General features: G+C 38.9%; 1 protein-coding gene across 2 annotated transcripts; it reads left to right on the top strand.

Annotated features, from left to right (window-relative positions):
* The first annotated feature begins 38,866 nt into the window (after positions 1–38,866).
* PAWR (pro-apoptotic WT1 regulator) lies at positions 38,867–140,789 on the top strand. 2 transcript variants are annotated; one of them, XM_038558528.1, is made up of 6 exons: positions 38,867–39,433; positions 103,326–103,457; positions 113,933–113,967; positions 132,203–132,294; positions 134,757–134,861; positions 138,192–140,789. In XM_038558528.1, the coding sequence occupies exons 1-5, from the start codon at positions 38,903–38,905 to the stop codon at positions 134,810–134,812; spliced, it is 846 nt and encodes a 281-aa protein (XP_038414456.1). In that variant the 5' UTR covers positions 38,867–38,902; the 3' UTR covers positions 134,813–134,861; positions 138,192–140,789. The 2 variants fall into 2 exon arrangements, with proteins under 2 accessions (XP_038414456.1, XP_038414455.1); XM_038558527.1 differs by having other exon boundaries at positions 132,203–132,347.
* The last annotated feature ends 3,390 nt before the right edge of the window (positions 140,790–144,179 follow it).

Below are 144,179 nucleotides of genomic sequence, written 5' to 3'. Positions count from 1 at the left end.
CCCTGAAGACTGCAGTTACCTGCAGCTCACGCGCTTGCCTCATTTCTCTCTTCCATCAGACTGAAGATCTACTTCACTCAGTAAGTACAACTACTGGCCTTATTCCTATAGATTCATGCATTCTTCCTTTTTTTTTTTTTTTTTTTTTTAAGAATTTATTTAGAGAGAGCATGTGCAAGAAGTGGTAAGTGGTGGGGGGTAAGAAGGGCACAGGGAGTGAGAGAATCTCAAGCAAACTCCCTGCTGAACAAGGAGCCCAATACGGGACTTTGTCTCACGACCCTGAGTTCATGACCTGAGCTGAAACCAAGAGTTGGACACTTAGCAGACTGAGCCCCCCAGGGGCCCCTGGTTCATGCATTCGTATTTAACTGTCTCAAATGTCATCATCTCTCCACTTGGAATGTAAGTAGCTGGAAGACTGAAAACTTAAGGCCTCAGCATCAATTTCTGTGATTTTTTTCACACCACCTTCTGCATATTCTGAGATAGTCTTCATTTTTCTCCTTTTACTTGGCTAACTCACCTGTCAAGTCTCAGCTTGAACATTTTTTCTTCCATTAAGCTTTTATCAACTAGACAAGACTATCTATGCTTTTCCTTTTTATAAAACACTCATCATACTTCACTCTCTCTCTCCCTACTTGCCTCTAGTCTCAGTGAGAATACACTTGACTTGTTCATTGCTTTTTCCCAGTACCTAGCCCAGCACCTGGCAATAAAAAAATGCCCTAACAAATATTTGTTGACTTAAAGAATTGTCCATTGATTTCTTTCCTTCTCATATATAATAATATATTAAGTACATTCTTGGTATTTAATGTATTCCTGATTAATGAAAGAAAGGACAATGAGAATTTATTCATCAGAGATAAATAAACATGACTGGTGACAATGTGTCTACAGAATAACTGGACATGGCATTTAAACCTTCTACCAATTGGCCCCTTGTTCTCTCCTTTCCTTCCCCAAATAACTTACTGAGACCTCCAGGAAGAGGCACTGGAGATTTGATGGTCAACAAAATGAAGTCCCTATCCTCAGTGACTTAGTTTATAGCCTAGGACGGAAGATAGAACATTAACAAGTAAACAAAAGATGTGATACCAGGCAGTAGTAAGCGCTATATAGAAAAAACAAAATAGAGGAATTGGAGAGCAATTGGGTATGGGGTGACTTTTCCAGATGAGGTGGACGAGGAGGGCATCCCTGAGGAAGGACCTGAGAAAAGTGACAGAGGAGCTGCATGCATATGTGTTCACAGAAGGACCTGAAACTGCAAATCCTGAGACAGAAACTAATTCAGTGTGCATGAGGAAGAGAAAGGAGATAGTAAGCTAAAGCAAAACTAGCCAGGGTGAAGAGTGTGACAGAGTAGGAGAGTTAAGGAGGCAGGAAATGTAGGTCCTGAGACTCCGAGCAAGATCTGGGGATTGTATTCGAAATATGATGGGAAGATTTGGAGCATGAGAGTGACATGATCCATCTTCGTTTCCTTCAATGTTGACTGAGCACCTTCTGTCTATGCCAAGCACCATGCCAGGCCTACTTCTCTGACCACATATTGATGTGCCCCTCCCCATGCTCCAGCCACACCAGCCGCACTCTTGGAACAGGCCTCAGACTTCCCGCACCTTGACCCATGACCTGCACTGTTTCCTATGCTGCTGTCAAGACTCAGCTATAACAGCATCCCTCTGATGAAGCTGATTTTCTTTGGGCTCCCACGGTTCTCCTTCTGCCTCTGCCACTGTAGGTGTAATTGGCTGTGAGTACATCAATTCCTCCCACCAGACCATAAGTCAGCAGCACGTCTTATTTTTGTCTGAGGCCTTGTAATGAGTCATTTCTTCCCTTTACACCTGTATAAATTGAATCCATTTTAAAGACTATTTTAAGCTGAAAAGAACAATATGTATGATATGCTAGGAGGTAAAACGAGCCCAGTGACATGGGGAAAAAAAACGATATTCGCTCAATCTAATTAAAAAATCCAACAATAAGTTTAATGAAACATTTTATAATTCATAATAAATGAAAATTTAATAGAAAGATTCAGTGAACATCACAGAATTGCAGACTTAGACCTGATCTTGTAGCCTTTTAAAAGGTCTGTTTCTCCTTATCTTGGCAGACGATCCTTGGGTGAATAGAATAGGGTGTCACAGAGCATAAAGGAGGAATGATAAGCAAGAGTGGAGGGGAGTGGGTGCTAGTTACAATCATGATGTGGAAAGACTGTTCACACACCACAGGAGGCTCCTTGCAAGTGCTGGTGGTTGTACACATCCCCTACACGTGCTCTCCTTCCTTTCCCTCTGGATCTGGGGGGATTGAAACATTTGGCAGCTCCTATACTCACTTCCAGTGACTGTTCAGAATACATTTAAAGAAACGCACTTCTAAGCATTTCTCCTGCTGCCTTGGCTACAACATATGCATTAGGGACACAGGCAAACCCACACCTATTGTGAGACACACTGGAACCAAGTGAACGAAAGAATGGTTAAATCGCTAGGTAGTATAGTATATTTTATACTATAGAATAATGGTAGATGTAAGTAAAGAGATAGTAATGTAAATTCGAAAAAAGCAAAGAAAAACACTGAAGTGCTTTACATTTTAAATTATCTAGTTGGAAAAGATGAGACAAAACGTATTGATTGGCTTATTTTTTTAAAAGGTTTATTTATTTTAGAGAGCACTAGAGGGGTAGGGGCGGAAGGGGGTGAGAGAGAACCTCAAACAGACTCTGCGCTGAGTGTAGAGCCTGACTCGGGGCTCAGTCTCAGGACGCTGAGATCATGACCTGAGCTGACATCAAGAATCGGACACTTAACTGAGCAAGCCACCCAGGTGCCCCCATTGAGAGTGGCTTAATCGGGGAAACGTTAAGCAATATTTCAGATGGCAAAATTGTATAAGTAGGCATACTTAAGAATTATTTCTTACATATAATCAAAGTTTTAAAAGTTTATTTTAAATTTTCATTATGATTTCACTTTAAATGTCGCCAGATTTTCTTAAAAGGGCTGAATTTGCCCTTTTCCAACATGCCAACATTTTTTTATTTTTATTTTTTATTTTTTTGCTAAGTCCATCAGTGCACCGCTGAGTTAAAAATGTATTTATCTAGGACGCCTGGGTGGCTCAGCGGTTGAGCATCTGCCTTTGGCCCAGGGTGTGATCCTGGAGTCATGGGATCGAGTCCCACATCGGGCTCCCTGCATGGAGCCTGCTTCTCCCTCTGCCTGTGTCTCTGCCTCTCTCTCTCTCTCTCTCTCTGTGTCTCTCATGAATAAATAAATAAAATCTCTTTTAAAAATGTACTTACCTATAAGCACAACTTATTAATGTGAGACTGTGTTAGTACTAAACAATTGTTAAGAGTCCTTAATATAGATACTACAACCCAATAGTAACATTATATCAGTTATTATAACATGTTTATGTTCTGGACATTGGACAGTAAAAATGTCAGAAGGGATAGTGAGTCTTGAATAGCATCCTTGAAATTATAATCTGTGTTCATTTATACATCTTTGCAAATGTTAATAGAAACTAAGGAATGGGGGAGCCTGAGTGGCTCAGTCGGTCGAGCATACGACTCTTGATTTTGGCTCAGGTCATGATCTCAGGGTTGTGGGATCGAGCCCCAAGTTGAGCTCTGCGTTTAGCACAGGGTCTGCCTGAGATTCTCTCTTCCTCTGCCCTCTCTCCCTGCTCTCTGAATAAATAAATAAAATCTCTAAAAAAGAAAGAAACAAGAATGTTTTCTCAAATCTTGGTACAACAATCTCTTTTGACACCACCACCATTTCACATTTGGTTGATCCTGATCCTAAAAATAGAACTGCCCTTTATGGAGCTGACATACTTATTATTCCCTTATTCTCTAAAAAGCTACATGTTGACTCCAAACTAAGAAATCTGTGACCTCAAGTTAAAATGGAACAAGTGAGTTTCACTATCTGGTAATTATTAGAAGATTTAAAAATATGTATCCCCAGGCACAAAATCTACTTGTTATAATTATGTATAATAATAGATTCTCAGGGCATTAAGAATTTTATATGAATCTTATTAAAAACAGCTCATGACTTCTTTGCTGACACAAGTCTGTGCTGCCAGTAAAACCAGAGACCATGGGAAAAAAACTTTGAATTCTTTGCTGATTGTTTTACTCAATATTGTCTAGTACGTTAGTCTCAAAGAAACAAGAAAAAACATTTCTTAATCACCTACCGTGTGCCAAGTGTTCACAAGCACCTTATGCACAAGATACATACAATTTAGTCCACATAACGACAACAACAGTGTGATTCCCAGTTTACAAGGAGAAACTGAAGTCACGGACCCAGGGCATGAGCCATGAAGCCAAGATCTGAGCCGTATCTGACTCAGGGCCCCTTCCACTTCAAGTAGTTTCAAGAAGTCAACATAAAAGGCACCTGTCTGGCCCAGTTAGAGGAGCACACCTTGATCTCGGGGTTGCGAGTTCGAGCCCCATGTTGGGTATAGAGATTACTTTAAAATAAAATCTTTAAAAAATAAAATATTTTATAAAAGGCCTTGTGGACTTTTCATCAAAACCTATTTTCTTCCCACCTGTCTTCAACAATTGATCTTCAGATCAATTGTTTTAACTGCCAAGATCCGAAGGTATTCCAATAGTGTTCCCATCTTATTTTTAGCAGGAAATAGCTTTAGTTTGTCATAACGTACATGAACTCCATATTGCCTAGAATAACTAATGAGAGCTACCTGTAAAGCTCATCTCTGATCCTAGCCCTTGGAACTGGGCCACAGTTGCATCACGTTTTCTTAAATAAATCTTTTTCTGTATTGGTGATGCCTGAAAATATACCTCTTGGCCATGCTTTAAAAATATTCAGTTATTAAAATAAAATCTGGAACAGCCGAAAGCCTAATTGACACAGGTTGAGACTTTTAAATGGGACTTAAACTTGTGTTTCAAATGTATTGTTAGTTAACTTTTTCAGCCTCCTCAAAAATTATGTGAGACCTTCATCGCTTTTGCCACTTTTGCCGCAGTGGTGCCTCAACCTCTGCTCCCAAAACTTTCCCCTCTTCCCTTTCTGCCTCTGCTTCCATTCCTCGGATGGCTGCTTTGTGTCCTGCTAGTCTTGGTTCCAGATTCCTCCCTCCAGCGACTTGTCAACAGACTTCCTTTATCCTTCTCCACCAAATGTCCTTCCTGTACTTGAGTTTAGTCATTATTGTTCTAAAAATAGCTTTGATAAGTGGCCCAGCCCAGCAGACCAGCAACTGCTAAATTTTATAACACCTTGAGCAAACACATCACTTCATGATTCACTCCTTTCACGACCCCTTGTAAAAGAAAGGAAATCGTTATCAGGTGAGAGTATAGAAGCAAGGAAACCCTTTAAACCTTCAGTAGTTGTTGATACACGGTTTGGTCCACCGAAATAATTAGCGTTAGGAGAAGGATTATATCTAAGTTTTCACGGAAAGGAATGTATGTTCATTAGAAGACTTCAAAAGAGTCGAATCCCTTCTAATGGTTAAATTGTGCACTTAGAAATTCTAAGTGTAGCCCTTATGTATTAGTCTTTGACATGGTCACAGATTTATTTATTTATTTATTTGTTTATTTATTTATTTATTATTTATTTTACACAGAATAACACCTGATTCAGTGAAAAGTCTGAATTGCAGATTTTTTTTTTTTTTAAAAAAGATGTTAGCACTTTTCAGCCCCTACTGTGTAACTTGACTATTGATTTTACAGGAATTCTAAGGATCTGTACTAAGTAAGAATTCACTCTTTTGATTTGAAAATGAGTTGCAATGAATAATCATTTGGGCTTGAAATAATTCATCTTGAGGTCCCCGGCTGGCTCAAGTTGGTGGAGCACGCAACTCTTGATTGTGGGGTTATGAGAGTTTGAGCCTCACGTTGGGTGTAGAGATTACATAAAAATAAAATCTTTAAAAAAATGTTTTTTCTCTGTCAACTAGTTTTTTCTATCAAGAAGGAAGTTTTTATTTGGCAGAGATAAACCGGATAGCTAAACCAAAAATGAGCCTCTTCCTTTATATTCTGAAAAGCATTTTCACCTACAACATCAAAGCAATAAAGTGGCTGAGGAAGTTGGCGATGAGTTTTAGCATATTAATTGAAACAGCATTAACAAAAGGGGGATCTAAAATGTCTTCTGAATTACTGCCAGTGTAACATCTATCCCTTGAACCACAAGGTGGCACCAACAGGCTTTTTCCAAATATGTACATTAAAGGATGTGTGTGCAAGACACTCCTTGAATTCCATCCACTTATTGAACAATACCTGATACAATCACTATCACCAGGCCTACAAATTTAATCCATCTGGCAAATTGAACTCCAATAGAAAAAAAGAAAATTCTAAAAAAAAATATTGAAAGAATATAAAAAATGCTAAAATATTATTGTAATTGCATTATAAAAAAGAAATGAGAAACTTTAAAAAATTTAATTCCATCTGTTTAAAGAATACTGTGTAGGGACACCTGGGTGGCTCAGCAGTTGGGCATCTGCTTTCGGCTCATGAGACAGAGAGAAAGGCAGAGACACAGGCAGAGGGAGAAGCAGGCTCCATGCAAGGAGCCCGATGTGGGACTCCATCCCAGGACTCCAGGATCACGCCCTGGGCCGAAGGCAGGCGCTCAACCACTGAGCCACCAGGGCATCCCAGGAAGGTAAGATTTTCAATAGGTAATTGTGTTGCCAGGATTAAAGCCCCCAAATATTCCTGTGTGTCTCTCATGAATAAATTAATAAAACCTTTAAAAAAAAATAAGGAATACTGTGTAAAGTTATGGCTCTAGGCAACCTTCAGTGTTCTCACCTTAGCAAATTACTAGCTGCTTAAGAAACTGCACTTTTGACAAAAATGTCAAGCAGTCGATCAAAATACAAAGCACCACAACCTAGTAAAACAATGCTGGACCGAGGGCCAATAGCTCTGGCTCTGTTTTCATCTTCACCACCATCTGGGTGTCTTCTGTAAGTCACTAAACCTCCCCAGTCACCAGTCTCCTAGTCAGTAAAAAATGAAAGATTAGGACTAGAAGAGTTGATATCAAAACGCATTAAGTAAAAAACACTTCCCCAAAATCTCTCAGGAATGTAATCCAGGGAACAAAGGAAAGCCAGGCTGGGAGGGGCGGGGAACTGGGGGAGTGTTAGAAGGGGTAGGATGGATGGGAAGCCCTTCTGCTCTACCCCTCTTCACTCTGCACAATGTCCAACCTGTGGTCCCTATGCCCAGAAAACGTTTATTTGGAGACCAGTGAGGTAGGAAATTATGACGGTCCCTTATGTTCCAGAATTCTGACCCAAATATGTAGCTATGTGCAATTTCTTAAACATTTTTTTTAACTTTACCCAATTTCAGGATACAGTACAGATTATTTTCTCCATTTTACAAACGAGTAAACGAGACTGAGGATTGTGTTTCTAAAAATCACCTGGACATAGGATCAGAATCCAGAACTTCTGTTTTTCTGTGTGTGTGTGTGTGTGTGTTTTTATCCAACCATTTATTTTCCTAAAAGTATAGATTCATATGCAGTTATAAAAAAAAAAAATTAGCACAGAGTGGGGCCCCTGGCTGGCTCAGTCCTTAAAGTATGCCATTCTTGGTCTCAGGGTCATGAGTGCAAGCCCTATGTTGGGTGTAGAGATTAGTTAAAAATAAAATCTTTTTAAAAATTAATAATAGAAATCACATGTACTATTTACCCAGTTTTTCCTAATGGTAACATTTTGCAAAATTAAAGTACTATAGCACAACCAGGGTATGGACACTAACACAGTCAAGGTACAGAAGAATTAGGGGCACCTGGGTGGTCAGTACAGTGCCAACTCTTGATCTCTGCTTGGATCTTGATAGCAGGGTCATGGGTTCAGGCCCTACAGTGGGCTCTGCTCTGGGCATGGAGCCTATTTTAAAAAGAAGAAGGAGAATAAGAAGGAGAAGGAGAAGGAGGAAGAGAAGAAGGAGAAGGAGGAAGAGAAGGAGAAGGAGGAGGAGGAGGAGGAGGAGGAGGAGGAGGAGAAGAAGAAGAAGAAGAAGAAGAAGAAGAAGAAGAAGAAGAAGAAGAAGAAGAAGAATTACACCACCAAGAAATTCCTGTGTTGTGCATTTATAGCTACACACAGTTCCCTCCATAGTCCCCTGGGAACCACTAATTTGTTCTTCATTTCTTTAATTTTTTTCATCTCAAGAATGTTACACAAATGAAATCATACATTGGGGTGCACGGGTGGCTCAGTTAAGCAAATGACTCTTGATTTGGGCTCTGATCATGAGCTCAAGGTTGAGAGACAAAGCCCTGAGTTGGGCTCCACGGTGCGGAGTTTGGAGTCTGCTTAAGATTCTCTCTCTTCCTCTCCCCCTGCCCCTCCCAATCACACTTTCTCTAAGAAAGAAAGAAAGAAAGAAAGGAGGAGAGAAAGAAAGAAAGAAGAAAGAAAGAAAAAAAGGAAAGAAAGAAAGAAAAGAAGAAAAGAAAGAAAGAAAGAAAGAAAGAAAGAAAGAAAGAAAGAAAGAAAGAAAGAAAGAAAGAAAGAAAGAAAGGAAAGAGAAAGAAAGAAAGAAAGAAAGAAAGAAAGAAAGAAAGAAAGAAAGAAAGAAAGAAAAAGAAAGAAAGAAAGAAAGAAAAAAGAAATCATAGAGAATCATAGAGTACATAACCCTTTAGGATTTAGTTTTTCACTCATCATAATTCTCTATAAATTTATCCAGATTGTTGCATGTATCAAGTATTTATTCCTTTTTTACTGCTGAAGAATATCCCATGATATTATGGGTGGATCACAGATTTTTAACCATCCATCCACTGAAAGATATCTGGGTTGTTTTCAGTTTGGGCCCTGAGGTGTAAGGCACCTATAAGCACCTGTGTACAGATTTCTGCATGAACCTAGGTTTTCATTTCTGTGGGATGAACACCCAGGAGTGCAACTTTTGAGTCACTGTGTCGTTGCATATTAAATTTTTTTAAGAAACTGCTAAGCTGTTTTCCAGAACAGGTGTGCCACTGTCCATTCCCACCAGCACTGGAGGCGTGATCCACTTTCTCTCCATCCTCACCAGAATTTGGTGTTTGCATGACTTTCAAAAAAATGTTAGCCGTTCTGATAGGTCTGTAGTGAAAAGTCATTGTGGTTTTAATTTGCATTTCCCTAGTGGCTGATAATGTTGAACACCTTTCTTTGTGCTTATTTGCTCTCTGTATATTCATTTCGACGAAGTGTCTCTTCATGTCTTTTGTTCATTTTCTAGTGGAATTTTTTTTAAGTTGAGTTTTAAGAGATCTTTATGTATTCCCAACATTAGTCTTTGTCTTTTCATCCTGTTAACAGAATCGTTCACAGAGAAAAAGGTTTTAATTTTGATGAAATCCAGTCTATGCATTTTTCCTCTTATGAATCATGTTTTTGGTGTCAGATCTAAGAACTCTTTGTTTATCTCTAGATTTCAAAGATTTTTCAACTACTTTTTTTTTAGGTTTTATAATTTTTGTTTTACATTTATGTCCATGATCCATTTTTTAAAGATTTTACTTATTTATTCATGAGAGACACAGACAGAGAAGCAGAGACACAGGCAGAGGGAGAAGCAGGCTCCATGCAGGGAGCCCAACACAGGACTCGATCCCGGGACCCCAGGATCACGCCCTGGGCCGAAGGCAGGCACTCAACTGCTGAGCCAACCAGGCTGCGCCCCCATGATCCATTTTGAGTTAATTTCTGGATAAGGTCTGAAGGTTGAAATTTTTCATTTTTAATGAATGTCCAATTGCTTCAAGCTACTTTTTTTTTTTTAAGCCATCTTTCTTCCACTGAATTGTCTTTGTAACTTTGTCAAAATCAAAATCAGTTGGGCATATTTTATTCCTGGGCTTTATTTTATTTTATTTTATTCCTGGTCTGTCCCATAGATTTATGCGTCTCTCTCTTCCTCTATACCACACCATCTTGATTAATGAAGTATATGAAAAAAATATTGAAGTGGGAACTGATTCCTCCCACTTCATTCTTCTTTTTCAGTAACTTTTCAAATCATTCTTTATTTGCCTTTCCATCTACATTTTAAAATGGTCTTGCTTATATCTACAAAAATCTTGCTGGGATTTTGCAGGAATAGCATTAAATTTTCATATTAAATAAGGGGAAATTGCCATCTTTACTATGTTGAGTCTTCTGATCTGTGAACAGAATTGAACTCTCCCATTTATTTAGATCTTTTATTTCTTTTACCAATGTTTTGTAGTGTTTAGCATATACATCCTGTACCTGGTTAAGTGACATTTACACCTAAGTATTTCAACTTTTTGAGTGATTATAAATGGTATTACATTTTTAATGTTGGTACCTGCATGTTAATTGCTAGTATATAGAAACATAATTGATTTTAATATTCTTACTGGGTATCCTGAGACCTTAAGGAACTCAATTACTAGTTGTAGGAGTCTTTTCTGTACATTCCTTAGGATTTTCTATGTAGACGATTACATCATCTGCAAACAGGGAAAGTTGTATTTCTTCCATCTTGATCTATATGCCTTTTATTTTATTTTCTTGCTTTATTGCACTCGGTAGACCTTCTAGCACTATGTTGAGGGAGAGTGATGAGAGTAGATGTTTTTCCCTTGTTCTTTCTCATAGAGAGAAAGCATTATTATTCACTCTTAAGTGTGATGTTATCTGTAGCTTTTTTTATAGATGTTCTTGATCAAAGTAAGGACGTTTCCTCTGTTCCTGTTTTTTTAAGCCTTTTTATCATAAATGCATACTGAATTTTGTCAAATGCTTTTTCTGCATCAGTTGCTATTATGCTTTTTTTTTCATTTTTACCCCATTAATATGACAAATTACATTGGTTGATTTTCAAATATTAATCTAACCATGCATCCCTGGGGTAAACCACACTGGTATGGTGTGTAGTTCTTTATGTATATCTGTATGTACATATGCATTTATGTAGGTAGGTGTACGTGTGTGTGTGTGTGTGTGTGTGTGTGTGTGTGTATGGATGTGTGAATTTCCTTGATATTTTGTTAAGGATCTTTGCATCTATATTGGTGAAGGATGTTGTTTTGTAAATTTCTTTTTTGTACTGCCTTTGTCTGGTTTGTTATCAGGGTAACAGTCGCTTCATAAAATGACAGCATTCCTTCTTATATTTTCCAGAAGAAACAAGAGTTTATGTGTAATTGGCATTAGTTCTTCTGGCAGTTCCTACCTATTCTTTTCATTCAGTTAGAGACCTTCCTGGCTCCTGGTATGTTGACTGAATTTCACTTGAAATGGGGATATTAAAAAAAATAAAAATAAAAATAAAAATAAAGAGATGGGGATATTTGGGCAGCCTGGGTTGGGTGGCTCAGCGGTTTAGCGCCGCCTTCAGTCCAGGGTGGGATCCTGAAAACCCAGGATTGAGTCCTACTTCAAGCTCCCTGCATGGAGTCTGCTTCTCCCTCTGCCTATGTCTCTACCTTTCTCTCTATCTCTCTGTGTCTCTCATGAATAAATAAATAAAATCTTTTTTAAAAAAAGAAATGGGAAATGGGGATATTTTAGTTATTATATTTCAAGACTGAATCTTTTTTAAACTTTAACTGACTCCTCCTTCTTCAGTGTTCCAGCAGGGAATAGGTGGTGATTATTTTCAGGTAGGGTAGAAGGTCAGGACTCAGTCTCTATCGACAGCTCATGGGGGGCTCCTATTGCTAGGCAGGGGTATGCATTCTGGCTTCCAGCTAGACCCCCCCTGGCATCCCCCTGGCTGGCATAGGAGAAGCGCCTCATTGCTGCTCTCTATATGACATCTGTTGACCCCAGGGTGGTGCAGAGACTGGCCTGATAGCCGTTATCTCTGGGCAGTGACGGAGGCCCTGTATTTCCGCTAGGTCTCCTATGACATCGCCATGATGGGAGACGGAAGGACATTGCACTACTGCCAGGTGGGGGTGGAAGTCCAGATGGTTTATACCATCCCTGTGGAGTGGGAGTAGGGAGTTTATCACTTCCAAATGTGGGTAAAGCTCCAGCTTCTTCCTTAACCTCCTTTCTCACCACACTCTTGGAGTAAGTGGGGTGCTTCATTTTAGCCTGAAGAGGATAGAAATCTAGGCGACCCTCCCTTTTTGCTTTCCCTGGTGTGGGTAGGGGTGAAGAGAGATTTTTCCATGGTGGTTGACTGGCATAGAATGGTTGTCTCAAAGTTTGCTATCTTGCCAGGCTACTGCTTTCTTGGCTCTTTGGTTAGAGAGAGCTGCTGTATTTGTTTTCTATTTGTGCTTAGTGATGGGTCTAGTTTAGGAGCTTCTCTAGCACCTGTTCTTGGATATATGAGACAAAAAGGAAACCAAGGGGATTCACCATCATGTCATTTCTTGGGTTTCAAGACCCCCAGCTGGTCTGTCTCCTCTCCATCTTTCAGAGTCATTAATGTTTGTGCAGAGTTTTAAGTTGTATTTAATGGCAGAAATACGGAAATGTACACTTGCTGCCTCTTCCCAGAAGTAGGAGTCTTATTTCTAGTCTTTTTATCTCATGTGTAGAGGCAATAATCTCTACTGTAGAAAAATAATAATAAAGGTATCTCAGAGTGTGCATTTATTGTCAAATGCAGAAGAGATTGTTACTGGTTAAGGACACTTCACGAAGCAAAAACGACTCAAGTTCCCATCCTAATAAGTAAATGCCATCACGTAAGTCCTGTAACTCTCCAAACATTATCTAATAAAGAGCTCAAAAATAATTATCATGCCTTTAGCTTTTACCATGTGCCAGACACTATGTTGGTTGTCTTACACGCAATTAATCCTCTCAACAGCCTAATGCCATAATACGCATTAGTGCAGCCATCGGTTTTACCACTGGGGAAAAGTGAGGCTTAGAGACTTGAAGTAAATATGCCAGGTCTTGTGTCTGAGTTGAGTCTAGCTGGAATCAGACACGTCAAAGTAAGGTGCAGGGATTGCCAAACAAGAAGTGAACAAAAATATTGCATATGGAGGTGAAGACTGTACTCCTGACAAAGTCACTTGCTTTGGTCTTCCTCAGTTTTCCTATTAGAAGATGATGTGGAGAAGGACACACTGTTCTTTAATGAGTGTGATGTAAGATGTGCCAGCATTATGAATCACAAGACAAATGAAATATTTTATGTGGCTTTAAAGCACTTGAGCCTCAGGGGAAAATACATTCCTAGTCAATGAAGTATGATGAGGTTGAGTATCAGTGCTACCTTTTCAAGTTATATAAAAGTATTTTCCTTTAACAATTAATATCGTCCTTTTCATTAGTCAAAATGCATCCCAATGGTATCATCTTTGAATTCACTCTTTTTCTCTTGAAACATATGGATCCCTAGGAGTGTCTTTCTAAACAAACACCTCTTATAATTATTTGAAGACTCGATTTGAGCTGACCTTTTCTTGTTCATATTCTATCTGCTTATCTCCTAAATTTTTTGGAGTCAACTTCAGCAAATGACCTTGGTCTTTCTTCTTAGCCTCTTAAATGATATCGCTTATAAGAGCATCTGGTTGGAAGAATATCCTAGATACTTTCTGGAAGCCAATGACAACACCACAATGTCGGAGCTGTACGGGGATTCAACAAAGGAAGGTGGAACATGAGCTAGCTCTTATGGTATATGGCACTCCTGCCTCCCCCCCCCACCCCCGGTCTATCAACCCTCTTGGGTTCAACCCTTTGGAAGACCAAAGAGCATTTTCTTTCATTCTATTTATTTTCACATTTTTGTTTCATAGGACTTTTGAACTATGATTTTATGCTACATTAAGTAATACTTCTAATGTTTTTTTATGGTGCCCATTTTGAAAATACAACATGGTTCATACATTTGAATTATATAACAGACTGAGTATGTCTATGGAATTTATACATTTTTAAAAATTCTAATTCATGGGATGCCTGGGTGGCTCAGCGGTTGAGCGTCTGCCTTCGGCCCAGGGCTTGATCCTGGAGACCCAGGATCAAGTACCCTATCAGGCTCCCTGCATGGAGCCTGCTTCTCCTGTCTCTGCCTCTCTCTGTGCGTCTCTCTCTCTGTGTCTCTCATGAATAAGTAAATAAAATCTTTAAGAAAAAATTCTATTTCATTTCTTACAGAATTAACTAGGGGAGGATCCCTGGGTGGCTCAGCGGTTGAGCATCTGCCTTCAGCCCAGGGCGTGATCCTGGAGTCCCAGGATTGAGTCCTGCATTGGACTTCCTGCATGGAGCCTGCTTCTCCCTGGGCCTGTGTCTCTGCCTCTCTCTCTCTCTCTCTCTCCTCTCTCTCTCTGTCTCTATCTCTCATGAATAAATAAATAAAATCTTAAAAAAAAAAAAAGAAAGAAAGAAAGAAAGAAAGAACTAGGGGCCCCTGGGTGGTTCAGTCAGTTAAGAACCCAGCTCTTGGTTTTGGCTCAGTCATGATCAAGGTCGTGGGATCAAGCCCTGGGTGGGCTTTGTGCTCAGCAGTGAGTCTGCTTAAGAGTTTTCTCTCTGTGTTTCTCTCTCTCTCAATTAAATAAATAAATAAATACATACATACATGCATACATACATACATACTTTAAAACAATTAACTAGGTAATGACTATTATAGAATATTCAAGGAAATTTCTGAAATAAACATTTTAACCTCTTTTTTGAATCGGTTAGTACAATGAAAGAAGGTGTATTTGTAATATTCAAGCCAATGTTGCTAATTATTTTTAATAGTAATAGCTGCAAATTATTAGGTACTTAGTGATTTCCCTATTGAGGATTTTACATAAATTCCATTTACTTTTCACAACAACTATATGAATTAAGTATAATCTTTTGCCCATTTTATAGATGAAAAGTTGATGCTTAGAAAAGGTAAGTAGGGGATCCCTGGGTGGCTTAGCAGTTTAGTGCCTGCCTTCAGCCCAGGGCGTTATCCTGGAGACCCAGGATCAATTCCCACGTCGGGCTCCCTGCACAGAGCCTGCTTCTCCCTCTGCCTGTGTCTCTGCGTCTCTCTCTCTCTATCTCTCTCTCTGTGTGTGTGTGTGTGTCTCATGAATAAATAAGTAAAATCTTTAAAAAAAAAAAAAAAAGAAAAAGAAAAGGTAAGTAAATTTCCCCAAAGACAAGCTCAGATCTCTTTGACTCCAAAGCCTGATATTCTGTAATATATCTTTAATAAAAATAATCAGTAAGGGTGCTGGGTGGCTCAGTTGGTTAAGCATCAGACTCTTGATTTTGGCTCAGATCATGATCTCAGGGTTGTGAGATCAAGCCCGACATTCAGTTCCATGTTCAGTGGGGAGTCTACTTGAGATTCTCTCTCTCCCTAGCCCTTTCTCCTCCCCCTGCTCACACACAGTCTCTCTCTCTCTCTCTATCTAAAATAAATAAATAAATATTAAATAAAAATCAAGAACTTCAAATTCTAATTTGCCCTCACATAGATGACTGCTAACTTCAAGGTTTCCCTTCTGATTGAAGAAGAATGATAGAAATAACATCATTCACTTGGTTGAAACTTGGCTTGTATTAAGGTAGAGTTTCAACTTCAGGTTTATTTATTCAGTCTACTCTAAGACCCAATGAAGTAAGTGTTAACTATTTTTCCCTTTTACAGGTGAAGAAACTGAAGAAGAAGAAATTAAGTAACTTGACGAGGATCACACAGTAAGTGGTATAAGCAAGGATTTAGTGAAAGGAAGTCCAACTTTGAAATTCGTATCTTAACCAATATACTATCCAGCCTCTGGCTAATTCTGATACTGAAAGGCTGTCTTCATTTATGTTGAGTTCTTCAAAATAATAACATGGTATCAAACATATCTTTTACTTTTAGAAATACTTTCCCTCCATTTTCCCTTCCTTTTTGTATTCTATAGAACCATATGAAATTGATGATATCCAACCATTCATGAAAATGGCAATTTCATATATATCATATATATCTACATATCTATCTATATATATATATTTAAAGATCTTACTTATTTATTCATGAGAGAGAGAGAGAGAGAGAGATAGGCAGAGACACAGGCAGGAGAAGCAGCCTCCATGCAGGAAGCCTGATCTGGGACTCGATCCTGGAACTCCAGGGTCACATCCTGAGCCAAGGGCAGATGCTCAACCGCTGAGGCACCCAGGCACCCCAATATATTTTTTTAATATGCTTTCTCAATATAACTCTGTTCTTTCATCTTCCTTCATTTCTTGAACACCCTTATGCTCTCTCCTAATGTTCAATCCTTTTACAAGTCTGTAGAAAAATAGAATAAGAAATTTGAGTCTCACCTTTCTTGTAATACAGGCCTATTGCCTTCTGACCTGCTACCTTTGAACATCATTTTGTACATTTATTGTAATACTTATATTGAATAACATAGGACAAAGGGATACCAGTCCTGATTTTAGTGGTTTATAGTGAGTATATTTTTCCTGTTATTTATCCAGGTTTGAAAGAAACAAACCAAACCAAAATAAAGTTGGAAAAAATTTGAAAGTTTCTTTTTCAACATTTTCCAATCAACATGTATTAAGTACCCACAAGGTACTGACACTCTTTAATGACAGTAAGGTCTAGAGAGATAGAAAATGAAAAAAGCAACAACATCATATTGGTCCTGGAAGAATTTAAAGGAGAGCCTATATACTTAACTATTAAGCTTTCCTTTGAATTTTCTGGTTTCTGACCATATGTCCTTGAGGGAGGGTTGTAAAGAAAAACCTGCCAGGGGCTATTGCTTTCTCATCTTATTGTTGACTGACTTTGCAAATTACCAATTATGATTTTTTTTAAATGGTAGTTGATAGTTCTGCAAAATAATTTCTTTTTAAAAAAATATGTATGTATTTATTTACTTATTTTAGAGAGAATGCAAACATGTGAGCGGGGGTGGGGGCAGAAGGAGAGAAAGAGAATCTCCAGCAGACTCCCCACTGAGAGCAGAGTCAGACATAGGGCTCGATCTCACCACCCTGAGATCATGACCTGAGCCAAAATCAAGAGTTGGATGCTCAGCCAACTGAGCCACCCAGGTGCCCCTCTACAAAATAATTTCTAATGATTAGCCATATGGATGAACTGATCATCAGTCTAGATTTCTTAAGTATGGAGGTGGCCAACAAAAAGGCACTCCAAGTTCTGTGGCCACCTGGGTTTGTGGCTTCACAAACATCGGTTTAGGGAGCCTGAGGACACAAAGGGTCCCAGGATCAGGGTTCCATCATGCTCGGGGACTCCATGCAACACCAGTAGACTTTACATTAGGGGCTGAGGAGGGCAAGAGGGCCAAGTCTTTTCTTCAGCCTGACTTTCTCTTCAAAGCTGGAGTGGAAGATATTTCATAACTTGAACTTATTATTTAGTAAGGGTGGTTCTTTTTCAGTTTTACATCATTAGCTTATTCACTTGGCAAACATTTGCTAAGTGTCTGCTTGTGTGCCAGGATTAATGGTAAAAGATATGAAAATGGGTTAAATGTGGTGGTTGACCTTGAGGGGCTCATAATCCAAAACTACAGACAATTATAAAATTGTCTGGTGATGGCTAAAGTAGGGGCCTAGAAGTCAAGCACTACAGAGGAATAAGCACTTAGCTCCCACACAGGGTATCCAAGGGAGTTCACTTAGGAGGTGACATTTCAGCTGATTCCTGAACCTACTTGCAAAGGAGTCAGAGACCTAATTCCAAAGTTCACTTAGGTTATGCTAAGATTAGTTTCACCCTGAAGCACACTAGGCAAAAATGAAGGATTTTAATCCAATAACGTAATCATCAGATTTATATTTTAAAATGTCATTCTGCTTTTATTGTGGAGAATGACTTAGTGGTTAAATAAGTCATCCAGGTTAGAACAGATAAGAGTTTCCAAAATGGGAGCTAGGGCAGAAATTTAAGAGATTTGGGAAGCTGAAACTCCAGGGAGGAGTTACTGATGGCGTATGGGACTTGGCAGAGGTGAGCCTACGATTACCTCCAGGTTTTGACTGGAAGGATTATAATAATATATATTTCATTAATCCTTAAAAGCATACTTTTCTTTTCACGTATAAACATCCCTGAAATTGAGCCCCATCTTCTATTCCGTGGTATGTCTACCAAATGTTTTCAGTATTTTTGTTCTTACTCCACAAGACAATAAATAATGGTGCATCGGCTACATGATGACATCTTAGACTTAGTAAACTATGGGAAATAAGATCAGGAACACAGCAGAAAGATCAGATATGGGCCCAAGGGCAAGGAGGGAAAAGGTTATCACCTATAAGAGAGGAGGGAAATGGTACTTTTAAGCATTATGCCTTACTTTATTATTATTATTATTATTATTTGCCTTACTTTATTATTTAGAACAGAAGCCACGTTCCTGTTCTGCTGTACACGGGATGCTTGACTATTCGAGGCAGGTGAAATATCCAACTCTAGAAGCTGGACATGGAGGGATGGAGTTCAGGTGATGGTGTGCAGGTTTGGAGCTCACCTAGAAGGGTAGGTTTGTGGGAAGACGGGGCAAAAAACATAGTCTTTTTTTAAGTGACATCTTTTGTTGAATGTGGCATCCTGCATTACTAGGTATCAGTTATCAACAAAAGTTCATGATATAAATGCATGTCTCTGTAGTTTTAGTTGCGTATCATTTCATAGTCAAAATACCTGAATTTATTCCCTGTTCTACAAAATAAATGGGCATGATCCCACCTGTGGAAACAACGGCCACTGCTCTGATGTCCTGCCTGTCTGCGTACTTTCCCCTCCCGTCCTTCCTTAGTGGATCACCGCATATCTGCCAGGGGCATCCCTTAGGACTGAAATTTCAGGGCGCCTGGGGGGCTCAGGGCGTGATCCTGGGGTCCTGGCTCTGTCTCTGCCTCTCTCTCGTTGCATCGCTCATGAACAAATAAATAAGATCTTTAAAAATAAATAAATAAATAAAATAAGACTGAAATTCCATGTCATTTCCTGGCTCAAAACCCTCCAATGTTTCCTGTCACCCTTGGGGAGAAATCCAAGTCTACCTCAGCCTATCACCTCCCGTATAATCAGGGCCACTTACCTCACTGACTTATCTTGGACTCTCCTTTCGTTCTCCTGAGCCTTACCATCTTCACCCCTGAGACACTACCAGTTTCTCCCCGCTCCCCAGGACCTGTGTCCTTGTTCTGCCTCAATTGTCCTTCCTCTAGATCTTCCCTTGGCTTTCTCCTTTCCTTCGTGTCTCTGTCAAGTGTCGCTGGCCCAGGGAGGCCTTGACTGAACACCCACCCTGAAACCTCCAGAGCAGAGCCCCACACTCCCAGGATCTTTCCTTCAGCCAGCTTCATTTCTCTTCCTTGTGCTTAGCACAACTTGGAATTAGCCATTTAACCGTCCACCTGGAAAAATGTGAAATATGAAAAGAAGGACTTAGCTTGTCTTAGAATTGGGCCTGGTGCACAGTTAGCTTAAAATGAATAAGTTTTCATTAAACAGATGCAATGGACCTCAATGTCTGTCCTGCGCGTGGCTGACCTAGAGGAGTCCCTGCTGCTCTCAGGGCCTACTATGGGCCCAGCCCCCTCTCAATGAGGTAGCCATGCCTGTGGTAAATCTCTGTGCCTTATACTAAAATTCTAAGACCCTTGCCTCAGCCAATTAAACCAGAGATTGGGCTGGGGGCAGGAGCGGGGGGGAGACAAATACATGTAGGCTGACTCCTCCCATGTGTAGTCCACAGACCAGCAGCAGCAGCACCTGTGAGTTTCTTAAAAGTGCCGGTTCTCAGCCCTATTGAATCAGAATCCGCATTTTTAACATGATCCCTAGGTGATTTGGATGAGCATTAAGATTTGAGAAGCACTGATTTATAGCACTGTTTTTCAATCTGCAGAGTTATGAAATCAGTTTAGCAAGTCACAACGAGCAAGTTCTTAAATGAATAGAACAGAATGGGATAGGAGAGGCAGGATAGGCTGCATTAAGAACAGAAAAGCACGCAGATGGCTTAAGTGTTATCTCAAGAAACTGAATGGGTATATGCACGTATGCCGAAGATCACAGTGTAATACATTTATCAGTGTGAATCCTGGTCCCAAAGCTTGAAAGCTGCTGACCCCACAGGGCAGCCAGGAACTTGAGGTAGGAATTAACCCATGGAGGTAAGTGATCCTGTATTGTGACAACCAAACCATTTAGATCTTCCAAATAAAGTCTAGAGACTTAAAGGGGTTGTTTTGACAAACCTTTTGCAGATTGTTAACATTTTCCAAATTTCAGCTTCTCCATGTAGAGTAGTACATACGTTATTCAACTCTTATTCCTACATTGCAACTTGAAAAAAAGCAGTACCTAAAAGCTCTGAAAAGACAGCAGTTTGGGGTTTTAGATATCGCCTTACCTTAACACGCATGCTGTTAATGAATATCTGATTTACAGAGTTACAGTCGCTTTGGGGTGTTTAAAAAAAAAACACACAAAATAAAACAGCAAAAGAGCAAATTTTAACTGTAATGATTGATAAGGTCTCAGCACTAATCCAATTGTCAGCAACCCATAAATGTAGTTTCATAGCAATATATTTTCAAACATCTACCTTCATTATCTTCTAAAACGCAGATGCCTATGTCAGACTCACTAAAGCCCTTCCTTTGTTCGACAGACATTGCGACATATCACTAGTAGAAAACCACACAAGGTGCACTAATTGCCTAACATTCACTCATTCAATGGATCTTTTTAAACATTGGTTATATTTAAGACATTGTGGAAGATAAATGAAAGCCTTTGAACAATCTTAAGGCAACTTTTCTAAACAGGAAAACTTGAGTATTGATAGATTAGACAAGCAGGAGCCAATTTTTTTTTTTTTTTTTTTTTTTTTTTTTTTTTTGCATTTGAGAGAAAAGAAATAGTGTCTAAATTAAGGCCAAGTTTTGGCTAATTAGAGGCTGATGACTTCGCATACTGTTGGGTTATTTGGATTTCATACTCCCTTTCTATTCTTTTTGTTTGGCAGTTTTATTCTCCTCTGGTACATTCATGAAAGAGCAATTTCAGGGGGGCCTGGATGACTCAGCTGGTTAATCACTTGACTCTTGATATCCACTCAGGTCATGCTCCTTGCTCAGCAGGAGGTCTGCTTAAGATTCTCTCTCTCCCTCTCCCTCTGCCCCTTCCTTCTGCTCTCTCTCTCTCAAATAAATAAGTAAATCTTAAAAAAAAAAAAAAAAAAAAAAAAAAAAAGGAACGAGCCATTTCAGAGCAAGACATGGAAACTCCTATCACTTAAGTTTCCTTTGGGGCATTTTACCTCTGCATATCACCTGTAACTCTTGAGGAGATTAATTTCTTTTTTTTTTTTTTAAGATTTATCTATTTATTCATGAGAGACACAGAGAGAGGCAGAGGGAGAAGCAGGCTCCCTTTGAGGAACCTGAGGTGGGACTCGATCCTGGATCCCAGGATCATGACCTGAGCCAAAGACAGAGGCTCAACCACTGAGCCACCCAGGTTTCCCAGAGGAGATCAATTTCAAACAACCTTATGTGTGTAAAAATGTTAGCACAGTGTTAGGTTAGGGGGAAAATGAGTGAAACAGTGAGTAATTAGCAATCACACTGCCACGGTTTCTTATGTCCTTCATTTTCCTAAATATTCCCAGGATGAATCCCTGTCACTAGAAAGAACCTGTACATGAGCATCCTCATTTTCTAAAAGTTTGATCTCTGGTAAGCACCCCAGATTCTTATGATTAAAAATTTTTGAATGGAGCCTTCTGCTTCTAGCTATGACAAAGAAGCTTATATTGGAGTAGCATTCCCATTCATACCAGGAATAAGTTAAGGGTCTTCTTTATCACTGCTACTGTTTAGCCAACATAATTAGATAACAGAAATGAAAAAAAAAATTGGAAAAGTGAAGCAAAATCATCATTATTTGCTAATGGTATGATTGTTTGCCAAAAAGTGCAAGAGGATTTAGTGCAAAACTGTTAGAAACAATAAGAGAATTCAAAATCCATAAAAGCATCCATGTAGCCAGTTTGAAGGAAGAAAACTGAAAAAAAAGTAAGATATCCAAAAAGTGTGAACAATTTACATGAAGAAAACTAAAACGCTAGTGAGGGACACACAAAAAAGATGTACCACAAGACATACTATGCTTTTGTTCAGAAAATTTTAGTAGGACAAAGATGTCAATTCTCCCTAAATTAATCTGTAAATTCAGTGTAATCCCAATAAAAACACTGAGATGATTTATTTTGGAACTAGACAAACTGCTTCTAAAGTTCAAATGGAAAATAAGCAAATAAAAAGAGCCTGGGAAAGTCTAAAAAGAACAAGAAAACTAAGATGTATTTTTCTATCAGATAGTACACTATATTTTATAAACTCTAACATTTAAAAATGTTACTAATGCATGCACAGAACAGTACTTGGCACATATAACATACACTTGTTGATTAAATGAACAGTTACATCAATGGATTTGTCCAGAAAACTCAAATTGGACCCAAATTCTGATTGGGTCATGAGAAAAAGTGGGGTTTGAAAGTCATGGAGGGGGGCCTGACTGGCTCAGTCAGTAGAACATGTGACTCTTGATCTATGGGTTGTAAGTTCCAGCCCCACGTTGGGCATAAAGATTAAACAAATAAAATCTTTTTTTAAAAAGTCATGGAAAAAAGAGAAACTATTCCTATAAATGGTGTTGGGACAATTGAGTAACCAGTTGGAAAAAAAAAATAATTAGGGCCATGCCTTACGCCTTCCATACAATGAATTGCAAATGAGTAAAATATTTAAATGTTAAAAAAGAAACCACTGGGGCACCTGGGTGGCTCCGTTGGTTAAGTGTCCTACTTTGGCTCAGGTCACGATCTCAGGGATGGAGCCCCGGAGGGCGGGCTCCCTGCTCAGTAGGGAGCTTCTTGTCCCTCTCCTTCTGCCCCTCCCCTCACTCGTGCTCTCTCTTTTTCTCTCTCTCAAATAAATAAATAAAATCTTAAAAAAAAAAAAAAAAGCCAAACTGTTAAAGTACTGGAGGAAAAACTGTAATTAAATAATTTCAGAAACCATTAAAAGATGGTATAATTGGGCTACATTATAGTGAAAATTTTCTGCATTATAAAAACCATTTATTATAAACACAATCTAAAAAGAACTGACAAACTGAATAAAACTTTTGCTACCCACCTCCCAAAAAAGCTGTAAACTCTTTACTGAGTTTCTACGACTCAGAAATGAAACAAAACAAAGCAACCACTCCCCCCACTCCTCACACACGCACAGTAGCAAATTTAGCAAAGGACGTGAACAATTTACAAGAAATAAAAATGACCTTTAGACACAGGAGACGTGTAAGTTGAATCATAAAAAGTAAAATGCAAATGAGACCTGTAGCCAGATTGCCTGGCTTACTCGCCCGGTTGGCGAGCCTCACAGATCTTGACAGCACCCTGTTGAGGCAGGTGGGACCCTCGCATTGATCGCTGAAGGAACTGGAGTTGGGTGCTCCTCAGGAAGTAACTGAGCAATATCTGTTAAAATTAAAACTGCACAGGGATCCCTGGGTGGCGCAGCGGTTTAGCGCCTGCCTTTGGCCCAGGGCGCGATCCTGGAGACCCGGGATCGAATCCCACGTCGGGCTCCCGGTGCATGGAGCCTGCTTCTCCCTCTGCCTCTCTCTCTCTCTCTCTCTCTCTCTGTGACTATCATAAATAAATAAAAATTAAAAAAAAATAAAAAAAAAATTAAAACTGCACAAATGCCTAGACTGGCACTTGCACTTCTAGGAATTTAACTTACAAATATACTCTTGGGCGTGACAAGTGACCTGGATGCAAGGCATGCAGCAACACTAACTGCAAAATATTGGAAACGAAGTAAATGTCAGCAGGGGACTGATTCAACAAATACTGGTGTGTGTTTATCTGACAGGTTGCAACTGGACCAACGCAAGAACCAGGCTTCTGTTTCTTTGTGTCTCCTGTACTTACCCGGCTGGGGCCACGCTCCTAGTCCGTCCGCCCTCCCAGCACTCACCAGCATCCGGCATACTAGACACATTTTGTTGCTGATTTGCTGCTTGTCTGTCTGTCCTGCACCCTCTGCTGGAAGATAAGTTCCATGAAGGCGGAGATTTTGCCACCTGCTCTATCTTTACCACCTAAGAGTGCCAGGCACCTGATAGACACTGCGTAACTACTTGTCAGATGAATGAATACAAGAATGAACAGATATAGAAAAATCCCAAATCCATTTTAAAATGAAAAAAGCAAAATGCAGTCGTATTCTAGCCTTTGTGTAAAAAATCATACTGACACAAATGTATGCACACATAGCCACGCATTTATACATGAGCACGTGCACGCACACACACGCTAGCCCATCCAGAGCCTTTATGGCTGGATACACAGCAAGCCAGTGCCGGCCGTTGTCCCTCAGAGCAGGAGAGCAGAGCTGTGCAGGTGGCCATTGTAGGTAGGATTTTTTATACTTTGCCCGAATAGCTCTTGAACATCATTCCACAAACGTATTATATAATCAAAAACCAATTTTTAAAATTTATTTATTTTCTTAAAGTAATCTCTACACCCAACGCAGGACTGAAACTTATGACCCTGAGATCCAGAAGCTTCTGGAGACAGAGAATTAATAACTAGAGGCACAGGAGGCAAACACAGAGTCGAATATTTGAGAGATGAGAGAAGGAGCGTAGGAGAGGGAGGAAATGTCTCCTGTATCCTTGGCCCTAAGGAGCTCAAGACCCCTCTGTCCCCTCCAGTTCACCTGTGTCTCTGCTCCCAGCCTTCCAAGGGCCCTGCCTTCCCCATTCCTTCTGCACACTGTACATGGCTGTGTCTTAGCTGACCTGGCTCCATCTGTTGGAATGCACTTTCCTCCCTTGTCTACTTAAAAAAATATTTTCATTCTCAGTGAAGCCATCTGTCCTCTTTGTGCTTCCACAACCATTTGTTCTTATTTCCACTTAGAACAAAATACCATCAGTTTGTTTACAAGTTTGTTTGTTTGTTTATTTATAAGCAGGGGCCCTGCCCAAGATGGTGCTTGAACTCACCACGCTGAGATCAAGAGTCACATGTTCTCTGGACAGAGTCAGCCAAGTTTACAAGTCTTCTTACACAGATATTCTTTTTTTTTTTTAAGGTTTTATTTATTTATTCATGAGATGCAGAGAAAGAGGGGGGTGGGGCAGAGACACAGGCAGAGGGAGAAAAAGGCTCCATGCAGGGAGCCCGATGTGGGACTCGATCCCCGGTCTCCAGGATCATGCCCTGGGCCGAAGGCAGGCGCTAAACCACTGAGCCATCCAGGGAACCCCACAGATAATCTTTTACGGTATCTGTTTTTGTTTACGTGTGTTTAAACATGTAACCTGCAAGCTCCTTGAAGGCCAGAGCTGTCATTCATTCTTGTTCTCCATTGTTAAATGGTAACTTGCATGGATCAAGCTTGAGCACAGTGCGTACACCCCCAAAATGTCCATGAATGACTTACAATCCTTTTCTTCATGTAGCTTATATATTAACTTTAAAATGAGGAGCAATTTCTGTTGGAAGATGAAGGGACTTTTACTGAGCAGCCTTAGAAAATGTTAGTCATTAGCACACTCAAATTACAGTAGAATGTCCACCAATAACATTGCCAGGGAGAATTGAACTTCTAGAAAGTTCAATAAAGGGTGCCTGGTAGCTCAGTCTGTTTGGGCTCAGGTCATGGTCTCCTGGTTGTGGGATCCAGCCCCACGTCTGGTTCCAAGCTCAGTGAGGAGTCTGCTTTGGAGTCTTTCTTCCTCCCCCCTCTGCCCCTCCCTGCACCCGTGCTCTCTCATTCTCTCTAATAAAAATCTTTTTTAAAAAAATAAAAAAAAAAGAATTTTAGAAAAGGTTAATAAGTGGATTTTGTGGAAATATTCAAATTCACCTGAAAGAAGTCTGCCCAATGAAACCTGACCATAACCAGATTAAAATCATTAGCATATACAAAGAAAGAATGCATCCATCAGTAGCCAAGTTAGCAGCTTCCTTAGCAAACAAGAGATGGAATGCGAAGGTCCTGGGGAGAGCCCGTTCTGTTCAGTTTGGCAAGACTCCCCTTATTTGTGGCGATGAATGCTCTGGCTCTCTTACCAAAGGCCAATAAACACTGGATTCCTCTAATTAACCCCTATTGTTCATTTTCCATATTTACCAAGTAAACTTCCAGTTATGTTTTCACTCCCATGTAGGTCTGCCTTCTTGGAGCATACCCGCTGCTAGTGATGACTTTGACATTCCTGTGTTTCTGACCTTCATATTTTTTGTAATAAGTCAACGAGTTATTTGGCTCTTAGGTATCAGGCAAGTGTGCTACGTTAATGTGAATGTATTGCTGAAAATTAATCTGCTCTTTAATTGCTGATAAAATCAGAGTTCTGAATCTGCAAAGCTGAGGATCAAAGGCTGGCTAGGCCAAGGAAGAAATCTCCAACCAGACTTGTCCCCACCTCTCAAGTAAGCCCTGGCAGACAGTTGGCATACGTCCGGGACAACCTTAGGACTGCCAACCTGCCCCTGTGCCATCTGACACTTATTTATACATAGAGCACTGCTGTCTGCCAGACATCATGGTGCAAAGACAGGGAGGGAAGGGGCTACTCAGGTATCCCAAGTTCTGTGGCTTATCTAGTCCTGTTGTTCTTAGCCCTAAGACTCACTGATAATGAAACTCTAAAATTTTGATGAAATCGAAACAAATCTTTCACAGAAAAATGCACAGAAACTGGGCTGTTTGCACTTAGTTTACTTTATAGCCTTGAAAATTAATGGTTTTGACATTTGATATAGGATGGGCTCTGGAATCAGACAGCTGTGTGCTGAAATAATTGGCTTTATCATGTATTAGCTGTGGGACACTGCACAAATTACTCTCTCCATGTCTCACTTTGCGTATCTGTCCAAGGGAATATTGGTGCTCCCCTCCTAGGATTGTTTAGAATTGTTAGACATTAGGGCAGCCTGGGTGGTGCAGTGGTTTAGCGCCGCCTTTGGCCTGGAGTGTGATCCTGGAGACCTGGGATCGAGTGCCACGTCGGGCTCCCTGCATGGAGCCTGCTTCTCCCTCTGCCTGCGTCTCTGCCTCCTTCTGTGTGTGTGTGTGTGTGTGTGTGTGTGTGTGTGTGTCTCATGAATAAATAAATAAAATCTTAAAAAAAAAGAATTGTTAGAATTATAAAGTGACAGCACAGTCCCTAGTGTGTAGTAAGCAATGACTTGCTGCTATAAATGGTATTATGCAAAATACTGTCTTCATTAATTTGTCTTTTTTTAAAGATTTTATTTATTTATTCATTAGAGACACACAGAGAGAGGCAGAGACACAGGCAGAGGGAGAAGCAGGCTCCATGCAGGGAGCCCGACGTGGGACTCGATCCTGGAACCCCAGGGTCACGCCCTGGGCTGAAGGCAGCACTAAATTGCTGAGCCACCCGGGCTGCCCCTGTCTTCATTAATTTGAATGACGACAAAATCAAAGGCAACCTTAACTTTACTTAGTAGTAAATTCCGGTGAAAGGATGCTTTTGATTTGAATAAGAAGTTGGGTTATGTCAAAAAAAAAAAAAAAGTTGGGTTATGTCATTTATGTCATCCACTTGACTTCAATTCATTTTGCGGCAATAAACACTGAAAACATTGGCCCAGATAGGTCAAAGAACATACCCGAAGGTAGCCGAATTCGTGCCTTATCACCACCACTGTAAATTAATGGAACCATCTTCGGTTAGGTACATCGTTGAAGCTTCTGTGGGCCAAAAAGGATGACTGATTCATGTTTTAATTTCAAAGTCATCGGATCAAGAGTAACTTGCAGAAGAATTCTATGGTGTTTTGAGGTATTGAAGATTTCTGCTTGTAGAGAAATTAGGAAGACTTTCTCAGTGGGCTTCTGGCCACAGGAAGTCCTTCTCCTCATTGGGAAGCCTAAAGTGCTGCCCGCATTGTCTTCGCTTCCTCAAAGGGTGCTGAGCTGTGAGTTGGTGGGTTCCTTTTAGCAGTATCCGTAATACCCCGTGTAGGACCTTAAATCTGAAGATCTGCTTTAATCTCATGGTCAGAAATACCTATGATGTAACAAAACCAGGAATGAACTCCTCTTAATTAAACTGTTCTGAGAAGCCTTCTCTCTCTCTCTCTCTGTTCCTGTGTCTGTTTGTCTCTCTTTAGAGCACACACACGACCTAAGTGTGAAGTTCAATCACATACTTTAGGATGTATTCTTTGTAAACTTAGTGGACTACACGCGACAGAGAAGAGCTTCCTACTCTGATCTCTTTTCTAGTCAACATTTCTTGAAAAGGCTGAGGTCCAGACCAGGCTCTGATAGAGTTGATGACTTTCAGGGCAGTAAACAAGACTCCTTTGAGAATTGCTGGCACAAAGCAATTCCTGTGGATGCTGAGGGCAATGAGTCATGACAGCACGCGGATTGCCTTCAGCAAAGCCGCCTGGCCAGGTATGCTACTGAGCCCAGAGAACCAAACGCTCTGTCCACACAAAGTTTTCCTTGACAAAGCCACTTTTTTCACCATGTGGAAAATGACAAGAGCTTGTTGAGTTTCCAAATGGGAATAAAAAAGATCGGAATACTTCTTGAGTGGCACCGGTGTGCAGATAAAGAATGATGATAAAGAACTGGCTGAAATGAGAGGCATCAGCAGTTTCTTCCAATGTTTGCCTATTGAATGAAGGTGGTTGTGGAGCCACTGTAGGGACCTTTTTCCAGATATTAGAAGAAAGATCAGGGACTACGAAGGGGATCGTGACTTTCGAGATTGGTATGCCTTCAGTTTTCTTCCTTGGTCCCAAGCAATGAACCGTTTCAAATATCTCCAAGGTACATGGCTTCATTATATTTTCTACAATTTTGAGTCTTCTTTTGCCTGACTTAAAAAAGAACAGGGACATGTTAAGGTTGCCCCCCAAGACATGGGCAAGTTCAATTTTGTTAAAATTCTGGCCTTTTAGAATCAAATGTTTTCTCATGAAGTGATTTATCCAAGTCCAGACATTTTCCTTTTAAAAATTATGTTAAATTCTAGCATATTTTAAACATATAAAAAGTACAGAAAGTAAATAACAAAGAACCTAGGTCCTCCCCACTCCCACTGAGATTTAACAAATGTTTTCTTAAATAAAAATCTTAAAAGCAATTTTTAAAAATTTATTCATGAGAGACACAGAGAGAGGCTGAGACCCAGGCAGAGGGAGAAGCAGGCTCCCTGCAGGGAGCCCGACGCGGGACTCGATCCTGGGACCCTGGGCTAGGGCAGATGCTCAACCGCTGAGCCACCCGGGTGTCCTTCAAGGGAAGTTGTTTTTTCTTTCTTTCTTTTTTTTTTTGCCTTAGGAGGGTGTGGTGGTCAGAATAACGGCCCCCAAAGAGTTTCGAGGCCCTAATCCCAGGAACCGGTGAGTGTATTAAGTTACAGCAAAGGAGAATGAAGGCTGAAGATGGAAGTAAGGTTGTTAACCAGGGGACGTTAAAGCAGAGGCTCCTGGAGTACGCAGGTGTTCTCCCCGTGCAATCATTCATCCTTACACGTGGAGAAGGGAGGCCCAAGAGGGAGCCATAGGAGTTCGCGATGATGAGAGAGAGACACAAGAGAGAACAACATTCCTTATTCTGAAAAGGAGGAAGAGAACCTGGAGCCAAGGAATGTGGGAGGTTCTAGTGTTGGGAAGGCCCGGGAAGCACATTCCAGAAAGGAGCCTCCAGAAAGGAATGTAGCCCCGCGGGGAGGGGGAGGGAGGCCCAGCCCGACACCTGCGGGACACCGGCCACAGAGCCCTGCAGTGCTGCCCGGGGGACCTGTGCTTGGGGGGTGGATAGAGACCCAGCGGGGGTGGGGTGGGGGGAGGAAGGGAACTGAGGGAACTGGAGGCGTCTCCATTGCCATAGGCACAGTCCCCACAGAGGCCACGGCCTAAGAGGAGCAACTGATGACCTGCGAGAGGAGAGTGATGCAGGAGCAGAGCCCCCGAGGGGGCAGGACACCGGCAAGGGACACTGGCTTCTGCAAGGTGCCCAGAGGGGCGCCAGGGTGACCCAGGGCACAAGCCAGGTCAGAGGGCGGCGAGGGGCCCCGACACAGGAAGGGGGACACTGTCAGGGGTACAGGCCCGCTCCCACCTGCCCTACTCTAGCCAGTGGGCCGAGAGCAGGGTCATGAGCTGCGGGTAGGGCAGGATGCGAGTGTGAGGATGCAGGGACTGACCCCGAGTCTTGAAGCAGGGCAGCAAGCTCGGGACTGCCCGACAGCCTGGCCTGTCCCCTTGGGGCCATTTAAAGCAGGGCTGGACAGCACGCCCTGCTGTGTGTGTTTTTTTTTTTTTTTTTTAAGATTTTATTTATTTATTCATGAGAGACACAGAGGGAGGGAGGCAGAGACACAGGCAGAGGGAGAAGCAGGCTCCATGTGGAGATCCTGATGCGGGACTCGATCCCGGGACCCCGGGGTCACGCCCTGGGCCCAAGGCAGAAGCTCACCCGCTGGGCCACCCAGGGTCCCGCGCCCTGCTGTTTTCAATTAATCTTATGTGGCTGAGCAGGTGCAGGCATAGAGCAGGCTGGTGGCAATACACTTTAGGCTGAGTAAGGAAGCTGGGCTCTGAAAGAATAGGGAGTGAAGAGCTGGTAGGACCAACAGAACAAAGAGGGGTCGCAGTGGGGGGACCAGAGAAAGTGCTGGGGGACTAGGAGGCCGTGGCTGGGCAACAGGGGTTTGAACTGGGAATCTGGAGGTGACTGGGTGGTGATGGCAGAGCCAAGAGGCGGATCGTGGAGAAGTTGGACTAAAAAGGGGAAAGAGGCAGAGGTGGTTGCAAGTGAAGCCAAGGACCTGAGGTGCCAGGGGCTTGGACCCACTGTCTCCGCATCTCATCACTAGGAAGTGACACAAGTGGGAGAAGAGGACAGTCGGCCAGGGGCGGTTGGCTGGACCACGCCGCGAGCTGGCTCTCAGGCCGCGAGGCCCCTCCTCTGGGGATGGGTTGCACCATGCAGGCTCTAATATCACTAACGTCAAGGATGTTACTTGCTTTTTTTGATGGGAATAGTGTGAAGTAGAGTTTGTCGGAGTGCCCGCTCGTGGTACACCACTCTGTGTCTTTGCACTGCGGAGAGAGGACACATCTGTGTGTGAAGTCACCTATCTAATGCAGCAGTAAGTAAAAATAAGATCAGCAATAAAAATGCAGACAAAATAGTGCTGGAGAAAGATGTCAAAGCCCAGGTCCTTCCTGGACTGGCCACCAAGGCTGCCTGGGGTTAGGGGCCATCGGCCGAAGGGGCAAACCTCACTAGCTGGAGGGCACAAGGTGCATTTGGTAATGTAAACTGGTCTTCGCGTTTTAGTTGGATAAACCCGACTCCATATCTTTATTTATTTATTCCTTTTAGTATTCTGTATCTTTAAATATCTATTTATAATATTGGATTTTCATGCTTTTTTTGACTCTGCCTACCTTAAGGAATGAACCTCACATGCTGACAGTGCCTCGCCTCCCCCACACAAACAATTGAGGCCAACGGCTCACCAATAGCACTCACTCTTACAATGAGCGCTTTTCTCTAATAGTTTTGTTTTCTTTCTTTTTAAAATAATCCTCACATGACCCCTTAAGGGGTCATGACTGCAGTGTGAGAGGCTCTTTCTGATACCATCATTTTATTTTTATGTATTTATTTATTTAAAAGATCATTCATTCATTCATTCATTCATGAGAGACACAGAGAGAGAGAGAGGCAGAGACACAGGCAGAGGGATAAGCAGGCTCCATGCAGGGAGCCCGATGTGGGACTCGATGTCAGGACTCCAGGATCAGGTCTTGGGCTGAAGGCAGATGCTCAACCGCTGAGCCACCCGGGCTGCCCTATATTTTGGTATTTATTGAAGTATAGTTGACACGTTACATTAGTTTTGAGCGTACAATGCAGTGATTCGACGACTCCATCTGTCGTGCTGTACTCTCTGCAAGTGTAGCTGCAGTCTATGGCTGTACAATGCTATTACCATACCATATAACTATTTTTGATATGGTCAGACATTTTTCTCTAGTCTTTTTGATAATAGAAACGTTATGTAATAGGACGTGCCACACCTTTATAGACAGGCTACAGAAAATACATCTCCTGGAGTTCTCTGTAATAGTGTCAGTCAAGAGGGGCTTATGATGTAATTCAACATGGAGAAGTAGAGGTCTCTACTTATGTGGCTTATCAGAGCCTCATCAGATATTAGATTTCAGAGCACCTGGAAATCTGCAAAAGGGAGAGACGAGGCCTCCTGTTGAATACCACAGGCGGAACACACGTTTATCCCTACTCCCACAGGTAATTTTTCTTTATTTTTTTTAGATTTTTAAAAATTTATTTATGATAGACAGAGAGAGAGAGAGAGAGAGAGAGAGGCAGAGACCCAGGCAGAGGGAGAAGCAGGCTCCATGCAGGGAGCCTGACGCAGGACTTGATCCCGGAACTCCAGGACCGCACCCTGGGCCAAAGGCAGGCGCCAAACCACTGAGCCCCCCTGAGCCCCCCAGGGATCCCCCAGGTAATTTTTCTAAAACAAAAGTAAAGTAATAAACCAGTCACAACAAAGAGGATGGGAGAGGAGAACAAAATATTGGAGGATGGAAGGAGGGGAACACACATGAGCAGAGCAGAGAAAGGGGACTCCCAAGCACCTGCAAGAGACAAAGAAGAAATGTTTTTTGTCCGGAAGAAAGCTCAGCAATTGGAGGCAGAAGCATGTACTTCTGAAAACAGAAGAAGTAGTTGAAAATCTACATCAGGAACAGTTAGATTCTCAAGTTCCTTCTCTAAGGCCAGTAGCCGAGAGGCTGTCTCTCCTGGTCCTGGCAGAGAAGCGAAAGTCCACAAGTCTGCGGGTGTTGAGTCACAAAGGTCCTGAACTTGCATGTCCCAGGAACGTCGAGCCTAGGTACGGGGTATGGTAAGGTCCTCTCTGCTTTCCCACCTTGGCACCTGGAATGGTTGACAACTGGCGACACAGACAGAGGCACAACTTCAGGGAGGCCGATCTGGCCAAGAGAAGAGGCCCACGGATGCTGACATTGGACACGTGCCTCCGGGAAAGGTCTGTGTCCAGGCAGCCGCCTCCGTGGTGAGGACCAACAAGCTCTGGCTTTGCACAAAAGAGCATCCAGTCAGCTTTCCAGTACTTCTGCCTTAAATATGAATGCATGGCAGGCAGGAGAAGAAATCCTCCAACCCGAAAGATGAAGACGAAAACATCCAAAAGAAAAAAAGGAACTCCTAGGACAAGAGACTGAGTGCAGGGCCAGAGGAAGAAAAGTTAAAGATATTTCCTTTGGGAGAGAAAAGATGGTGAATCTATGACACAAGGATGGGATGATATGGAAAAAGAACACTTAGAGAATGAGAAACAAATCTTACCCCAAAATAATGGTGGCAGAAACAGGAAACTTGATAGGGAGGTTGGCATGTAAGATGGAGGAAACTTCACCAACAGTAAAAGAACACACCAAAGAGATGGAAACTAGGAGAGAAAAGATCAAATATTTATTAGCCAATGTTTAGAAGGCCAACGTCTACTTAATAAGTTCTAGAGAGAACAGAGGCACAGAGGATTTGCCCTGATTTAGCCCTTTTTTTCATTATTATATTAGGCCCTCATGAGCCCTTTCAGTCTGCCATCTGCCCTAGAGCTGGGAAATTTCCTTATCCTCTATCTTTGCTAATTCTTCTTTAATTTTCTGCACAGAGAGGGAGGGAGAGAATCTCGTGCAGACTCTGTGCTGAGCAAGGAGCCCGGTGCAGGACTCCATTTCACGAGCCTGAGGTCATGACCTGAGCTGAAATCAAGAGTTGGACGCCCAACCGACTGAGCCACCCAGGTGCCCCGTGATACCTTGAAAACTATGAAGGAAAGTGATTTTTTAAAAAAGATTTTTTTATTTATTCATGAGAGACACACAGAGAGAGGCAGAGACATAGGCAGAGGGAGAAGCAAGGCCTCATGCAGGGAGCCCGATGCGGGACTCGATCCTAGGACTCCAGGATCACGCTCAGGGCCGAAGGCAGGCACTAAACCTCTGAGCCACCCAGGGACCCCCGAAAAATTATTTCTAACCTAGAGTCCCATGCCCCACCAAACTGAGTGCGAGGATACATTAAAATGTTTTCCGACATACAAGGTCTTCAAGAATGTGTAATCCTATCTCCAGAATAAACTGAAAATGTACTCCGCTGAAACAATGAGGGAAAAAAAGGAAGGGGGACAATCTGGGATTCAGGAAACCAGAGGTCTGCATAGGAAACGATTCCCAGGATGTTAGGGAAACCTAATCCTAGGATGACCACAGAGCCACAAGCCTTCAAATCAACCCAGATCATGGCAGGGCACAGTGGGCTCCAGGAGAGACATCTCCAAGAAAAAGAGAACTAGAACTGTAGATTCCCTGGTATGATTAATTGCACCGGGAGGAGGAAAGTTTGGGTTTCAGTTTGTGACTGGTAAAGGAATATGATGAAATGATTTTAAAAATGGCAAGAGTTTTGACTGAAGAGGAAAAAGAATCGTGTGACAAGAAAAAGTGGTAAAAATGCAATCATAGTACACTGCCTGGCTCTGCTGGGAACAGTATTTGCAGAGTCATAATGTAATGAACATTAAACGTTTATTTAATAAAACTGTGATATAAACAGAGCAGGAGCTTAAGAATAAAAAAGTGTATGTGTAGTTAGGGTAAGAGGCAAATTTTCTTTTTTCCATATCAGGAAGTCAACAAGGTAGGTCTAAAAATGAAGAAATCAAGAAGTACAATAGCTGATGAGGGTATTAAGATAAATACGATGATTTCTATTGGCAGAAAAAGAAGAACTCAAATTTGGGGGAGGGTTTTTGGGAGTGGGAAGGCTAGGTAGGGGATTGTTGGCTTTTGTAAGAATCCTTGCAGAACTAAAGTATTTAACTTTTAAGACTAAGTACATGTGTCATTTTGATTTTAGAGAGTGAACTGCATCTGCTCCAGAAATATTTGCACTGAAGGCACAGTGGCTATTCCTCCATATTCTATTAATTATTTCAACATATACAGATCAGCTATTTCATATCATAGCTAATCCACTGCCCAGAAAACATTAACATTTAGAGTAAGTATCATTCTGACATATAAAAATGAAACTTTTTATTTGTTAGCATCACCATATTTCCCTTTATTACTAAGGGCAGGTGTACCACCAAAATTGGTCATTTTAGGGATAGCTCAGGGGAAGGTTTTTTTCCCCTCTAGGGAACATCTGGCAAAATTACAACTGGGGGGTTGGGGGCAACTAGTGATAGATATCGAGCGGATACAAGCCAAGGATGCTGCTAAACATCCTGCAAGGGCCAGGATAAGCCCCCAGGAATTACCCAGTCCCAAATGGCAATAGTGCCACAGCTGAGAAACCAAGCTCTGCGCCTTTGAGGATTAATTCATGAGAACGCTAACCATAAGGACTGATGCCCTGCAAACATTTTGCAATTTGGGACTGACTCAGCGGAGTATCTTGGTGCAGTGCTGGAAGCAGACTGGCTGTGCAATACATCTTTGGAGATGAGAATGGTCGGGTAAAGACACAAGGTATAATAAATGATAACAATAATACTACACAGGGCGTTGTACCTCAATAATCTCTTTCATCCATGGTTCCCCGGGCCCTTTATAGGCTGATAATAACCACTCTGGTTCTCATATACCACCTTTTATCCAAAGAGCGCAGGCACCTTCACAACACTCTCACAATGTAGGATGTATCATTAGCCCCATTTTACACGGACGTAAACAGAGGCACAAAAGTTAAGCAACTTGCCCAAAGCCCCAGGAGTCGGTAGCAGCCAGTTCCTGACTCAGCCTATTAATACTAAGAGAACTAGTCCACGAGTGCAGTGATACATTTATGTGGCGTTAAGCGTCATTCTAGTTCATTATGGGTCTATAGTTTTCCAATTAATATGGTGTATTCTCTACCTTGTTCTTTTTGCTTGCCTTTTCTTCCCCTCCCACCCCCCACTTCTTAGAGACCAAGAACTCCTCAGTATCCTAACAATCAGTATCCTATCAATCCGTATCCTATCTTCCCCTCAGTATCCTATCAATCCGTATCCTATCTTCCCCTCTTATTGTTAGGATACTGAGGAGTTCTTGGTCTCTAAGAAGTGGGGGGTGGGAGGGGAAGAAAAGGCAAGCAAAAAGAACAAGGTAGAGAATACACCATATTAATTGGAAAACTATAGACCCAGAATGAACTAGAATGACGCTTAACGCCACATAAATGTATTTACGGAGTGTCTTCCTTGAACCAAGCACAGAGTGCCAGTTCTCACAATAGCTTAAAAATACACGCTGTTGGGATCCCTGGGTGGTGCAGCGGTTTGGCGCCTGCCTTTGGCCCAGGGCGTGATCCTGGAGACCCGGGATCGAATCCCACGTCGGGCTCCCGGTGCATGGAGCCTGCTTCTCCCTCTGCCTATGTCTCTGCCTCTCTCTCTGTGTGACTATCATAAATAAATAAAAATTAAAAAAAATACACGCTGTTACAAATGATTAAAAAAATACATGCTTTGTTGGTTATTTTATAGCAGAGAAAGCGGAGTTTCAGAGGATTTAAACCAACAACACATCCAGGACGCGTCAGCTACTTAGGAATTCCTTCTCAGGCACACTGCAACCCCCCTCCCCCAGCTCCTGCAGCCCCTCTGGGTGTGCAAAGCCCCAGCTCCCGCAGCCTCTCCGGGTGTGCAAAGCCTTGTAACTTGTGAGTTTCGAGGCAGTGAGCTGAGATCTGGTTCATGCCCAAGCCTCCTACTGCCCCCTTAAAACTCAGAAAACAAAAATCCTGCAGTGAATCCGTAATTGAAGAATTCCGGGTGGCACACCCAGGACGGAACCAGCCAGGCTCAGCCTTTGAAACCAATTCCCAAGGAAGGCCTTTAGGTTTCTGCGGGTTTTCAGGGCTCCCTCCCCGTGACCCACACGTTCACCCCAACAGCCACCCCGAGGGCCAGGACGCGGGGCTCTCCCTCCGTGCATGGCACGTGACTCACCTTCTCGCGGAGGCGCCCACCCACCGGGGGCCACCCGGGCAGAAAAGGGACAGAAGTAGGAAGAACGATTTAGGTTAGGGGAGAGTGTGACCCAGGGCTCGCCTTTTTTTTTGTTTTTTTCGCCAAAGCGGTGACCGGGCGTCCGCAGGCTGCGAGCACACCGGGCCGGGCCGCAGCACCTGCGCCGCCGCCACGTGGGCCGCGGTCCGCCTGGCACCCGAGGGACGCGAACCTGGAGGCCCGTCCCCGGGTCGTCCCCGGGTCACCCCCCGGTCATCCCCGGGCGTCTCGGTGGGGGCCCCCGGTCCCTCGGTGCGGCGGCGGCGGGGCGACCCGGCTCACGGCCACCCCGCCCGGGGACGCCGAGGCCCCGCGGGCGAGCCCCCCCGCCCCAGGTCACGCTGCTCTCGGGGGGCCCCAAGGTCGCTCGGGCCTTCTCCGGCCCCTCCGCCCGCCGCCCCCGCACGACCCCAAGACGGGCCGCCGCCCGGGGAAGAGGGGCGCGACGCCGGCCGCACCCGGGGCACTCGGGCGACCCCCAGCCTCAGGGCCCCCCCCGCGGGCAGCTCCGGGTGCGCCCCTCGGCACGCGGTCCGCAGCTTAAGCGGAAGAGCGGCGGGGGCGGGGGGGCGCGGGGGGGCACGGGGGGCTACGGGGGACGAAGGCGGTCGGGGGTCGGCCCCAGGTGCTGCGGGGGTGACGGGGGCGGGGGGCCAGGGGAGGGCGGCCGAGGTATGGGGGGACTGTGGGACCAGGGGGCGCCAGGGGGGGGCACGGGGGACGAAGGGGGGCGGGGGAGCGGCCCGAGAGGACTGCAGGGGGGGAACGGGGGGGGGTGCCATGGGAGGCGGCCACGAGAGTGCTGCGGGGGGGGAACGGGGGCGGGGGGGACGGGGGATCGGGGGGCCCACGGGGGGCTCGGCCCGAGGGCTGGGGGACTGCGGGGGGCGGTCGCGCTCGCAGCGGGAAGGCCGCGGGGCGGGGAGCGGGCGGCGCGCACCTGAGGCGGGGCGGGCGGGGCGGGGCGGGACGGGCGGCGGCCAGGACCACCCCCCTCGCGCGCCGTCTCGGCCCCTTCCGCCCGCGCCCCGGCGCCGCTCAGCTCCCCCCGCCCCTCCCTCCGCCCGGCCGACCCCGGGGAGCCCCGAGCCCCGGCCGCTAGTTGGCGGCAGCCGCTTCCGCGCCGCCGCGGGGGCTCACCTGGGCGCCCCCCCACCTCCTCCCAGGTAAGGGGCTGCCCCGACCGCCTGCGCCGGGGGCGGCGGGGCGGGGGGGGGCGGGGCGGGGCGGGGCGGCGGGGCGAGCGGCCGGAGGTGCGCCGCGCCGACAGGTGGCGGGGCCGGGTCTGAGTCCGGGTCCCGCGCAGACCCCGGCGGGGCGTGGGCGGGGCCGACCTCGGGGGCGGGGCCAGTCCGTTTCCCCGCCCCTTCCCCGCCCCCGGGGGCGGCGACCGGCCCGGGCCGCCGTGTAGGTGCGTCGGAGCCGCTGGCAGGGAGGGGACGCGGCGGCCGCTCGCGGGGCAGCGGGGGCAGCGGGGGCAGCGGGGCAGCGGGGGCGGCGGCGGCGGGCGGACCGCGGCCGGCGAGGACTCAGCCTTCCCCTCCCGCCCCCCGTGTGCGCCCCGCAGACCGTCGGCCCCGCGCCCGGGCTCGTTGCGCCGCAGCGTCCCTCCGGCCTGTGCAGGGCGGCGGCGGCGGGGCCGGGGCCGGGGCCGGGGCCGGGGGCGGGGAGCGCGGCCGCTCCGCGGGGAACATGGCGACCGGCGGCTACCGGGCGGGCGGCGGCGGCAGCACCACGGACTTCCTGGAGGAGTGGAAGGCGAAGCGCGAGAAGATGCGCGCCAAGCAGAACCCCGCGGGCCCGGCCGCCGCGGGCGGGGGCGCGGGCGGGGGCGCGGGCGCGGGCGGCGGCGACGCGGGCGGGAAGCCCCCGGCGGGGACTCCGGGCCCCGCGGCCGCCGCCGCCGAGCTGGGCAGCCACGCACCTGCCGGGCCGGGCTCCGGGGGCGTGAACTGCGCCGGGGGCCCCGCGCCGCTGCCCCGGCCCGGCCCCGGCCCCCGGCGGCCCGAGGACGAGCCCCCCGCCCCCGCCCCCGCCCCCGCCGCGCCCGCCGCGCCCGCCGCCGCCCCCGCCGAGCAGGAGGAGCGGGAGGAGCGGGACGGCGCGGCGGGCAGGGGCAAGGGCGCGGGCCCCAGCGCCAGGAAAGGCAAAGGGCAGATCGAGAAGAGGAAGCTGCGGGAGAAGCGGCGCTCCACCGGCGTGGTCAACATCCCCGCGGCGGAGGTGAGCGCGCGGCCGCGCACACGTGCTCCTGGGCGGGAGGGCGGGCGGGCGGGCGGGTCCGCGCCCCGGGAGCAGCCCCGGCGCAGCGCCGGCGGCCGGGGGATGGCGACGCGACGCGCCCGGCTGGCGACCCACGCGTCCCTCCCGAGCCTCCGGGGCGCGCCCGCCGTTCCCGCGGCCCGTGTCGGGGGCACCTGCGCGGAGCCGCGGCCGGAGCGCGACCCCGCCCCGCCCCCCCGGGCCCGGCTGGCCTCGTCTCTAACCCGAGGCCCTAAGTCCCCGCGGCGCCCCCTGCGCCGAGCCGCGGGCCGAGGGCTCCCGACGCGCGCCTGGGCCTCAGGGGTGCTCGGGGCCACGGGAGCGCTGCGGCCGCCGCGGCCACGGTGCGGGCGGCCCGTCCCCGTCCCCGTCCCCGTCCCCGTCCCCGTCCCCGTCCGTAGTGCGGGGCTCCGTGCAGCGGGGAGACGGCCGCAGCGGGCTTGGTGTCTGGGGCCTGCGAGCGCCTCCACCCCCTGCAGGCTGCAGCCTCTTCCTGGGAGGACGAGTCTCCGCACCTCTCTCTACCCCCAAGGGAAAAAACCAAAGCAAAACCCAATTTTGGTGAAAAAAAACAAAACAAAGCCCAATTTTGGTGGCCTTAATAGAAGCTCCCCGGTTTTGGGAAGTGGTTCCACAACCTTCTTTCACCCAAAGTAGTACTTGCATTTTTTTTCCCCTTCCCATTGGCTCTTTAGGGTTTCTTTCTTTTTTCCCCATTGGCTCCTTAGGGTTTCTTTCTTTATTTGTTAAAACTTTTTTTTTTTTTTACTCGTGGTTTTCTGATTTTTTTCAGCTTTGATACCCAGTAAATAATTAATAAGAATGTATTAACTTTGTGGTTCAAGTGAAAGCACGCACAGTAAGTTAGGGGGAGTGCCAGACATACCCAACTTCTTAAGTGTTAATATGTTTTCCATACCTGGAAAAATCACGGTTTGCCCTTTGAAGGGTATATTTTTATATGCAAGTTTCAGACAGATTTTTATCAGCCAGCAAAACTGCGGCTGTCCTCTGCGGCTTGCTACTTGCACAAAAGATCTGTTATTCATTAAATTGCTTTAAAAGGAATTCATGAAAGTGGTAATCAAATTTCTAGGGTTTTCTTTTTTTTTTCTTTTTTTTTTTAAGTTAAAAATATGAAGATTAAGGGGGAAACTAAAGACAAGGCTTTGGAAAAGCTACATTCCTCAACTTTATTTTTAAAAGTAGCTGATGGTCCAAATAAAAGAATTAGTCATTTTCAATCTTTTCCTCATTGTTCATCTGACAGGGGTCTTATTTTGGGAAATATCTTGGCAGATGTTAGACTTCATTTTTTTTTTTTTTTTTTTTTGTCTGGCTGCTTGTGCTGGAATTGTTACTTTTCAAGTACCTTTTCTGTTTTTAACAAGGGTAATGTTTACTGGGGGAAATAAGTGTGGTGTATCTTGCAGGATCCTAAGAAACATCCTTTGTTAATACTCCTGCTTCGGGTTAGGGAACATAGTGCCGAGAATGTAGATGACTCCCCACTACAATTGAGTCTAATACTCTGGAATGTTTTTCGTTTGGGTGTTGGCAACTCCTAAATTTAATCTTCCTTAAAAACAAACAACCCATGGTACCATTTTTTTTTTTTTTTTTTTTTTGTCTGTGGAATTTGAACCTTTTTTTTTATTGAATAGGGAATTGAGGACTGCTTTCTTTTTGTGGTAACTATGGCTCTATCTGTCGCTGTAGGACGCAACAAAACATGGTAATGTTTTACTGCAGGATCTAATTAGCAGGCATACTTCTGGAGGGCCTCCTCCTCTTTTCATAAAAGCCACTTAAATCTTTCAGATTATTTTAATAGTGGTAAATATATGACACAACACCTTAAAGGTGGGCCATCCTTATATCTCTAGGCGGTGGTTTGTTTTAGGATTGTGTGCCATTCATTTCTCTTGGTAGTTTCAACATTGAGAGGGTCGTTGCTGTGGAGTTTCTTGTGTAATAGAACTTAGCACTCCTGGGGGAAGCAGCCATAAAATGTCTTACAGAATTTTCAGGTTTGTAAATATCATAAAAACAGAAGATCAACAATCTGTCACTATTCAAGGGTAGACTTGTACTGTATATATTGTTGAGAAAGACTCCTATTTTCGGACAGTATTGTCAACCAAGTTTATAGTAGAGGAGTAACATGTAACTTGCATGCAAGATGTTTTGCATCTTGCAAAACCATCTATTTTGGTGGTTGATAAACATTGAAGTTCCTTCAGGAAGTATTTATTAAACGTCTCAGTGGCATATTCATGGTGACTTTCATTAGCTTCTTTTACTAATTACAGAGTATTATAAAATTGTTGTAGAGATACCTGACACTAGCTAAAGAGCCTACAGCCAAGCAGAAGATAGTTTTAGCAGGGAAGCAAGTCAGAAACTCAGAGTAGTGGATGGGGATGGGAAGCTGGGTGGGCTACTACTTGTAAGTGTAATAAAAAGTGCAAATATTCAGTAGTTGTTAGACAAACTTTGGCTTTCATTTACTAGGGTAAAAATTTAAAAAATTTTTTTCCTGAATTTTTACTTTCTCTATTTTTTAGGCAGTAGCCCAAATTGGATAATTTGGATATACTTCCTGCCAATAATTCTGGTATATGTTTGTTAGATCAGTCAGATGTTCATTACACGTCTGTGTTCGAGGCACTCTCGTAAGTGCTGTGGAAAAAAAGAAGAGTGAGGCAGTGTATATTCTCAAGGAGCAGGACTGTAATCCAGGAGGAGGCATAAGGCATAATTATATGAAAAAACTCAAGTACTGAGTTAACAGTTGAAAAGCCATCCTAACATAGCAGATTGTGAAATAGGACTATTTTGTGTGTAGGGGTGCCTGACTGGCTTAGTTGGTGGAGCGTGTGACTCTTCATCTCAGGGTTGGTAAGTTCGAGCCCCACGTTGGATGTGGAGATGACTTAAAAATCTAAAAAAAAAAAAAAAAAAAAAAAAAAATCTAAAAAAAAAATCTATCATCTATCTATCTATCTATCTATCTGTCTGTCTGTCTGTCTGTCTGTCTTGTGTTTGGAGGGAAGAGAGGATTGGGCCATGAGAAACTTCCGAGGAGGGTCTTGAGCTGAGGCTTCTGTTTCTGTAGTTACGTGTCTATACATGTATATATATATATATGTATATGTGTGTATATATATATATGTGTGTATATATATATATGTGTATATATATATGTATGTCCACACATACATGTATACATACCTATTTGTATAGTATTGTAAATATCAGAGGGCAGTGCTTCTTAATTGTGGCAGAGAGTTAATATCACATGAGGATCTTAAAAGAAAATGCTCCCCGTGCAGAACACTTCACTTTTCCCTCCCTGACCCCTGTTTGATTTAATGGGTCTGGGATGGATCCCAGGCATTAGTATTTTGATAAACTTCTCATGTGATTCTAGCGTGAGTCAGGGTTTAGAACTGTTGGGCCACAGTCTGGGGATTTGGGCGTGAATAGAAGCCAGGCCTTGTCCGCAGGCCTCTCAGGCTGTAGAGAGCTGGGCGCAGTCCTGGAAGTGCGGCCTGTTGCTGAGCCAGGGCACCTAGTTCGAGGAGGGGGCAGGTTGAGGGATTCCTAGACAGGACCACTGCTGTTTTCAGAGTGCTTATGAAGTCACTGCCATTTAATAGGTTTGCACGAGGACTTAACAGAGAGGGTTACCCTAGAAAATATAAATATCAATAGGTAGAGGTGGAATGGCACTCCAGTTTTGATTGAAACCATAAAGTTAGCATATATTGAAGCTTACTGTTTTCATAGTGGTTGGCTAGAGTGCTGCTTTATGCGTTGTTTTAATTAATGCTCAGAGCAATGCCATGTAGTAGTTACAGTTTCTCTCTTTATCCTCCTTTCCAGAGAAGAAAATGGAGGCTTGGAAAATTTAAACGACTCAGGATCCTATGGAAAGTGAATCAGTGGTAGAGCAATATTCTAAACGTTTTTTCTTTTGTTGTTTTTTGGTGTACATGTGCCTCTTGGGAAAGTGTTTTTTAAGAATTAACCTCCTCTGGGGGCACCTGGCTGGCTCAGTTAGTAGAGTGTGAAAATCTTGATTTCAAGGTCCTGAGTTCAAGCTCCACATCGATTGTGAGGCCTACTTAAAATTAAACAAAACAAAACAAAAAAAAACCTAAGAAAAATAAAATTAAAAAAGAATCTACTTTGCAATATTTAGCTTATTTCCTGATAGCTTTTTACATTTTTTTTGTGACTTTTTATTAGAGGTTATCTTAAGTAATATAAACATCTGGCTGGGGAGAAAACAGTAAAAGGAACTGAATAGAAATTAAGGTCAAATTTGTAGATTCAGGTCTTGTGTTAGACCCTCTTACTTTATAATTGACTTGGAAAAATTTTGAGCACCAGGCCACCAGCAAAATCTGTTTTTTGGCTAGAAGTCAGAAACTATGACTCTTTGTTTTTATTTAAGTGTTACGTTGTTTTTCTGTCAGGATGGGGCTAAAACAGTTACCCTGTTATTTAAAGGAGCATATAATATATAGAAAGCACTTTTAGGTGAGCACACTTTTAAGTCATAATTATTCAGCATATTTAGTGAACATTATGTAGGACAAGTTCTACTTAGTAAATCATGTAAATCCAGGTAGATTAAGAAATGTCTTTTGGTATGCCCATTATATTCCAGACTGTCTACCTTTCTATGTGATGAGTCAGAAAAGGAGCTAATAGTGACTCAGGGTTGGAGAAAATTGGACTTGTCAGTAGGGTAGGTATAGTGTGAACACTAAGACTGCCTTAATAAGATAGCCCAACTTCCCTAAATGTTTGAACTCATTGGTAAAATAAATGGAAATTTTAATATTCTCAGGAATTGTAATGAGTTGTCTAAGGTGAGAAGCCTCTTTCTATAAAAAGAATTATGTAATGAAAGTAGATGACATTTATGGGGTGCTTATTAGGTTCTAGGCACTATTCTTAGCACTTTACATGTATTGATGCATTCTCATCACAACCTTATGGTAAAATGGGGTAAGTTATTTACTTGACTGAGGTCACATACGTGGTGAGGAGCAGAAATAGCCTGCCTTTAAAGCCTGATGCTTAATAGCCATCTTATCTATTTCAGTGTATCATATACTGTATACCTAGTTTAAGAAAGACAAAGGTTATTTTAGTAAACCAGAAGATGCTAACATTACTATAGACCTTGAAAATAGCCCTCTAATAAAAGGCAGATAAAGTGGGACTTCATTAGAAAAACTTGAGAGTAAATAGTGACACTAAAATTCTTACTTAAAATCATTATCAAGCTAGTGGCTTTATTTATGCTGTTTATTATTTCTACATTGGTTTTTAGCACCTGTGTTATAGGTCAGACTATAGCAAAGTTGGTACACATGTTTAATAGCAAGGCTAATTAATATATGTCTTTAAAATGAGTGGCAAATATTAGAGTTTGAAATTTTCTGAGTGCTTTTTTTAAAGAAGTGAGATATAATTCATTTATCATAAAATTAATTCCTTTAAATTCAGTTCAGTAGTTGTTAGTGTATTCACAAAGCTGTGCTCTAAGTGCTTTTGTATTTTCATCTTAATTTTTCATTATGTTTTTAAAACCTGTAGTACCTAAGTTTTAGCTTCCCACCCTATAAAATGCAGCAGTATCCGAATAATTAAATTTCAGTTTTTCCTGCATATCACAGAGAAAATGAAAGAAACTGTGATGGAATTTTCTTTCTTTTTTTTTTTTTAATTTTTTTTAAAATTTTTATTTATTTATGATAGTCACAGAGAGAGAGAGAGAGAGAGAGGCAGAGACACAGGCAGAGGGAGAAGCAGGCTCCATGCACCGGGAACCCGATGTGGGATTCGATCTCGGGTCTCCGGGATCGCGCCCTGGGCCAAAGGCAGGCACCAAACCGCTGCGCCACCCAGGGATCCTGATGGAATTTTCTAACAGTTTTATGTTTCTTAAAACACCTGCTACCGTGTGTTTGTATAGGAGATTAGTATAAGAGGTATTTAACTCAAGGTAAAAATTTTAAATAAATTTTTAAAAATTTAAAATTCTGCATATCTTTCATGGAGATCCGCAATGCTCTACTGTCTAAACATATGGGAGCTTTGATTCCAAGTAAAAATGGAGTTTTAAACCACCTAAAACCTTAGTCATGTTACTTAAATCAATGTCAGAAAGGATGTGCCCGGGGTTTATGGGGATGGGGGCCACCTGCATACCAGTATCATCTGTGTTGCTTATTTGAAATGTGGATTTCTGGGATCCACCTCATCCTGGGGGCAAGGAGGGGTATCTGAGTCTTCAGTCTTAACATGTTGAGTGATTCTTGTACACTCAACTGGAGAGAACTGACTTAGATGCCCTGTAATGGTTTACTGATCTGTCAAGGGAAATTGATACTGATTGTCTAACAGGTTTGTCACCTGATCAGATAAAATAATGTTGGTGTCAGTGTCCTAAAACTGATAAAATGATAAATTATAGTTAATGTGTAGGTTTATATTGATAACTGGTTGCTGATGTCTAATGGAAATTTATTATTGGGATGCTGAAAATTCTTTTTTCCCTTCTAATAAAAAAACTTCATAGACATTTTAACAGAGCTACTTGGAAATTCAAAGCACCTTAAACATTTATGTAATAGACAGTTAGTGCAAAATGTTGCATCTGCCTTGCTTCTTGTCCTGAATTTATTAGAAGCCTAGACTACAGGGAAAAGAAAAACCAAAAATTCTACTTAATGTGTAATTTGAACTTTCATTCATTTTTCATTTTTAAATATCTTTAAGGGAAAGCATATAATTATGTTTGTAAATGTATTTCATTAGTAGCTCAAACTCTTAAAGCAGGTTTTGTCCATCTTATCAAAATATTCCCAAGTGAATGATTTTTTTTCTCTTGTTTACTCTCACATATTAAATCTATAGGCATTCTCAGCCAGTTGATTCTTAAAATAGTTATTGCTGAGGGAACTTTGAATTTAAATCTTAGGTATTTGTGTTTGTAGCCATATACCTACTGGTATAGAATTAAGCCTAAGCCACTTATCACATTGTCCTTGGGTTAAGTAAAAATACAATAGGCACCGTGTTTGAATGAAGTTGTAAGAACATTTAATTTCTAAAAGCAGCAGAATTATACACTTCAAAGGAAGAAGCTGCTCCAATGAGTTCAAAACCTAGCATGTGAAAATTGGATAGTAAACATTTATTCTGTGATAGAATTAAGAATATGTAAGTTAGGTGTGGATCAACTTTGGCTTGCACTATAAGATATCAAAAAGTCTTGTCAAGAATTTGAAACCCATGATATCTTCTTTGACTATTTCAGCTACTTTTTATTCAAGTACCATTTCTGTATGTTTAATATTGTTTTTTAAATTAAGATTTCCATTCTTTTTTAAGTACTACTAAAAATATTCAGAAAGAAATTCCAAAAGTAATAGAAAATCATTTCATACTTTGTATAACTTGTAAATTTCTCAGGTCATGATCTCAGGGTCCTGAATTTAGAAATAAGATTAAATAGTTTACTTTTATGCTCATAAGCTTAATATTAAATACTGTCTTTCAAAGTGAATTTTATTATAAAACATGTTTTCATCCTGTATTTCAAATTGTATTATTTTTATTTTTTAGTCCTCTAGAGTTTATGTAAAGAAACTGTAAACAGATTTTTAGCTATCACAGAAACGTAATCTGTAACATAAATTCTCTCCTTTCTATTCATTTCAGCAAAACCCTAACAAAATACCTTCAGAATACAACAGCCTTAAAAAAAAAAAAATCCAACCGTATAAAACAAATAAAACTATTACTAAAAACTATATTTTGACCCATAAGAATTTGGTGAAGGAATTTAGTTAACCCAAGGACAATGTGATAAATGGCTAAGGCTTGGTGCTATACCAGTGGGTGTATAGCTAGAAACACAAATAACTGAGATTTAAATTTTTTCTGCTGGTAAAAATAACGTGTTTAAAAATAAAAAGGAATGTGTTCCTTGTAGTTCTCCTTCTGGAAGTCGAGGAAAAGATAAACATCACCTGTTATCTTACCCATATTTTTTTTTTTAAGATTTTATTTTTTATTCATGAGAGAGACACACAAAGGCAGAGACACAGGCAGAGGGAGAAGCAGGCTCCGTGCAGGGAGCCCGATGCAGGACTCATTCCCAGGACCCCAGGATCAGGCCCTGAGCCGAAGGCAGATGCTCAACCGCTGAGCCACCCAGGCGTCCCTTGATATATTTGTTTCTGACCCTTTTTCTCTAGATCTACATAAAAAACAGAACCACACTATACAGATTTTGTGTGTAGTTCATCATGAATATTTTTATGGTGGTGATCTTTAAAATTAAGGATGGATTTTTAAAAAAATTAGTTTCAGGTGTACAATATAGGGATTTTTTTTCTTTGTGTTGTGGTAAAATACTAATAAAATCTTACGTGCTTTGGAGTGTGCGTTCAATGGTATTGAATATATTTATATTATTGTACGGTCATCATCACTCTCTATCCCATTACTCTTCTCCTGTTGTAAAACTAAAACTCTGTAAGACAATAACTGCGTTCTACCTACCTGGCCCCTGGCAACCACCATTACACTTTCTGTCTTTAGGGATGGATATGTTTGTGTTGCTTGATATGAAAATACTTAAACATTACTTAATTGGTAAAGGACTCTACTACTTCTGTGCCCTATAGAGCTGTCTGATTGGCAAATAAGTAAGTTGTCTTAAGATAAACAGCAGTATATTTCTTTTCATGTATTGTATTTCCTTTTTTTTTTTTAAACATTTTATTTATTTATTCATGAGAGACCTAGAGAGAGAGGCAGAGACACAGGCCGAGGGAGAAGCAGGCTCTATGCAGGGAGCCCGACGTGGGACTCGATCCCGGTATCAGGCCCTGGGCCAAAGGCAGACGCTCAACCACTGAGCCACGCAGGTGTCCCATGTATTGTATTTCCTGAAGTTTCCTGAAGTGTACTTCAAGACAAGTGTTTGGATCTTTCAAAACACCTCATAGGTACTAGGACCTTCAAATAATTGTGAAGGATGCCCAGTTATATTTTTTAAAGATTTATTGATAGAGGTAGGGAGAGAGCGAATCCTCAAGCAGATTCCCGGCTGAGCTCAAGCAGATTCCCGGCTGAGCACAGAGTCAGACGTGAGGCTCGATCCCAGGACCCTGAGATCATGACCTGAGCTGAAATCAAGAGTCAGATGCTTTACTGACTGAGCTACCTATGTTCCCCATGCCCATTTTTTTAAAACCTCCTCTGTAGCCTTTGATTTCAGTGGGAAATTAGTAATCAGAGCTGCAATAGTTGTGTGTGTATAAGTAATAACATCATATAAAAGTTCCTAATCATATGTGCAAGATCACACAATTAAAAGTATAGGACATAAGGAAAAGTGGAGTTTAGGGGCATAACACTCAGAAATTTTGTAAGTGAAGTGTAAAAAGATAGAAACCTAAAAAGACTAGCACAATTTTACATGTTAAATGCTTAAGAAATGTATAAATACTACAATAGATGTGACCTTGAAAAAGACTTGAGTTTTCTTATAGAAGTGGGGGTTGGGGGTCGAAAGGGTGGCAATTTGGAAGTGACGGAGGAAGAGTCATCGTAAATTGGACTGAAGCCATAACACTAGATGTGGGTGGGGAAGGCCTGTAACAGGAGCGCACGTCTGAGATGTGCACATTCTGTGATGTTCTGTGGGACTGGTTGCATTTTCTGTGCTTACCTAGTATTTCTTTCAGTTGCCCACAGGCAGGTGTGAAATTTGTATTGTGCTCAATTTGCTCCCTAGTATATCTGGTGCATTGGAACGAATCCAGTTTTCTAAACCAATATTCTAGTTTTTATGTATATACCCATATTATACATCTGTTTATACAATTATGTGCACACCTATGTTTGTCCATCCAAAATCCATGCACCAGTGGCTTGAGAAGGTCATTCCAAGTAATGAGATGGAGAAAGGGTCAGGGAGCAGATGTGACTAGAGATAAGAAAACTCATTTAAGAGCATACTGATCCTGATTGCTAGGGCAGTGGTGGTAGGGAAGGAGAGGAATGGGTGGATTAAGAGGGATTTCACTGGTAATTAGGAAATTACATAAACTTTTGAGCTGGAAGATTCAACCTCAAACTCCGAACCTGTAGCTGAGCCAGGGCTCCCTCCCCTCAGGGCTACCTATACCCTGATCCCTATCTAAATCTTGCTTACTGTTTTCCTTCTTTCTTGAATACTTGGCCTATTCCTCTTGGTTTATCTTGCCATGAAGAGCTGTTACCTTAATTCTCCTTCACTTTCAACTTTTCTTTTTTAAAGATTTTATTTATTTATGAGAGACACAAAGAGAGAGAGAGAGACAGGCAGAGGGAGAAGCAGGCTCCATGCAGGGAGCCCCACGAGGGACTCGATCCCAGGACCCCAGGATCACGCCCTGAGCATGAAGGCAGACGCTCAACGTTGAGCCACCCAGGCGTCCCACTTTCAACTTTTCTTAATTGCTCAACTTGCAGGCATTGTTTTCACCTGCTGACTACCATTACATTGCTTATTTCCTTCTATGTAATTGAAGTTGGTCTCTTCAAGGTTGCTTGTGACCTCCTAATGGCCCAATGAGGCGGCAGCTTTTCTACTTTGAGCCTATTTGACTCTCCTGTAGTGTCTGCCCTTATCCTTCCCTCCCTTGGATTCTACTGCATTTTTTGTTAGATTCTTTTTTACTTGGTTTACTCGGAAACATTGGAGTGCCTGCCATGTGTTCCAGGCTCAGTGCTAGGTGATGCAAAGATGGATTACATGCTCACCAGTATTCAAGGAACTTTCAGTCTTTTCTCAGAGAAAAAGGTGATGACTTAGTTCAGGCTGCCATAACAGGATACCCTAGTCTGGATGGCTTACAAACGACAGACATTCTCACAGTTCTGGAGGCTGCGAAGTCCAAGGCAACAGCAGAATTGGTGTCTGGCGAGAGCTGCTTCCTGGTTCACTCTGTCCTCCCATGGTGGAAGGGGTGAGCGAGATTACTGGGATCTCGCTTATCAGGGCACTAATCCCATTTGTGAGGGGCCCCATCGTTATGGCTTGATCGTCTCTCAAGGGCCCCATCTATCATAATACTGTTGTACTGGGCGGTTAGGGTCTCAACATAGGAATTCTGGGGAGCCACAAATGCTCAGTTCATAGCACGTAAATGGAATTTGATGTAATAAGAACTATGGTAGAGAAGAGCATAGAGTATACTGAACCAGCTCAGAAAAGGGAGCCATCAGCTACATGAGGGAGTCAAGGAGGGCTTTACATAAGATAAAGTAGTATTAAGCCTCGTGTCTTGACTGATCCAAAGGATTTCCCAAATGGAGAGGGTTGACTCGGTAACATTTTATGTAGAGGAAAATAGCATTTGTGAAGGCACAAAGCCAGGAAATAATAGCATTTTGTTACATATACATCCCTCCTGTCTACCCAGCACTGTGCTGGGGGATTTCTATCTGTTAGTTGTAGTCTCTGCATTAACTCACGAGGTAGATTTTAAAACTATATTCCTTATTTTATAAGACCCCTCAAAGAAGTTGTGACTTGCCCAAAGGCCATACTGACAGAAATTGGATTTGCTTTAGATTTGTTTGGGTCCCAATGCACACACATTGGTTATCATTGGTGGAAAGAGAGAGAGATGTGTTCTAATAGAGGAAACTTTGGTGTGCAGAGAATTCATGGTGGGGAGCGGATGAAGAACAGCCGAAGAGGAATCGGGGACCAGTCGTGATGGCTCTGAATGTCATGCTGAGGAATTCAGACATTACTCTGCTGTTCTCTGCTAGTGGTGTTGTCTGGGTGTTTCTCTCCACTCTCTGCACCTGTATATACAGTAGCTCTGACAGCTTCTGGAATGGAAATTGCCTGCCTAGTTTGAAGTCATTAAGGGGATCTTCTTGTTTGGAGACAGGCATCTATTCAAGAATAACAAACAACACAACATCATGTAAAAATTATATGCATATGATAGATAAATCCCAAATTTCCATGTGGGTTAGAAAGAAATGAGAGGAGAGAATAGCCTCTAAGTAAAGTTGTGCCCAAGTAATTCTCTTTATTACAAAAATAATTCTGTAGTGTAGATAGATTTGGGAGTGACTTTGTTAGTGGAGCATGATGGAGTGGAGATGGGGGCTCTGATGCCATTAAATGGTCAGGCTCTGTACGGAGTGTTACCGTGAAGAAGTTCATAGTTTAATATTGTCCCTAGGTTCATATTTGGCCCTGTGCTTGATAGAAAAGCTGGTGTTTTTTTCCATTCCTATATTCTTCCAGTTGATCTTGCAATATAGATGCTTAGAATGCAAGTGCTGAAGAGTGAGCATTGCCTTTTTTTTTTTTTTTTTAATTTATTTATGATAGGCACACGGTAAGAGAGAGAGAGAGGCAGAGACACAGGCAGCGGGAGAAGCAGGCTCCATGCACTGGGAGCCCGATGTGGGATTCGATCCCCGGTCTCCAGGATCGCGCCCTGGGCCAAAGGCAGGCGCTAAACCGCTGCGCCACCCAGGGATCCCCGAGCATTGCCTTTGAATTTGTCCTCCCATATTATTTGTTCAACTTCCACAGAAGCTCCCTGCCCCCCTTCATCCCTCCTGCTCTCTTTTAGAGGAATCAAGTGCTTCTGCAAACCATGTTTTAGGAATAGTGTTCATTTACTTTTGGTGATACAAAGAAAATGCCTACTTATTTGTAGAAAATTAGAAATAAACAATTCTAAAATAAAAATTAGAAATAAAATTTTAAAAATTATCAAAAACAGGATTGTGCAAAGGTTAGCTATAGATTACTATATCAATTTGACTTTTTTTTCCCATTTTTACTTATGCAATAAGATTATATTCCATGTATATTTTCAGAAACTGTTAAACATGACATCATTAAATATGGCCAATAATAATATTACTTTTAAGCTTTTTGAAAGATATTAAAAAATACTTTAAAGGAGATATTAACTGCTGCATATTTTTTTTGTTTCATAAACATAATTTCCACTATTCAATGATGACTATAACTTTATAGTTTTGGTATACAATTCTTGAGTATATTTTTAGTCATACACATGAAAAATACATCTCCAGAAGTTTAATCTTTCTACAAATACTGGGGGACACCTTGGTGGCTCAGTGGTTGAGCGTCTGCCTTTGGTTCGGGTCGTGATCCCGGGGTCCTGGGATCAAGTCTAGCATCTGGCTCCCTGCAGGGAGCCTGCTTCTCCCTCTGCCTGTGTTTCTGCCTCTCTCTCTGGGGTCTCTCATGAATCTTTAAAAGAAAAAAAAAGACCATTCTACAAGTACTATTAAACCTTTTTGTTTTCAGTATTTTATGAATATCTTTGTATGGCAGTAAATATATACTGTGCTGTTTTTTTTTTTTTTTAAGTTTATTTATAGTTTTTAGTAATCTCTACACCCGGTGTGGGGCTTGAACTCACAACCGTGAGATCAAGAGTCACTTGTTCTGGTTGAGCCAGCCAGGTGCCCCACTGTGTTGTTGTTATTCTTAATGGCTACGGATTATTTCATAATTTGGATCTCTGATAAAGCTACAATACATTTACCACAGTCTAAGTACATATTTTATTTATTTTACTTTTCAGTCTCAGTACTTATTACATTTTAGACACTGAAAAAGGCCTTTTGAGCATTTGAATTGCTCTATCTGTTCTGTTACCAACACTCAGGATTTGGATGAACTCTGGTTCATCCTTTTGTCCTTGAACAATTTACAATCTTATTTGGAGAAAGAAGAGTACCTAAGATAATTTTGAAACATGAAAAATAAATATTAAATGTTACGCTGTGCTGTTAGTACAGGGAAGTGAGAGAGATCCCTAGAGAACTGGATGGCCCAGAAAGTTTCCTGGAGGGAGTGTGAGATTTGAGCTGATTGTGAAGGACTATAAGTAGTGGACACATAAAGAGGAGTCATTGTTTCAGACAGAGAGAGCAGGGTGGGTTGAGGTACAAAGGTGGGAGTTAGCAACCCCCACGATTGGAATAAAGGGTTTATATTAGAACATAATAATAGTTAGAAAAGTTAAGGAGCAGAATTGTGAAGGATCTTGAAAACTGGGCTGAAGGTTTTAGGCTTCTTGTATCAGCCTGTAGGAGAACCTCGAGCAGGATGTTTTGATATTTGTGACACCAGGAATGTAACAGGATCAGCTGAGCAGTGGTGTGTAGACTAGGTTAGAGGCAGCAGAGAACAGTAGTAAGGAGATGAATTGAGAGGCTGTCCTGCACCAGGCGGGGCAACATTGTGTGTGAAAGCGTTAGCACACGGTAGTAGAGTGTTGTTCATTAACATTTTCAGTTTTATGTCTTGTTCAATGGACTATTACTGTCTTCAGTTGAAGTGCTTAGGGGAGCTTATTATGAGTCCATGATAATTTCAAAGACAATAATTAAACCAGAAATTACTTATACTACAAACTGACGTTTAGAATGCCTTACTATTTTGATTGTAGAGGAAGAGAAAGGCATTCGTTTCTCAGGATTAGCGGGCCATGTTGGTAGGTAGGTAGCACTTGCACGCTTACTGGGCCAGTAGGCACTCTTCTAGGTCCTTTATGGGTATTAACTCACTACATTTTTAGAAGACTCCAGCAGGTCAGTGCTCTTCCTGTTTTACAGATCAGGAAAGTGAAGCACAGAGATATGATAAACCATACTGAATTTCTGATTTGAGGGATTAGTTGCCTCTTTGGTTTTTTTCCTCCCAATATCCCCTTAGCCCGAGCAAAGTTGACCTCCTCGTATTTAACTTGCTTTCAGATTTCTATTTAAGTATTTTGTTTTAAGAGGTTTTTCTCTCTTTTTTTTTTGCTTATTTTGGGGTAAAAGCTACATGTGAGAGTCAGAGGCCTAGCAAAAGGCTTGGGAAGGTATCCATGCACTGATGAACAGTGATTCTCTCTGGATGGTAGAATGAAGGAGACGTTCATTGGTGGAATGTTCTCTGTGTGATCTTTCTCGTGGAGGTTCTCTCCATGACGTAATGCACGAGACGTTTCTGTAGATATCCCTGGGGTATTTGAAGAGGTTGTGTATTTTCCGGGTCTAGAATTCTAAATATTTTCTCTTAAGCCAGTCTCCCAAATTACGTTTCAATTCATTTAACCTTATTTCTGGCTTGTTTGATCTGAAGACATACTGATGTTTACTGCTGTTGGCTTGTTAATTTGTCCTTGAACTTTGAGAGAATTTCATCTTATAAGCAGAAAATTCATAACTGAAAACGTACATACTATAAAATCTCAATCTTGAAACACATGGTAGAGGGGTACAGGTAATATAATTGGTAGTTTGCTTTGATTTTTTTTTTTAAGATTTTATTGATTTATTTAGAGAGCATGAGTGGGGGGAGGAGCACAGGGAGAGGGAGAGAGAATCCCAAGCCGAATCTGTGTCCAGCTCGGAGCCCGATGTGAGGCCTGATCCCACAACTCGAGCTAAATCAAGAGACGCTCAACTGACTGCCACCCAGGGGTCCCTGATGTTCCTTTCAGAGCTCTCTCTACTCTGGATCATTTGAATCACTCACATTAGTTCATAGTAACATGTTGGAGCAGTTTTAGGTTTATAGAGAAATTGAGTAGAAAGCAGAGAATTCTCACATTCTCCTCGCCCGAGTTTGTCTCTTAACATCTTGCATTGGTACATTTGTTACACCTGATGAACCAGTATTTTTTTTTTTTTTTTAAGATTCTATTTATTCATGATAGACATAGAGAGAGAGAGAGAGAGAGAGAGAGAGGCAGAGACTCAGGCAGAAGGAGAAGCAGGCTCCATGCAGGGAGCCCGATGTGGACTCGATCCCGGGACTCCAGGATCACGCCCTGGGCCAAAGGTAGGCGCTGAACCACTGAGCCACCCAGGGATCCCCTGATGAACCAGTATTAACTAAGGCTGATACTAGAGTTTGCTCTTTGTATATACTTTTTTTGGATTTTGAGTGTATGTCATATATGAACCATTACGGTATCCTAGGGAATCGTTTCACTGCCCTAAAAATCCTCTGTGCTGTACCTGTCCAGGCTTCCTTCCCTCCCCTGTCAACTAACTCATCTTTTTACCGTCTCCATAGTATTACCTTTTCCAAAATGTCTTATAGTTGGAATGCTACCGTATAAAGCCATTTTAGACTGGCTGCTTTCATTTTAGCAATATGCATTTAAGGGTCTAACGTTTCATTTTTGATCGTTAATTATTTTCCTTAACCTAATAATCTGAGTAACCCAGAGGACCTCAGATAGATTTCAAAAAGTCAGATCTACCCTCAGATGACAAACATTTGTTACCATTAAGGAGTTAATGACACAGCTGAGGTGATGAATTGATTTATCAAATGAACAGTTGTTTGGAAAATATACCGAAGCTGTAATGGAAATTCGAAAAGAAGGTCACCAAAAAATACTTTGGTTAATGATGGTATTTTCATTGAATGTGTACAGCTTCGTAAGGTGTATATAAAGCTTTGAGAAGATACTAATGTTTACCTGATCATGTCAACTAGAGTATGTTTATGTTAAAATATTAATCCTATCACTTCTTGGTCCACATTTTAGTTCTTATGTGGCTTTCCTCTAAATATCTTTTTTTAAAAGATTTATTTATTTTAAAGAAAGCTCGCATGCACATGTGCAAATGGTGGGGAGGAGCAGAGGGAGAGAATCCTCAAGCTGACTCCCCGCTGACTGTGGAGCCCGGGGCAGGGGCTGCAGTCTCAGGACCCCACGAGAGCATGACCTGAGCCGGAGCCAAGAGTCGTGGCTTAACTGACTGGGCCACCAGACACCCTCCTCTAAATATCTGATCAAGTGTTTTCACAAGGAGTCAGATCTACCTGTGACTTTCCAAAGATCCTTAGCAAGGGATACTCATTTGCATTGATTCCGTGAGATGTGTAGAGTAAGCATTTGTAGTTTAAGTGCCTTCTTTCTGCCCGGCTTCGTTTCCAGATGGCAGTACGTGTGCATTCACGGAAGTTACTTCCACCTTCAGGACACAGACAGAGGTCCTGTGTTTCTCGTATGTTGATTAAAATCTTTCCTGTGTCAATGAAGTCCATCCATTATCATTCTCACAGAGAAGGGATTCAGCTCTGAGATTAGTAGAATATTTGAGATGGTAAATTGATTAGAGAAGAGACTGTTGTTACATTTCTCAGCACTTCACCTTGCTAAGTTCAAGTTTTTAAAGCTTTTAAGCATGAAGGTAGAGGTGCCTGGGTGGCTGACTTGGTTGAGCCTCTGACTCTTGGGCTCAGGTCATGATTTCAGGGCCCTGAATTGGGTTCACCTCCAGGGGGGCATCCATGGGATTATCTGCGCCCTCCTGGCCCTCCGCCCCTCCTCCTGCTTCCTCTTGTGTGCCCCAGTGCTCTGTCTCTAAAGTCAACAGATCTTTAAAAGCATGCCCGCAAAACAACTTTAGGCTATGGTTGATTATGAAGTGAATATTTGAATATAATATTTTCTTTTTCAACTTAGTTTTGCTTGAGAATTTATTTAGTATTGTCAATACTCAGCTCATTGCTTGCTGTGTACAAATAAGAATGTTTATTAAGAATGTGGCACAGATGTCTTGATTGAGAAGTGATTTCATATATAAATTGTGTTTTTGCCTAGATTCCTGCTTTAACATCACAGAATCTTGAGGGAGACTTAAAATTTGGAGTTGAACCTATGATAGCCATTTTTTATTGTGAACTGCAGTTTTTTAAATAGTACTGTTATTCATTCCAATGAATATTTGAACATAAATAGTAGAAAATAACTGCCAAAAATTTTGTTTGGGCATGAGAAAGAGTCAGTCACAGCAATTGCTGTTATCTTGATATTTTGCACATTACTCCTTTTGCAGCATTTGCATCTCAGGAAACCTCATTTTTTTTTAAAATGTAAAATAGAATTTTTCAGAATGAAACTGAATAAGCTACTTTTTTTAAAGCAAAGCTTAATTTAATTTTACTTATTTATTTTTAAGTAAGCTCTACACCTAATGTGGGGCTTGAATTTACAACTCTGAGATCAAGAAGTCGTAGGCGTGCTCTAAGAATCCTGTGGACTGAGCCTGCCTGTCAGGCATTCCTGAATAAGCTATTTTTAGTATTCTTGAAACCCAGTGATTTTTCTGTGAAGAGTTTTCAGTCTTACTAATTGGAATTTTTTGTTCAAGAAAAAAAATTACAATACAGAAGATGAGCATTTTATATGTATTTATTTATCTTAAAGATTTTATGTATTCATGAGAGACAGAGAGAGAGGCAGAGACACAGGCAGAGGGAGAAGCAGGCTGAGTGTGGGGAGCCCAATGTGGGACTGGATCCCGGGACTTCAGGATCACGAGCTGAAGGCAGGCAGGCGCTCAACCGCTGAGCCACCCAGGCATCCCAAGATGGGCGTTCTAATGTTAAGATGTTTGACTCATTTAATTTTGTTTTGGTTCCAAGAACAGAGTTGATAGTTTTTTTAAATAGATTTTATATTTTAGAGCAGTTTTAGGTTTATAGCAAAATTGAACAGAAGATAGAAAGATCGCCAATACATCTTTGCACCCACACATGCATAGGGCCATCCATTATCAGCATTCCCCACCAGAGTGATACATGCGTTAGAATTGATGAACCTGCTGTGACGCATCATTACCCAAAGCCTATATTTTTTATATTATGGTTCACTCTTGGTGTTGTCCATTCTGTTTGTTTGGACAAATGTATAATGGTGTGTATCCATTGTTACAACATCATATAGAGTAGTTTCACTACCTTAAGGACCCTTTGTGCTCCATCTGTTTAACCCACTTCCCAACCCTTGACAATTGCAAAGCAATCTCTGTAGCTCTGTCTTTACCAGAATGTCATGTAGGAATCATACAGTATGTAGTCTTTTCATACTGACTTTTTTCACTTAGTAATATACATTTAAGCGTCCTCCATCTTTCCATAGCTCTTTTTAGTGTTGAATAATAATATTCCATTGTCTGGATATACCACACTTTTTCCACTCACCTACTAAAGAAGGTTGCTTCCAAGTTGTAATTAAAATTAAAGCTATAACAAACATCCATGTTTAGGTGTTTGGATATAATTTTCAGTTTCTTTCTTTTTTTTAAAATAAATTTTCAGTTTCTTTAGGTAAATACCAAGATTGATGGATTGGACATGATTGATGGATTGAATGGTAAGAGTATGTTTAGTTTTATTTATTTATTTATCTTTAAATTTTTTTTTTTTTTTTTAATTTTAGAGAGAACACATGCATGAAAGCAGGAGGACAGACAGGGAGAGAGAGGATCTCAAGCATACTCACCACTGAGAGCGGGGTTTTATATTTTGTATTTAAGTCTGTGATACATTTGTGTGTGTGTGTGTGTGTGTGTGTGATTCATTTTGAATTTTTTTTTGAAAGTTGTGAGGTGTTTATCTAGATTCATTTTTTTGCATACGGATATCCAATAGTTCTAGCACCATTTGTTGAAAAGACATCTTTGCTCCATTGTAATGCCTTTGCTCCTTGTCAAGTGACTATATTTACGTGGATCCATTTCTGGGCTGTCTGTTCCATTGCTAGTATTTGTTCTTTCAGTGGCACTACATTGTCTTGATTACTGTAACTTTATAGTAAGTCTTGAAGTTGGGTAGTGTCATTCCTCCATCTTTGTTTTTCTCGTTCAGTATTATGTTGGCTATTCCTGTTCTTTGCCTCTCATATAAATTTTAAAATCAGTTTGACTATATCCACAAAATACTTGCTTGAGATTTTGAATGGTCTTTCATTGAATTGATGGATCAGTTGGGAGGAACTGACATCTTGACAATGATGAGTCTTCCTAACCATAAATAGGGAATATCTGTTTATTAAGCTCTTCTTTGACATCTCTCAACCAGAGTTTTGTAGTTTTCCTCATATAGATGATGCATGTATTTTGTTAGATTTATATCTAGGTATCTTTTCTTCTTTTATTTTTTTTGGTGCTAATGTTAAATGTATTGTATTTCTTTTCCAAATCCACTTGTTCATTGCTGGCATATGAGAAAACATTTATTTATTTATTTTTATTTAATTTATTTTTTAAAGATTTTATTTATTTAATCATGAGAGACAGAGAGAGAGGCAGAGACACAGGCAGAGGGAGAAGTAGGCTCCCTGCAGGGAGCCCGATGTGGGACTCGATCCGGGGACCCTGGGGTCACACCCTTGGCCCAAGACAGGCGCTAAACTGCTGAGCCACTCAGGGATCCCCTGATTTTTTTTTTTTTTAAATCATGTATTCTGCAACCTAGCTATAATTGCTTATCATTGCTAGCATTTTTTAAAAAAAGATTTTGAGAGAGAGTGAGCAAGAGAGAGAAAGAGCGAGAGCACTAGTAGGGGGAGGGCAGAGGGAGAAGCAGAGTCCTGTGCTAAGCAGAGAGCCCGATGCAAGGCTTCGTTCTTGGACCCTGGGATCATGACTTGAGCCAAAGGCAGAAACCCAACTGACTAAGCCACCTAGGTGCTCGATTTCTGGCATTTTTTGTTGTCGATTCAGGTTTCTGTGTAGTCAGTCATGTCATCTGTGAACAATGACAGTTTTATTTCTTCCTTTCCAATCTGTATACATTTTCTTTTCTTAATTACATTAACTAGGATGATAGTTTCATTTTTTAAATTTAAATTAGGTGATTCCATGGTAATCTTTGAGAATAAGGTCTTAAAAACAAACAGAAAAACCCTTTTGTAATTCTCCCTTGTGTTTTTCTTTTAGACCTTGGTTACATACTATCCATTAGTTCTTTAAAACTTATTGTTTCGGGACACCTGGGTGGTTCAGTGGTTGAGTGTCTGCCTTCAGCTCAGGGCATGATCCCAGGATCTGGGATCAAGTTCTGTATTGGGTTCCCTGCGAGGTGCCTGCTTCTCCCTCCACCTATGTCTCTGCTTCTCTCTCTCTGTGGCTCTCATGAACAAATAAATAATAAAATCTTTAAAAAAAAAAACCCTTTTTGTTTTGTGTAAACTGTTTACATTGCTAAAATGAGGGGAAAATCATAAAAATTTGCTCTAGTTCAAGGAAAGAAATGGTGTCATTAAAGAGCTTTCTTTCCTGTTTAGAACAAACATCATTCTTTAGCTTTTCGTCCATCCATAAATAAAAATATTGGATGTATATAAAAATACTTTTTTTGGAAAAGTAATCATTAGAAACAAAGACTAACTACCATCCATAGAGAATAACTTACTTAACAATTTCAGTTTCTTTTTCCATTTATTATAGGATTTTTTTTTTTTTAAAGAATACTTAAGTGAGAGTTATTCAACTCAGGATAGATTATTGATAGAGTTGCTTCTTTTGGAGGTCTTGAAAATGAAACATATTATTAGATGGGGGAAAATGTTAGATGTTATTTATTTACTTATTCTGTTAGATGTTATTTAAATATATTTTTTAGTTATTTAAGTTCCTATGGATCTGGTGACTATATTTCCCAAACCAGTAGTCAGAATGTAAGACCTGATGACAAGATAGGATACTTGAAATGTAGATGATCCTGCATAAATAGACGTGGCCCTATTCTGTGGCCTACCCTTTCCTTCCATGCTGGACAAGTTCGAGGCCTTTGTGACTCATAAGTTTGTCATACAGATTATTTTTAAAAAACAAATAATATCAGTGCAAGAAACTCAGTTTAAGATTATTGATTTTAAATCCTTAATCTTTACATAGTTTCTGTTGGATGGGGTATCCTGTACATAACAAAGGCAGTACTTTTAGGGTTTGCCTTTCAACAACTCTAGGACTGAAGACTTTCAAATCAAAATGTGAAGACTACTCAGTCTTTAAAATGCACTCATTCCTTCCTTTCCCTTTCTGTTTTGAACTTTTCCATCATTTCTGGGCTGTAATGGACAACATGTGCCTGTGTGTAAGCCTGCTGGTATTTGTTCTATTAGGAAGAGATTATTTCCTTCTTGTGTGAAGTCCCCAACTTGTCCTGATTCCTCTCTTTGTCCTCTCTCAGTTTTTTGTTTTGTTTTGTTTTAATATTCTTGGAGGTGAAGAGTTTAGAAGTGAGATGCTGAAATAACCAAAGACAAACTGTTCAGGGCTATTATCAAGCTGCTTAGAGGAAACACTGATTATTGTTCTCTTTGGTTACAGTGTGAGTGAATGAACTTGCCTATGGAAATACATTTTCTCCTAACTTGAAACATTAAAAAGCAACAACCTAAGAGAAAAACTAAAAGAACAAAGGTAAACAAAATAGTATAATGAACCCTGTGTACGACCATAGCTATCTGGGTTCAGTGATTTTCATTTCCCTCAGTCCTCTTTATTTTGAGACATCCTTGAATCCTATCATTTCATTTGTAAATAGTGCAAGTTTATAAAGATGAAGACTCTTTTAAGGATATCACAGTATTACTATTACAGTACAATTACATGTAAATAATAATACCTTAATATCAAATATCCATTGTTCGCATTTGCATGATTGTCCCATATATGTTTTTTGTATTTTGCCTAAATAAGGTTTATACGCTCAGTTGGTTACTATGTCTGTGTTTCTGTGTAAATGTCATTTTATCTATTGGTGTTTACTTTATTAGAAATTAAAACAAGTTTTAGAAATAATCAGTTATTTAAAAATAACAATAGTTGCATGTTTAAATGAATAACATTTTTGTGAAAACTATTTTCCAAAAGAAACTTAGAAAAGTGTCATTGTTTTCACATTTTTGTAAATCTCTTTATTATCTGGCTTAAGGAGGGGTTGCTGAATTCTCATATCTACTTTATCATTTAGCTTTTTATGATACCTATATCATGTAGCCTCCGGAAACTTCATGTACAGTAATGAGAGCATGAGATGGGGAAAATGTAGGTAACGTTTTAGTATTATTGTAATAACTTTGGCCTTGCAGATTCTCTGAAAGGGTCTTAGGGACCCACAGAGGTGTCCAGACCATGCTTTGGGCAGTACCCCTACATTTTATTAGGGGTTGCAAAATGGTTCTATTCTAATTCGTTCCTACCTTTAATAATATATTAGCTAGGGGCACTTGGGTGGCTCAGACGGTTAAGCAGCAGGCTTTTGGTCTCGGCTCAGGTCATGATCTCAAGAGTCCTGGGATGAGTGAGCTCTGCCCTGTTTGCTTGCTCAGTGGAGAGTCAGCTAGAGCTTCTCTCCCTCTGCACCCCCTATACTTGCATGTGTGTTTGTGCTCGCTCTCTCTCAAAAAAAAAAAATTATTATTAGCTGGAGTATTTTATAAAGAGAACTTTTCTTTTATCAACTATTTAGTTGCTCTGAGATATGGTTTGTACAAATAAGGTAGGTTAAATTATTTATTCTTTTTCTTTAGGGAGATAGAAGCTTTATTGCATTTGTTTCACCTTGTGAGAAAGATAAAGAGGACCACAAAACCCCCTTTGTACTAATTGAAACTACTTTCAGTTAGACTCCTAGGAGGGAAATGAAGCCCTCTGCTAATCCATTTGAGTTGCCTTCTTAAATTATTAAGATGCAGTTTGTATCTTACAGGTTGCTTATTTTAGTAGTATATCAAATAACATTATAATCTTTAAGACACTCGAGTTTAAAAAGGATTGGAAGCTTCCAAGTCATCTGATGTTTTTACCTATTTGCTTCCTTATAGAAATGTTGTAGAGATTAGCAAGATAATGTCTGTGGATAGTTTGAAGCTCTTGGTTATTGTGAAATACATTATTAACTCCATAGAAGGAATAATATAGGTTCTGTAATGTGATGTTAGATTTTGCTGCAGTTTGATTTTAGAAAACTGAACTGTGTCATCTACTTCCAGAATTGCTTCCAAAATTTGAGCACTCTTGAAGCAAGACTGGGAGTTGTAAGCTGTCATAAATGATAAAGCCCAGGGACTAAAACTTGGAATGGAATGAAGTCTGGAGAGAGGAGATGTGTTTCAGAATAGTGTAAGCAATAGATTAATTAGTCATAATAAAATTTCACAAGTGGAAGAGGGGAGGTCATCTTAATTCCTTACTTGTGTATACTTGAGATGAAATGTGGCATCAATTTTCCTGTACTTAACAATTTTAATTTTAATTGACTTTCGGAATTTTTACAATACAATAGAACCATGTTGAGACAAGTTTATTGAGCCAACTATCTATAGATCTTAAAATATTTGGCAGTTCAAATTGTTGTTTAATGTGGGTTAGAAGTGAGAAGGATGTGAGTTGAAGGATAGAAAGAAGCTGAACCACAAAGAATAATCTGTCAGCAAAGTAAATCTTCTCTAGTTAGACTTACTCTTTTGTTGTTCTTGGACCTGATGAAAATTATTTTAGAGATTAGAATTTAATAGCATAGTAATGGTTTGAAGGTATCTATTTTAGTTTGTATTTGTAGACTATAAGAATAATTTTTTAAAAATATATTTTTCAGAATTTTTTTTTTTTTTTTTTATGATAGTCACAGAGAGAGAGAGAGAGGCAGAGACACAGGCAGAGGGAGAAGCAGGCTCCATGCACCGGTAGCCCGACGTGGGACTCGATCCCAGGTCTCCAGGATTGCACCCTGGGCCAAAGGCAGGCGCCAAACCGCTGCACCACCCAGGGATCCCTATAAGAAGAATTTTAAAAATTTAATAGTTTTTGCATTTATACAGTTCCTTTGAAAAAAAACTACCTTTTGGGGTTTTTAAATTTTTTTTTATTTTTTGAGAATCTTTTGAATAACCACCATCATTTCATGGACACATGTCTAAGTTTGAAAAGAAATTAAATGTTTTTTTCATTGTTTAATCTGTTTTTAAAGAATATATATATTTATATATATACACACACACACACATATATTTTAAGAATTTATTTACTTATTCATGAGAGACACACAGAGAGAGAGAGAGAGAGAGAGAGAGGCCGAGACACAGGCAGAGGGAGAAGAAGGCTCCATGCAGGGAGCCTGACGTGGGACTCGATCCCGGGTCTCCTGGATCACACCCTGGGCTGAAGGTGGCGCTAAACCGCTGAGCCACTCCTGTTTTTTAAAGGCTGTCCTGTTTTTTAAAGAATATTTCTTAGAGGTATATATCAAAATTGAACCCTAAAATATCAATAAGAAGTTTTGGAAAAATATGTGCCTTCCTGGAAATTAAAGAGGAATTGTCTAGTTGTAAATGATGAATGCAGTGAGTGAATATTCATTACAAAATTAAGATTTTTGGTTTATTAAAATAATTTGATATCAAAAAAAGGTGAAGTAATTTGGTATCACATTTACGACTTCCTTTTCAATGTTATGTTTAAAAACATTAGCTTTCTGGGGTGCCTAACTGGCTCATTCAGTGGAGCACATGACTCTTGATCTCAGGGTTGTGATTTTGAGTTGCATGTTGGATGTAGAGATTACTTAGAAATAAAATATTAAAAAAACAACACTGACTTAGTAAAAAACAATAATATGACCCAAAACAAGGTAAATGTCATGGGTTTAAAAACAAATAAAAATATACTTTCAGGGCATGTTCCAGTAAATATAGATTCAGTTTAAAAACTTGATAATGATAGTTCATGGTAATTAATAATCCAAAAGCACTACATGATCCTAAGTAATTAATAATCCAAAAGCACTACATGATCCTAAAGGGCCAAAATTTAGAGAAGATTCTTAGTTAAAGAGACCTCATTTTTGAGTATTTAATTTCCTAAATTTATTTTTTTTTTAATTGAAGGGAAGGTTTTGCTGAGGTGTAATGGAAGAAGAGGATCATTCAAATCCTATCTCCAAATCATTTTAAGTGATGAAAACTCACTTAAAAAAAAAAAACAAAACTAAGGAGTGGGGCGCCTTGGTGACTTAGTCAAGTTAAGTATCTGCCTTTAGCTCAGGTCATGATCTCGGGCTCCTAAGATGAAGCCCCAAGACAGGATCCCTGCTCAGTGGGGAGTGTGCTTCTGTCTGTCTTTCCCTCCCCCTGTCTGTGTGCCCAAGCACCCCACACTCTCTCTCTGTCTAGCAAACAAATAACATCTTTAAAGAAACATTAGGGGCTAGTTGCCATTCAGCCCTTGAAGTGGTGGGCTTTGGTGACTTTTTTTCAGGAGATTTGTACACCTCTTATGAAAGTGATCACTTTTGAAAAGTAGGTAAATTGTAAATTTCTTACTAGGTCTATTTATCTTTGATGGGCAGTTTTTTGTTTAGAACATTAAAAACAATTTCTTTATAAGCTGGTATAGATGAAATGTTTTCCCCCAAAATTAATCTGTGATGATTGTATTTGGAGGTGGGGTCTTTGGGAGGTAGATCATGAAGGCAGAGTTTCAGGAATGGGATTAGTGCCCTTATAAAAGAGGTTCCAGTGAGCTCCCTTGCACCTTCCACCTTGGGAGGAGAGCAAAAGAGACCTCTGTCTGTGAACCAAGAATTGGGCTCTCACCAGACCGCCAGTCTGCCAGCACCTTCATCTTGGAATTCCCAGCCTCCAGAACTGTGAGAAATAAATTTCTGTTGTTTGCAAGCCATTTAATCTGTTGCAGTTTGTCGCAGCAGCCCAGAGAGACTAAGATCTGAGCTATGACTCCCTTTAACAGCATCCTATTTTCCAGCACTTTTCCTGTAATGTATGTTTTGCATATATGCTTTGCAGTTGGATTTTTGTCAGTTTATTACGTTATGGATACATAGCTTAGTTAATCATACTATTTTTAATTCAGATGTTAGTAAATCACTATATGTAGCATAACTTATTTCTCTTTTAAGTTGCTGTGTCAATTCATCCTAGGCTGTTTAAAACAAATGTTCCTACACCTTAGCTGCCATACAATCACTAAGGGAGAGTTAGTAAGCCTAGGATGGGACCTGTGAAATCTGTATTTTAAAGATCTCACCAGATAATTGCGATGAAAAATGGACCATCAAGATCTATGAGAAACATTGATTTACAGAATTTACTAATAGCTTCATGTTAACTAAAACAGATTACCCACTTCAAGTCTGGTTTCTTTTTTTTTCCATTTAAAAAATTCTGATTTTTCTTAGATTTCTTAGAGTTACTAAACTCTTGGTATTTGATGTATGAAGGTGGAGTAAGGAAGCATTGAGAAAATGCTATTTAAAAAAACGCTAATCCCTCGGGTGCCTTGGTGGCTCAGTCAGTTGGGCATTCCAATCTTGGTTTTGTCTCTGATTTTGATCTCAAGGTCATGGGTTTGAGCCCTGCATCAGGCTCTGTGCTCAGCAGAAACCTACATGAGATTCCCTGCTTATGTCCCTCCTCCCACTCACTCTTTCTCTTCTCCCTCTCTAAAAAGAAAGAAATCTTTAAGGAAAAATAAAAATTGCTAGTCATTGATCATAAGGAAATAATAAAAGTGATACTATATCATCATTGTTAATACAAATAGATACTATTTGAGAACTGTTAAATGGGAGATATTTTAGATAAGCACTTTTAATTTATTTAATCCTGACACTAGAGAGAGTTGAATGAGGGGCAGCCCAGGTGGCTCAGCGGTTTAGCACTGCCTTCAGCCCAGGGCCTGATCCTGGAGTCCTGGGATTGAGTCCCACGTCAGGCTCCCTGCATGGAGCCTGCTTCTCCCTCTGCCTGTGTCTCTGCCTCTCTCTCTCTCTCTCTCTCTCTCGTGAATAAATACATAAAATCTAAAAAAAAAAAAAAAGTAAGTTAAATGAATCTCCATTTTTCTAGAGTGCCACCTGTGCCCCTTCCCAGTTTTAAACAGCTACTAACTGATGGTGTCAAGATTGAAATTCAGATTTATCTCACTCCCACAGCCATCCTTCTTAATAACTAACATCATGAATAGTTAGCAATATTCAATAATAATTACTGAGAATTAGTATGAAGAACATATTAATAATTAATAAATCTTAATAATTAATGTTAAATTAACAATACTTTGTGTGGTAGGAAAATGATAAATGGATAAGATCAGTGTTTCCATGGAACCCTAGTCACTTACTCTGTATTTCACCAGCGGTAAGGGGATCTGCTGAGATTCTTGGTGGTGTCTTACCCATTTTTCCTGTCTCTCTTATGCTTTTAAGTGTTGATTCCCTGTTGATTTTAGAGCTATTTCTATGTTTATCTCTGTTCCTTTGTTCAGTAGGAGTTGGCCTGATTGGAATAGATGCCATTTTATCACGAGTTTGCAGATGCTTAAAAGGACTTTATGTGATTTGGTTTAAGCCTTCCGTAGATTTCTTACTCTGGAATTCATAAGAGCTGGGCTCCTACTTTGGCCTTTATGTGTGAATAATACTTTTTTTTTTACCTTGCGGAGGGAAGCAAGCTGAACTAAATTCTAGTTGTGAATCTGTTGGTGAATGGGCCAGAACAAGGGTGTGAACGGAAGCAAAAGATTAGTACTCTTAGATGATCTAGATTTCCCTGTATGCAGATACCGTAGAAAGTCACAGGCTAAGGGCTAAAATGGTTTTTACTTTTCTGTGGCTGACTGAGCAATTAACCTAATTTTTCTGATCTTTGATTTATTTATTAGAACACATCATAACTGACTTATTCTACTTATAAGGTTGTTGTGAGAATCAAATGAGAGGTTATCTGTAAAAATTATTTTGTCAAATGTTAAGTATTACCACCACAAATGATTTTTACAAATGTGTCCTGTCCCAAATGTCTGGATCTTCTAAGCCCTATTGTACTTACAGACATTTTTCTGTAATTCAGGTAGCATTTCCTGCATTCAGTGGGCCTTTTGGAAAAGATTGCTTTTTAGTTTGAGAATCTTTTTTTTTTCCCCAAACACGTAATTTATTTATTATACAGAGAACTTATTTTTTAAATATTTAGAAAAAAATAAAGAATTTTAGTTATTTTTATAAACTGAAGTGTAGTTGACACACAGTGTTATATTAGTTTCAGATGTGCAACATAGTGATTTCAGTTTGAGGATGTTTTCTAGCATTTCTTTGGAGTGGCAGCATTTGTTTGAGGTACTTTTTTTTTCTTTAAGACTTACTTATTTATGTATTTGTTACAGAGAATGCCCGAGCGGGGGGAGGGGGAAGGACAGTGAGGGGAAGCAGACTCCTCACTTAGTGGGGATCCTGTTGCAGGGCTTGATTCCATGACCTCGAGATCATGACCTGATCCGAAACCAAGATTCAGACACAACCAACTGAGCCACCCAGGTGCCCTTGATTGAGGTACTTTTATTTTTATTTTTTATTGCTATACACTTTACTTTCTGGGTATGATTAACCAGACTGTTGTAACTCTCCTGTATTATGATTTCCTGAACCCTAAAGTCTCGGAGCCCTCCTTATGGTATGACCCTGACTGACTCTCTTTTACTGATGACACATGAGCTTTTCATAGCTGCTTACTGAAATGTTTATGAGGATAAGGGGCATGGGGCTTTGAATTAATGCACATAATGATGCAAAGGCAGGAGCAGACTTTGTCATTAGCAGTTTCTCAGCTTCATGCGGCTTTATTTTTATTTTTTTTAAATAAATTTTATTTATTTATTTATGATAGTCACATACAGAGAGAGAGAGAGAGAGGCAGAGACACAGGCAGAGGGAGAAGCAGGCTCCATGCACCGGGAGCCCGACGTGAGATTCGATCCCGGGTCTCCAGGATCGTGCCCTGGGCCAAAGGCAGGCACCAAACCACTGCGCCACCCAGGGATCCCCTTCATGCGGCTTTAAGTCAAAGTGTTACTAATAGAAAATTTTTATAAAAAAGTAACAAAACAATCTTCTTATTACTAAAAGTGCAATATTACCTTAAATGTATTAATTTTTACAACTTATGACAAAATTTCAAATGGTACACACAGATAACCACATTATTTTCTTGTGTGCCTTCTAGGGATATATTTTTTTTAACCAACAAAAATGTTTGGATATCCCCCGAGATTCTTTCTTTCAAGGCTGATAATGAACACCATAGTAAATTTGAAATCTTTTGTTGTTTTCTAGTTAGAAATATTATATATGGTTAAGAGTTGAAATAGTTCTTAAGGGCAGATTATTTTCTTAGCTGTCAGTGAATATTTACTGTTTATATTAATTCTCTAGTTTATGTAAATTCCATCTTTAAAAAAAGATAAAATGGGATGCTTTTTGGCTGTCCTGCTGGATAGGCCGAGTCTGTGTTTCAAGGAAGAGGTGTGGCCGAGAGATAGCAGTTTGGAGCTGGTAAATCTGTCTGTGTCAGTGGTTCTCAAACTTTAGCATCCATTGACATCACTCAGAGGGCTTTTGGTGTAACACTCATTGCTGGGGGCCACCCAGAGAGCTTCTGACTCAGTAGGTCTGGATTAGTGTCCAAGAATTTGCATTTCTGACATGTCCCCAATTGATGCAGCTTTTCCTGTGGGGACCACACTTTGAGAATTAATGATCTGTGTTAGTTTAAACCCTATGAGAGTAGATAGATCATCTAGGGAGGTAGCTTAGGTCTACAAGAGCAAAGTTCTGAGGGCTGAGCACTGAGCATCTTTAGTTGATGGAGTCAAGGGATGGGGTGAGGTGGGGGGTGAGGTCTTGTCTAGGAGGAGAAGGGTTCTGGTAATTAGATAAATTTGGAAAAATTTTTGTGTTCTATTGCTGTCTTGGAAGGAAGCTTCAGAATACACACGGACATGGTAAAGGATTTAAGAAATTCCTGAGGAAAGAATGTAGGTGTTTTAAAGCAAAGGTCTGTATACCTGCCTGGAGGGCAGAAGGACTGTTCCATATCTAGGCTGCCCAGGGGAAGTGGGTGTGGTGTAAAAATGGGGGAAGTGGTGGCAGTTACCAAGATGAAAGTCATTTGATTTTATGACAGAAGGAACAGGGTACCAGCAAGAAAGTTTTAGTAGGGTTTCTAATTCTGGAGTTAGTCTGCCTGTCTTTGAATTCCAGCCATGTTGGAGAATCGGTGATAACTTCTGGTTGTGTTTTTTAAAGACTGATATTAGACACAGTAGGTACTCAGATAATGAATTTTCACTCTCACCATATGGTCTTTTTTGGTTTCTGGATTGTTGATGTACCACTGCTGAATCTTTTCGACTTTGCTAGTGCAGAGGTTTATACTTTTTATATTTATTTTGTTGAATTACATCTTATTTTGCATTCAATTTCAGTTTTACTCTGATATACAATAAAAGGAGATGGAGTAAAAGTTTTCTCTCTTAATTTCTTTAGCAGTTTAGATAGGCACGAATGTCAGGAATTTGTAGTGTTCGGGTCAGTGAAACTTGTTTGTGTCGCCCTGTGGGGTTTCTGTATCTAGTATGATAGCCACTGTTACAGGTGGCTGCTCAGCACCTGACTAGTCTGAGTTGAGATGTGCTGTAAGTGTAAAATACACACTGGGAAAAAGAATAAAATATAAACTGGATTTTGAAGACTTTATTTGAAAAAATACTAATATAAAATTGTGAAACATTAAGATACTAAACTTTGTATGAATTACATATTAAAATTAAACTTTTGGTCTATTGGATGAAATACAATATATTAACAAAATTAATTTTACCTGTTTCTTTTGACTTGTTTTAATATGGCTATTAGAATATTTACAGTGACAATCTGTGGCTTATAATTTATTTCCATTGGACAGCACAGATCTGGGAATGGGGAAAATCACAATAGAAACATCTAACTTTTAATATTCTGGTATTAGTCACAGTAGTTGAAAAAACTTTGTACAGGAGTAAAGAGGTGAACCTAGATAGTGAATCATGTAATTTTATGAAAAGATTAACACAGGGGCGCCTGGGTGACACAGTCTAACCGACTGGCCTGACTCTTGATTTCGGCTCAGGTCATGATCCCAGGGCCTGAGATTGAGCCCCAGGTTGGGCTTCCCCCCTCCTCAGCTTGGAGTCCACTTGAGATTTTTGCTCCGTCTGTCTTTGCCCTTCCACTCATGTGCACATGTGTGCTTTCAGATAAATAACTCAATTCTTTAAAAAAAAAAGATTAACACAGATCTGTTATCTTTAAATGGCTTGATGATAGCAGTTTGCATAGGTATTCTAAAAATACAGTGGTAGGGAATCATCTATAAATGTCAATTATAAATATGACTGGAGAGAAAAATAGGTATTTGTTACATTGAGGCCTTTTTTTGATACCTCAAAAAAATCATAATTTTTTAAAAATGAAGAGGACATGAATACTAATTTACATAGGTAGGTCTTGACAGTTTGAAGAAAATGTACGTGCATTATCTGATTTGATCCTATTGACCTCATTTTTGGTAATTGTAGAAAAATATCTAATATTGTACTGCTGACAGGTTTGTTATAGAAACCAGTGCTTCTCAAACTGCCACCAAATGACTCCTCGGCAGGTGAGAATACTGTTCTGTGTATTTCAAGTGGCCCGAGTCGTGCTGGTATGGTTGCCCAGTTCTTTGAGCTCTCCTCTCCTCTCCTCTACCTACCACCCCGCCTCCTGCATCTTTGAATGCAGTTGGTGCTATAAGAATAGATCATGCATGTATTGTGCCTCTACATAGCAGGATTTCATGGTGTATTTCTAGGAAGGTTGTATGTATCCTAAACCGAGATATACAGCTTCCAAGAAAGTAGAAATAGATCAAATCAAGTATATCTAGAGGGCCTATATTTTTATTAGTTTCGGACATAACGAGATGTTGTCTTCTTTTTTTTTTCTTTTATACTACCTCTCTCTTCTTACTTAGAGGTTCATTTTGTTACACAGTGGCCTCCCCGCCACCTGCCGTCACATACACAAAATCTTTTCCTATAAATGAGAAGACTCCATTCTCTAAAGTTTGTAAACTGTAACTTAAATAACTTAGTAGCGAGGCACCTGGATTGCTCAGGCTGTTGGGTGTCTGCCTTCCGCCAGGGTCATGATGCCAGAGTCCTAGCTAGAATCCAGCCCCTCATTGGGCTCCCTGCTCAGGGAGGAGCCTGCTTCTCCATCTCCTACTACCTGCTGCTTCCTTTGCTTGTGTTCTCTCTCTGTCTCTGTCAAATGAATAAATAAAAATCTTAAAAAAAACCTCAGCACTTTGAATATAGATAAAATAACCAAATTCAACAAATACTTTAATAGATATAGTTCATTATAGATCCTAGGTCCTATTCTCTTTTGGCTAGGACTAACATTCATCTCTGTGTTGATAATATGGATTAATAGTAATAACGGCAATGATGCTAATGATAATAGATGCTAGGTTTTATTGCTAGACACTCTTCTGAGCCCTGTGTGGCTGGTGGTCTTATTATTATATCCATTTTATAAATGAAGAAATTGGCTTTGTCTGGAATTTAGACCCAGGCAGCATTCAGTTCATTGGGTTTACACTTTGGTGCTCTCACCACCTCGTTATTGAGCACACAGGGTACTCATTAAATGCTAAGTTAAAAATAAAACAAAGCAACTGTAACAAAAAACTGACTTAATGGAAAGAATAACAGTTCAGGAAGAGGTTAAAAGGCTAAAATATTTGCTCAAGGTTATTCTAGGGACTCAGGTCTAGGTCCTTCTGACTCTAAAGGCAAATGGTTTCATCAATTACGGTCTAGTTTCCTTATCTGTAAAAGGTAGAGAACAGCATCTAAAGTGGTTGATTAAAAGTAACTGCTTAATGTAGTATCTGACTCATAGGTCCTTCATGAATTCTTGCCATTGTGATGGTGATTAGGATCTTAGCTATCTAACAGCAGTAGGCCCATAACAGATCCTCTTCTCCACCTGAATGTCATTTACCACTATTTCCTTTTTAAAAATCATCTTTTTCATGATACCAAATACTCTGATTTTTCTTCCTTTACTTCTATTTCATTGTCACACACCTTTCTCTAGCTTATGACCTGTCTGGGAAATTACTGTACAGTTGCTGCCGTTCTCATTAAGACTTGGGCAATTCTTATTGTAAGTTCTTGTAAATTTATTGTGCTTTTGTTCTGTACATCTTTGTACTTTTAATTCTCTTTCTGGTGAATCTCCCCCACCCCCCGCCTATTTACTTCTGTTCTATATGCATTCCAGGTTTTTCCCCTTGGTCTTTATGCCTTGAATAATATTTGGAGACTATGATAATATCACCCATTGTGCTGGGTGATAGCCATACAGTGATGGATTGAACAGTCTTTCCCTTCCCAGATAACAGATAAATATTAAAAATATTATTATATTGTATATTATAAATATATTATAAATATATTAAAGGGTGATGACTAGGATAAGTGTTAAAAAAGGTAAGTAGAGAGCAATACTTAAACTCTGGTTCTGGGTCTGGCAGCTTCATCAAATGTTAAAATTTCTAACACCCTTGTTAGAAATTAAAATTCTTGTGCTTCGCTCTGGGCCTCTTGTTTCAGCAAGCTCCGTGGACACTGTTAGGGGCTAGAGCTTGAGAACCTTTGGTTTGGGCCTTTCTGAAAGCCTGTGGCAGGAAAGGGAGGTGATGGTGGTGGTTAGTGTGTGTGCAAGGGGGTTATCCTCAGGAGGGTTTTTTTTTTTTTAAATCTTTGCTTTCCATCGTTCTCCTCTCTTTCTGTGGTTCCCAGTGCCTTCTCTTGGCACTTCTGCTGCTGCAGGTTCTGTCTTGTGGTACCTGATAACTATGTACCTTCATTCTCTGCCTCATAACATGTTCTTAGCTGATCAGGAAAGAACCAGATTCCTGGCCATGTCACTTCGAAGTTTACCTTAGGGGAAAGCCCTTTACTGTGCTGTTCCTATTTCCCTCGCTTCCCTCCCTTGCTGCTCCTGACCAGGGTAAATCAGCAGAGACTCTGGCTGCTCATTGTAGGTGGTCGCAGAGCTCCCAGGTACTTGCATCTTTGACTTTGTAGTAACATTTGCTTTTACTGCCTTTTATTTTGTAAAGATTTTATTTATTTATCCATGAGAGAGAGAGAGAGAGAGAGAGAGGGGCAGGGACACAGGCAGAGGGAGAAGCAGGCTCCATGCAAGGAGCCCGATGTGGCACTCGAACCCGGGTCTCCAGGATCATGCCCTGGGCCAAAGGTGGTGCTAAACCACTGAGGCACCCAGGGATCCCCAATGATAAAATTTTTAATTAACATGTAGTCTCAAGTGACTATAGCTTATTTTTCTCTTGCCCTTACATAAGAATGCAATAAATGTTCCAAGTGACCACAGACAGAAATATGCATAGTTGTAAAATGAAATTTACTATGAAAAAATTTTTTTGACACTAATCATATTTAGGGATCAATCAGTTGGTCTGGATAATATGTGAACTAGTGGATTTTCTCCAGTCATGTATTACTACTGTACGGGTGGAGATGATGCTGCTAAAATGAGGGAGAGTGTTTTTCATGAGAAGATCAAATAAAGCCTGTCCATGTTTGTGAATGTCTGTGGCTGTATTTGGCCTTCTGTATTGGCTTATTTTATCCAATATCTAAACTGCTCCTGCTAAAAGTAGTACAGATATTTGTAGCTTCAGTTTAGATTAAATATATATAAATATATAATATATATATAATGTATAATATGTATATATGTTAAGAGTCAAGAAACATAGAATCTATTTTATAACTTTTTCATTTTGAGATATTTAGTAAGTTGAATCTGTATAAACATTTAAAAGGAACAATAAAACAATCACTTTCTGGTATTTACTTTGAAGGATGACTGGTTTATTCTCTTGGAATTTTAGTGTTATATAACATAGATAAATCTGCATTTGTTTTAAAGAGTGTTCACTAACTTTAATGCGTACTGATGATGTGCATCTGTATGTAAACATAAATTTTTATTTTAACATGAGGCAAAAACAGTCCTGTTCTGCTTGGTTGGTTGGTTGATAGGAAGAACATAAATAACCCTATTACTCATTAAAAAAGAAAAACTGGAAGAATTTCAAGTATTTAGTTTCCTATTAAATTTAGATGAGAAGATAGACCTCCAAGTTGGATTTTTCCTCATGCTTAATGAGGATAATAACTCTTAGCCTGATTCTGATTTAATTTCCTTTAAAGGCTCAATTAAGGAAAATTAATTGCTGTTGTTTATGTTGCATATAGTATATTAGGAGGGTGCTAATGCCAGATGTAACAAAGTGTCGGCACCTAGGATTCATGGTCTTTCTGAACTGTCAAACCTAAAACAAAATTTCACCCTGTTTCTTAGTCTTTCTTGTTAAATTGACAAATTATTGGATAAAGAATGTCTTGGTGCTCTTTCTCCTAAACCATGTTGCCTACCTCATAATCTTCGTCTCTTTTGCACATTGAACCTTTCTTAGGCCTTATCTTACATTTCATGTTACAGACTGCTCTTTCCTTAAGAGACTCCCTGAGAGAAAACTCTTTGTCCTTTGCTTCAGAGATATCATACTCTCCAGATTTCTCCTCTAATTCTTTGGAGACTCCTTCACAAACACTTTGCTCTATTACTTCTTTAGATGTTGGCATTCTTTGTGGTCCTATCTTAGATCTTCTTTTGAGTCTATATGTGATTGCTCAGCAAGCTCAGCTACCCTCATAGCTTCAGATTCTATATATGCTGATAGGTTTTTTTTTTTAATTTTTAAGATTTTATTTATTTGTTCATGAGAGACACAGAGAGAGAGATAGAGACACAGGCAGAGGGAGAAGCAGGCTCCCTGCAGGGAGCCCGAGGGTGGGACTTGACCCCGGGTCTCCCAGGATCATGCCCTGGGCTGAAGGCGGCGCTAAACCGCTGAGCCACCCGGGCTGCCCTGCTGATAGTTTAAAAAAATTCTATTGAGATGTGATAAACACAGTGTAAACCACATATTTGAAGTGCGTGATATACAAGTTTTGACATTTGTATACACCCATGAAACCATCACTACAATTAAGATAATTGAACCATCCATTGCTCTCAAAAGTTTATCCATTACCCCTTTGTAATTTTTGCCCTATCCAAGGCAACCAGTGATCTGTTTTCTGAAACAATAGATTACTTGGCATTTTCTAGAATTTTATATGCCTATAATCATACGGTATGTATTCTTTTGAATCTAGCTTCCTTCGGCACGGTGGCGGTGATGTTGCCTGTTTCAGCTGTGTTTAGATTTGTTCCCACTAAGCCTCACAGACGATTCTCTCCCCAGCTTTGGGGGTGCTTCCTCATGCGCATGCACTGATCAATATTTAGCTTAAATCTAGAGAGGGGATTAGATTTAGAGTCTGCCCTGCAACTTCTAGCCACCTCGGTCTTCCAGGACTCCCACATCCATTCCTTCGGTTCTGGGAGCTTGCTGGGCTTCACCCGCTTTCGTCTGGGAACAAAGCAGTAACTGTGGAGCTTACTTTGGTAGTTCTTTCTCAGGGGTCATGATTGTGTGCAGCCTTATGTTCATTGTCTGAAAACCATTATTTCGTATGTTTGATCTGGTTTTTGTTGTTGTTTTTTCAGACAGAAAGGTAAATCTGGTCCCTATTACTCCAGCTTGGCCAGAAATAGATGTCATCACTATTAATTTATGGCTGTACTTTCAGTGTCTTTTTTCCTCTTGAGCCTGAGATTTGTATGCCAGGCTGCCTACTGAATATTTCTGCCTTTTTCCCTAAAAATTTATAATCTGTTCCTGCTGAGCTTTATTGTTCATGTGTTCTCTAACTTGTGAGTAGTAAGAGCATCACATTTTTCCAAGATATTGATGTGAATGCTCAGAATCCACGTGATTATCTTCCATACTTTCTTGCTCCACCTCCAAGTCACATCTGTTCATTCACCATATGTTGTCAGCTTTAGTTCCTGGATATTGCTCAGATTCACCTACTTTTTTCCCATCCCCGTTACTACTGCAGTAGTGCAAACCACCAGTATCACTTAATTTGGATCACTGTGGTAGCTTCTCAGGAGTTTATCTGTCTCTAGTCTGTTCTCCGTCCTGTAACGAGAGCTGGATTTCAAAGCACCAATCTGGTCATATTGTTTTCCCATTGGAAAAAGAGTTAGGAAAATTCCAGACTCTTCGTTTATAAGACTTGATGTTTTGGCCTTTGCTCCATCTGCCCCTTCGATCTCGTCTGTCAGATTCTCTATCCTTCACGTTCTGGACTTCAGACCTAGTGAACACCGGGTTCCTGAAATGTGATGTGCTCTTGCTCACCTCGAGACATTCACGTGTACTGTCCTGTGCCCGTGGGCGGGGAATTCCATCCCAGATATGCTCGTGGTACCTCTGCCTTATGGTACTTAAGAAATCTCTCTCCATCCCAGGGTCTGCGTTAGGAATCTCCATCAGCACTATTTTAATTGCTGATCTCTTTCAGGTATCAGATGATCCACTCCGCAAGGGTAGGAAGTTTTATGTATCTTGTTAAGTTTTTGTAGTGGTTTGTCTAAAACAATGTCTGACACATTACGTGAATATTCTGAATTTGGAGATTATCCATAGTCACATTTGACTGTTGAGAATGAGGAGAGCAAAAACGCAAAACCTCTGTTTTTGACAACCCGGTCCTGCATTGTTGGACCACATGGACAGAGGCTGAGCTGTTCCTTCTCTGAGTCTTCTTGGGAATGCAGTATTTCAGGCCTCAATCCAGAGAATGGATTGGCATCTGCTTTTTTACAGTTTCACAGGTGATAGGTGCTCTGAAGTGTGAGGAGTCAGATTCTAGTTCTTTTATTTATCCTTTTTAGCTGTATATTACAGTCCCCTGGGGGACTGATGGTTGGCATTTCATCCTGTGATGTGCATCTTGGGCATCAATATTTTTGTAACACTCCCAAGAGGGTTGTAAGGAGAGCCAGGAATAAGAACCTACACTTTCATTAAAGTTCTCTCTCATTTTTCTCTGGTAATGGAGAAACTGTTCATATTCAGATTTTGAGCTACTTTTGCACTTCTATTTTATTTTATTATTTTATTTTATTTTTATTTTAATTTTATTTTATTTATTTATTTTATTATTTTTTTTATTCTTGAGAGACATACAGAGAGAGGCAGAGACAGAGGAGAAGGAGGCTCCCTGAGAGGAGCCTGATGCGGGACTCGATCCCAGGACCCGGAGATCATGACCTGAGCCAAAGGCAGACGCTCCAACCATTGAGCCACCTGGGTGCCCCTGACACTTCCATCTTAAAGTTTAAAAATGTTTGGAGAGTGATGATGTGTTTATTAAGCCTGGGCTAATTGGGGATGTCGGGTTGGCAAGTGTGGCCCTTTTAGCCCGAAACATCTCAGACTTTAATATGCTTACACATTACCCGAGGCTTTTGTAAAATGCAGATTTTGTTAGAAGAATCTGGGGCAAGGCCTGAGATGCTACATTTTTAGCAGTTTAAATTCTTTGGAAAACTAACAGAGACATTAAGTGACTTTAATAAAAACAAATGAACTTCTTTCAACTTCCTCAGTTTCTTCCTCAGCTACGGGAGAGCTGCTTCCCAAGATGAAGGATTCCTTGATGGTCACCAAAAAGAAGAGGGTGGCGAGGTGCCAGCAGCCTCCAGTACCCAAGCCATAGCTGCCCCTTCAGTGAGGTCATAAAGCACCATTAAAATTGGGCTTTTTGAGCATTTTCCACGTTGAGGGAAAACAAAGTGCATGTGATGTGACCAGGGCCGTCCTAGGTCAGTAGATTGATGGGAAGGAGAAACACCTTGCTTTTGTGCTGAGGGACAAGGGTGCTCTCATTTGGGTCGTAGTCTTATAGTTGATGCAAAGCTTCGTCTGTTACACCGGAGCATGTCCCCTCCCCCCCCTTTTTAATATATCGAGCTCAGAGCCTGCCTTATGAGTACTGTTTCTGTATTTGATCGTATCTTATGACCGATGGCTCAGTCCACGTCTTCTTCCCGACTCCCACACTTTGCTAGTGCTTTAGGAGAATATTATTTATAATTAAGGTGAGTTTTAAATGCAGTCAGGCTTAAGCAAACAGTATTTATGAAAATGGTGGGTGATGCCTTTTTGGGTAGACTTTTCATCCATTTTTCTAAACTCTGTTATTGTGCCAATAGGATGCTGTTTCCCTGAGTCATAGGACTGGACTGTTCTTCACAAGGATCTTTTGGTTTTCCCCCTTTCTATTCTTCAAGGACTGTCAGTTCATTTTTGTTAATCTTTTCATCTTGTTCTCTTGGGTTTACAGCAGCTGTTTTAACATGTTTGAGTACTTAAATTAAGCTGATCTGACAATTTGGCTCTTCTAGGGAGATTTTGTATCATTCAGATAGCACCTGTAGTGGTACTTGATTTTCTGTAATTTACCACACCAGGAATAAGGAGCCATTTCAGTGTTTAGGTGTAAACTAAATGTTGCAGAATTAAATGAGTGTCTGTTGTTTACAGTTAACATAATTTGTCAAATGAATGTTAAGAAAAACCCTAAGAGTTTGAAATAAAAGATAGAGTGGATTTATTTTTAATAAGCAGTAAACATCAATTCACATGAAATGTTTAAGGAGATTAAATTGCATCATTTAAAAAAATCATCCTGCTTTCTAGTAGAGAACTAGTTCAAAAGTAGATGGGTTAAGAGTTTTTATTTTTTATTTATTTATTTATTTATTTTTTTGGTTAAGAGTTTTTAAATGACGGATTTGAAATAGGATTTCCTGTTATTGGAATTTTTAATTTATTCCTTTTTTGCTAAAAATAGCAATGTCATTTCAAATACAGGACGATAGTATAAACAGGTAAAGTCAGCACAGTAATGTGTAGAAATTTTAATTGAAATTCTGTGTTATTTTATTTCTTTGCTAATGATGGAGAACATAAATATGAAAACTCATGATAGAACATTTTAAGTTCTTTAGAAAAGAAACTCTTTGTCAAATTCTAAATCCAATTCTTTGCTTTTAAGCCAGGTTTCAGTCTCATACAAACTCATTTAAATCCTCCCAGGAATGCACAGTGTCCCTGCCAAAGGTTTTCACATGGTGATTGATGAAAAGATTTACTGCAGAATATGCATTCTTTGTAAATACATTTCAGGAAAAGGTTAATATAGAGGTCGGAAAATAAGTAAGTGCATGATGGTCCATATTTTTATCTTATTTTATTATTGAACTCTTTCCAAAGAGCTTTTGAAATGACATTCTCCATAGAATCACAAATCTGAAGCTTGTTCCATATGAAAGATTTAAGTGACTTGTATTGAAAGCCTTTCATTTATCCGCTCAAATCCTCACATTCATCAGGTTGTAGTCTGTATTACAAGGTGCATCTAGCCAAAGAATATCCTGTATTACTCAGGCAGTTAAATATTTAAACTCCACTGTGCTTTTGAAAGTCTTTAGGGTCTTTGCAGTGCGAGCTTAATTGTTTTTATCTTCCCTTTACCTTTTTTATTCTTGGATAGAATATACATACCATAAAGTTTACCATTCTATCTTAAAATGTACAGTTCAGTGACATTAAATATGTTCACATGGTTGTGCAGCCACTTTATCATCATCTTCCCAAACTGAAACTTTGACAGTTATTCCCCATACTTTCTGTTTATGAGTTTGACTTCTTTAGGTACCTCACAGAAGTGGAAGAAGACTGTATTTGTCCTTTCGTTACTAGCTTATTTCATTTAGCATATGTCTTAAGGCTCATCCATGTTGTAGCATGTGTCAGAATTTCCCTATTAAGGCTGTAGGTGTGTATACACACACACACACACGTATATTTTGTTTGTATACATGTATACTACTGTTTGTTCATTCCTCAGTTGAATGACGCAGAGTGCTTCCTTTTCTTTCCTTTTATAGCATTTATTTTATTATAATTTTTTTTTAGAGATTTTTTATTCTATGACAGAGCACAAGCAAGGGGAGCAGCAGGCTCCCCCCTGAGCAGGGACCTTGGAATCAGTACCTGCGCCAAAAGCAGACGCTTAACCGCTTAACCGACTGAGCCATGCGGGCGCCCCTATAGCATAAATCTTAAATACTGATCATATCGGTCCTTTCTAGTGTTTTACAATATGAACAGTGGTGTAGAAATCTGCTGTGGAAGGGACCAAGGAATTTAAGCCTTGGGACTATTCTTTTCTTCCTCGATTTTCTTATTGTTACTGGAGTCTTTGTTTTGCTAGTCCAGCCTGAGGTGACAATAGCCTGACCCTCTGGCTGGATGGAAGCTGAGGTACCACATGGAGCATCTCTCAATACAGAGAGATTAAACCAAGATATAGAAGAATAAAATACGGGATTGAGGATTCAGGGGAAGCTGCAAATGCAAATTGTGTTCCGTAATTTCTTTAAGCAGTTCTTTTTCTTTTGGTTGTAATATGCTTTTCTTTGTGATCGTCCATGTTTATACTTACTTAACCGAGTGTTTTCGAATTCATGTTTACAGTGTATTGGCTCTTCAGTCACGCAGAGTAAAAATTTAAGTCAGAAGAAAGAAAATACTTTAAATTTCAGAAATGTAATATTTTACTTAATTTTTAAAATGTGTATTTCATATGACTATACTTCATGCATCTCCTGGACACCTAGTTCTTTCTGTTCAAGATCATTTACTCTAGTATCCAATTAGATTTACTAATTGCAGATTTATTACTCTAGAATTGCATAGAATTATTTCTTCCCATCATACTGGCCTTGTTCAGCTGTGCTGAATATTGCTGTGTAGCATACAATGAATGATTATTGTGACATTAAAGCTTTGAATTAGGGGTTGCAAGTTCTTCCCGAGCACTTGTATTGTAACTTGCAAATTGATGTTTGCACAATCTAAATGGAAAGCATGGAGTATAAAAATCAGCTTTTGACTAGTTTAGCTAAGTCTTAACTCTGGGTATGGGCTTGCTGGAAACACCGTAAAAGGGAAAGGATGTAGATAATGTTTAAAGTATTAGTTGGAAAAAAAAATATTAGTTGAACCTCTTGTGTTTTAGTTGAAGGGATAATTGAGATAATACGATCTCCCATTGCTCTATGTAACAAGATTTTTCAAGTTAAATTGTGATTGGCTTCCAGTTAGGGAAGAATGTTCATCTAGATAGAGCCAGTGGTATTTACCAACTGTGCCTGTGAAAACATTCCTTTTTACCCTCAGATGCTCACTCAGCCTTCTGTTTTCCAAGTGACATTATTATAGCCTTTAGTAGTCAGAAAAATTAAAAGCACATTTTAAAAGCATGAATAGCAGAGTCTCCCTTCAGTTTCACAAAATTACTACTTTTTATGATAATGCAAATATGGGAGGATTTCTGAAAACTGAATTTAACTGCTAAACGTCCTTTGACATTTTAAGGATACAGGTCATAGAAATATAAAGCATATGGCCAAGTTGTTGGGCTGCTCAGTAACTTTTGACTTTGTTTAATTGAAAAGTAGATATGTGACCATTTAAGTTTTGAGCATTCTTTTTGCTATGACTCTTCATTGGCTGAACCAGCAATGTAATTAAATCCTCAGCTACAATAAGACAAACATGATGAATCTATTCTATCAAATTGAAGGTTTTTCTGGGGATAATATCTCCTTGGAATGTTAATTGTAGTAAATCTAATTTATTGACCATTTTGTTTGCCAACTAGTCTTTGGTCATTTACTGTATGGATTTTCATAAGTATTTTTGGTTGTTAGGAATGTTAGAAAACTATAATGAGAATTTAATTGTGATGCTTAGTTGGTTATCAAATAATGTTTTCCCTTATGTCTCAACTTTTTCCCCTTCACCTTACCCCCACGGGGATCACAGCTATATTATTTCATCTCTGAGTTTTAGATTTTTAACCTGTTAATGGAAGTTTTGTAAAGACTGCTTGTTTCTGTTGTCTGACTCAATATATATAATAGAACCTCAGTAAATGGTAGTCCCTATTAATATAACTTCTAATTCTCCTCTACCTTTTTTAAGTGCTTCCTTGTTTATTCATTATTATTTTGTTTTCAAAATAAAGAGTTTATTTGAGAGAGCAAGAGAGAGCATGAAGGGGGAAGGGGCAGAGGGAGAGGGAGAAGCAGACTCCTTGCTGAGTAGGGAGCCTGGTTAGGACTCGATCTCAGGACCCCGGGATCAGGATCTGAGCTGTAGGCAGACGGTTAACTAATTGAGCCACCCAGGTGCCCTGTTTTCAAAATTTTAAATTACTGTAGTTCAAAGAATAAATTTTGTCTAACATTAGATCCTTTCTTTTATTTTTTAAGTAATCTACACATGGGGCTCGAACTTACAACACTGAGATCAAGAGTCGCATGTTCTACGGACTGAGCCAGCCAGGCGCCCCTATTAAAAATGTTTTTAGAATCATAATTAAGAAATCCTTGGAGTTTGAAGGAATTTTATCTGGTCTTAACTACACCAGCCAGTTTAGTCACTGCGTCTACAGTAGTGTGCCTCAACCTTTAGATATTTACATACTGCTCTTATTTCTGCAAAGTGTCTTGTTAATACTACCTACAGTAATATTTTTTTAAATTTAGCCTTGACTAAGCAATAATATCTGTGAATTTTATACTAGCAATATTTTTTTCTAATGTACGTTAAAATAACTGTATAACCATTTGTGTGCTATTTAAGATTGAGTAGATTACCTTTTTACTCATTGCCTAAAGCATCCCTGACAGAGTGTTTTTCTAATCTCTAAAAATGATTCCTTATGTTCTCTTTCTATATAAACTTGAACATAATAAAAATATTATTTTGATAGTGAAATATGGCTTTTTGGTGAACAAGAAGCATAATTATAAATACTGTATTTAGTAAGTTGGAGAAGTCTGAAATTATGGGGAGTACTTATACTTTTTTCATTTTGATGTTTTGAGATCCATGTGGTGAAAGGGGACTAAAAAGAACACTTTTTTTTTTTAATGACACTATTAAAAAAAATGACTCTATTTTATACATACAGATGTTCATTCCTGGTTTGAGTGTGATTCATTCCCTACCTCCACCCTTGACTGTTACTATAAGGTCTGAGTCCTAGCATTCTTTGGTTCAGTATTTGTAGAGAGTAAACCTCCCTCTGTTGGAGAGAAGATAGTTGACTGAGGAGGGTAGGGAGTAAGTTGTCCTAACTTTCTTTTAGGCAGGATTTTCAGTATTCCTCCTTTTTTTGCCCAATCCCCCACCCTCTTGCCTTAGGGGCAAGTACTAAAGGCCTTTAGTACTTACAGTTCCTAAGCCTTTTCTTCAATTCCTTGGTATACTTTTCTTTTTTTAATTGATATGTAGATCTCAGCTTTATCTGCTCTACTAAATCAGCAGTTGCCCATCTGCTTTCTGTGGTCCAGGATTTTAGCGGTCATCTCTCATTTTGTTGCCTCACTTTTTTTGTCATTATGTGCTAGTATCTTTTTATCATTTCTTCATTGTCACTTTTAGTGGGAGGAAACTGAGATTAAATATATTAATTATTTCCACAGCTAGAATCTCAGTTCCATGAAGAGAGGGGTTCTTTCTGTTTTGTTTATTTCTCAGTCCCCATTGCTAACACAATGCCCTGCATGTAAATATTTGAAGGAATGAGGTATCCACTAGATTGTGTAACAAGTAACATTTTATGAAGTGTTTTAATAAGCATGATTTCATTTGAACATCACTAAATGTGGTTATATAAAAGGGTCCCTTTTATGGTCGAGGACACTGGGACTCAGGAGTTAGAGAGACCAGTCAGTTTAAGGGTACCTGCTAGCAGAACCTGACTGCAGCTCTGAGATACTGGGCTTGCTACTGAAAAGAGCTGTTTGAATTGCTACAACCAGATCAACCTTGAATTGGCTCCATGGGCCTTCAAATTTTACAAAGCAACACTATAGTTGGGATAATGAGGATACTGATATTTAAGGATATGGCTCAGAAAGTATTTTGATAAAGAGAATAGGAAAACAACTAAGATGAAATGGAATTTTTGTTACCTAATGTTTTATTTAAATCTTTCGCATTAAGTGATTTGGTCAATAGGAAATGTGTTCTGAGCCCCGAAAGAAGGTATGTAAATGAGTACTTCATGTTTGTAATTGTTAGGCATATAATTTGATCTGAACTATGTAATAGGAAAAGCATATTATTATCATTCTTTGAAAGGCTTTGAAAAGTACGCTGTACAAGAACATTTTTCAGTAAATGTCAGAATTAAGACAAAATGAACGTACCATTTTCTGTAGGCATTTTTGTTTTCTCTGTCATTAGAGAAGTCTTGTTCAGTTCTTCTGACATACGAGATCAAGAACTTTGGATCCTTTTAAAATAAACTAAAACTCAATGATATGGGATTTTGGCAATTTAAACAAATCTTAAATTTCAGTTACAAAGACAAGAAACCGCATAATAAGCACATCGGTACTGAAGGAATGTTTTCCTTTCTAAATAACTATTGTGTGTTAATGTTCATTGATTCAGATGTGTCAAGTCAAAGTGGCGTTATTACTATTTGCTTTCATACTTGTCTAAATTTATGGAGAAGCATGAACACAAATAATAAACTAAAAGTAGTCTACTTTTGTTCATGTATCTATTATGGTTAAGACCCCAACTAAACATTTATTTTAAGTGCCCATGAGCTACTGCAAGCGTGCCAGTGTCTGGGGGGTAGGGGCGGAGGAGAGGGAGAGAATCTTCAAGCAGCAGGGAGCTTGACCCAGGGCTCACTCTCACCGTGGTGAGATCATGACCTGAGCCTAAACCAAGAGTTGGATGCTGAACCAACTAAGACACCCAGATGACCCTCAGCCAAATATTTAGATACTGCTTTATTTTTGGTTTGTATATACATTCTGATACTCCTTGACAGATGAAAAATAGCAGGTAGCCATTAAGAATATTTCTTTTCACCTATCTCGGGCCTACTCTGTGCTTCCACTTTTCCCCTTGTAGACTGGAGACATTCAAATGATAAACCCTGAATGAGCTGACAGCTTATTTAGTGGAAGGTTTCTGAATATCTAGGGGTTTAGAGGAGGCATTATATGTGTTTATGAAGACCCTTTGGGGGACAAAGCCGTTAGAATTTTGTAAAAGTTTCTTGTTGAAACAGTAGAATTAACAGGCTTCAAAAACTAGCTTTTGAACTAGTAGACTTACTGGCAGTTAAATAGACCCCCTAAGCTTTGAAAAGTCTTTCTAAACTGTGTCTGTTTTCTGCTTTCAAATAACATTTAAATGCTCATTCAGGGGGAGCTGACATTTTGTTTATAAGATTTTCTTTCTACTTCAGTGAGTTGTAACATGAAACTAAGAACTTGCTGAGGTGTGTGTTAGACCTTAAATTTGCTGTATCTTTATACCTTCTCTGAATGTTAAGCACTTTGGTTCAAGTAATCTGCAGAGTATCTACTAAAAGCTGGTAAGAGTTAAGAGTGCTGTATCTAAATTGACAAATTCTTTCTTCTTCTCTTTCTCCAGTTTTCCCCTTCGGATATTTATTTATTTAGTAGCTACTACATGCCAGGCACTTTGTGAGGTGCTAGTGAGTCAAAGGTAAATGGTGATTCTTACCCTTAAGTAATATAGAGAATAATGTGCAAAAATTCCCTGAAAGCAGTATTTGCCATTGTAATATAAAACGTGAATTGATTCTGTGAGAATATAGCAAGAACCAGAAATAAGGGCATTTTTTTGAGCTTTAAACAATTTTTTAAAATCCCAGGATAATTTATTTTAGTCTCACATGAAGAGCTATTACGGTTGTTTTGTTTGAGTTGTTGCTCCTAACATAGAAATGACTATACTGAATACTCTTATCTCAGCAGTAGCTTCCTGTAACAGCAATGGTGTTTTGCATTCTAGGAATGGGTTCCACTAAGATCAGCTCTTGTATATTGTTAGAGACCGAATTTTGTCTCCTCCCACTCAACCAAGTCCTAACCTCCAGCATGACTGTATTTGGAGATAGGGCCCTTAGCGAGATTATTAAGATTAAATGAGATTCTTAAAAGTGGGGCATTAATCCCATATGATTGGTGTCCAGAAGAAGAGAGAGAGAGAGACACCAGAAAGACAGACACAGAGAAAAGGCCGTATGAGGATACCATGAAAAGACAGCTGGCCGCAAACCAAGGAGAGAGGCAGCAGTAGAAACCAAACCTGCTGGTGACTTGGTCTTGGACTTCCAGCCTCCAGAACTGTGACAAAATTAAATTTCTCTTCTTTAAGTCATGCGTTGTATGATACTTTGTTATGGAAGCCCCAGCTAATCTAGGCATATGGTTGGTAAACCAATTTTTCATATAGTTTTTGAAATTCTCTACAATCTCAGTTTAAGCCCGAGTCTTAGGTTGTTTTCAAATCTTTAATTTCTCCTATGTATGTAGACTCCTAGAATGATATAGCAGATTAGAAGAAATAATATTTTTGTTTTACATGGTTTCATCTATTAAGCAGCTGTATATTGACGTTTCCTTGATAAATGACTGTAGCTCATTGACATAATTATACCTTTGTTCACTTTTTATTTAAGATACGTTTTAAAATAACATTGTATTATATTTGGCAGAATTTTTTGGTGAGTGGCATGTAAAATAATGGTATGTTTTCAATCAGTGGCATCTTTGATTTAATAAAATAGGTTTTTCCTATTTTATTATTTTATTCTCCTCCACCTTCATCTTATATAGCATCTCAGATAAATATGCATGATGTTTCAGAATGCTCAGGAGAGGAGATAGACAGTTCCCCTTGGTAAATCATTAGATTTTCTTAATTTTGTTAATAGACATTGTATACAATATGTGCTGTATTTGAGACTTTTTAATAAGAAATTAAAAAAACAAAACAAAACAAAAAACCTAGGCTCTGTAGCCACATTGTCTGAATTCAAATTTCACTTCCATCACTTGCTAGCTTTGTGACCTTAGGTAAGTTGCTTAACTGCTGCCAAATTTGTCAAGTGGGATTAATCATAGTAGTTATCTTACGGGGCTGTGAAGGTTAAAAACATTATTCTCTGAAAAGCACTTAAAACAGTGCCTGACACAGAAGTGATATAGGATTGTTAATTGTTACTGTTGTTACTACATTTGAGTTAGCATGATCACTTACTAACAAATTAGAAAAAATAAGTTTATATATGTATAATCAATAAAGTCTGAGAATTAAGGGCACAAATAGAGTTTCATGTTATCTAATAAGATTGAGAGTAAAATGAATGGTGGGTGTTATATGGTAATTAGACAAAATTGAGATTAAATTTTTGGTTCTCCCTTTATTTTCTTTACCAGCCATCTAGCCCCTGCTAATACAAAACAGTAGTTGTATAGTTACTCCTCTTGATCTCAGGCTCTCAGGTACATATAACTCATAAGCAATCGTCCAGGATCCCTACCTGTCAAACTCTTCTAGGATTGACTTCCTTTAAGCCGCATCCTTGTGCCCCCAAGCACTCTTTCTCCAAGGTTCTTTGTCTCCTTCTTGCCTGAGATAGGAGTACCCAAAGTACTAAAGAGCTCAGGAAATCAGAATCCCTTGGTTATGCAAGTTGGCTTGCCTTTTTGGTTCACACTGTGACTGTAGGCCTGGATGGAAGAATAAGGTACAGCAAATAGGACTTGAATCTTTGAGTCTTGGGGCCAAGGGATGGAAGCGAAATGGAGGATCTAGGACTAAGGAAGAGCTTCGGTGGGTGGGGGCATGCTAGGCAAAAGTGGAATCATTAGTTCGCTTGTTAAGTCATTCATTCATCTACTTAATTTTTAAATACCTGTAGTGTGCCAGCATCTGTGCCAAGTGCTAGCTTACATTCAAGGTCAGTTTTAGTGTGTTTTATATAGACATACACTTTTTATTTTTTTGTGAGAGAAACCATTCTTAATGGAGTGAATATATATAGAGAGAGGACAAAGAAATGGAAATGGAAATGTAAAGCTTCCTAAGGAGGGGTTAGATGAATGTTTCTAAAGGAAAAAAGAAGACTGAAGCCTGAAAAGGTAGGTTCTCTGTGGAGCCTCTACGGAGCTTTGTGCTGTGTAAGTGGAAACTTAGCAAGACTATGACGCTCAAGCTGTTCTTCTCTAGGATTCCTTTTCCTATAACCTTCCCTTATTTAGTAATTTCTTTTTAGTAGTATTGACCAAATGGTGTAATGTTCTTTATTGAAAATTGTGGCTAAAATAGAGAGAGAGAAGCTGTTTGCTGGTTTTGTTTCTCCAAGCATAAAAGAGATTCCAGGATAATTACTCAGTTCCAAAGGATTCAGTGCTATCATTCCTTTTGTTCAAGTATGTATACAAATTATCCTGTCATTGTGTTTATCCAAATATTTCTAAATTCTCGGAAAAAGCACATTGCATTGGAGAAATCTCAACATGTGGTAGGTTGCCTTCCGTTCCATAGTCTCTTCTCTCCCTGCTTTCCAAAATCTCAATAGGTAGTTCAAAGGAAGTTCTAAATGATTTTAAAAATAAACATTCCCACAAAAACCAGAAAGACATAACTTATTTTAAAAGTTGAAACTTCTGCCTGCAGTCTTTTTAGGTTTAATTTTAAGTCCTCTGAATTTATTAATCACTACTTTTCATTATTTGGGGGGGGGGGAGGATTTGAGGTGGACGGTGACCCATATTAATTACTTAGGACGTAGGGAAGTTTGGCTTGTTCAGTGCTGAAGAAACAGGCTTTACCGCATTTGTATAGTGTTTCTCAGAGCATGGTATGTATGCGAGTTCTTGAAAATCCCGTGTTTCTCATTAGAATCTGTAATGAAATTGGAATAAAAAAGAAAAGTGGTTACCAGAAGTTATTTCTATATGCCTGAGGATCTTTTGAATTGTATCTTTAAACAGAAGGAATGTCCTTGAGTAAGTGAATAAATTTGCTGTTAAAATTATTTTAAAATATAGGAGGTTCTCTGGAAATATTAGAATATATACATTTGTAGGTATTAGTGACAAGAGACTGAAGGATCCACAAACAATACTGGATGAGGTCCCTGCCTTGGGGAACCTGAACGTCTGATTAAGTAGGGAACATGAAAGGAAGAAACAGCGCAGAAGTACGTACTCAGGAACTAGAATGAGTTAAAGGTTAAGGATTTGGGAACTTATAAAATCTGGTTTTTACATTTGAAATAAACAGGCAAGGTTTCATTCAATAAATATATATATTCCTACAATGTGGAAGAATTGGGTACTTGGCGGTTGGAAGCGTAGAGAAGAAGTAAGGAGGAGATTCCAGTGGAAGCAGCATTGACCAAATAAATTTGTAATAGTACCTACCTGTGAGGATTAACTGAAATATTAGAAAAATGCCTGGTGCATAGTAGGTGTTCAGTAAAAGTTAACTATTACTGTCATTAGCGTGTCGAAATGTACAGCTGAGTTTCTTTGACAGAGTCACGGTGATAGAACATTTACCTAGTGCTCTGTGTGTTAGTGTTCTTAGCTTTTCCACACACATCATTTCCTTTAATCCTTACAGTTCTGTGAGGGCACAGTTACTGGTGTTCTCTCCATGTTGTAGAAGAACAAAACGAGCATAGAATGGTTGAGTATATTACCCAGATATCTTGCAAAATAACAAATAATTACCATGAGAGTAGATTGCATCATTGGATGTAGCTGAAGAAAGCCTGTGAATCCTGGATTGTTTAAATCTGATAATAATTGAAAACTAAAAATAGATAATTTGGATTATTCATTTTCTTTGATTATTCATATTGCTCTCTAGGACTATAATCAGTAATGTGTGAACTATTGAGCTAAAGAGTATGGTGCTTATTTTTCTGATCTTAGCACTATGCTGAAGAGCCATCATTGATACATTTAAGATCGAATATGTCTTGCGTATTTTTCTGTTTTGATAATTCCTTCGGAAGATAGTCTCTTTACTTGTACTGGTGTCTGGTTTGTTTTCCTAGTATTTGTGTGACTCATGTTGAGGAATTTTTATGTTATAAATACCCAGGCCTATTACTCCCTACTGCTAATAAGCATCAGTATAAGTCTAATTAGGTTGAGACCTAGGTTGTAGATAATAGAAGAAAGTGTATAATATAAAGCTGTGGAAAGAATTTCCACCTAAAAGTAGTATGATCCTGTAGTAACTTTAAAAAGATTCCAGAGGGGAGTCAGATATTGATGGAAAATGATACTAATATAGTTAATATATTCAACTATAACTGCACAGTCACTATCTTACTGGTCAGGACTTGCTTCTGAATTACCTGTTTCAACAATTGAGGGATAAGGGAAGACCCTTTTTCACATTCACTCCAGAAATAGACAACTTGATGAAAAAAAATTTTTAAAGATTTTATTTATTCATGAGAGACACACAGAGAGAGAGAAGAGAGAGAGAGAGAGAGGGAGAGGGAGGGGCAGAGACACAGGCAGAGAGAGAAGCAGGCTCCATGCAGGAAGCCTGATGCGGGACTTGATCCCGGGGTCTCCAGGATCACGCCCTGGGCTGAAGGTGGTGCTAAACTGCTGAGCCACCCAGGATGTCCAGAAAATTTTGATAAATAAGTTTTCTTTATAGAATTGGACTCCTAGCCCTGGTGAGCTCTAAATACCAGAGATTAGCACTGTTTTGAAGTCTTATGTTCTTCATGCTGAGCTAGACCCTCAGCACTTGCCCGAAAGTCCTTTTCATATTTTTATTTCATTCACTTTTATGTTTCCTACTATAGGTATTTTAAACTTTTAACTCACCTCACACCCATTACCTTATCCTAAACTTCTACCCATGACTGTCAGCAGAAAAGCATAATTAACTTCTCAAAGAAGAAACTAGAGAACCCCTCAGTCAGAATTCCCTCAATTTTTTTTTCACCTGTATTAGTATTGTCTCACTTATTGCATTTAGATTCATATTGAGAACCTTCCCTGCAGTTTTAGAAGAGGTTTAGTTTAGCCTTTAATCTGTACTTTGGTCTTTTTCTTTCCTTTTACATCTCCCACAAATATTTCAAATGCTCAACGCCAAACTCATTTCCCTTTTTAAATTTTCTGTGTGCATGAATGACACCATGAGCTAGATGATTAGGAGTCCTCTTGTTACTGCTGCTACTTGATTGCTTTTGGCTCTGCCAGTCCAGTCAAGTTCTACTTCTGTTTGCCGTGTCTATCCATTGTCCATATCTACTTTCATTTCCTTAGTTCTAACTCACTGCTAGCGCATATAGCAACAGCCCTATTGTGTGGGCACTGCTGTTGTCCCCATTTTACAAGGTCACACAGCTAATAAATGTCAGTTTTCTCCAAGTAATTTATATATTACTTCAAATGTATTGAAATAATCTACTAGGAGAATGTGTTGGCTGGGAATGGCCTAGAGAGTTTTAAGAATGAATAATAATAGAACTGCCAGATATTTACTAGATCCTGTTAACTGTCGTGATCCTAGGATGGGGCCCACATTGGGCTCCCTGCTCAATGGGAGCCTGCTTCTCCCTCGCCCCCTGCCCTGCCCCACCTGTACATGTGGGCACCCACTCTCTCTCTCTCTCAAATAAATAAAGTCTTAAAAAAAAAAAGGAAACACATTTGTTTCCAGCCTGACTATATGACAAATTGTGAGATGAGTTAAAAAGTTAATAATGAGATAGTAAAAATTAGAAAGTATATTTGTTTCAAAAGGAAAACTTAAGCAGAATTAAAAGGTGAGCTAGAAAAAAACTGGCTGTATGACAGACCGAAGTTACCATCTTACTTGTATTAAGAGCTTTGAGAAATACTAGGGAAGTGAAGAAGCTGGCATAAAAATTTGAAGACATAGTGAAGAAAGTAAAAGTACATAAAAGCCAGTAAAGGGACGCCTGGGGGGCTCAGTGGTTGAGCATCTGCCTTTGGCCCAGGGCGTGATCCCGGGTTCTGGCATCAAGTCCCTCATTGGACTCCCAGCATGGAGCCTGCTTCTCCCTCTGCCTACGTCTCTGCTTCTCTCTGTGTGTCTCTCATGAATAAATAAGTAAAATCTTAAAAAAAAAAAAAAAAAAAAAAAGCCAGTAAAGATAACACAAGTTCATTCTGCTGACCACGGCTCCATCAAACCATTGTTTGCCTAATATGTTTGGAGAGAGTTAAAAATAAGGGTGAGACAACTTTCTTGGCAGAAGATTTGGCAGCATGCTTAAAAAGCCGTGAAAATTAGAGACGTACACTAGAATTTACGTGAAAGACGATTCAGCTTGTATGACCCACAACCAGCTATGGTTAAACAGATCACGATGTATTCATAATGAGCTATCATACCATGCAGCTACCAAAATGTTTGTTGAAAACGAAGAAACATACAAATACATCTTAACAGGATGCCTGTAATTACCTGAATTTAAGAAAAAAAACATAGTAGAAGATTTGTACCAGAGTGATAACTTGCCAATTTTTTTTAAGTTTGTTTATTTTATAGAGAGTTGGGGGGGAGGCAAGGGAGAGAGGGGAGGAGATAAGCAGACTCCCCACTGAGAGCGGAACCCAATGCAGGGCTTGCTTTCAGGACCCTGTGATCATGACCTGAGCCAAAATCAAGAGTTAGACACTAAACCAGCTGAGCCACCCAGGTGCTCCTCTTTTTTTTTTTTTTTTTTTTTTTAAGTGTTTGGTCATGTACATGAATTAATTTTATAATCAGGAAAAGTGTCATTTTCTGTGTAAATGTATCTAACGACAGTTTTAAAATTATTTTTAAAAAACTTTATTTTTAAAAATATTAATATTAGTTGAAATTGCTGAAAATGAGAGTACTACCTGTCTAATCATGAATATTGCTATTTAAGCATTGTAACGCTGCTTTGCCCTGATGTCCAGTGGGATCCCAGCACAAGATGGTGTGATTGGGTCTGACCATGGATGAGTTGTATCTGATGGTATTGGTGTAGCTTCTAGTGGTGAGAAAGGTGCTTTAAAACTGTAAGAATGAAATTCTGATCTCATTTCCTGTTACTTTGGACGGTTATATTTTGAAATTCTTTACAAATACGATTTTTTTTATTTAAAATGCTAATAACTTATTGTAAATTCAGCTTTTTAATCTCTGAAATCAGAGTGCTTCTGTTAGATGTTTCAGTGTTGTTAGAAAGCATAACTAATTCAGTTACTGAATTATTGTTTAATAATTTATTTTGGAAATTTCATACATTTGAATTTACTCCATTTAGTTCTCATACTGTGTGTGTGTGTAGTAGTAGTAGTAGTAGCAGTAGTAGTAATAGTAGTAGTTTTTAATCATTGTGATATAGATAACATGCCTTTTTTCCAACCACCTGATGAGTGAAGACAGGCATCATTTGTTCATTTTCCTTCACTCTTTTCATGTAGAGATACTTACTCGTTTGATCTTATTTCCGTTTTCTTTTTGTTATGTTGGGAAGTTTCTTTTGCTTAACCATTCAAAATAAACCTCTCAGCTTAGGAGCAGGGGAGGGAAGGTAAGGAAAAGCTAGGCAGGGGTTGAGTGATGACAGACTGGTATATGCTAGATAAAGGGCTAATGGAGGATGTGAAAGGGTATTTACCAGGGAGGGAGGCAGATAAAGAAACAGCAGCACTAATGGGATTGACATGGCCTTACTGAAGAAAATCTCAACTTCTCTCATGCCTTTCAGGGATATGGCAACTTCATTTTGGAAAGCACAGCCACTTACCCATATTCATGGTTTGTAATGGTGTGATCCTAAATAGAAACTTTGTTCATTCTCTTGGAGCTATATAGCTTTTCTTTCTTTTCCCTAAAAGCTTTGCTAGGATTGCTTACTTAATTTTCTTTTAAGTACAAAGGACAATCCAGCATGCTTTTAGGGCCACATTTATATGATTTATTATACATAGATATAGTTAAATTTACTTGGCTGTTTGAAATATGCATTTCATTTTAGTTCTGTTGTAATTTTTGTCCTCATTCTGATTCATATGAAGAAAATGTTGCCCTGTTCCCTGGTGTTAGAGCTTTATAGAGAAGTATTTATACTTTGCAAAAATTTATTGAAAAACCAGAACACCTAAGGAATTTGTGTGGATTATTTCAAGATCAGATGTGCATATGTTACATAGACTTTAGCATTTGGATAGAAGAGAATATTAAAATTTAGGGGGAGGATTCTGAAAATTGAAGTAGCATTTTTTTTTTAACATTTAATCAGGAGAGACAGAGAGGCAGAGACACAAGCAGAGGGAGAAGCAGGCTCCATGCAGGGAGGCCCGATGTGGGACTCGATCCCAGGACCCCAGGATCATGCCTTGGGCCGAAGGCGATGCTCAACCGCTGAGCCACCCGGGTGTCCCAGAAAGTAGCATTTTTTAATGGGTTTTATGAACTATTCAATATTCTTTGGGATGAATGAATTATTTCATTCTTTATAAGACTCATCACTTATGAAAGAGAACAGATGTGAAAAAATATAAAGGAATGTGAAGCATTATCTAGCTGAACTCTTCCAGGAACTAGATAGTGTACCACAAATTTATTCTGTCAAAATATCAAAGTCACAAAACTTGGCTTAAGCTTTTATATTTAACAAAAATAATTTTTAACAACTTCTACTGTGTTTGAATCAAAATTTTTAAACTGTATTTTGTTTTATATGCATAGTGTTAGATAAGTAATAGTTGTGAATGGTGATTATCTGTTATGCTTAGCTATAGCTCTACTGTTCAAAAATTCCTACTAATGTAAGTGGAAAGTCCTATGGAGTATGCTGTTTTCCATATATTAGAAGCACTTAAAAATACCTTAATAAAATTATGTTTATTATTTATTTAATATGTATATTTAAGATTTTATTTATTCATGAGAGACACAGAGAGAGAGAGAGAGCCAGAGACACAGGCAGAGGGAGAAGCAGGCTCCATGCAGGGAGCCCGATGAGGACTCGACCCCGGGGACTCTGGGGTCACACCCTGGGCCGAAGTCAGGCACTCAACCGCTGAGCCACCCAGGTATCCCCAAGGCTTTCCTTTATTGAACATCAAACCATGTCATGGTCTCTTGGACTTTTATTAAATAAAAAGGGAAATGAGTTTGAAATGAAAAAAAAAAAAAAAAAAAAAAAAAACCTTTGAGGTGTGGTAATAGGAATTTGAGTCGTAGTGGGGAACTGAGGCCTTAAGATGCCCAAGTCAAGTTGATGGGCCTGTTTCACACATACACAAGAGTGTCTCTCATTTGTAGAAATTGAGGGATACTTGGTGGGTTGCTTTGTATCCAGGACGTGAAGCCACACCTGCCCCTTTGTCCCAGGGCCCTTGTTACCTGGCGCAGTCTAGTCGGGGCCTGAGAGGCGCCCGGGATTCGGGCCAGCACACACTGACGGCGTACTACGCAGGCCACCTTTCCCGTGCCATACGCTGTGGCCATGCTGCTGCTGTGGTGGCCCGTCTGTTGCCTCAAGCAGAGTCTCAGAGCTAGGAAAACACAGTGCCGCGGCTTTCAAACTTTGTTTTGGAGTGATAAAAGTGTGCCTTATTAACGACTCAAATACCATGAATAGTTTGGCTGTTAGTGACATTTTCTGAAATGTCAAGCAAATTTTTTCATAAGATTACTAACAAAATGTCACTTACAGGACATAGTGGTCATCCTGGAAAAATCTACATATATTTTAAGATGCTGCATCCACCCGCCCCTCCCCCCCAAACACACACACCACACACACACAGTGTTTTAGAGGTAATACGTGGTTAGGCTCAGGTAATTATCCATCGGTTCTCACCTGCTGACTGTTCAGGATTACGTTGTGAGGTTGAATGACGTGTGGGTCGAGTCTTTCTGAGAGGGACTGATGGAAACTGCAGGCTCCTCCGCCCACGCTCCTGACCCATAAACCAGTCGCATCCCTTGTCCTCGATAGGACCAAAAGTGCCTTTGCAGAATTCCATGCCTTGTAGGGAGTAGCAGCGACTGACGGCGGGCGAGCCCCTGGGCCCTGCGGCGGAGGCGACCCTGGCGCTAGAGGGTGGCCGGGGAGCCCCAGGGAGCTCACGGCTCCGTAGCCTTGGCTGGGTGGCTGCCGCGGAGAGGGGTTTTTCAGGGACTTCATTCTGCAGCCGAGGAGAGCAGACTCCCAATCCGCAGGGACTGCGGGTACAGTGGAACGGCGTGGGGGGAAGAAGAGTCGCAGCGTTGGCTCAGGTGCCGACGCACGGAGCCAGGTGGAAATGAGGTGCGGAGGCGGCCGAGGTCCGAGGAAGCTGGGCTGGCCGCGTGGCCGAGGCGGATGCGGAGAGGAGGCCTGAGGGGCTTCCTCCAGAAAGTCTCCGAAAAATCAGAGGAGGAGGAAACACGAACAGAACACACCTGCGTAGGACTGCAGGTCGGCAACCGCCCGCCCCGCCGCCCGCGCCGCCCCGCCCCGCGGCTCCCCTCGGCCTCTCGGCCCCGCAGCCCGGAGCCCGCGCGTTCACAGATGACCCGGAACAAGTCTCACAAAAAAAACAACGTTCTTTGCTATTTTCCATTCCGTTTTCTTTTTCCTCATAAAAATCGTGGGTTGGGTTGCTCTACGTGAACCCCGAGGCCGGGGAGTAGGTGCAGCTTGGAGTTGGAAGGGAGTCGGGGTCAGGCTGCAGGTCCCAGCTTCCGGCAGCTTCCGCCTCTGAGCCTCTTAGTCCTAATCCTCAGATTCTGCAACGTAGTAGGCGCCTCCCAGGGTCTTTGTGGGAATTTTACGTGATATTAGATGTTAGTGCTAACCAGTGCCCTGCACACCTGGAACCTACTTAATTGTAGACGCGATTAAGTATTCTAAGTGACGGACGCGGGATTCGAATCTAGGGCTCTGGGTTCCAGACTCTGAGATCTTATCTTAAAATTTTCTAATGAAACATAGTGCCTTACAGACAACTATAAAAAAAAAAAGACCTAAGATAATGTGTATTTTTCTTTGTGTCATTTGTATCTTTTTCCCCCCACTCTACTTGAAATTACAAACATTTCCCATTTCTTGGAAAACGCTTTGTAATACTCCATCATTTTGCTCTCCAGAGGCAGAAGTGTTATACTACGTAGAATAAAATATTTGTCTACTTTTATTTAGTCCTGATCAGCTAAATTTTATTGCTTTCCTAAGACTTTATTATGGGATTTTTCATTGTATGCAAAAATAAGAAAAATGGTATAATGAAGTCCCCCATGTACCCATCCTTCAGCTTCAGTGGTCATCAACTTCTGGCTACGTTTATCTGGACCACCACACACTACCCATTCTATTTCTTGTGTTATTTTGAAGCCAATCTCAGATGACCTATTATTTTAGCATGTATCATAAGTATATCTAAAGACAAGGAATATCCTTTTTTAAAAAAAATTTTTTTTTTTTAGATTTTTTATTTTTTTATGATAGTCACACAGGGAGAGAGAGAGAGAGAGGCAGAGACACAGGCAGAGGGAGAAGCAGGCTCCATGCACCGGGAGCCCGACATGGGATTTGATCCCAGGTCTCCAGGATCACGCCCTGGGCCAAAGGCAGGCGCCAAACCGCTGCGCCACCGAGGGATCCCCCTTTTTTAAAATTTTTATTTATTTATTATTTATTCATGAGAGACCCAGAGAGAGAGAGGCCGAGACACAGGCAGAGGGAGAAGCAGGCTGCATGCAGGGAGCCCGACGTGGGACTCGATCCCAGGACCCCAGGATCACGCCCTGGGCCGAAGGCAGGCACTTAACTGCTGAGCTACCCAGGCATCCCAAAATCCTTTTTTAAAACCAAATCACTACACCTAAAAAAGTTAATCTCATGAAACTCCGGAGACTTACTTTTACCATATATGCATTGTTCAAACTGTCTCTTAAATGAAATTTTAAAAATGTTTTATTTTAATGAGGATGCAGAGAGGTCAGTATGTCGGTATTGGTTCACGTGTCCTTTGAGTTTCACATTTATGAGTCTCTTCTTTCTCTGTCCCTTTCTCTTGCAGTTTTTTAGTTGTAAAAGCTGGCTATCTTTTAAGCCCTAGTAGAGGCTTGTTTCTGTATGACAGAGCTAAGAATGGTTTTTGTTTTTAAAGGATTGTTTAGAAAAAAAAAAAAAAGCAACAGATCTTATGTAGCCCAGAAGACTAAAATATTTCCTTGTTTTTTTTTTTTTTTTTCAGTTTTCTGACCCCTGCTTTATTTGGATTTTCATGATTACATCTCCATGGGGGTTATCGAATATATTTTTGTGTCCCCTCTATTTTCTGTAATTAGTAGTTGGATCTAGAAACTTAAACAGATGTAGGTTCAGGTTTTTTTTTTTTTTTTTCTTTTTTAGCATGTTGTTTGTTCAATACCTCCACCACTATATCTTTTATAAGTCATTTATTGTCATATATTTACAGTATTATGCTACTGTTTGAAAAATACATTTTGATGAATTTTGACAAACGTACACATCTGGGTAAACCATCCTGAGAATCAGGGTATAAAACATTTCCATCACTCCTTCTGTCCCTTTCTAGTCAGCCCCATCCTCTCACACTCAGCTCTTGGCAACCACTGATCTGCTTTCTGTCACTAGGATTTTGCTTCCTCTGGAATTTTATGTAAATGGAAGCATACATTATATAATCTTTGTTTTCTGATGCCTTCCACTTAGCATAATGCTTTTGAGATTTCATGTATTTTGTTACTGAGTTAGTATTCCACTACATGGCTCTACTACTGTTTATCTGATTACTAGTTGGTAGACTTCTCAACAATTTTCAGTTATTGGCTATTATGAAAAAAGTTGATTTTTTTTTGTACAAGCTTTGAGTGAACATGTTTTCATTTCTTTTGGTAATAACTAGTAGAATTGCTGGGTCATATGATAAGTGTATATTTAAATTTATAAGGAACTGCCAAACTATTTTCCAGTTTTAGTTTTTTTTTACCAGCGGGATAGGTGATACTCATTTGTTTGAAATCCTCATTAACACTTGATATTACCAGGGCGCCTGAGTGGCTCAGTTAAGTGTCTGCCTTCAGCTCAGGTCATGATCCCGGGTTCTGGGATCGAGCCTCACATCAAGCTCCCCACTGACTGGGGAGCCCGCATCTCACTCTTCCTCTCCCTCTGCCCCCCTCCTCCTACTCATGTTCTCTCTCTTTCTTTCTCAAATACAAAAAAAAAACCCAAACACTTGGTATTATCAGTCTTTAATTCTGATCATTCTGGTTTTATTTCACATTTCCCTAATAACTAATTCTACTGAGCCTCTTTTCCTGTGTTTATTTGCAACACCTGTATTTTCTTTGGTGGAGTGTCTGTTTTTGCTCATTTTTAATGATGCACTGAAATTTATCCTGGTGTGTGATACGTGGAATAAATCTGATTTCATCTTTTTAAATACAGCTTTCTAGTTATCCCCAAACCACATATCAAAAAGTTCCTCTTTTCCCACTGGTATGAGTTTCCACTTTTACTGTAAACTCAGTTTGTGAATTTGGATCTATTTCTGGATTTCCTATTCTATTCCTGTGAATTACATTTTTTGAGTCTCAACTAATAGGACTTTAAAAATATCCTGATTTCCTTTTTACTTGGCTACACTGTCAGATGTGTAGCAATAATCTGAATAATTTTTAGAACATATTATAGCATGTTAATGTTAGTAATTTGTTATTAGGAATGAAAATCATACTCTTGTTTTGTTCGGGGGTTTTATTTGTCAAAATATTGGTGCTCTAAAATGCAGTTTTGGGAATAGCAAAAAGCTTGGTGACAATCAGTGATACTTCTCATTTCTGTTTTCAAAATGTCAGTTTATAAGAAACAGCTTTTTAGTTTCAATTTAAAATAATTGTTAACTCAGTTCTCATGCAGTTCTTTCTCTCTCTAACCTATGTAAAAAGAGAGAGTAAGTTTGACATGATTAATGTTTATCTAGAAATGAGAGCTGGGAAGAGAGAAAGGGCATTCAGTTCCACGTTATTGGTATAATTATAAAATCAGCATCTATTTTCATCTCATTTTTTTCTCTCTCCGATAAGAAGCTTATTTATTAGTAGAAAGAGACTTTTAAAAAGGTTTGGGTTCTTTTTGGTTCTCTTTTGCTGGTACTTATTTAAAAATTACGGTGGGGGAACTGGGCTGGCTCAGTAGAGCATGTGACTCTTGATCTTGGGGTTGTGAGTTTGAGCCCCATGGTGGGTGTAGAGATTACTTAGAAATAAAAAAAATCTTAAAACCAAAAATAACTTTGTCTCCCTTAAGGATGCCCTCAGCTGTGCACTTAGAGAATCATGAATCTTTGCAAGAAATACAGGTAGAAAATGTATTAACCAACCTTGGTCCAGTAACTCAGTTCTCTTTTGTTTTTATTCTTATTTATCACCATTTCCACCAAAGTATTCCTCCAGGAGTATTTATCGCAGTCACATAAAATAACTTAAAAAATATGTAGGATGCAAAAAAATATATATATATGTAGGATTCTTGTTGTGGAAAAAAAACAAAAAACAAAAAACTGTACCAGTTGCTAGAAGAACCTTGGAGGGAAGTTGTGATTCGTCAAGTAATCCCTATTCTCAAAGCTGCCTGGAATGTAAAATGAGATAGTATGTGTGATGACTAGGTTCCCTGGTCCGTGAGTGACAGTGTCGCCATGGAAAAGAATATTCCATTTTAACCTGAGGTGACGCCGCCCATCTCCCTGATTTGTCTCATCTTGGTAACTCATTCATTCACTTACCAAGCATTCACTGAATTTTTCTTCTTCTTTCTAATGCACTGGTGAGGGAAAGGAGGGGAGGTCAGTGCTGAGGGACTGGATCTCAGGAAGTGAAAACAGAAATAAATAAAATCCTAGTGTTCAGGGAGTTCACGGCTACCCGCTTCAGCTTTTACCTGCTGTCTACACTGCTTTAGGATTTAAGAGTTCTTAAGCTGCTGACGGTTTTATGGTCAGGGCTCCAGGTACAGGAGACTGAGATGATTCCTTCACGGAGTAGAAGGCTAGAAATGAGATCACTCATTTTTTTCCAGATTTTACACACTTGCTTCTCAGCCCCCACTGTGCATTAAATGATTGGCCTCTTGTCTCACTATTGTGTATTGACCAGTAAAAAAATCTAGTAAGAGTACTAGAAGTTTAATTAGTCCTGATTAGAAAAAGAATCTTTTTAAGACTCTTTAAAACCTTTCTCAGACCAACAGACGGTATCATGTTTAATGGCAAAATATCAAAAGAAGACAACTTTCTACGATTTTTTTTTTCACGTAGAGTCGGGAGAGAGGTAATGCAGGTGTTGATCCATTTTTTTAGCAATAACCTTTCCATATGCTCTTTCCACCATCTGAAATTTTATTTTTTTTTTCAAAGATTTTATTTATTTATTCATGAGAGACACACAGAGAGAGAGAGGCAGAGGGAGAAGCCAGGCTCCATGCAGGGAGCCTGATGTGGGACTCAATCCCGGGTCTCCGGAATCAGGCCCTGGGCTGAAGGCAGGCGCTAAACCGCTAAGCCACTGGGGCTGCCCAGTTTTCTTTTTTCTATGTCTGCAATTCCAAATTTAACCTATGCCTTAAATTATAAATTTTTCTATGGAGTTTCTGTAAAGACTTTTTCTCCAGGTGAAAATACTCTTTCGGTATATATTCATAGGTACTACTAAGCCGAAAAATGGCCTTTATATTAAGTTATCTGCATCTATATCTACATATAACTTAGATCTTAAATCTTAACTTCCCACTGGACTATAAATTGTGTCTTGAGTGTGTCATTTGTTACTCTCTGAATAGTGTCTTAAGGTAGACACCATTCGTTTACTTGTTGAATGAATGTAAAAGAATGAGTAGTAGATCTTACCTTTAAGCAAGCCCTGTCTCTGCTATTTAGAGTCTAGAGAAAAGATAAGTTGTCAGGAGTGTGAATGTGGACGTTGGTGTTTAAGCAGATAATTTAATTTATAGGAATTAAATGTATATATTGCTGAAAGGACCACCTTTGCCCAGATACTTCTTTAGTGCTATCAAATGTATCTTCATATAACTATCAAAATATTCTGTTAATATTATGTGGAAATAAAATGGAAACTATTCTTTCTTTCAGTGCTTAGATGAATATGAAGATGACGAAGCAGGGCAGAAAGAGCGGAAACGCGAAGATGCAATTACACAACAGAACACGATGCAGAATGAAGCTGTCAGTTTATTAGATCCAGGCAGTTCCTACTTGCTACAAGTGAGTATTTATTTAAATTAAATTAAATTAAAAATTTAGAAAGACTATTTATTTGACAGAGAGAGTGCACACAAGCAGGGGGAGCAGTAGAGGGAGAGGGAGAAGCAGGCTCCCCACTGAGCAGGGAGTCAGAGATGGGGCTCAATCCCAGGACCCTAGGATTATGACCTGAGTCGAAGGCAGGCGCTTAACAGCCACCCAGGCGCCACTTAAATTTAATTTTAAAAAATTATCTTAAAAATTTATTTTCTTATGAGTTACTATTGATTGTGAGCTCTGAAACAAGAGTCACATGCTCTTCCAACTGAACCAGCCAGGTGCCCCTAAACATTTATTTTTTAAATTTTTTAATTTTACAAATGAATATTTAAAAATACTGGGATGTCAGTTGCTATTTTAATAATAATTTTTAAGTAGCTTTTAATAATTTTTTTCTAGTCTCCTTTTGGTTATATCAGCTCCATTTAAGTTTTTTCAATGTATTTAACCATTGATTATAACTTCTATCCAAATACTTCTTGACTTATAAGCTCTGGTTCTTAGTTCTTGATCAGTGAATATTTGCTGTCTGACTGGTGAAGGAAATAGGAATAATAATTTAGAAATAGGAAAAAAAAAAAGAAATAGGAAAAATAATTACCTCTTTGCTTTTAATAAAGTTAGAATTAGTGAATTTGAGTGGACAATTCTGCTGTAGTCTGATATTTGCATTAGAATTACATAGCAAATAACCGAATAGGCAAGTTTATACAAAGTCAGATATTTTAATGTAGTAACAAAATACCATATGTAGTATGTTTTTTAGGAGTTTATTTCTTTAAGAGAGAAGAGCACAAGCTAGGTGAGGAGCAGAGGGAGAAGCAGACTTCCCGCTGAGCAGGGAGCCGGATCTAGGGCTTGATCGTGGGACTCTAGGATCATGACCTGAGCCAAAGGCAGAAACTTAACGGACTGAGCCACCCAGGTGCCCCCCCCCAATATGTAGTATTGTGAATTCCCAGAAGCATCTGTACTTCTGTATAATTATACAAATCAAACTCAATTTCAAATTAGCTGTTATTTTGGGGTTTTTATGGCAAAGGAGAAATTGGGAGTCGATGGTGTTGGAATGCCTCTACCTAAAGCGAACTAGTCCGCAGAATTGTTTAAACTGTAATTTGAGAGTGATCTTGATTTTATGTGAATTTAATGACATTTTGAGACCTTAAGCTACTCTGTTGTCTTTGCAGAGTTCAGTTTGGACTTTAAAAAAAAAATATATAGGGCAGCCCCGGTGGCGCAGCAGTTTAGCGCCTCCTTCAGCCCGGGGTATGATCCTGGAGACCCTGGATCGAGTCCCACGTCGGGCTCCCTGCATGGAGCCTGCTTCTCCCTCTGCCTGTGTCCTCTGCTCTCTCTGAATAAATAAATAAATAAACAAATCTTTAAAAACAAATTTAAAAACCCATTTATGTATTTAAGTAATCTGTATACCAATGTGGGGCTCAGACTCATGACCCTGAGATCAAGAGTTGCATGCTCTTCTAATGGAACCAGCCTCCAGTTTTTGACTTTTAAAATGCATTTTGTTCTGATGCCACTTTAAAAGAAGTTTCTGAGCAGTACAAACATCTCCCCATTTTGTTGATGTAAAAATGAAATATAAACTTCTCTATGAATTTGCAAGGTTATGATAAAAAGGCATTTGACAGAGAGAGGCAAAATATTTTGAAGTAGTTTGGAAATGCAGATGCAAAACTCCTTTGTTGTCTGCTCTTTGAGGCAGATAAACCGATGTGAAGAATGATGGAAGTGATGCAGATTTATCTGTTCCTCTGTATCTAGGTTGATGTTACTAGAAGTACCTGTCCTGTTAGAACATGGTGTAAGCTAACAAGCAATGTTTCTCTCAGTATCTGTGTGACTGTTCATAGTCTAAAGTATCTTTGTATTCTTTGTTTAACAAAATTGAAGGTAAACCTGGATATACTCCAGGTGAAGATAGAAGCTTAATTTATTGGGATAGAGACAATACAGTATATTTATTTAGAGTGTAAACCTGATTTTAATTCTTGGTCATGCCACTTACTCTGGTATACTCAAATAGCACCAGGGAACAATAGCTTTTAGAAAGAGAGCTGTTATTTTTTTAATATAAAGATACATGTAGGGGATCCCTGGGTGGCGCAGCGGTTTGGCGCCTGCCTTTGGCCCAGGGCGTGATCCTGGAGACCCGGGATCGAGTCCCACGTCGGGCTCCCGGTGCATGGAGCCTGCTTCTCCCTCTGCCTGTGTCTCTGCCTCTCTCTCTCTCACTGTGTGCCTATCATAAATAAAAAAAAAAAAAAAAAAAAAAGATACATGTAAAAGCAAAACTGATAAACATTTTGTTCAACTTTAAAGTATCCTTTCTTTTTTTAATGTGTATAATAGTTAACACAAATATCTTACTGATGGAAATCCTCAGTGGTCAAAATTTTTTACTCTTGTAAATAATATTGGAATTAAATCTGTTATAGACTAAACTGGTGTTTTGAATTATTTGGCCAAATTTCCAGTAATAAACTTTTGGGCCAAAAGGGCTTAAGTATTTAAAAAATTTCTGCTTAAGTATTTAAAAAATTTAAGTATTTAAAAAATTTCTGCTACATATTGCCTAAATTTAAGAAAAGTTTTTCAGTTTATATAATCAATGGCATTTTGTGGGAGGGCAGTTATGAGTTTTATGTTTCTTCTGTTTTTTTTTTTTTTTTTAAATATGTTCATTGATTTTCCTCTTAAAACAATTTCAATCTTAATGAAGTTACAGGTACTGTATAGAGAACTTTGGCCCCTAAATTGTTTGAGAATGAGTTGCTAATCTCATGCCCTATTACCCTCAGTATTTTACTATGTATTTCCTTTCTCCTTTTTAAAAAAATTCTGATGAAAGCCAACTTTAATTTTTTACCCTCACTCTTAAAAGGCTGTTTAATAGCTACCAGTTTCCCAATCCTAGCATTGATCACTAGCCCACAAATCTTTTTTTTTTTTTAACCCACAAATCTTAAAAGTAAATACTTCTCATTTACCTAATGTTCAGTTTCAGTATACACCAGTGTAAATACCCTTACTAACTGTTGTATATACAGAGATTTAGTATTCTACAGATCCCATAGGGTTGTGGGATAAAACCAGAAGCCTCCATCTTTTATAGGAACTCTGGCGGTGGAGACCAAGGCAGTTTTGCTGAGGTTAAGCAGGATATACAAATTTGTAAGAGAACCCTCTTGCAACAGATTTATTCAGTTCTCCTAAAAATGGTGGAATTCTCTTAATTTATTCTTTCAGAATCATCAGTTACATAAATGGAATATTAAATTAAACCTAAAGATATGGGCCATAGTTAACTTTATTATTCTGCATGTGATTTTACATATATATTTAAGATATGTAAAAGATTAGGAAATTCTTCACGTTTCTAAATGAAATCCGATTCTAAGAAGCTTCTTACTGAACCCCTAGAAACAGCCATTTGAGAGTAAACCAGCATTGTGTTACATCATCTCAGTGAAACTGTAGGTTTTATTACATGCACCAACAGATCTACGTGGCTAGCTTCTGCAGTCCACTTTTACAGAATTTATATTATACCTGTTATTCCAAATAGCACTGTAAATATTGATGTATAAACTCCATAATAAAATAAAGCGAAGATAAAAGCATTTATCTTACAAGAAACAGAGATATGCTACCACTTACAGTTTTCAAACATTACACTTTAACTTTCATAATTTGACAGTGCATTCATGGAACATTCTGCAGACAACTTATTTTAACAGATATATTAAGGAACACTTAATTTTACAAGCATTACTTATCTTAGCAGTAATTGTGGAGCTGGAGAGCATTGCATCTTCATGTCACACAGCAAGAACCCCCAATACCTACGGTAGAACTTGTAACTCTTTCCAAGGCCACATTCTTGAGGTCTGCAGATGTCAGTCCTTGTATCTCCCTGTGGTTTGGTGATCCCCTGGGTGTCAGGATTTCTTTTGATAGCTTTTTGGAATAGGTTAGTGAAGATAACCTCAAAGAATTTATACGTGGAATCTTTGCCAACCCAGTAAGAATTCAGGACTCTCAGACCCCACAGTGGTGTCTAGCTCTGTCCTCTGCAACAGACTGAAGGCTCTAGGCAAACTTTAGCTGGTTAACATCATGATGGACAGGTTTGCCATAGGTCACACCCTTAGAGACTGGGTGTTTGCGGCCACCACATTGTGCATGAATCCTATATATGATATGATCTTGCTTGGCCTTTTACCCTGGTCTGTGTGCTTTTTTTAGGCCAGGTTGGGCAGGGGCCTCGTGGAGCGCAGAGAGCTGGTGGTACTGCCAGCAGTGCACCCAGAGAAGAAAGTACATTACAGGGGACTGCTTCTTTCTCCGTAGCCCCTGGGTGTACTGCTGGGCGCCCATCATAGCTTACCTTTGGGCTGATGACTGCCACCAGACCGAAAGGAAAGAGCCTCTTTCTCCTTGCTTGGGTATTTTCTGCAGTCTCCTATGTAACCACAACATGGTCCTTAAAAATAAGAAATTAAAAATGACACATTCTTACCATCCAGTACTCAGACCTTGTTTGGGTTTCACTAGTTGTCCCAGTGATGTTCTAAAGTTTAGCAAAAAGATCTCATTCAGCATCACGAGTTGCATTTAGTTGCTGTTATTTCTTTAGTTTCCTTTAATCTGAAGCAGTTCCACAGTGTCTCTCTTTAAATTTCTTAATCTTCCCATTTTAAAAGACTACAGGGAAGTTTATGATATTTCCCTTCTGTTTGGGTTACCTAATATTTACTCTAATTGTATCCACATTATAGATCTTTGTCAGGAATATCGCAGAATTGATGCTATGTTCTTCTCACTGCGATTCCTATTGGGGCACATAATTGTAATTTGTTCTATTGCTGCTGTTGATCATTCTGGTCATGTGATTAAAGTAGTTGTTTCCAGATTCTGCTTTCCCTTTCTTAATAAGTATTTTGTGGAACTGCTGATTCACATGAAATCCTTTAACAGGAAAAATATATATTTTTTTATGTATAAGTGCTTTGAATCCTGTAGATATCTTAATCCCCATCAGACTTACTTACTTACTTACTTTCTTTCTTTCTTTCTTTCTTTCTTTCTTTCTTTCTTTCTTTCTTTCTTTCTTTCTTTCTTTCTTTTATTTATTTATGATAGTCACACACAGAGAGAGAGAGAGGCAGAGACATAGGCAGAGGAAGAAGCAGGCTCCATGCACCAGGAGCCCGACGTGGGATTCGATCCCGGGTCTCCAGGATCGCGCCCTGAGCCAAAGGCAGGCGCCAAACCGCTGCGCCACCCAGGGATCCCCAGGCTTTCTATCTCTATCATCTTCCTGTGCTTATATCTGTATTGACTCGCTGTTACTATCTTCTCTGATGGATTATATCCTGTTAGCATCCATATTAGTTTTCTATTGCTGCTCTAACAAATTACTACAAATTTGTTGTCTTAAAAACAGTACAAATTTATCATCTTAAAGTTTTGTCAATGGGAAGTCCTCCATGGGTCTCATTGGCCAGCATCAAGGACTAAAATCAGAGGCTAAAATCTGGACCAGGTTCGTTATTGGAGGCTCTAGGGACGAACCCATTTACTTGCCTTTTCCAGCTCCTGGTGGCTACCCACGTTCTTTGGCTTATGGCCCTCCTTCCATCAAAGCCTGCACTGGTGGGTTGAGTACTTCCTACATCTTGTCATTCTGACCTTTCTTCTTAGTCATATCTCCCTCTGACCTCCTTCTACCTCTGTCTTACACTCATTTAATGACTCCTGTGACTATATCGGGCCCATCAAATAATGTCCATGTCTGGCTGCTGTGCCTACCTACCTACATCTATTTCTGTGGATACTAATTTATACTGATAACTTCTAATCTAATACTATAGGGTTTTATTGTAGTAGTTGTAACTCCCTTTTATGACATTGAGAAACTTGTTTCCCATTCTCCTGAATGTCTTCTTATTTGTTCCGTCCCCTTATATGTAACCTATCTCCCATTGCCTCCCCTTCCCCATATTTATACCCTCTTCACCACAAGTGGGTTCTGACATCCCATGTTGGCTGTCTTTGCTCATGAACACCCTGCTGACAGTCTTCAGGCTTGGGCATCGCATGCAAGGCTGGCTATAGGATGCCCTCCTTACGTTGCTTGAATTGTGACTCTCCATACTGGATCCCCCCACCACACACACACACACACACACACACACACACACACATATACACACAATCCCTGGGATTCCCTCCCTACACTGCTTAGCCTCTGTCATCCTGCAATAGGCTCCTCTTCCTACTATCCTTGTTCATGTTCAGACTCTGAGACCTCAGGCTGGATTGTTTCTCCATGGAGACCTCTTATCAACCTGATTGGGTTTTCATACCTCCAGGCCAGACTACTACTCAGTATGGACACTCTCTTGATCCTGTTAGGGCTCTGGTATGTCACCCCTGTTCATCTCTTTGCAGAGAGGCTCTCTGCAAGGGCTATGAACTCCGCATGCCATGCTGCTTTTTTTTTTTTTTTTTAAACCTTCTGAGGCTCTAAAACTCTTATGTGCCACCCTCTTGAAAGAATGACCATCACACCCTACCTGGGCCTCTTGATGTCCCTACGTGGGACTCCCTTCCTGACGTTGCCTCAGGACCTGACTTCCCTTCCCACTTTGTAGATACCCTTATTTCTGCTCTGGCCCTGATTTCTCCAGCCAAGCCAAGTCCCCCTGCTATGTGGATGTTCTCTGCAGTTAACTTGGACCCTTTCTCTGTGCCAGGCAGCAATTCATGTAGTGTTCCAGTACTCTGATACTGATTTGGGCCTCTTTATTTCCCTCCCATCTAGCTCTGCCTCACCTAATGGCTTTAGTACTGACTCATTTGGAAAGGAAGAGGAATAATGGGTTTTTCCTTTTTTAATCTTTGTTACTTTAATAAAGTTCTTGTTTAGTTTTTCATTTTCTTAGCTATTTTATCAATGATCCATTACAGATATTTTGTTCTGCATTCATCTTCAACAGCGTATCTTGTTACAGTAAGTGTACCAGTATAGGCACTTGAAGTTAGTCTGGAAGGCCAGTTAGCATGCCATGCCACAATTTTATTGAGGATTATGGCTTCATCACTAATTAGTCTAATCGAATAACCTCAGTATTCTTTTGCTATATTTAGCTGGGCTTGTATTTCTCTGATCTTATTTCACATATGCTTTTATATTTGTTTATACTTTACAAGTTCTAATCTGCCACTGCACCTGTAAAGAAAATGCATGGGATTTCCTTACTGAGTGTTCTAAGCTTGACTGAAGCAGAATGTTTTATTTAAACTTACACAAAACAGCTTGTGCCTTGCCAACATTTTCTAAGCTCACTGTAGGTCTCTCCCCCTCCTGTTAGTAATACAAACCATCCCATTGCAGGGAAGATTATTTCAGGCAAAGTATAATTTTAAATTAGTTGTGTAACAGGCTTTGGGGTTATTGTAAGGTCTAATTACATAGTCTTTGAAACTTTTAAGACCAATGTCAGTCTTAGCACTTACAGTTTTTATACGTAGTTTCAGTGATACTGGTATTTCTCCTACCTCCTGCCCCATTTAGAATGCACTTGTCAACTTTAACAGGTATACTAATTAATGAGTTGCCATCCTTTGCTTGGAAGTCTTTGTTGCCACAGAAATACAGAGGCTTCTAGTTAACAAATCTGAGGTGAAGTTTATATTTGTGTATTTAATGTGTAAAAACATCAAGCATGGGATCCCTGGGTGGCGCAGCGGTTTGGCGCCTGCCTTTGGCCCAGGGCGCGATCCGGGAGACCCGGGATCGAATCCCACATCGGGCTCCCGGTGCATGGAGCCTGCTTCTCCCTCTGCCTGTGTCTCTGCCTCTCTCTCTCTCTCTCTCTCTCTCTCTCTCTCTGTGACTATCATAAATAAATAAATTTAAAAAAATTTTAAAAAAAATAAAATAAAAACATCAAGCTTTTTCCTTCTTAAAATTATAAGGGACTCCTGCTGCCATATAGGATTGATATAGTTTTTTTCCACCTAATATTTCTCATTCAAGAAATGCCCAAGTTCCTCTTTTTGGCAAGAGTTTAGAGATCACTTTAAATTCCATCTTTAATTGACCATTTTGAATGCAGAGGAGCAGCAGACTACCTACCACTCCTCCCAATTTCTTCTGATACTAGTTCTCATATTAATATAGTCTATCCAGTTTGGGGAACGTTCCATTGCTAAGGAATGTCATTTGATTACTAGAATTACTGTGAAATAACCTTTAGCTACAAAATGTGTAATTAAAAGACCCTATTTAAATATATCAATAAAGAATAAGCTTGAGTGTCTTCTGTCTGCTTCAGAATCTTAAATATTGAAATAGTAGTTGTATAGAAATAAGCTTAAATTCTAATTGGTTCCATATCTTGGATATGAACATTGAATGATTTGATCAGAGTTCTAATTCTACAAATTGCACCAAACTAGCAGTATAGAAAATACTGTGTGAAACTTAACTGCGATACATTTTTAAGTGACTAGTTGTTTAAAAAAAAAAAAAGCTGCCAGAAATATGGAAAACTGATATTACACAACTTCTTATTAGTATACTTAACTAGAAATTTGTCTGACACTGACCTTAAGTCTATTAAGTGGGTCAAAGTATAAAATTAGTATAATGCCACTATAGTGCAGTATTACTAAAAACAGCCTTCATCTCACATTTTTGTACTTGTTAAAATTCTGCTTTAAATCTGTATTAATCAAAAAATAAATAAATAAATCTGTATTAATCAAAGTTTTACCACATTCAGGAAAATGCTTCTGTGTTAAGCTTCAGAAGTATTATTTATTGCAGTGTTGTTCATATCATTTCAGTGTATCAGCAACCCACAAATCGGTAAATCCAATAAAGGCTGTTCTCATTTAGCAATTCCGCTTACTCCATTTCAGTAAAAGGCAGTCTGGGCAATCAAGCTGTCCATTTGGTGTCATGTTTTAAAATATTTCAATTATAATCAAACTGAGAGAGAAGTATTGTTTTGAAAACTATGGCATTAGCATTTTTTGACTAGGTTTTATTAAGATGAAACTGCAAAAATTATTTGGGGAGCTGGGGCTATTAAGAGATTGAACAGGGGCAGCCCCAGTGGCCCAGTGGTTTAGCGCCGCCTTCAGCCCAGCGCCTGATCCTGGGAACCCAGGATTGAGTCCCACATTGGGCTCCCTGCAGGGAGCCTGCTTCTCCCTCTGCCTGTGTCTCTGCCTCTGTCTCTCTCTGTGTCTCTGATGAATAAATAAATAAAATCTGAAAAAAAAAAAAAAAAGATTGAACAGGGGTGCCCTGGTGGCTTGGTTGGTTAAGTGTCTGACTCTTGGTTTAGGCTCAGGTCATGATCTGGATGGAGGGATTGAACCCTGCACTGAATCTGCTTGAGAGTCTTTCCCCCTCCCTCTCCAGCTCCCTCTGCTCCTCTTCCTGCTCCCATGTACTTGCTCTCTCTCTGTTCCAAATAAATAAGTAAAATCTTAAAAAAAATTTTTTTTGAACAGAAAAATACCTGGTTGGGACGCCTGGGTGGTTTGGTGGTTGAGCATCTGCCTTTGGTTCAAAACATGATCCTGGTTTGGGGATTGAGTCCCACATTGGGCTCCCTGTAAGGAGCCTGCTTCTCCTCTGCCTGTGTCTCTGCCTCTCTCTCTCTGTGTCTCTCATGACTAAATAAATGAAATCTTAAAAAAAAAAAAAATAAGAATGACTAAGTTAAAAAAAAAGAAAGAACGAAAGAACGAAAGAAAGAAAGAAAGAAAAATAACTGGTTAATCTCAAGATAATAATTTCCCTACCCCAGTGGTTAATGTTAACTTTCAGCCACTTCCTTTTGGTTAGCATACAATCAACATGAACAGTACTTTCTTTTAATTTTTAGCTGTCTTTGAAAATAAGCATTAATCATTATACGTATGTGGTGAATCTTTTTTAAATTGAATGCATAAAACAGAAGGGAAATCCATGTGTGTGTATATATACATATATATACAAATACACACGTATATATTTGATTTTAATTGTTTTTGAATGCTCATTGGCTTCCATTAAGCCAATTGATTGATGAATGATGCTTCCTTTGTCAGTTTTGTTTTAAAAGTCATCTAAATTAAAAATTTAAAGATCTGCCTCTCTCTCTTTCTCTCTGCATCTCTATGAATAAATAAAATATTAAAAAAAATTTAAAGAAGTGTTTGGTTTTGTCTGAAAAATCAGATGTAGAGTCTTGTTTTGTTTTGCCAGCATTGTGAATTTTTTTTTAAAGCAACACTTGTGCCAAATTAATTTCTTTCAAAATTAGACATTTTTAACGGTTTTATGTTAATATCTGGAATTATGTTCTTGCATACTCACCCAAACTGATGTCATTATTTTTGCTTTACAGGAATCATCTAGAACAGTTTCAGGCAGATATAAAAGGTGAGAATCCTTAAGTTTTAACTTACAACATATTGTAGACGTGACTGTAATGTCTGTCTGACTGTGGCTTAACTAACTAGAACTGTTTGAAACAGCTTGTTGAAAATTAAGAAACCTTAATGTTGTGCTGTTAAGAAGAATTACATTGTAGGCAGGAACATGGTAACGTCTGTCTGATTCATGACTTTGACGTACCCTGCTGTCTCTGAAAACTGCATACTGTGAATTTGTATGGAACTGGTGAAATTAGCAAAATAAAAACTGAGAATCATTTTCCTTTGTGTATTTGAACTTTGAAATACAAGAATACTACCTTTATTAGCTTGGGATGCCATAACAAAACACGGTAGACAGGATAGACTAAATAGAAACTACTTTTCTGACAATTGTGGAACCTGAAAGTCCTGAATCAGAGAGCCAGCAAGGTCAGGTTCTGGTGAGGGCCATCTTCTAGGTTGCGGACTAAGAACTTCTTACACCGTCCTTAACCCTGGTGTGGAAGAGCCAAGGAGCTTTCTCAGATCTCTCTTATCTGCGTACTGATTCCATCCATGAGGACTCTACCTTTGTGACTTAAGCACCTCTGAAAGACCTCTGGAAGGCCCCACCTCCTAATATTATCATACTGAACACAAGGATTTCAACATAGGAATTTTGGGGGAATGTAAAACATTCAGACCATACCAAGTCTTCTACACAATGAGTAATGCTTTTACCAGAAAATGTGTTTGAGTGTGTATTTACATATATAGGAAGAAAATCAGAATTAAATATGTGAAGTTGTTTAATGGAGATGCTTGGGCTATTAGCTTCCTCTTTCCCGGTTGTTATCATAAGGTTGCAGAAGATGTTGGTCATACGTGTGCTAATAATTATAGAATAATGGTAAACATTATCAAGCGCTTATCATGTCCAACATGCTTTACATGGAGATAGCTCATTCGATTCTCAACAGGTATCTTAAAAGAGAGGTACAGAAGGTACAATGTTTACTTTCATTTTGTAGATGAGAGAAGTGGGGTTTAAGAGGTAAAATAATTTTATGAGGATACAAGCTTGGCCAACAGTAAGTCTAGATTGGAACTCAGACAGCCTGATTCCAGAACACACATGCTTGCTTGCTGCACCATCTACCTAAGTTTACATATATAAAACCTTTAATTTTCTCTATTTGTATGTTAACATTTGAAGTATTTGGTTGAAAATTGGTTATTATATTCCATCTAAAACAAAACATTGATTCAGAGGACCTCCAATTTCCATACTATTACATATAAATAAAACTAAAATTTTAAGTTTTACTATTGGCTGTAATATCTACTAGTGGTAGCAAGAGGTAAAAAGTCCAAAATAGTAGAGTAGGAAAGTCTGAAACTGTCTCAGGTGAACCTAGTATGTTTGCTGCTACTTCTTCAGTTTTAATTTCTGAGTAATTTTAATTTAGGTATAATGAAACCTGTGAATCTTTTAAGCATCTGACATTTATACATTGCTTAATAATTTTTACTTAACATGAATAGCTTAAACTGGAAAGAATCTTGTTTCTTTTGCCAGAAATTACTGCCAGTAAAATAGCTTTGATTTGGCTTATTTTCAGGCCACATTCTCAAACCAAAAAATTTTTTATCACTAGTTTTTGGTTTAGGGATAAAGATAAAACTTAAGTAACTTAATAAATGTATAAATACTTACTTGTTAAATAGTAAACCTTGAATTATAATTGACACTATTCAGATTACTGTTCTTTAAGTAGAATCAACAGGAGAATAATTTTCTTATAGATAGTCATCAAAAGGTTCATTAACATATCACTGTGTGAAGAAGATTGGTTTTCCATCATGTATGTTTTTATTTTTAAGCTTTCAGACCATTATTTTACTTAGGACCAGTTCCTCTGCTGGTACTTTTTAATTTTCATGACCTAGAGCATGTTTTGTTACTTTTCAATTTTCAAAGATTTAGCCCTGTTTAATACTGTTATAAAACAAAAATTTTTAAAGCTTCTAGTCATTATTCACTCTGACTTCCAGCAATTCGTTTCTGCATGCAGAAACTCAAACTGCATGCAGTTTGGATACTGTCTAAAAAGGAAAAAAATACTAAAACAACATAAAACCTAGAATCTGTATTTAAAATTATCAATTCCTTATCTAGAGGAATTTGTTAAATCATACATCAACAATTCATTACTTTCATTAATTTCTCAAGTTGTAGCAATGACTAGAGAATAGATGTTCTTGCAAAGGGTGTCTGCTGACTAATGGGCATTTTACAAAAAGGAAGAATGGCTTAAGAATAGAAATTTGTCCTCATCTGTTAGAAAATGTTTTCAGTGCACCAGATAGCTTATGTTATACTGTATACACCTTTTTTTTTAAGGTGTATGACAAATAGCTGGACAAATCCTTAAAAAGTCATTAGAGGATATAATGACAAGATTAGTTTGTATATGTGCTGTTATAATTAAATATATTTTTTCTTACAAATATCAAGAATGCACTTTTTCAGTATTGAGTCTGTTAAACACTATAGTTAGGCTGTATTTTATTCATCAACTCTTGTTTATGTAGAGCATCTTTTATATATTGACTACTTTCCTTTTTAAAATGTATTTAGAAACTATTTGGAGGTGAGAGGATCATGAAATCTCTGAGACTCAAGGTTTAGAAAAGATGGATCAGTATGTTTTTGTAGGTTTTTTTTTCCAATATGTGATTTAAAAAAAAAAAAAAGATTTTATTTATTTATTTATGAGAGACACAGAGAATGGGGCAGAGACACAGGCAGAGGGAGAAGCAGGCTCCATGCAGGGAGCCCGATGGGGACTTGATCCCGGGTCTCCAGGATCACATCCTGAGCCAAAGGCAGATGCTCAACTGCTGAGCCACCCAGGCATCCCGTGATTTTTCTTAATATGTTTACTTGGTTAAGTTTATAGTCCAATAGTTAAAGTTTTTTTAAAGGACAAGACAGGTTATTAGCTTGTAGATACCCTGCTTGATGTGATATCTAAATAAAACTGTCATACACCTTAAAAAAAAAAAAAAAGGGCAAGACAGTTCTAAGTGACTTGCAAAGGGCAGGATTAACCAGGGTGTATAATTTACCATTTTTATTTAAGCGTATAATCAACCATCAGGAATGGTTCTGAATAAAAAATATGGGAAGCACGTTAAGACAAATATCATTCTCACATAGTAATTAACTGGTCCCTTTGTTTTCACAAATATATTTAGTGCAGTATTATTTTATTAAGTGTGCAAAGTCATAAGTGTTCTAAGTCCCCTTCCCCTCTAGTAACCTTACATGGGATATATTTATGTAGCCTTTAATAGTATGCAAAGCACCTTGATATACGTTACCCAACAAATAGGTTGGGGGGCAGACATCATCTTTTCAAAGTGAGGAAAAAGGCTTTACTTTGTGAACCCTTTGGTATACCACGTTCCCTTAGAGCAGAAATTAGTTAAGTTACAAGAGAAGAAATATTTTTATTTTTTATTTTAAAGATTTATTTTTTATTAGGGTGGGGGTGTGCACATGCTGCAGGGGTGGGGAGGAGCAGAGGGAGAGAGAGAGAAGCAGATTCCCCGCTGAGCTGGTCGCGAGGCTTGATCTCATGGTCAGTGAGAGGTCAGTGAGAGCATGACGGGAGCTGAAGTCAAGAGTCCAGTGCTTAACCGACTGAGCCACCACAGGTCTTGCTTTTATAAAGTATGTGAACACATCATAATATGAACATTAGAAAGAATAAGCATTATCTTAGCTAAAACGTAGGTGCAAAATCCTATTTCAGACCGTAGTGTTTCATGTTATTATTGTACTTCTTTCTATAGCTATAACGCATGTACCTTTTTCAGGACTTTTCTTTCCTTACAATTTTTTTCAATTACTGAAAACGATTACTAAAAAATTGTTCTCTTCTTTTTAAAAGCAATCCTCACTACTGAAGATTTGAATTGGAAAAGCCTACTCACAAACTTGCCATCCAAGTCAGTCATTATTAACCTTATTTCTATTTTTTTGCTTCCATTTTATTTTTTAGGCTTCTTATTTGCGTGATTGTGAGCATATTGGATTTTGCATTCTGTTTTGCTTCTTAATGTAACATGAGTATCTTTAACTTTTAAGTTTTGGTAAGTTTTAAGTTTTAAGGCTGGTATCAGCGGAGCAGTCTCTGCTCTTCTCCCTTCCAATGAAGTACAGTATAAACCTACCAGAGGCACTCATTATAACTGCATTGGAGGCCCATAATTTCTTTATTTTTTATTTTTAAAATTGGTATTTATTTAAGTAATCTCTACACCCAACACGGGCCTGAGATCAAGAGTTGCATGCTATTCTGACTGCACCAGCCAGGTACCCACCCCCATTCTTTATTTGGATAAAACATGAATACAGTTCTTTTCCTTAAGACCCATTATCTGCTTCCAGTCAGTTCTGCTATAATACATGTTTTTGGAAACTTGAATTTGTCCCAGTTGATACATTAGGAAACAGTTTGACCATAACACATGTTTTATGTTTGCTTATGCATAATTTTGTTCATCAGAAACACTAGGTAAACACAGAAAACTGCACCCAGCTCAACTGAACTATGTAGGAAGACACAAAACACACACCGCAAACATCTACCAGCTGACCTCAGTAGGAGCCACAGCTATTCATTCACATGTGGAATCACAACTTCCCATCTGATTTCAGATAACTCTGCTTTTTACACTTCACTTCATGTGGTAAAGAAAAGAGGGATCACTTTTAAAAGATACTATATCTTAGATTATTTCTGTCTCAGATCTGTTTTTTTGAGCTACCATACAGAGGAGTTCAAACCCTTAGTTGTCACTTGATTCTTAGGCTCTTTCATAGGAAATTGAATAGAACCTATTTAAATTTAGGAAGTGAAGAAACAATTTTCATGCAGAGATACAAGATGTCGCAACTTTTTTCTAAATGGGACCGTCTTTATAACCATTGTTTTAAAACCAGTAGTTCTTGTTTGATTGTACATGTGTTTTGAGAACCACTGAGTCACCAGAAATTTCTTTGATTTATTGGTTAGGGATCAAACCAAAACAATCATCCATATTCTTTAATTGCAGACTAAAGACCAAATGAATCTTCCAGTAGCTGAAGAGAAACCAGTCTTCTTGGACTATGTGTGTTTTCTAAGGAAATCTATTCCTTCTCAAGATGCCTTATTTTTATATTAATATATTCTGTATTTTACCGAATGCTGTAAGACATACAATAGCTATATGTTCTAGCTGTGCTTAATGGGTATTACAAATGAACACGAATGTCAAAAAATGGTAATTTAAAAGTAATTGAGATACTAGTATATTTTGTGGACCTAATTGTTCCCTCGTGGATCTGAATTTTTATCCATGTCGTAAATATTATTAGCTAAGATTTATATATTTATTATGTACCATACGCTGTTCAGAGTACTTTCCATATACATTAATTCAGTCAGTTCTCCCAGTAGTCTTATGAGGGAGATGTTTTATTATCCCCATTTTATAAATGAGTAAACTGAGGCATATAATGACTTGTGTGAGATCAAAGAGATCGGTTGGTTTTATCAACATAGGTTGCTTTACCTCAGGGTAATATTATTTGCCTAGTATGGGTACAATGCAGAGCGTTTGGTCAGAGTTTGATTTAGCTTATTTTGACTCCCAACAAACTGGAAGGTACCAATAACCGGATATTTCTGTTTAACATGGTTTTTTTTGCAAAATAACTTCAACTTATGTAGCTTTGGATGTCATAGAGTCTACTCAGTGTTCTAGCTACAGTATAGGAAAATAACTTTTGTTCCTATATTCTTCAGATCCAGCAAGATCTTAAGTTATCCTTATAATCATGAAAGAGAAATTATGTAATAATATTTGGTATAATATTATTTTTAAGTGCATTTTAAGTATTATATTTCCTTGGAAACTAAGCACTAATCTGAATTTGCTATTCCATATTTAATCTCTATTTTTAAGAGTTTTGAGATGTAGTTCAACTATCATAAAGTTTATCCTTTGAAAGTGTACAATTCTGTGGTCGATTGTACTTACCCAGTGTTGCATAACTGTTACCACTATCTAGTTCTAAAGCTTCTCCTCCCCAGTTTTTTTCCAAAAAGGGGGAAGCTCCATGCCTATTAAATAGTTTGCCAATCTCCATTTTTCCCTTCAGCCTTAGCAACTGGTACTCTGCTTTGTGTTTTTAGAGATTTGCATATGCTGGATAATGCATATGAATGAAATTATACAATATGTGGCCTTTTGGTCTGGCTTCTTTCATTTTGCATAACATCTATAAGGTTTATCTGTGTTACATAGTCTGCCTGGATAATACCACATTTTGTTTAACCATTCATCAGTTGATGGACATTTGAGGTGTTTCCATGTTTTGGTTCACATGAATTATATTAAGATATGTAATATATAGTGTGCTGTGAATATTCCTGTGTAAATTTTTGTGGTTCCATTTATTCATAATACACAGAAATATTTCTCTTTTTTAAAGATTTTATTTATTTATTCATGAGAGACGTAGAGAGAGGGAGACACACAAGCAGAGGGAGAAGCAGGCTCCTTGCAGGGAGCCCAATGTGGGACACCTTGAGCTGAAGGCAGACACTCAACCTCTGAGCCACCCAGGCGTCCCTCTTAATACACAGAACATTTTCATATTGCTTAGTTGAAGATTTTTCTTAAAAAATAAAATAGATGTTTTATGTCAAATATGTGTTGAATAATTCTGAGGTGCAAGGTGTACTATGCTTGGCTGTTTGGGAGACACGTGTTAAGATAATAATGAAAAGTGTATAATTTTAGCTCTTCTTACCTAGTGCAGTGACTTACATCTAGAAGCATGTTCTCTGGGCTTGTTTTGTCTATACCTCGGGTAGTGAAATTTAGCAACCAGGTACATTTGATGAGATAACTGTTATATTTGATCTTTTTAGGATAATTCACTATATGTAATACACCAGAAGTGAGTGTGTATGATAGATAGCCCTTAACAGGGAAAACTTAAATTTCTAATAATGAGGTAAGTTATAAGCCAAACTTATTAATATAGTATAAATAGTTATAATGCAGACATTAAACTGATGCTTTAGAAAACCATGAATTATATAGGATAATTATTACCTATTTATGTTAAATCGAGAGAGGGAGGGTATATTATAAAGAGAATGATGCAAAATGAAGTATCATAATATATATCAAGTGTTCATAACTTGAAATCTACTAAAATTCTATGTAATAGAATATAATATTTGCTTATAAACAAATATTTATCTTTTTGTCAGACTTTCAAAGGGAGCCATGATCCAAAAAAGTTAAAAACTATTATATTGTAAAATGTATCGACAGTTATCTCTGGGTTGGTGGGATTACTGGAGATAAATTAATTATATTTTTTGTTTCCCATAGTTAATATCTATCGACTTGAGTAGCGTCTGAGTTTTTTATTTTGATCTTTAGTTGTTGTTGTTGTGTGTGTGTGTGTGTGTGTGTGTGTGTGTAAAGGAAGAAGAAAGAAGATGTACAGAGTAAGGGGCTGTTTTGAGGAGTGGGAGTAACAGAGTAAGATAGCAAAATATGTTAAAAATATGAAGGCCAGTCATGTACTTGCTGATTATTTAGGGATTTCATAGTTTATCCAGTACTGCTAAATATTTGATATCCATTCTAAAAGTAGGATTTTATTCATGACTCTTGTATTTCTTCTAATTGCTAAGCCTTAAAATACCTATTTTAGTGGAAAATTCCTCTAGCTGTAATCTTATAATGCTGTGCCAATCTTGTTCTCATGATAGTTTTAGAATAACAATGTTTTATTCCCCATCATAACACCTCTTGTCTTTCCACAAGAAGATGCTAAAAAATTCCCAGGGGGGGAAACTTTCAGTAAATGGAAGTATTTATCTTTGATGACACTTTATTCTTTTCCCTTTTCTGGACATTATAGTTAATATTTTTATAGCTAAGGACAGAGGGGATTCTTTTTGGAATTCTATTAGAGACTTGTGTTAACATTCCTAAGTAGAATATTACAAACTTTTTGAAGTTGATGAAACAAGTGTTATTAAAAAAAAAATTCATTTACTTGAGAAAGAGAGAGGATGAGAGAGAGAGAGAGAGTGCATGAGCAGGAGGAGGGCTACAGGGAGAAGCAGACTCTCCACTGAGCAGGGATCCTGATGTGGGACTTGATCCCAGGACCCTGGGATCATGACCTGAGCTGAAGGCGGGTGCTTATTAGCCAACTAAGCCACACTCAGTTGCCTCTGAAACAACCTTTTTTTGTTCTATGTATTTTGCACTGTACATATATGTCCCCCCAAATAGGTTGAAAACATTTGTTTTTAAAATAGAGCTAAATTTGCTAGAAGATCAAATAACAGTTATTCACAATTTTAATAGTATTCCTTATAAACCTCATATATAATGGGGATAAAGCACTAATTTTTTTAGTAATAATTATTCCTTGTTTTGAATTTGTATAATAATTTCATTTATGTAATGACAAGCCTAATATGAAGGATTTCAGAAATTGTCAATGGGTTAAATTTTCTAAAATTACAGTCTTAAGCTTGTGCATCAAACAAATACAGAGCTGTTAGGGGATATTCATGTTTCTAGATTTTTGTGTTTATGGTTGTCAGCATTGTAATTTCTACATGAGTAATATTGATGCAGGTAATTGAATTTTTTAAGAGAAAAGCTTTTTAAAATGATTCTGATGACCTTCTATAATATGATACTGCTTCAGTGATACCTTACTCTCTTGATTTCCTTTCTATCACTTTGCTGTTATTTCTGTCTTATTTGTAGTTCTTCCTTTCCTGTACTTGTCTTTTATGTGTTGGTTTACTCAGTTCTGTCTTCAGCTTTATTCTCTTTTTGTTTTCTGTGTTTGTGCCAGAAATTTTCTTTACTACTATGACTTCTTTCACTACCTGTATATATACCAGTGAATCCCAAGTCATCATTAACTCTATACCTGTCTAACCAACAACCTTTAAATATGTACTTACAAATATCTCAGAAATATCTGAAACTCAGCATGTTCAAAAGTAAACTTGTGAAACATGGTGGATTTCAGTAGTTGGAATCAAAGTCCACTTTTGGTCAAGCCAGAAATCTGGACATTGTTTATGACACTCCCCCCTACCCATCTACATTCAGTCATTTATCAAGTCTTACTGACTTTGTATCTTCAATGCCAACACATCAATCTAGGACATCATCATCTCTTACACAGATTATTATGATATGCTTATTTTGGAGTGTTAAGTGAAAAGTTTTAAAATTTTATTTTATTTTAAGATTTTATTTATTTATTAATGAGAGACACAGAGAGAGGCAGAGACAGAGGCAGAGGGAGAAGCAGGCTCCATGCAGGGAGCCCAATGTGGGACTTGATCCTGGGACCCTGGGGTTATGCTCTGGGCTGAAGGCAGACCTCAACCGCTGAGCCACTCAGTGTCCCTTAAATCTGATTTTAAATATTCTCTAGCGGGATGCCTGGGTAGCTCAGCGGTTAAGCTTCTGCCTTCAGCCTGGCACGTGATCCTGCAATCCTGGGATCGAGTCCCATGTCAGGTTCTCTGCGTGGAGCCTGCTTCTCCCTCTGCCCATGTCTCTGCCTCTATCTCTTTCTCTCATGAATAAATAAATAAAATCTTTAAATAAATAAATATTCTCTAGCATGCGTAGTGCTACTATTCAAAGTGTGGTCCTTGAGCTGTTGGTTACCAACCCTTGACAAGATAAGAACAGAACTTGAGAGTAAAAACACTTAGAAGCTTGAATTGCATTTTAATATTGTCATCATCACTCCCAACTGCATGATCAGTAGACTCCTTTCTGAATAGGAAATTAACGAGTGTAAGTGCCATGATTGTTTAATTTCAAATTTTAAATTCACATTTTTTAGAGCTGTTTAAAATTAATAGCAAAATTAAGGGGAAGGTACCAAGATTTCCAGTATATCCCTTGCCTCCTCTCACACATAGCCTCATGCATCATCAGTTTTCCCCAACAGAAAGGCATTGTTAAAATCGATAAACTTCGGGATCCCTGGGTGGCGCAGCGGTTTAGTGCCTGCCTTTGGCCCAGGGCGCGATCCTGGAGACCCAGGATCGAATCCCACATCGGGCTCCCGGTGCATGGAGCCTGCTTCTCCCTCTGCCTGTGTCTTTGCTCTCTCTCTCTCTCTCTCTGTTACTAACATAAATAAATTTAATTAAAAAAAAATCGATAAACTTCCATATCACATCATAATCACGCAAAGTGCATAGTTTACACTATGGTTCACTCTTAGTGTTGTACATGCTATAGGTTTGGACAAATGAATAACAAATATTCATCATTATGATATGCAGAGTATGTTTCCTGCTCTGAAAACCATCTGTACCTCCCACCTATTTATCCTTCCCCGAATTATCTCTCCCCCCTGCTTCCTGGAAATGAGTGATCTTTACTTTCTCCATAGTTTTGTCTTTTCCACAGTGTCATATAATTGAAATCCTACAGTATATAGCCTTCTCATATCGGCTTCTTACACTTAGTAATATGCCTTTAAGTTTCTTTTTAGCACCGAATAATATTCTATTATCTGGATATGTCACAGTTTATTTGGCCACTCATCTAGGAAAGGATATTGTGATTGCTTTTAACTTTTGGCAGTTAGGAATAAAGCTGCTGTAAACTTTCCAGTGCAGGTTTTTGTGTAGACATAAGTTTTCAGTTACTTCAGGTAAATACCAAGAAGCATGATTGATGGATCATATGGTTAAAAGTATTATTTAGTTTTATAAGAAGCTACCGAACTGTCTTCCAGAGTGTCTGTACCATTTTACATTCCCACCAGCAGTGAATGAGAGTTCTTGTTGTTCTAGTGCTCAACGATATTTGGGGATTGTCACTGTTTTGGATTTTAGCCATTCTCATGGGTGTGCATTGTTTTAATTTGCATTTCCCTGATGACATAATATGGAACATCTCTTCATATGCTTATTTGCCTTCTGTGTATCTTCTTTGACAAGGTATCTGTTAAGATCTTTGGCCTTTTTTTTTTAATAGAGTTGTTTGTTTATTGTTGAGTTTTAAGAGTTCTTTGTACATTTTGTATTGTAGTTCTTTGTCAGGTGTGTATTTTATAAGTATTTTCTTTCAGTGTGGCTTATGTTCCTATTTTCTTAACATTGTCCTTTACAGAGTAGGAATTTTTAATTTTAATGAAGTCCAACTGTCTATTATTTCTTTCATGGATTATGCCTTTGCCATTGAATCTAAAAAGTAATTGTCAAAACCAGAATTTCCTAGTTTTTCTCCTATGTTAATTATCTTCTAGGAGTTTTACAGTTTTGCATTTTGCATTTAGGTCTGTGATCTGTTTTGAGTTAATTTTGTGTAGGATATAAGGTCTTTGTTTTAATTTTTCATATTTGCATGTGGGTGTTCAGCTGTCCTAGCACCATTTGTTGAAAAGACTATCTTTTATCTTTGTTCCATCGTATTACGTTTGCTTCTTCGTCAAAGGTCAGTTGTGGGGATATTTGTGGGTTATTTATATGAGTTTATTTCTGGGCTCTCTATCGATTCTATTGCCCTGTATTCCTTCTGCACTACTACATTGTCTTAATTACTGTGGCTTTATAGTATAGTCTTCCAGCTTTGTTCCAGCTGCATATTATTCAGTCATTAAAAAGAATGAAATCCTGCCATTTGCAACAGCATGGATAGAGCCAGAAGGTATAACACTAATCGAAGTCAGTCAAAGAAAGACAAATAGCATATGATCTCACTAATATGTGGAATTTAAGAAAGAAATAAATTAGCAAAGGAAATAAAAGAGACAAACCAAGAAACAAACTCTTAATTAGAAAGAAAAAACTGATGGATACCAAAGGCAGTTGGGTTGGGAGATGGGTGAAATAGAGGATAGGGTTTAAAAAGTACACTTATGATGATGATTAAACACACACACACACAAAATGTTCAAAAAAGTCAACGTAATCCATCACATCAACAGGCTAAAGAAGAAAAATCAAATGATCATACAAATAGATGTAGAAAAAAAATATGGCAAAATCCAACACCTACTCATGAAGAAAATTCTAAGACAAACACAAAAGGGAATTTCCTCACCTTGATAAAGAATACCTACAAGAAACCTACATTACATTAAATGGTGAGACACTTGAAGCTACCTTGCTAGGACCAGGAACAAGGGTAGAATGTCTCCTCTCAGAACTCATTTGCAACATCTTAGAGGAAGTCTCAGCTAATGTAACAAAACAAGAAAAGGAAAAAGGTATACAGATTGGGAAGACAAAAATAAAACTATTTGTTCAATGATGACATCATTGTCTATGCAGAAAATCCAAAATAATCAACAAAAAATTCTTGCAACTAACAAACAATTACAAGTTATAGCAAGGTTGCAGGATACAAGTTTAAAACACAAAAGTCAATCAATCACTGTCCTATATACTAGCAATAAACAACTGGAATTTGAAATTCAAAACACAATATTTACATTAAGCTCCCCCCAAAACAAAATATTTAGGTATAAATATAGTAAGAAAGTACTGCATCTATATGAGGAAAACTACAAAATTCTAAAGAAAGATATCAAAAAAGAACTAAATAAATGGAGATATTCTCAGCTAATGAATAGGAAGACTGAGTATTAGCAAAGCATCAATTCTTCTCAACTTGATCTGTAGTCAATGCAAGCCCAACCAAAATCTCAGCAAGTTATTTTGTATTAACAAATTAATGCTAAAGTTTACACGGATAGGCAAAAAAACAAAAACAAAAAACCCGAATGAGAATAGCTAACACAATATAGGTTGTGTGTGTGTGTGTGTGTGTGTGTGTGTGTGTGTGTATGTATATCACCTCTTCTTTATCCATTCATCTATTGATGGACACTTGGGTTGCTTCCATAGTTTGGCTATTGTAAAAAGCTGTAATAAATATAGGGGTGCATGTATCCCTTTGAATTAGTGTTTTCATAGTTTTTGGTTAAATACTCAGCAGTGTGATTTGTAGGTCATAGGGTAGTTCTAGTTTTAATTTTTTGAGGAACCTCCATACTGTTTTCCCACAATGGTTGTGCCAATTTGTATTTTTACCAATAGTACAAGAGGATCCTTTTTATCCACATCCTTGTCAACACTTGTTTCTTGTGTTTTTGATTTTAGCCATTCTGTGAGTCGTGAGGTGATATTATGTTGTAGTTTGATGTGCATTTCTCTGATAATGACTGATGTTGAGAATTCTTTATGTGCCTATTGACTATCTGTATGTTTTCTTTGGAGAAATATCTGTTTATGTCTTCTACCCATTTTTTAATTGGATTATTTGTTTTTGGGATATTGAGTTGTATCAGTTCTTTCGGATACTAACCCTTTATCAGATTTGTCATTTGCAGATATCTTCTCTCATTCAGTAGATTGCCCTTTAGTTCAATTGTTTCCTTTGCTGTGTAGAAACTTTATTTTTTGCCATCCCAATAATCTATTTTTGCTTTTATTTCCTTCGCCTAGGAGACATATCTAGAAAAATGTTGTTATGGCCCTGAGAGATTACTGCCTGTACTCTCTTCAAGGATTTTTATGGTTTCAGGTCTTACATTTAGGTATTCAATCCACTTTGAGTTTATTTTTGTGTATGATGAAAGAAACTGGTCCAGTTTCATTCTTCTGCCTATTGCTGTCCAGTTGTCCCAGCACCATTTGTTGAAGAGACCTTTTCCCATTGTATATTCTTTCCCTCTTTGTCAAAGATTAATTCACTGTATAATTGTAGGTTTATTTCCTGGTTTTCTATTTCATTTATCTGTGCATTTATTTCTATATGTCAGTACCATACTGTTTAATTACCACTGTTTTGTAATACAACTTGAGATCTGGAATTGTTATACTTCCAGTTTAGTTTTTCTTTTTCAAGATTGCTTTGGCTATTTGAGGTCTTTTGTGATTCCATACAAATTTCAGGGTTGTTTGTTCTAGTTCTGTGAAAAAATCTGTTGATATTTTGGTAAAGATTGCATTTAAATGTGTAGATTGCTCTGGGTAGTATAGACATTTTAACAATATTTGTTCTTCCAATCCATGAGCATGGAATATTTTTCCATTTCTTTGTTCATCTTGAATTTCTTTCATCAGTGCTTTATACTTTTCAGAGTATAGATCTTTTACCTCTTTGGTTAAGTTTATTCCTGGATATTTTGTTGCTTATGGTATAGTTTTTGTAAATGGGATTGTTTTCTTAATTTCACTTCCTACTGTTTTATTATTAATGTATAGGAATGCAACAGATTTCTTTATATCTATTTTGTATCCTGCTGCTTTGCTGAATTCATCTATCAGTTCTAGTAGTCTTTTGATAGATTCTTTAGGGTTTTCTGTATATAGTATCATATCATCTGCAAATAGAGTTTTACTTTTTCGTTATCAATTTGGATGCCTTTTATATCATTATACTGTCTGATTGCTGTGACTAAAACCACCAGTACTATGTTGAATAAAAGCGGTGAGAGTGGGCATTCTGTCTTGCAAGCTGGTGCAGCCACTCTGGAAAACAGTATGGAGGTTCTTCAAAAAGTTAAAAATAGAACTGCCCTATGAGCCAGCAGTTGCACTATTAGGTATTTACTCAAAGGATACAACAACACAGATTTGAAGGGATATATGCACCCTGATGTTTATAGCAGCAGTATCAACACTAGGCAAACTATGTTTCCATAGTTTGAATGGATACAGATGATCTGGATATTACTCAGCCATCAAAAAGAATGAAATCTTGCCATTTGCAATAATGTGGATGGAGCCAGAGTATATTATGCTAAGCAAAATAAGTCAGAGAAAGACAAATAACCCTATGATTTCACTCATATGTGAAATTTAAGAAACAAAATAGGTGAACATATGGGAAGGGGGAAAAGCAAGGAGAGGGAAACAAGCCTTAAGAGACTCAACGATAGGGGATAAACAGGGTTAATGGAGGGAGGTGGGTTGGGGATGGGCTAAATGGGTGATGGGTGTAAAGAGGGCACATGTTATGATGAGCACTAGATGTTGTATGTAAGTGATGAATCACTGAATTCTACTCCTGAAACCAATATTGTACTGTATGTTAACTAACTAGAATTTAAATAAAAACATTAAAAAACTTACTGACATAGTTATATAAAATTTAAAAAAGAGGTTTCAATATGGTGTAACATAACTTTTATATGCACTGGGAAACCAGAAAAAAATCATTTGATCCTCTTTTGCGAGACTTGCTTCATTGTGGTGGTCTGGAACCAAACCCAAAGTATCTCTGAGGAATGCCTGTACTGAGTTCAATTTTTAGCCATAATTGATGGGGAAGTGCTAAAACCACAGTGGGTTGTTTAAGTGGCATTTATAAGTATTACATAAATACATTCACAACCACAAATGCATTTTGAAAGAAGAAATATTACAGTTAAGAAGCTGACAGAAGCAGATCTCCAGGATTTCATATGTAACCATTAGGGCTTTTTTCGTTTCTTTTTAAGTCTCGTTTCATGTTGCTAACATTGAAAACAACTACATACAAACAAAAAGACAAAGATGTTTGTTTGGAAATGTTGGATGAATCTGTAGTAGCAAAGAAGGTAGTTCATGTAATACTTTTTGACAACACCATAGCTTGATATACTTGGGAATAATTTAGTGATACAGAAGACCGACTGACTCTCTGAGACAAATAAGCTTAGGAAAGTAATTTTTATTACAATTTGATTAACACGTTGATTTTGTTAATATGACAGTGATATGAAGGCAGAATTTATTTTTCAACTTACTTGCTGACAAATGGAGCTTACTGTGAGTTATTTAAAATTTTAAAGGGTTAACAAATCAACCAATGTGGTTTGCAGTTTTGCTTTGCTTTTGTGGGAGTATGTTCTGATTATAGAGAGCTGGTGACAAGAAAAACATGCTGGAACTTGTGCCATAATGTAAAGCAACGTCCTGCTTCTTTCATTGAGAAAGTCTTGCTATGTCAGCTGAACTAAACAGTGTACTTGCTATATCAGCTAGATTAGCAGTAGTTCACTATAAAAGTGTGAATTGCTTACACTAATGCAATAAATTTGAGATTTTTTTTAAAAAAAATAAGTGATAGTTTGGAAGCTGAGCCAGTCGACTGTTACTATACGCTAAGGAATACAATAATTTTCAAAGGAAAATATTCCAACAAAAGTGTTTGAACTTTGGGATGAATGCTTAGTGTTTTTGCAAGATACGAAACCAGTTTGGTCCCCAAACTTATTAAATATGTGAATTAGACTTATTTATCTGATAGCCCTACTCTTTTAAGAAAATGACCTTATTAGCCTTCCACGCAAAAAAGAATGTCAGATGTTTTTAATGTTACATAATATCAAAGGACAAAAATGAAAGTTAGAAATTTGGGGGAAAAGTTTCCATAAATTGTTATGGGTTTCACAGTATAGTACCAATTATCAGTAAAGTAGTTGGTAATTCTTGTAGTGCACATTTATAAATGTTAAAATCAAATGGGTAAGACAAACTTGGTAAGAAGTTTGTCAAATTTACAAATTTGGTTAAGACACACTTTGAGTTTCATTTTTCATTGAAAGAAAACCAATGCATAGGAAATTAATAGTTTAAGAATCCATTGTTTTTTATCAAAAGCTATTTTAGACTGAATTATAATTTTGATGGATAAGTTATTGGTTTTGGCTACCAACGAAGGATTGAGGACAAATTTTTAAAAGCATCATTTTCTGGATTTTGAGCTAAAAGTTAAAAATTAATACCCTGAGCTGAAATTGCTTTAAAATCTCTTCTATTCCTGTCAACGTACATCTATGGAACCAGTTTCTCTGTTAAGTGCTGTTAAAAGAAACCATAGAAGTAGCCAGCCTCTGAGAGAGCTCCCAGATGGATGCCCTGCCTCCTGTATTTACATCTTGCAATCCATTTCCACACGGCAGTATGCGTAGGGTTGATGTGATAGTATGTCACTTGTAAGATTAGGTCATAGCAGATATGCGTGTCTGTCTTGTCTGTTCTGGAAACCAGCTGCCATGTGGTAAACTGCCCAGTGGAGAAGCCTGCGTACTGAGAACTGAGGCTTTTGGTCAACAGCCAGTTAGAAACTGAAGCCTTTTGCCATCAGCCATGTGAGTGAACTTAATGGCGAATTCTCTAGACCAGTCAAGCCTTCACATGACTGCAGACCTGACCAAAACCTCATAAAAGACCTTGAAACATAACCACTCAGCTAAATTGCTTCCAGATTTCTGACCAACAGAAATGATGAGATAATAAGCGTGTGTTGTTTTAAGCCACCAATTTTGGTGTAGTTTTTAATGCAGTAATGGGTAACAAATACAAAAAAAACAAGAAGCAAACTCACTTATAACATTAAAAACTCTTACATACTATTAGTTCAGAGAGTTTGAACTGGTATTTGATATGAAGAATTCCCATTTCAGTCGGTCATCACTTTGAGTTAAGTTAGAATTCTGAAATGACAAAAGTTATTAGTGTGATGGCTGTTTTCTGTGATTGCCTATATGCATACTTCAGTGAAAGCACACAGTTTTATGTAATTCTTTTTTCTGTTCATTCTAATTATATTATTGAAATTAATTTCGTGGGCATAGCTAATAAAACATTGAAATTGTATTTTATATGGCCTTCTAAATTTTTATTTTTCTACTAGTTTGTTTTATTTTATCTTACAAGTAGTATTAGTCCATGATGGATTGGAACTTAAGAAAAAGGAAACAAAATGCTTTTCCGTCACAGATAATCTACCTTAGGTCTCCTGTCATAGTTGTCATAGTACCTTAGGCCTCTTACCTTATTGTCATGGTCATCTTGCTTTATTATGATTGGTTTTGTTCCCTGGTAAACTGAAAGCCCTATGAAAGGCAGAGTCCATGTCTTTGTTGCTGTTACATCTTCCTGCCTAGAACAGTGTCTGGTACTTAGCAGCTACTCAGTAATTATTGGTCAAAAGAATTAACTAAAAAAAATTTTTTTGGTTGTGTTGGAATAATTAATTTCTTTAGTTATAAATGAGTCGGCTACTAAAACCATATGTCCTCAGGGAATGGTAGTTATCTCAGGTGAATAGAAAATATTCCTGGCATTCTTCTTGCTGAGTATTAGGTACTTATAAAATACATCTTTTTATTTCCATAGCACAACTGCCTCTGAAGAAGATGTCTCAAGTAGATATCCCCGAACAGATAGAAGTGGGTTCAGCCGATATAACAGGGATGCAAATACTTCAGGTAATTTGGTCTCAAGTAGCATGTTGGAAAAGAAAATTGAAGATCTTGAAAAGGTATGAATTACAAATTACTTAAGATTGATAAAATTAATATACCATTGGGATTCCTTTTTTTTTCTCTTACTTTTATAGCAGCTGAGAAAATAAATTGAAATTTGTACGGGAGAGAGAGTGCCAACAAAGGGGAAAAAATGAGAGGCGCTAGTGGAAGATATCATTAGTGTTAATTGGCATTTCCATATATAGTCAAGTAGCAGTTCTGAATCACGGTCTTAAGTATATATTTTCCAGATGCATTGTGGCTAGGCATTTTCTGATTGCCTTAATACTTTCCTATCCAGTTCTGTTGATGTTAAGATTTTTAGGAATGGAGCCTATTCTTATATTCCTTAATATTTCATGGGCACCAAAAAAAATATTTAATGGGCACTTCCATTCTGCCTCAAGTTACCTCTAATATATTAAAGACAGTCTGTCTTTGAAATGGTTACAAGTCTATGCTGGCAGTGTGTCCTGCTGTGCGTTTATTACGTTATCTGTACAGTTTATCATTTGTAGACTTTCTTCTGGTTTTTAGTTTGACCCTAGAGCTATCTTTGGTGTTTGAAACTATTGTCAGAATAAGCCTGTTTAGGAGTATCCTTGAAAACAGGTTAAATGAATATTGGCATAAATTTATTAACCATACACTCAGGTTTTCTTCTGTCGACATTTAATCTGTGAAGTTGCTAATGGTGCTGATTACTTTCTGATTGTTGAAAATATGTTTTGTTTTGATGAATTGAAATTATTCCCTGTGATATAAAGATTGTTTTACTTAGAAATTTAATTTAAAAAATTTTATGGCATTATAAATGTTTTTAGTTCACATCTCAGTTTTTGATATGTTTCTGTGAGTTTAAATTAAAAACTTTAAGGAATACATAGTCTAATAGGTTTCAAGTGTTTCTTCAGAAAGACTTTTACAGCTCCCCACAAATTTGGATCCACTTCCTAGTAGTTTGGCAACAGCTGATAAATGAGGGTGACTGGTCGCCTTTTCTGAGGGTTAATAGGATAGAGATTAAATTCTGTGCAAAATTTTTCAGTTTTGCTTTTCTTTCACCCCCAATATAGTCCACCCAGCCCAAGGCCCTGGATTCTAAATAAGATTTCTTTGGAAAAGGTGTTGTGTTATTTAAAGAAAAAAAGTTTAAAAACCAGTAATCTATTTCAGTTCCTTTATTTTATCTATTAACTAGCAGATCCACAGGCAACCTCGAGGACCATTATTTTTCTGTTTAGAGGTTTCCATACAACCATCACCTTTTCTTAAACTTTGTATTTCTTAAAAAGATTTATTTATTTATTTATTTATTGTGGGGGCAGGGAGAATGAGAGAATCCTAAACGGACTCCTGCTGAGGTGGAGCTGACAAGGGGCTCTATCTAACTACTCTGAGATCACTGCCTGAGTCGGAGGCTTAGTGGACTGGGCCACCCAGGTGCCCCTTCAACTTTGTATTTTGAATTAAGATTTTTAAAAAGATTGTATTTATCTGTCAGAGAGAGAGCCCAAGCAGGGAGAGCAGCAGGTAGAGGGAGAAGCAGACTCCCCACTGAGCAGGGAGCCTGATGTGGGACTTGATCCCGGGACCCAGGGATCATGATCTGATCCTAAGGCGGACATTTAACTGACTGAGCCACCCAGGCGGCCCAAACCTTGTATTTTGAATAAAAAATTTGAATTTCCTCAAACAGGATATTATCCATTAAAAAAGTAAGCTACTTTATTACTAATGGTGGTGAAAAGTTAAAGGAGGGTAAGTCATTGGGTATTTGTATTGTTTTGTTTTTAAGAACTTATTTATTTGAAATAGAGAAAGAGAACAAGTTGGGGGGGGGCAGAGGGAGAGGGAAAAGCAGACTCCCCACTGAATAAGGGAGCTCGACCCAGGGCTTGATCCCAGGACCCTGGGATCATATCAAGGCAGACATTTAACTGACTGAGCCACTTAGGTGCCCCGGGTAATAGTGTTAAAGAATTGTGTAATCATATTCAGAAATATGGAGCACCTGGATGGCTCAGTTGGTTAAGCATCCAACTCTTGGTTTCAGGTCATGATCTCATGGATTGTGGGATCAAGGCGGCCTGGGGCTCCATGCTCAGCAAGGAGTTTGCTTGGAGCCTGTCCAACTCTGCTCCTCTGCCCATGCTCACACGCACTTGCACTTGCGGACTCTCTCTCTCTGAAATAAATAAATCTTTGAGACAAAAAAAAATACATCTTACAACTCCTGTATTCCTCTCATTCTTTGGGTCTTTCTTAGGATAGGTTTTTCCTTCCCTCACAGGTTACTTAAGAAATGCATTGGAAATCTTCCTATGTCTAAGGCACTACGCCAGACTTGACAGATGCATGTTATTTAAGGTTAAAAACAGCCAGTTACTTCCCAATTAATACTTTGTAATTATATCTACCAGGAAGTAGTAAGAGAAAGGCAAGAAAACTTACGACTTGTGAGACTAATGCAAGATAAAGAGGAAATGATCGGAAAACTCAAAGAAGAAATTGATTTGTTAAATAGAGTGAGTATTCACACATTCCAGTTTCATAGTTTTTTTTCTTCTTTTTTTTTCCTGGCAACTGAAAAAAATATGTATATGTAAACATGAAATCTGTATATGTATACATGAAAATATATGTATATGAAGAGATTATTTAATTTCATTATTTTTTTAATGAGATGGTAATTTGTGGTAGTAAGAATCATCATTTCATTCTATAAACTGATTTCCTCTGGCCAATTATCAGTTGTATTCAGTTAATACTATTCTTTTGGGGATGGACTGATGAATGGATTAGTTCAGTGCTTTGTTAAGAGTCTGGAGGTAAGAGGCAGCTTGGTCACCACCACACATAAAAGGATATTGGCACAGAGTTGCCTCAGTGAACAACTAAACTTGCTACTTTCTTGCCATAAGAAACTCCAGATGTCTTTGTGTGTATTTTCACCAGTTTTTCCCTCTCCAGTTATACTTAGACACCCCCCACTTTAGGTTTAGCTTACCCCCCCGAGGTCTCTATTATACTATTTTGTAACTCTTTTTCTTGCATTCAGCCCTAGAATTTTTTTTAATTTTTATTTATTTATGATAGTCAGAGAGAGAGAGAGAGAGAGAGAGAGAGGCAGAGACACAGGCAGAGGGAGAAGCAGGCTCCATGCACCGGGAGCCCGACGTGGGATTCGATCCCGGGTCTCCAGGATCGCGCCCTGGGCCAAAGGCAGGTGCTAAACCGCTGCGCCACCCAGGGATCCCCAGCCCTAGAATTTATTTTTTGCTTAAGAAGCAGGTATTAGTGCTAAGCCATATTTAGGTAATAGTGTTGAGAAGAGATTCCATAGTTCTGCATATTAAAAGGCTCTAAATAAGATGGAAATACGTTTGCTTCAGGGAAAAGGGGAACAGATTCCTAAGCCAATTTTAACTCTAACAATGAAAGAAGAGAAAATAGAGGCCTCCTTATGTGCAGATCCATTCTAATAAAGCTCTGGAGCATTAACTACAGGTAATAGATGAAGACTGCGAAACTTAGAGTTTAACTTGCTCAAATCATAGTTAGTAATCACATAATAACTATCTGAGCCAGTATTTGACATTAGGTATTCCATAGCCCCAAGTCTAAGCTCTTCCATAATTGTAGACAGTCTTTCATCTTGGTTAGAACCCGGGAAATCTGCCTCTGTTGGTTTTGGAATGTGATTTAATAAAATCTGAAAATAGTTTTGATGTCTGTGATATATTAGTACTGTCTTAGGCACTGTGTGCATTAAAAAGATAAAACACCTGCTCTTATAGCTTATAACTTAGTGATGATACAGGAATATAATTTATTATTTAATTCTAAATCTTAGGTCTCAAAAAGAAATAAATCTTGGGTCTCAGTTGTAGTAATTCTTGAAATCTTGTATGTTTTTTGTTGTTGCTTTCAACAAGTAAGTTCCCCACCATCATTCATTTAGTTTGTGAGTAAATGCAGATTCTGTTTTTGCACATTTTAAAAACGTTTACCTATTGTCCAAAGGTAGTATGCTAAATTTATTAGAATGCTGTTATCCAGCAGAATGCTTATAATTTAAATTGATTACTCCAAGTTTTAGTATTTTGAAATACAAGGATAAATTTTAAAATGTGTGCTTTCACAACTATCAGTAAACATAATGCCTTGAAATAGTTTCTTCTAAATGAAACTTAGAGTGGATTATCTTCATATTTACCAGATGGTTATATATTTGGCACTAGGATTGATATAGGGAACGGAGACGTGGAATCATATGACTTTAAAGCTGGAGGATAATTACTTAGTTTAGTGGCTTTCATTTTTCTTTAACCTCCTCAAACACGATGTTAGAGAAAAGCTTAACACAAATTGAACCAGATCAACTCAATGCTCTAGATTTTTACCTCACAACGTGCACTCTTGTTCAAGATCCTACAGAGTGAGAGGGGTGCATTCAGAACTTACGCCCTGGGGACCCCTGGGTGTCTCAGCGGTTCAGCGGCTGCCTTCAGCCCAGGGCATGACCCTAGGGTCTCAGGATCTAGTCCCACATCAGGCTCCCTGCATGGAGCCTGCTTCTCCCTCTGCCTGTGTCTCTGCCTCTCTCTGTGTGTGTCTCTCATGAATAAATAAATAAAATCTTAAAAAAAAAACAAAAACACCCTTACACCTTGATCTTTTTGATGCCCCATTTGACAGACTGTAATCCGAGGTCCTTAGCCTTCTATTGCATTGCCCACATATGTATTTTCTTTAGCCCTCAATTTGGGGGAAGTGGAGATCTGTTTTTAGCTAAAAAATTAGATATTTATAATGATTAAAAATTGGAAGACATACAAATTAAAGAATTCTGATTTTTGGCTTCTCTTAAACTGAAAAATCTGGCACGAGATGATCTATCTTATCGTGATACTAATGAGAAGGACTTGAAGTGGATGCTCCCTTCAGGCGGGGGGGTGTATTCCATCTAAAGTTGTTTTCAGAATTGGCACTTGGCACTTGTTTTTTCCAAATTAAATGCTTGTATGAATTATCTTTGCATGTATGTATTTTATTTTATTTTTTCTCCACTATTTTATTTTTTAATTAATTAATTAATTAATTAATTTATATTTCTTTTTTATTGGAGTTGAATTTGCCAACATTTAACATAACACCCAGTGCTCATCCCGCCAAGTGCTCCCCTCAGTGCCCATCGCCCAGTCACCTCAACCCCCCACCCACCTCCCTTTCCACCACCCCTTGTTCATTTCCCAGAATTGGGAGTCTCTTGTGTTTTGTCACCCTCCCTGATATTTTCACTCATTTTCTCTCCTTTCCCATTATTACCTTTCACTAATTTTTATATTCCCCAAATGAATGAGACCATATAATGTTTGTCCTTCTCCGATTGACTTATTTCACTTAGCATAATACCCTCCAGGTCCCTCCACATCGAAGCAAATGGTGGGTATTTGTCGTTTCTAATGGCTGAGGAATATTCCATTGTATACATAGACCACAACTTCTCTATCCATCATCTGTCGATGGACACGGAGGCTCCTTCCACAGTTTGGCTATTGTGGATATTGCTGCACATGTATGTATTTTAATTTTTTTAAAGATTTTATTTATTTATTTATGAAAGACACAGAAAGAGAGAGGCAGAGGCACAGGCAGAGGGAGAAACAGGCTCCATGCAGGGAGCCTGACATGGGACTCAATCCTGGGTCTCCAGGATCACGCCCTGGGCTGAAGGCGGTGCTACCCCCACCCGGGGGCCCACATGTATGTGTTTTAAAGTGTTTTTATCACCTTTAGAATATTTTTAAGTATTTAAAAAACTCATATAATATTTTCTTTTTTGTTTCCTTAAGGACCTAGATGACATAGAAGATGAAAATGAACAACTAAAGCAGGAAAATAAAACTCTTTTGAAAGTTGTTGGTCAGCTAACAAGGTAGAAGATTGAAGTCCCCATGTGGAAAAAATATTTTAAAACTACTGATTGAATGTTATGGTTAATGCTAGGACAATACTCCTATGCTGCAATACATTAAGTATGTATATTTATTTCTAGAAAACAGTGGATGTTTTCAAAATACTTCTTTTTCATTATTTCAAAAAAGTATCAACCTTCTATTTCACAAATAAGTAACATCTCTCAGTTATTAAATTGATAGGTTATGCCTGTTGGTTCCATGTGGTATTCAAATAATATATGGTTTAAAGTCACAACCGCTTGAATATATTTTATCTATGGTAGTGTGTTTTCTCCCTAAAGGAATATACATAGTCTTTGTTTACATGAATTCCAGTACTTTTGGGGAGTTACCCGCAATTGCCTTATTACTGATGTGTGCAAACTTATATGTGTTGTTGATGTACTTCTCATAAAGGCTTTGTCTATTGTCATTTGTTCTTTCAACTTATTTTAAGCCATTTAGAGTCCTAGAGTGTCACACCATTTTGTATAACAGTCATCTTCAAAAAGAAAAGCTATTATGAAAAGTCATTTAATATCATGTACTAGTTGGCTAAATATAAAATTTTAGAGAATACTTGAATTGTGCTACAATGAATTAAAATATATAATTTTTGTATCTGAATGTTGAAAAAAATCTAAAATCACTTTAGCTTTTGAAAAACCTACAATTGTAATTTCATTGTAAAATTTCTTATGTAGGTACTACCTTTTTTATTATTCCAAGGTTTATAAGTGAAAATAGATGTTTAAAAAGTTGTTCACTCATCAGTTGTGGAGTGTGTACAAGAAAAAAAATCCATATTTTTAATTATTATTTGCATTAAAAACAAAACCAAAATATTTATCCACACTTAAAACATTTATACTTAACATTTACAAAGTTAGTACATAAACAGAGTATTGAAATATTTTCCTTATTTCTAACCTGGAGAGTAACACTGTGATAGTTGTTCTCATATGAGAGAATTATTCCCCTACCTCAAATTTAAGGGATTATTTTTTTCCTAACATTGGATTTTTTTTTTTTGTAAAACAATTTTTAAAAATTTTGAAGAATTGTATAAATTTTCTATTAAATATCACTTAGTGTTTAGAGTCGTTTTATATTGAATTTTCATGTTGAATAAGGAAACCCCCTCTAAGATTTATTAACATTAAAAAAATATCTGTCTGGTAGTTGAATCCTGAGCAATATGCTCATACTTTACTTATACTTATTTGTCCAGTTAAATATAGTAAAATCCATTTTGGTAACGTATTGACTCTTTCTTCACTTGCCGAGTCGCTTCGTTATTTACTATTAGAAAAATAGGGAAGTGAGACATTTGGACAAATGTAGAGTAAATGATAAATGTCACACGTTGAATCCTAAAATTCTTTGTGATTACCTAGATTGGCTTCTCACTTTCAACCTTGGCTGAATCACTTGGGTTGCTTACAGATAATTCCCTGGCTGTAATTTCTAGATAGATTTAGGGTGAGACCCTGGACAGAATTTTTAAATTTCACCATCTGATGATTCTGATCATAACCTAGGTTTGGAAATAGCTGCTGTCACCTCTTTCCTCCTCTCTCTTCCACTGGAGACCCTAGAATGAACATACGTTAGCTACCAGCGTTTTGTCCCCCTTATAGTTTATTTAATAATTTATCTGGTCTCCGGGGAAGTTTTCATAGGTTTTAAATACATTTACCAAAAAGTTCAATGTTCAATCGAAACTGGATGTAGGTGCAGAATTACTACATAAGGGCATCCTTTTCAGAGAGTGTTTACCCAGCATCCTGGAAGAGTGACCTGCTGTCCACATGTCCGAGTGGCATGCCAGGCGCCGGCGCTGCGCTGCGCTGGCCCTGGGGCACTCGTCCCCCTTCACTTACCCTTAGGCATGTGGTGGAAACATTGGTACTACCTAGTTTTGCATGCAAGCTTTGGATGTTGTAAAATGCTGTCCGTGTCCAGCCTTAAAATATGTTCGTGTGCTGGTTTTTCAGTAAAGGATTTGAAATTTCTATTTAGTCTGTATGTAAGTAAGGGATATTTCATTTCCCTTTCAAAATTATACCAGTTTTTAATGCCTTTAAAGACTGAGCAGTGTTTTAAACTTATCCTTTTCTTCAGTTTATTAGGAAAATTTCCAGCACTGATCTTAAACATAATGGTACCTAGTGCAAATACAGGAGCCTGACACTCAGGCAAAGCAATTCACAAGCAGTCCTGCCTCCTGCCCTTAAGATGTATATTTATATCACATGTAGATTTTTACACTGAATATTGAAAAATTTAGAATCTCCTATAATTTCCCTTTGAAATGTATAAAAAGCATTGAGATTTTAAAAAGGTAACTTAAATACATGTGCACTACCTTAGAAAATTTGGCTGTTGTCAATAAAGTGCTAGTATTTGTGATATTATTAGTTCCATTCAGAAATTATATTTCTTATATTTCCTGGGAATTTATGGTATAATAAAGCATATTCAAAGTTTTAATGTGTTTATGATATTATTTTCAAAACAGTTCACTAACTTTAAAATGAACATGACTTCTTGTCCCCTGATTTCTGACATGCATTAACTTGAGCAAAATAACCTCCATTTCATTTTTCTAGGATTGTTACTCATTTTATTGCACCACAGTTACCTTTAGAGAGCAAGAGGGTAGTGTTTATATATTTCTTAGGGAATTAACTAAATGTAGAGATTAGCACTGTCACATTGGCTCAAGTAGTTTAAAACAGAAAATTAAATATCAGGGGCAGACATATGAAGCAATGTATTCTTTTTTTTTTAAAGTAACTTTTTAATTGTGGTTAAAGCAATGTTTTCCTAAGGTGAAAAACCTACCTCAGTTATATGTGGATTTATGTTTTTTGGATTAACCTGGATTTTTATAATTAGAAATTAAAATGTAACATTTTGAGCCCACTAACACTTTGTTGAAAATAATACAAGTCAGTATGCAACACTGTAATATAAAACAGAAAAGACCTTGGGTTTGATCACTGATCTGATGTCCTAGACAATATTCATTTGTATAGTGATGGTCATCTTTCATCTTTTTTTGTATTTTATACTCTTGAGTCTGTGCCTAGTAAGTTCCATGCAGTGTTGGCACTTAATTTAATAACTATTCAAGGTTCAGTTAATAGCCTGTTAAAAGATTCGGGCGTAGATTTTCATCTCATAATGTAAGAAACCAAACACACCAGCTTTTCACTGGGAAAAATAAGTGAGAAAGAACTAGCATCCAGGAGTCAGAATTTATAACATGTTGAAGTCAGTGCTAACATTCTCTTACTGTATCTGAACCATTCCCAATATGTAACAGACTTAGCTTCTTTTGCTTTGGAACCATGCTTACTCGGAAAAGTAGAGGACATCCCATCAACTAGGATTGCAAGCTGGTGCTGCTTTTGTTGTTCCATTAAACTGAAAGCATAATACTAATAGACAACAAGTATTTTGCTCATCAGGTACTTTCCTCCATGTTGTTAAATTTCTCATTGATGTATAGAAGTTGGTTGGTTCATTCTCGGTATTAAGACTTGAAAAATTACCCTGGAAAACCTAAACCCATATTGTTTTTTTATTTTACTTAGCTAGACTCTCCTAGCATGTTAAAACCAAATAAATCCCTATTCTAAAAATAATTACATGTGAGTATGTGAGAGGAATATGGATGAGGAATATAAATACATTAAATTTTTATATCTATTCTTTTAGTAAGTATTTATTAGTCTAGTAGGTTCCTTATAGCCATTTTTAAAAATGGACATGGACCAGCCCTTCCACTTAGCAGCGGACAATCTATGTGGTGTGTGTCAGTAGCACAAAGTGTAATCTGAATTAGCATGTAACTGGTCTAATCTGAAGAGTTCATTCAAAAGTTGGTTTTTGGTTTTTGGTTTTTTTTCTATTAACTAGCCATTGTCTTTAGGTCTAGTTAATAGGTACTGTTTAATTTGCTGCAGCATTTAACCCAGTGGTGGAGTGGAAGACATGATGCATATTGGGAAATACCTTCCCGTATTTTATTTAGGTAATTATGGTTTATGAAAAGAACATTAAGGAATTTATAGAAGTAATGAGGCAAAAAGAATTCAGTGTATTTCAGATACAGCAAACTATTATTGGCATTCTCTCTGTACATATTGATTACTGGTTTGTTTTTAGGTATTTACATCTAATAAGCTCATAGACTGACACATATTGCTTTGGTAGTAACAGAATGTTAGTGATGATCATCTGATGGACACTAATTACATGTGTGTTTTGTTTTGATTCCCCCTCTGAATGCCTATAATAATAATAATAGATAATAATAATAGATAAATGTTACTTTTTTCAGTGAACTTTGTTTCTTAAAAGATTTGGCTATTTTATTCAAGTTTTTTCTTCTACATTTAAGTGTCAGATGGCTGCTGCTACCTATAAAGACTGTATGGAAACTAAAATTGACTGTTTTGTCGCAGAATCAATTAATTCAGATACTTAAATATTTGTAGGAAAACACCTGGATAATTTATTGACCACATTAGGATTGTGTAGAGAGCTTTCATAATTCCTGTTGCATAGAGTTTCAATGTGGAATAGTCAACTTGATGGAGATTCACTTTTAATATGCTGTGCATGTAAAATAGTAAATAATAAAAAGAATAAGTTTTCATTTATTTTTTAACACTGGTTATTTTTTTCTCTCTGAACTATCAGCAAAACCTTGACCACGAGTTTTGCTTTTTGGAGTTAAGGGATAATGTTAATATTCTAATTAATCTGTGTGCCTCTTACTAAACTATGCAATATGTGTACATTACGGTGGGAGGAATAATGTTTTAAAAAAAATGCCATGTTGATAAGACCTGTACACATTAATGGTGGGATTTCTTGAGTAAGTGAGGAAGTGCACACATGTTGAATCTAACTGAAAATTGTAATTGTCTTTGTGTTTTAAAGCTACATTAATAATTTCTTAATTCAAAACGAACTCTTCAGCTAAATCCGATGGTGTTAAAGAATTTCAGGTCTTTCATAGTTTGAAAAAGATAAGTAGGGGTCTGGGAATGTAAAACCCTGGTCTTTGTTTTTTGAGTAAATGGTTTACATAACCTTTTGCTAATGTGTCATTCTTCATACACCTGCACAAGCTAATCAGTCTTCTTTACTTCTAGAACTCTAAATCAATCTTCTCAGTAATGTCATACATGTCTGACAAGTGAACAAGCCTAGTGAACAAGCATCCTTCAGTTAGACTGTTTAGACAATGCCTCAAGTCCTTATAGGAGAACCTACTCCATTAGCAAGCCTATTGAAAAACTTTGCAAGGTGCCTTAGTCTTAATTGGACCTGGAGCCCTTTATCTTAGACTTTGTCAAATCTCTGTTTTTATTCTTCGAGAGTCGCTCTGTACATGCACACAATTCTATCAGTAGCTGTATACCACCCACATACTTTCTTAATCTCTTGTGTCTAGTTTCTCTTTTCACCTCTGCAAGAGGTTACATTTTCTTCCCGGTCAACTTCTTGGAAAGAATTTATGTAATGTTGGACCTTCATGTTAACGAGATAGCACTGTTCTAATAACCCTTACAATTCATTCATTTTACTTTGATATCTAACCAGATAAGGTTAAAAAGGAAGCCAGAAAGCAAAAACCTACCTTTTAATAGTGGACTGAATGCATAATTTTACTCTTCATTTTTAAAAAAAGTTTCTGTGATGAGTCAAGATGGATTTAATAAAGGAAGAGGCTCTCTACTTGGTGTCAGATAGTTGAGCAATACGAAAAAGTTAATATGAACCAGTTAGGAAAGGTAGATCGGACTTTGACTTTACACAGGTGGAAGATGAAATAAGGGTTTTGACAGCTAGGTGTGTTATTCA

This window comes from Canis lupus, chromosome 15, assembly GCF_011100685.1.
Source record: "Canis lupus familiaris isolate Mischka breed German Shepherd chromosome 15, alternate assembly UU_Cfam_GSD_1.0, whole genome shotgun sequence".
Lineage (NCBI taxonomy): Eukaryota > Metazoa > Chordata > Mammalia > Carnivora > Canidae > Canis > Canis lupus.
Note: the sequence above shows the minus strand (reverse complement) of the source record. Positions and strands in the feature narration are given on the sequence as shown.

Coding starts and splice junctions, on each gene's coding strand:
- PAWR (XM_038558527.1), top strand. CDS start 38,903: ATGGCGACCGGCGGCTACCGGGCGGGCGGCGGCGGCAGCACCACGGAC. Junction 113,968..132,202: donor GTTTCAGGCAGATATAAAAG/GTGAGAATCCTT, acceptor TTATTTCCATAG/CACAACTGCCTCTGAAGAAG. Junction 132,348..134,756: donor AAATTGAAGATCTTGAAAAG/GTATGAATTACA, acceptor TATATCTACCAG/GAAGTAGTAAGAGAAAGGCA.